Here is a 144179-nt window from a genome sequence, read left to right as displayed (position 1 = left end):
ATAACAGCTGAATTCATGACAGTCAGTGCTCGGAATCATCCTTCATAATTTTAAGAGACTGTTATTTCTGTTAATTAATTTGGCTATTGGTCCCTGGTGACAGGGTGGTGCTCCGATTTTTATGTGTATAAAGCATACACTAATTTCTGCTTTAATGATTATTTCCCATAATCATTGACTCTTTTGCCAATAACCAAATTGCTCCTACTAGTGCACAACAGCAGCCAGGGGAGGGTGGCGGCAGATTCTTAAACCACCTTAGGCACCAAGAAGGAAGAGGATAGGGCCATTGAAGCTGAAATGCTGGAGGCCCTCAAAATGGAGAGTTGCTTTTCCTGAATGGTAGTTACTTCTGAATCTATGTTTTTTTTGTCTTGGATATCTTGCTTCAGCCGCTGGATGTCGTCTCTTAGCTGTGAGTATTGCAGTTTGCATTCCGCACAAACATCCACATGTGAGAGACCATAACACTGTAGAAGATGAGGTTAGCTTAAATAGGGGAGCTGCAACCAGGTATAATCACTGAACTACTTGTAGATGTTAGCAAAATCAAGGAATCTTTGTAATTGCTTTTGTGCAGTAGGTTGAGGTCACCCAGCTACTGCCTACTCTTTGGGTCAGCCCAAACCTGCCAATTTTCAATAATGTAACCCAGTAAGCTCACGATGATGGAGTGAAATTCACATTTTTCAGCTTTAACAGCAAGCTTGTTCTTCATGAAAAGATTAGGATATAATCAAGATAGCCAAAACAACAACAACTACAAAAAGCAGTATACTAAATCATGGAGCACCTAATTAACCCAGCATTAGTTAAAACTGAAAGACATAACCAAATGCTTAAAATGGCCTAAAGGGCTGTTCTTCCATTTGCCCTCTCTCTAATGCACATCAAGTGGCAAGCATTACGTAAATCTAATTTGGAAAACATTGTGGCACTTTGTAGAGTTTCAAAAGTGAAAGATCAGAGGAAGAGGATACTTGTTCTTAACAGTTATGCTATTCAAACCCTTGAAGTCAATACATGGTCCCAAGGTCCCACAAAAAAGAACCCTACCAATAGAGGTGAGGGGGAAGGTTGAATAATACCAGCAGCTAAAGAGTATTTAATGTAAAGACTATTGGTTTCTAGTTTTAAGGGTTATTAGCTGAGGGTGTGCCTCCTTTATGTCTCTCTCTCTCTCTCTCTCTCTCTCTCTCTCTCTCTCTCTGTTGAACGGGGTGGCGGGGTGGTTCTCCCTTGCGGGCCGAAATTGAACTGAATAGAATTGATAGGATAGTGGTTTTCAACAGAAAATGAAAAGTACATGAATGATACAGCATTTCATTATAATTTCATTATTATAATTTCAGTCTTGTGAAATGTTAAAATCATATTTAAGTGGTATCAAAAGTGAAAACTGAACGGATGAATGACATGAAAAATTAATATTTTTAATATTTTCTAAGATTTTGTTTTACTTGTCTTTTTAGTAATGTCGTTCTCATGTTGTTAACTGCTTTCCTGCCTGTACAACATCCATTGCACGTCTGCCTATCCTGGGTGAGGGATCCCTCCTCTGTTGCTCACCCTGAGGTTTCTTCCATTTTTTCCTGTTAAAGGTTTTCCTGGGAGTTTTTCCTTAGTCGATGTGAGGGTCGAAGGGCAGAGGATTTTGATGATGTTATGTTAAGCCCTTTGAGACAAACTGCTTGTAAAAATGGGCTATACAAATAAAGTTGTCTTGTCTTGTCTCTCTCTCTGATCAACAGCACCTTGAATACCCAGTGTACATTGATTTGTTTTCAAGTTGTCTGGTAACATTTTATTTATTAAATTTATTTATTCATTTATTTTAATTAATATTTATTATATTTTATATATCTCAGAAAACATGGTCAAGCCCAAATACATTCTGATAGAAACTAGAATAAAAATAAATAAATAAATAAAAATTAGAAACTAATTTTTATCTTTTGTTATTTTTAATCCACCTGCTTCACATGCTGTTTGAAAGGGTCTAAACAAAGTCCCAGGTATTTAGAGGATGAAAGACATTTTCTCTCTTGCCAGCATTCAGTAAGATTATGTAGAGATGTATGGAAAACAAACATCCAATGCCTTCTTTGGCCACTTTCTCCAGCTTGTCCGCTTGGATACCAAGACGTTCCCAGGCCTGGCAAAACATGTAGTCTCTCCATCGTGTCATGGGTCTGTCCCGGGATGGACATGCCCAAAGCACTTCCCCAGTGAGATGTCTGAGAGGCATCCTGACCAGATCCCCAAGGCACCTCAGCTGGATCCTCTTGCTACAGAGAAGTGGCTCTACTGTGAGTTCCTTCCAAATGTCTCAGCTCCTCTGAGCAACTGAACTGAGGAAACTCAGTTTCCTTGAACTGAGGAAACTCTATAGTAGTATATTTGTGCATAGGGGGCAGCCGTGGCCTAGAGGTTGGAGAAGTGACTTGTGATCGGAGGGTCACTGGTTCGATTCCCCCACCGGACGGGCAGGAAAAATTTGGGTGCGGTGGAGTAATGCGGTGCGAAAAATGCCCCCCCCCCCTCCATTAGCCGGCGAATGTGCCCTTGAGCAAGGCACTTAACCCCCCAATATGCTCCCTGGGCACTTGATGCTGCCCACTGCTCCTGTGTGTGTTTCACTGCATGTAATTTGCCGGGTGTTGCATGTGTGTGTTCAACTAAGGATGGGTCAAATGCAGAAGACGAATTCAGTGTGTGTATGTAAAAATATATATACTGTTAATAAAGTTGATTCTAATCTTCCAATTCTAGTCCTAAACACAAGCCCACAGTTCACCCCCAGCCTTTTCATGTTTCCAACAGTTCTCCCGACTCACCCGACCCACTGAGAAACCAACTCAGATCTGTAGTCAGAAACGTGAAGTTAGCGACACCAACGACCATAATCAAATAAATTCCTGGGGCCAGGGCGGGCAACGTTGACTCTTATCTAAAATTGCTGGCCAAAGATGAGCGTAAAAACAGTAAAATAGTAATACATGTCGGCAGTAATGACACCCGACTGTGCCAGTCGGAGATCACTAAAATTAATGTTGAATCAGTGTGTACATTTGCAAAACCTATGTTGGACTCCGTAGTTTTCTCTGGACCCCTACCCAATCTGACCAGTGATGACATGTATAGCCGCACGTCATCATTAAATCGCTGGCTGTCGAGGTGGTGTCCAGCAAATAATGTATGCTTTGTAGATAATTGGCAGACCTTTTGGAGAAGACCTGGTCTCATTAGGACAGACGGCATCCATCCCACTTTGGATGGAGCAGCTCTCATATCTGACTCAGTTTCTTACTAAACCAAAACCCTGACAACCCAGAGTTAAAACCAGGAGGCAGAATTGCAGTCCTACACGCCTCTCTGCGCTTCCATTAGGACAATTACCCACCCAATATCCCATAGAGACTGTGTCTGTCCCCCGACCACTTAAATTAATTAAATCAAATACAAAAAAAGGAGTTATACATAAAAATCTAATAAAGATCAACACCAATACCTCCATAGCTACAACAAATAGGATAATTAAATGTGGACTGTTAAATATTAGATCTCTCTCATCTAAAGCTGTACTAGTGAATGAGTTAATATTGGACAATAATATAGATTTATTTTGTTTAACCAAAACCTGGCTTCGGCCAGAAGAATTTGTCAGCTTAAATGAATCCACTCCCCACAGTCATATTAACACCCACATTCCTCAAGACACCGGTCGAGGAGGTGGAGTTGCAGTCATTTTTGACCCAAACCTATCATTTAGTCCAAAGCCCAAAGTCAATTACTATTCATTCGAAAGCCTTATTGCTAGTCTCTCACACCCTACCTGGAAAACAGTACAACCAATTTTTATTGTTGTAGTGTGGCCCATACTCTGAATTTCTGCTGGAATTTCAGAGTTCCTGTCGAGTCTTGTCCTTAAAACTAATAAAGTAATTATTATGGCTGATTTCAACATCCACGTGGATGATAGTAATGATGGCCTTCGCGCAGCATTTATCTCTCTTAGATTCAATCGGCTTCTGTCAGTGTGTACATGAACCCACTCACTGCTTCAGTCACACTCTTGACCTTGTTCTGACATATGCCCTTTAAGTAGAATGTTTAATAGTCTTTCAACAAAATCCTCTTCTATCTGTTTAGTTACTCCTCTGCCTCCTTTAGTGAGAGTGAGATGTGTAGAAAGTGTAGTTTATTCATAGCCTTGGAGGCGAGGCTAAGTGAACTAGAGACCTGACTCTATACTGTAAATCATAGTCCAATTAGCATGTACGAACCGGCCTGCCTTAACTGCTGTTAGCCGTCCCCCGGCAGCCTCCGAGCAGCTGGGAAGTCAGAGAAGTTGGGTGGCAGTTTGAAGGAAGCGCAGCCCGAAACAAAGGCCCGTGGGTCCCCACCAGCCGCTTCATGTATCTAACCGCTTTTCCCCAATCAGTAACTCACCTGCTGAGAAACCGACCCTGGTTATTGGGGATTCTATTTTGTAGTACGTGAAGCTGACATTAGTGACTATAATTAAATGCATCCCAGGAGCCAGAGCGAGCGACACAGAGGGCAACTTAAGCTGCTGGCAAGAGATAATCATAAATATAGTGGGATTGTAATTCACATCGGCGCTAATGACACCTGGCTACACCAGTCGGAGGTCCCCAAAGTTAACATGGAGTCTGTGTGTAATTTGGCAAAAACCATGTCGGATTGCATAGCGTTCTCTGTTCCCCTCCCGAATCTGACCAGTGATGTTTGGCCGTATGTCATCGCTCCTTTGTTGGCTGTCACGGTGGTGTCCAGAAAACAACGTGGCCTTTATAGATAATTGGGACTTTTTCTGGGGAAAACCTGGTCTTATTAGGAGAGACGGCGTTCATCCCACCTGGGGGCCAAGTTTATTAGACATCCAATCCCCTGACAACCCAGGGTTGAGTCCAGGAAGCAGAGTTGCTGTCTTACACACTTCTCTGCTGCTTCTGTAGGACTGCCGTCCTCCATTAAAAATACAATAAATAAAAACATAAATGAGCACAGTAACACCAAGTTTAATAATCCCATAGAAATAGTGTCAGTCCCCTGTCCTCCCACAGTCCAACCAGCACAAAATTTAAGAACTGTTAATCAAAAATAACCTCATAAAAATACACACCAGCAAATATTCAGAACCAAAAACATAGAACAATCAGATGTGGCTTGTTAAATAAACAATCCCTCCACTCTAAATCCCTTCTGGTTAATGATTTAATTATTGATCATCAGTCTGATATATTCTGTCTCACTGAGACTTGGTTGCAGGATGAAGAGTATGTTAGTTTAAATGAATCAACTCCATCTGGTTATATTAAGTATCATGTTCCTCGAGGCACAGGCCGAGGAGCAGGAGTGGCAGCAATCTACCACTCCAGTCTTCAGATTAATCCCAAACCTAAATCCATCTATAGCTCATTTGAGAGTCTCACTCTCAGCCTGTCTCACCAAAACTGGAAGTCAGAAAAGCCAGTTTTATTAGTTGTTGTGTATCGCCCACCTGCTGCTGCTTACTCAGAGTTCCTGTCTGAGTTTTCTGACTTCTTATCTAGTTTAGTTGCTCAGTACAGATAAAGTCATTATAGTGGGTGACTTTAACATTCATATGGACATTGACTCTGAGAGTCTTAAGACAGCCATTAATTCAGTCTTAGATTTAATAGGTTTCCTTCAGATAGTAACCGAACCAACACACTCTCATAAGCACACCCTCGATCTGGTTCTCACCTGCGGCCTATAAACTGAGAACCTGTTGCTTTGTCAACAGCAACGCAGCCACTCTACACACAGTTTTAGATATGGTTGCCCCACTGAAAACGAAAGTTACAAAACATAGGAGGCTAGCTCTGTGGTATAATTCAAATATCTGAACACTGAAGCACTTCCTCTCCATCTTGATGATGGAGGAATGCTGGATGTCAGCTCCCCAGCATTAATAAATCTAACCCAACTAAAAGTCTCTTAGACCCAATCCCAACTAAGCTCCTCAAGGACATCTTTCCTTTGATTGGTGCCTCCTAATTAGGTCAGATCAACTTGTCTTTAACAACAGGTTATATACTACAGGCGTTTAAAACAACTGTTATTGAACCTTTACTTAAAAAACCTTCACTTGACCCAGACATCTTAGCAAACTATAGACCAATATCCATTCTCCCATTTGTTTCTAAGATACTTGAAAGGGTGGTTGCAAGCCAGTTAACTGATTATGTACATAGGAACAGTCTGTTTGAAGTGTTTCAGTCTGGTTTCAGAGCCTATCACAGCACAGAAACAGCACTGGTTAAAGTTACTAATTACAACTAACTAAGTACAACTGTGAGGAACCTCTGCGAACCTCTGCAATCTTTAATCAGGACATATCATTTATCCATTATATTAAACAGATCTCTAAGACTGCCTTCTTTCACCTCCATAATATTATTAAAATTAGGAGCATCTTCTCTCAGAGTGATGCTGAAAAATTCGTCCATGCTTTTGATACTTCTAGGCTGGACTACTGCAACTCATTATTATCAGGATGTCCAAATTACTCCATTAATAGCTTGTAGCTGATTCAGAATGCAGCAGCTAGAGTTTTGACAGGACTCAGCTAAAGGGATCATATCTCCCCCGTCTTAGCTCTTCATTAGCTTCCGGTAAATTTTACAATAGACTTTAAAATTCTCCTACATACATACAAGGCCCTAAATGGACTAGTCCCACTATACCTGTTCCCGATTGAACACTCAGATCACAGAGTGCAGGTTTACTTGTAGTTCAAAATTCATAAAAGTAGAATACAAGATACAAGATACAAGATAGGTTTATTTGTCACATACACAATCATATACGGTACAGTGAAATTCTTTGTGTCCCTGCTACCAAAAAATAGGTAAATAAAAAATTTTAATTTAAAGAAAAAAATAATAAAATTAAAATTAAATTTAAAAAAGTGAAAATGTGCATTATTTACATGAGTGGTATTTACATCTAGTGCATGTAGTGCAGGTGGGAGTGAGATTGTCCAGATTAACGCTCACTGTTGAGCAGACGGATGGCCTGGGGGAAGAAGCTTCTCCTCATCCTCTCAGTGTTGGTTCTCAGGCAGCGGAACCGACGGCCTGATGGCAACAGGGAGAAGAGTGAGTGTCCGGGGTGATGGGGCTGATGGTGATGGTGATGGGGAATGGGAGGACGATCCTTTAGCTATCAGGCACCCTTACTGTGGAACCATTTGCCAATCTGGGTTTGAGAGGTGGACACTACCTCCACCTTTAAGACCAGACTTAAAATCTTTCTGTTTAGTAAAGTGTTCGGATGGCCGTGTAGTGGATGAACTTTAAACAAGAGGCTTGAGGCAGAGGTTAGGTGCAGACCAACCAGGTGTTTATTTCACCCACACAAAGACTTAACAGCAGAACAATGAACAAACACTGTGGACTCTGGGCAGCATGTGGTTCTGACAGCCAGCCCCCCTAAATACTGGCAGCCTTTTATACTCTGCCACTGATTAGGACCTCAGCCACTACCAAACATAGGGAAATATATCCCTCCCCTAACATCAAATATTACAACAATTTACAAAAAGAATTAAAATACATATCCCCTGCAATTGTTTCCTCTCTCACTTCCTCTACATTCAGTCCAACACCACAAAAAGATAGGAAATGGCAGGAAAATTAGTAATGAAGAGGACCTTGATTACAAAAGGCATATAGTTAGTTTCTAACAAAGTGTGTAGGGCTGACAGGTATAGTTACAGTCAATTCTTGAAACACAGCTACAGGTAGAATAGGGCTGACTAACTCTTAGTCATAGCTACGCTGCTATAGGCCTATGCTGCTGAAGGACACAAACCTGATCCACTGAGCAGTTCCCCCACCTCCTCAACACCACCACCATCTCTACTCCCCCACCCCCTCTCCTCTTCCTCTCCCCTCCTCTCCTCTCATCAGCTCAACCTATGATCCATTATTTTACATCACTAACTCTGTTCCCAGTTTTCATTGTAGTTTTGTTTCTCTATCTCTCTCTCTCTCTGTCTCTGTATCTTCTGTCTCTCTCCGTCCAGACTTGCATGCTGACCTGCATCCGACCCGCTGACAAATCCAGTGTCTACTGTCAACATCTGCCTATCTTGTTCTTCTGTGTAGTGCTATTATAATTAACTTGAACAATATATCAGCTAAAAAACAAAAAATACAATACATAGCTCTTCAGCATTCCAATAACAACCTGTCATGTTTGTCCTTTGTAATGAATGATGTTTACTGCATGTATGTTTCTCTCTCTCTCTCTCTTTCATCCTCTCTGTCCTGTCTACCTCTTCTTCTCCTCCTTTACCTGGCCAACTATCAGCAGGATGGTTCTCCCTTGTGAGATGGGTCCTGCTCAAGATTTCTTCCTGTTAAAGGGAGTTTTTCTTGAACTTTCTTGAATTGAATTGAATTACTAAAGTGAAACCAGTTAACTGTTTTTCAGGTGGCTCAGAACCCATTTATCATCCCACTGTAAACTCAGCTCAGCAAAGTACTGACAAGCAGAAAAAAATAAGTGATAAACATGACACCAAAAACATGACAAAACAAAAATGGCATCCACCTGTTGATGCGTCACACCTGGAAGAGGATGAACAAAAGATTGTCAGTGACATGTATGAAGAATCAGAAAGGTTTGCAAAAGACAATTCTGACATTGGTTGCATCTCAGATTTGCAACTGTGAACTTGGTGTAGCAGGTAGAGGATGGCATCCTCCACACCAACACTTGCTGGGGGTGTAAATCTTTCATGCATAAGCCGATCCGATATGTATCTAAATACATGGGCATGATTCAATACAAGAAAAGATACGATAAGATTCGATTCAATGCAGTTCAGTAATTGAAAGCATTCTGAAATCATGATTCTTATCATTTGTTCAATGTGCACATTTATTTTACATTGTCATTTATCATGGTAATGGTTGTCTACAAGGCAAAGAAACATGTATGAACATACGCAAATTATATTTTGTTAACTGGATACTGGACACACGCTAAGGACTGATCACCTTAAGCGGGGCTGCCTCAGAGGAGGGTGTATAGTGACTAAAGGCCTGAAACACCCGGTGATCTTGAGATGCACTACTGATGAAGTGCCCTGAAAATTTTCAAACACCAACTAGACCCTACAACTTAGCAAAGAAACCCAACAATAGGACGATGGACTTAGGACTCAGGAAATAGAATAATAACCTGAAGTGCTAAGTGTTCTCCAAACAATAGTATGTTAGAATAAGGTTTGTAGTCAGGAAGGCTTAAATCTCTTCTCCCAAAGGTACTCTTCCTAAGTGCACAAGTATCTTGTGTTTTCTCAAAACTATCTCAATGTATTAGACAAGGCAATACAAAATGATTAAAACAGTGATTGCTGCAAACAATAACTCATTCTGTTCACACACACACAGCTGCCTTCTAGCCATGGATAACTGGTACAATCTGAATCCAATACCTTTTAAATACTGTCAACATAAACTGAGGTCTGTTTCAGATATTGAAATCAGAGTATTACTTCTGGCAAAATGGCACAAATTTCAGCCAAATACACAATAAGGAGATAACAAACGATATTTATTAGTAGACACACAGCTCTGTTTTTCAAGTGAGGTAGGGCTGGGGTCCGTTTCATGAAGCAGGTTCAACAAACTCTGAGTATGTATGTTAACTCTGAGTTGACAAACCCTGAGATGACAAACTCCAAGTTTCCTGTTTCAACACAGCTGATTCGCATTAGTTTTGTCGAACCTGAGTATGTTAGGCACCGCGACTATAAAAAGGCCATCATCAATGGAGTCCTGATTCGCTGATTCACCATGGATACCGGAGGAGAAAGAAAGCGCAGGACATATTTTACACCTGTGGAGCTGGAAATTTTGATGGAGACGTACGGCGAATATGAAGATATATTCCGAAAAAAAAGTAACACGGCAGCAGCGGCCAAAGAAAGACAAAACACGTGGTCACAAATCACTGCTCGAGTCAATGTGTAACTTTTGGGTTTAATCACTCATAAAATATTGCATGTAAAAAATGGTATTGACACTCTGTTCATGGGGGGTTCAGGGGGTGAAAAAAGGACTTGGAGGCAGTTGAAAATGAAATATAAAAATATAATTCAATCAGGTGAGGCGGAAACATAACATGCCTGGTTGTATCTCACTTTGCTAACGTTTGACATGTCAGACTATTGAAATGTATTTAAATGATTTAATACTGTACAACGCTTTCATCCCCGCATGATGTTTTCACACATTCTGTTCTCTATAAAGTTTCATTAATTGATGTGGTGAACTTAACATTTGAGTCCTGCCTAGCCAACAGAAAGAGGGCTGAGGCCCGTAAAACAGGTGGAGGACCTGCACCACCACCTCCAACAGAGGCAGAGGAGATGGCCCTTAGCCAAACTACTGGGAGGCCAGTGGCTGAGGGAATGCAGGGGGCAGCTCATCTGAGTCAGTCACCCCTCAGGACACAAGTGCCTTCATAACATGTAAGAAGTCCACACCTCTATAATATTTTTTATGAAGCTTCTTTTAGAGACAGGATGTTTGTTCTTGAATCCAACAGACTCTGAGGGACGTCTCCACCTATTGGAGCCTCATGGAGCTCAACTCCAGCCTGTTGTATGTAACTCAACACACCCAAACTCATAACCAATAGCAGTATAAAACTCAAAGAATAAAATGCTTGTCTTCAAAGGATAATGAAGATGAAGACACTGTGTCTGCTGTCACAGAAAGGCCTACAGAGGCATCATATTAGATCAGCTTTACATGTACATGTGACATTCTTGTATGGATTTATATTGACATGGAAGCTGACATTGTTATTCTTTTTTAACAGAGCACAACTGGACAGTATCAACAAGGTCCATCAAATTCTGCAGCACAAATGGACACAGTGAGAGTTTCAGTAAACAACACAGTTTAATTCTGTACAATTGTACATGTAGAACAATATGACTTAATGTCATTCTTATGGATTTCCAGTTACCAGTCAAGGAGTTGTACAGAATCCATCTCCGTAAAAAGATTAAAAAAACGGATAAGGAAATGGTGTACTTGGACTGCCAGATCCAAAAGGCAGATCTGGAAATCGAGTTACTTAAATACAACTTAGAGGTGGGTGTGCAGTCACAGGTAAATTTTATTTTTTTATTGGAACAATATGAAAAGCTGAAAACAAACAGAAAAATGTTCTCTTTGTCTCTCTGCAGGATAAAAGGAAGACTAAATAAAAAGAATGTGTGAGAATATGGTTGTGCTTTTATAGAGTTAACATGAAAAATGGTTATTGCATATGAGATCTCTGATTACTCTTCCATCCTGGTTTTCTGGGAGGTGGATGGGGTCCTCCTCGTGGTCTTCTGTTTGTAGGGCAGGGTGTTGCTCTCCTCTAATAGTTGCAATATTATGGAGAATAACACATGCCACAATTATATCACAGGTTCTCTCAGGGGTTACTCTGAGGTGACGTAAGCACTGGAAATGGGCTTTCAACAGGCCTATAGTCATCTCTACCTTTGCTCTGGTCCTGCAGTGTGCCACATTGAAGTGCTGCTGGGGACCTGGTTGAGGGTCTGGGTAAGGGGTTATGAGAGTGGGTTGGCAGGGGTAACCCCTGACACCCAGAAGGAAGCCTTCAATCTCTCCTGCAAGTAAAGTCACATTTATTTAGTACAGATATTTTTCACAGACTAACTAGACAAATATCTTTTACAGTGACAGACAGCCACCATTGCAATGTTTCAGACCACTTACCACAGTCCAGTCTGTTGCTCAGAGTAGACTCTCGATATATACGGGAGTCATGCACAGACCTAGGCCACTTGGCTTCTACATTTGTGATTATGTGAGCTGGATCACAAATGATCTTAACAGTACAGAAAATGAGACAGGTTAGTTGAAATGTTTGTGCTCTGACATTTAAAGAGAGTAGTCAATGTATGTACCTGCACATTAATACTGTGGGAGGATTTCCTATTGACATAATCTCCTTCATTTTCTGAAGGAGCAGTGATAGGGATGTGAGTGCCATCAATGCAGCCAATCACATTTGGAAATCCTAAAAGACATTCAAATTGTAGCTCCCAGAGGTCACAGCAACATGTTATTAACAGAAAAGTTATTATTCATTTGAAATTTTTGACCTGCAATCCCATGGAACTCTTCTTTGATGGCTCTCACAGGCTTGTGGCCAGGAAAAACAACAAAAACTGAAAGAAACCGTTTCAGAGCGAGGCACACCTTTCTGACAGCTCTGCAAACAGTGGCTTTGCTTATGTGCTCTGCATCTCCAATGTTGCATAGCACACTTACATTTGCAAAAAAAAACATAGAGCAAAACAAAGTATTTGTTCGGTGGTGAGTGCACGGCCACGGTGGGTGATGTGAGTGATAGGAGGACGGATGAGGTTGTGTATGTATTGCAGTGACTGTAACGAAAAATGATAACGCTCAAATAAAAAGTAGAGAGAGTACGAAAAATTATCCAGACGTGCTTGGAAAATCCTCGCCTGACGCAATAGCAATTCTCTGCGAATTAGTATTGCTTCTTCGTCCAAAGGGTCCTCCAGAAACGGACATGCCATTTTCGTGAACTTTGCAGGTTCGACGGAGACTCAGTGAACAAGGAAATGGTTTGGATTTATGTGCTCTGTAAAGGGTAGGAGTCAGAGACAAACTGGGGGTTTCTTGGATAAAACCTGCTCCTAACCAGGTTATGTTCACAGACTAAGTTGCCGCGGTAAAAGACTCTGAATATGAGTTACCTCGTTTTATGAAACGGGCTTAACTTACTCCGGAACTTACCCCGATCTCGGGATTAACTTACCTCACTTATTGAAACGCTTAACTCAGGGTTTCACTGATTTCAGGCTTAACATACTCAGAGTTTCCACATAACCTGCTTCATGAAACGGGCCCCTGGTGGTCCTGTTGAGGTAGGATGATACAAAAACAAAATGTAAGAAAGAAAGACTTTTATGATCTGAAACAAAGAGTGTCTAAGTGCAAATGGGCTGGACTGGACTAGGGTCTGTCTGATCTGGATCATGCATAGGACTGCTCTCAATTTCAATTCAATTCAATTTTATTTAAAGTGCAAATTCACAACAGAGTTATCTCAAGACACTTTACAGGTGAAACACATTCAAAAAAAGAAGAGAATCAGGCCCCAGGGCAAAACCCCACACTGAGTAAGCATTTGGCGACAGTAACGAGGAAAAACTTCCTTTTAACAGGCAGAAACCTCAAGCAGAACCAGACTCAGTGTAGACTTATGCTGTGACCAGCTGTGGTAGGGGACGAGAGACAGGAGAGGGGGGAGAGGAGGTTATCATTCTGTTGTGGCAGTTTTATGGTAAATAACTCAGACCAAGGGGATAGCCCTCCAATTACTTCAGCCTCTATTTGAAACCAACTCATCTTATCCCTTGTGTTGTCACTAGGTAACCATGCTCTTATGTGCTTCATATTAAAAGTCCATCAATACCATCTAAAGCTGGGACAAGAGAATGCCCTCTCTTTGTGTGGGCCTGTAGTTTCCTTATTCCTAAAAGGTGATGTGAATTGCCCCAGAAATAGTCTAAAATAAGACTGTCATGATCTCTAAAGCAGGACTCTGGGACATTCAGAGGAAGGTGAGATAGCATGTAATAAATCACAAGTGCAGTCATCATTTTAATAGAATGTATTTTCCCCCAGAGCGAAAGATGGATTTTAGTCCACCTACTAAAATCTGATTTAATTTTCTGATGCAATGGGTCTCGGACCATATCTTCATAATCAGGAGTTATTTGAATACCTAAATATTTGATGCCTTTCGAAGCCCAGGGAAATTTCCACTGATGGAAGAGGGTAGATGAGCAATAGACTGATATAGGTGTCACCTAACATGGTGAACTATTGCCCCTATCCAGATCTTCATGTTGAACTGTAGCCGGCTCTGTGACCAACCCAATGTCTACTGTTGACATCTGCCTGTCATTCTTCTGTGCACCGACTATCGGCGGGGTGGTTCTCCCTTGCGGGCCGAAATTGAACTGAATAGAATTGATAGGATAGTGGTTTTCAACAGCATATGAAAAATACATGAATGATACAGCAGTTCATTATAATTTCAGTCTTGTGAAATGTTAAAATCATATTGAGGTGGTATCAAAAGTGAAACTGAAAATTTAAAAATTTTTATGAGTTGAGATTTTGTTTTACTTATCTTTTTAGTAAGGTCGTTCTCATGTTGTTAACTGCTTTCCTGCCTGTACAACATCCATTGCACGTCTGCCCGTCCTGGGTGAGGGATCCCTCCTCTGTTGCTCACCTTGAGGTTTCTTCCATTTTTTCCTGTTAAAGGTTTTTCTGGGAGTTTTTCCTTAGCCGAAGTGAGGGTCGAAGGGCAGAGGATGTTCCTGATGTTATGTTAAGCCCTTTGAGACTAACTGCTTGTAAAAATGGGCTATACAAATAAAGTTGTCTTGTCTTGTCTTGAATTCTTCCATACAGTTTAGTAATGTGGGTATGAATTTGCGTTAGTAGCATTAACATATCTTCTGCGTACAGGAAAGTTTGTGATGGACCCTGCCCATTTAATTAACCCTCTACTGCATGACTTTTTAATTTTTAGGGACAAAAACATTTTTCACCCTATTTTTTGGGATCTTTGGGGTCCCTAATAACATAACAATCATAAAATTTGACCCCCAACTCCACCCCCCATAAACAGATATAGCTTTGTTGCTTCAAGGCAACATTGTGCAACGAGGGTAGTCAAACACCAAGTTATTCTAGAAGTTTTATCAATTTGAACAAACCACAAACAAACAATGTAAACATTTCATAGAACAAAAAAACACCAAAATACATCCGAAATTTGATCAGGGATCCGTCTTGTTCATTCAATGTGAAACCTCAGGAAGCAGTTGCGGTTGTGGGTGAAGCAGAGGTGCACATTGTATTTGTGGTGCATTGCTTTTGGTGTACCATTGCACCCTGGCACCCTGCATCGTCCCTTGTCCCCAGTCATGGTGGGCTGTTTGATCCAGGCGGACATCTTAGACTGGAATGGGAGCTGTGCGTCCTTTCTTCCTCTTCTCTATATGCGCCAGCAATGGACTGGCTGGGACGACCTCATTTCTTCTCAAGGCTCTTACCACACATGCAGAGGTCCACCCCACCCATGTTCTTGTTATATTCTTGCACCACAGTGATGTTTTTCTAGCAATCCCACCTGTAATGATAATAAGAGTTTATGTATTTATTGCTTTACATTTGAAAACATAGTAACAGATAATCTATTTAGCAGAAGAAGATGAGATGATAAAATAATATAAATTGATATCACCTGTCAACCTCAATCACAGGGTTGGCTCCGATGTGGTCACTCATAAGGGTCACAGAGTGGTTGTCGCACCACTTGACAACATACAAGGTGGTTTCTCTCACCATGGCCATCTTCTCTTTGAATGGCCCATGTCCTGCTCTCTTCAGGTTGACCCCAGGTAATCTGTTGCCATGAACAGTGCCAGTGCAGCGAATTCCCTGCTCAGCCAATGTGACTACAAGAGGGACACTAGTGAACCAATTGTCAAAGAAGAGATTGTAGTTCTCTTCCTTGGGGATTGGCTGGACCAGTTGGAGGACAACTTTTTCACTAGCTCCAACATTCGGCAGCTCAGGAGGTTGGTCAACTTCAAGGTTGTGTGGTATTCCATCAGATCCTGCCAAGAAGATAATTTTATAGCCCCAGTTCTTTGGTTTTGGTGGCAGGTACTGTTTCAACCTGTGTCTCCCCTTGAATGGCACCATCTGCTCGTCTATGGTGAGCTTCTCACTCATTGGGATGGAGACCAATTTGGATGTCAGGTAAGTGACCAGAGGACGTATTTTGTAGAGGGGATCATCTTGCTGTCCCTCGTTGTTGTTGATGTGGAGGGACTTCTTGATGGCTTCCTATCTGTTGAGGGTCATTGTGTCTGTGTCTCTACTTTGGACATTCGGGTGGCTTTGCTCCAAAACATTTGAGTTGCTGGCAGGCCAAAGAGGGACATGTAGACCTCTACTATAACTTGAAGAATGTCTTCAGAGAAGAACCTTCTGAAGTATTGGAAGGGGGACAGGATATTATCAGCTTTTGGCAGCTGGCCATGCCAGTCTGGGTAGGCATCGATGGAGTTTTGTACATTTCTCTATCTTGGGAGGTGAGACACTTCACCCTCCTCTTCATCTGAATTTCCCTGAGTCACTATCTTGTGGCTGGTGTTCTTCTGAAAAGAAGAAAAAGGAAAAAAATATTAGAAAGAAATAAATGCAACAAGAAGACTTGCATGCATGCACAAACACACACACACACAATTACTTGACCAACTGACCCCTGAGCTACTAAGTGTCCCTCAAACCTGATTCAGGGATCCACTCCTCCACTTCCTCACTGTCACTCCCAGATAGTTCACTGTCCTCACTTTCTGAGGGAATGTCCCTAACTGCACATTTCCTTGGTTTCCTTCCGTAAATGTTTTTACGTCCATGTCCTGTAAATAAAAAAAATGTTAAAAAACATTGACTATGATCATATAAATGCACACAAATGCATCTTTACACACATATGTGTAACCGTGTTGAAGTCAAGTCAAGTCAAGTCAACTTTATTTGTATAGCCCATTTTTACAAGCAGTTTGTCTCAAAGGGCTTAACATAACATCAGGAACATCCTCTGCCCTTCGACCCTCACATCGACTAAGGAAAAACTCCCAGAAAAACCTTTAACAGGAAAAAATGGAAGAAACCTCAGGGTGAGCAACAGAGGAGGGATCCCTCACCCAGGACGGGCAAACGTGCAATGGATGTACAGGCAGGAAAGCAATTTACAACATGAGAAATGACATAGTAATGAAAATTATAATGAACTGCTGTAACATTCATGTATTCTTTTTTTTAAATGTGATGTTGAGAATCACTATCCTATCAGTTCGATTTCGGCCCGTAGGGAGAACCACCCCGCCCATAGTCGGTACACAGAGGAATGACAGGCAGATGTCAACAATACACATTGGGTTGGTCATAGAGCCGGCTACAGTTCAACTTGAAGATCTGGATGGAGAGATACCTGCAGAAAGATACAGAGAGAGAGAGAGAGAAAGGGAGGGAGAGACACAAGACTACGAGGAGCACTGGACACACAGTTAGTGACATAAAATAATGAATTGCATGTTAATCTGACGAGGGGAGAGGATAGAAGAGGAAAAGGAGGAGGGGAAACTGCTTGGTGGATCATGTTTGTGTCCCCCGGCAGCATAGGCGTATAGCAGCTTAGCTATGATAGAGATTTAAAGATTAACAGTTAGTCAGACCTATTCTACCTGTGGCTATATAGCATGAGGTGAGTGAAACTATGCCTACCAGCCCTACACACTTTATTTGGTGCTAACTATATGCTTTACTAAACAGAAAGGTTTTAAGTTTAGTCTTAAAAGTGGAGGTGGTGTCTGCCTGTCAAACCCAGATTGGCAACTGGTTCCACAGCAGGGGTGCCTGATAGCTAAAGGCTCGTCCTCCCGTTCTACTTTTATGAATTCTGGGAACTGGAAGTAAACCTGCGCTCTGTGATCTGAGTGATCTATTGGGAATATATGGGACTATTAGATCCTGCAGGTATGATGGGGCGAGTCCATTTAGGGCCTTATATGTAAGTAGGAGAATTTTAAAGTCTATTCTGAATTTTACCGGAAGCCAGTGAAGAGAAGCTAAGATGGGGGAGATATGATCCCTTTTACTGATTCCTGTTAAAACTCTAGCTGCTGCATTCTGGATCAGCTGCAGGTTATTAATAGAGTAGTTTGGACATCCTGACAATAGTGAGTTGCAGTAGTCCAGCCTAGAAGTAACGAAAGCATGGACAAGTTTTTCAGCATCACTCTGAGAGAGGACACTCCTAATCTTAGCAATATTACGGAGGTGAAAGAAGGCGGTCTTAGAGGTCTGTTTAATGTGATGAATAAATGACACGTCCTGATCAAACATAACGCCGAGGTTCCTCGCAGTCGTACTGGAGGCCAAAGTAATGCCGTCCAGAGAGAGAATATTATCAGCTATTCTATTTCTAAGGTGTTTGGGGCCTAGAACAATGATCTCAGTTTTGTCTGAGTTTAATAATAAAAAATTGGAGGTCATCCAGTCCTTTATGTCCTTAAGACATGCCTGGAGTCTGGCTAACGGCTCTGTTTCTTCAGGCTTTAAGGATAAGTACAGCTGAGTGTCATCAGCATAACAATGAAAGTTTATGCCATGTTTCTGAATAATATTTCCTAGAGGGAGCATGTATAAGGTGAACAGGATCGGCCCAAGCACTGAACCTTGTGGAACACCGAGGCTAACCCTTATATATGAAGAGGAAACATTATTAACTTGAGCAAAGTGAAATCTATCTGTTAAATATGATTTGAACCAGCGTAGCGCAGTCCCTGTGATCCTAGTCTCATGTTCTAATCTGTGTAATAAAATGCTGTGATCTACAGTGTCGAAAGCAGCACTGAGATCTAACAAAACAAGTATGGAGACAAGCCCGCGGTCTGATGCCATGAGGAGGTCATTTGTGACTTTAACCAGTGCTGTTTCTGTGCTGTGATGGGCTCTGAAACCAGACTGAAACATCTCAAAGAGACTTCCTGTGTAGGTGATCAATCAACTGATTTGCAACCACTCTTTCGAGTATTTTAGATAAGAACGGGAGGTTGGATATCGTCCTATAGTTTGCTAAGATGTCTGGGTCAAGTGAAGGTTTTTTAAGTAAAGGTCTAATGACAGCGGTTTTAAACGCCTGTGGTACATAACCTGTTGTTAAGGATAAGTTTATCTGATCTAAGAAGGAAACGCCAATCAAGGGAAAGACGTCCTTGAGGAGCTTAGTTGGGATGGGGTCTAAGAGACATGTAGTTGGATTAGATTTGTTAATGCTGGAGGTCAGCTCGGGGAGGTCTATGGGCAGGAACCTGTCCAGAGATGGAGTAGGATTAAAAGAGATTTCTAGAGATGGCACTATATCGGCTATTCTGGGAAGATCTTTATTGATTATTTCTCTAATGTTATTGATTTTATTGGTGAAGAAACTCATGAAGTCTTCACTGCTAAGAGCTGCAGGAATACAAGGCTCAACAGAGCTGTGACTCTTGGTCAGCCTGGCTACAGTGTTAAAGAGAAAACGTGGGTTGTTCTTGTTTTTCTCTATTAATGTTGAATAATAGGCAGTTCTGGCTTCATGAAGGGCCTTTTGTATGCCAATAGACTGTCTTTCCAGGCTCTCTGGGATTCAGCTGATTTGGAGGAGTACCACTTCCTCTCCATCCATCTTGATGTTTGTTTAAGTGTTCGTAAATTTGAATTATACCAAGGAGCTAGCCTCCTATGATTTCTAACCTTCTTTCTCAGTGGGGCAACCATATCTAAAACTGCGTGCAACGTGGCTGCAGTGTTATTAACAAAAGAATCAATTGCTGCAGGAGTAACATTTAAATCAGTACGGTCTGTTCAAATCAAAAATCAAATCAAGTTTATTTATATAGCCCTTTACAATAGCCAGACGGTACCCAAAGTGCTTTACAACAAAGCTCTAGAAACAATACATAACAGGTACATAGATAAATAAATGCAGTTAAAATTAAAATACAACTAAAATACAATTAAAGTACAATTTAAATACAATAAAAAGAAAATAAATAAAAGAAAATAAAAGTGCTGTAGTGTTAAAAACCTTCCAGAAATGTATAAGATGCAGCAGGCAGAGTGAGTACACATAAAGTGTATACCTAGTCGGAATAAAAGGCCAATCTAAAAAAGTGTGTCTTAAGTTTTGATTTAAAAAGGCTGAGATCACTAGTGGTGCGGATGTCGGCGGGCAGTTTGTTCCACAGGCTGGGACCAGCGACGGCAAAGGAACGATCGCCCCACTGTTTGAGTCTCGTCCTGGGGGCCTCTAGCTGAAGCTGACCGGAAGAGCGCAGGGCTCTGCCACAGTTGCGAAAAGTTAAAATGTCTGCCAGGTAGGGGGGGCTAAGCCAGTGGAGTGACGCCAGCACAGGGATGATATGTTCACGCCTGGATGTGCCCACTAAAAATCGTGCAGCAGCATTCTGCACGAGTTGGAGACGAGCAATAGAGGTCTGACTGAGTCCAACGTAAAGGGCGTTGCAGTAATCGAGTCTGGAACTAATAAAAGCATGGATTGCCCTCTCAAGATCCTGCCGACTGAGAAAAGACTTCACTTTTGCCAGTAGACGAAGCTGAAAAAAGCCTGTGCTGACAACAGAGCTAATCTGTTTTTCAAATTTGAGCCCATTGTCAAATGTTACCCCAAGATTTTTAACATGTGATTTAAAAAAAGGGGCCAGAGTACCAGAGTTTGTGGTGAAAATATTTAACATGGATGGTGAACCAAACAGAATGCACTCGGTTTTGTTGTCATTTAGATGCAAGAAGTTCTGTGCCAGCCACTGTTTTATATCGGTGATGCAACTCGACAGCTCAGCAAGTGCAGTGTTATTGTTCGGTCTCATGGGCAAATAAATCTGCAGATCGTCAGCATAAAAGTGAAAAGAGAGGTTGTGTTTTTTTATGATTGAACCTAGAGGTAGCATGTATAATGAAAAGAGGATAGGGCCAAGAATAGATCCCTGTGACACGCCACAGGGGAGGGATGCACTTGAAGAGCAGTGGTCACCAATTGCGACCGAAAAACTCCTGTTTGCCAGGTATGACCTAAACCACTGAAGAGCGGTGCCATGGATGCCAACATGCTGCTCTAGGCGAGATAGGAGGACTTCATGGTCAACTGTATCGAAGGCTGCTGTGAGGTCTAGTAGCACCAGCACAGCAGGATTCCCAGCATCTACAGACAGGGCAATATCATTGTGCACCCTTAACAGTGCTGACTCTGTGCTATGACGGGATCTAAAACCAGACTGAAATTTCTCAAGAACAGAATTTATCTCCAAGAATGTCTGTAATTGAATAAAAACAACTTTTTCTAGAACCTTAGAGAGAAAAGGCAAGTGGGAGACAGGTCTGAAATTGGAGAGCACAGATGGGTCAAGATTTGTTTTCTTTAGGAGGGGCCTGATCGTAGCGTGTTTGAAGGCAGCTGGAACAGACCCTGAGCTAAGAGAAGTGTTAATGAGAACAAGCAGACTCAGCCCAACACAACTCAGAACCCCTTTCAAAAACTTGGCTGGAATAATATCTAAGGGACAGTTTGTGGGTTTCATGCCACTAACCACATTAGTAAAAGACGACAGGGAGATGGGCTCAAACCGCTCAAGAACAGTAGTCAGTGCCTGAGGAGCACAGACATCAACACGGGTCATATTCATATTTGCGATATTCTGCCTGACAGATGCCACTTTATTGGTAAAGAAAGACGCAAACTCTTCACAGGTTGCAGTGGAGGCATCTGACAGGACAGTTGGGCGTGGATTGATGACAGAATCGATAGTACTGAATAGTAGTCTAGGATGATGGGAGCTGTTGGCTATAATGGAGGAACAAATATTTGGACTTCGCCTCTTTTAGCGCTCTCTGGTAGGCAGCCAAACTGTCCCTTAACCAGCCCAGCGATACATGCAGTTTGTCCTTTTTCCACCGCTGTTCAGCCTGCATTGTTGTCTGAGCTGACGGGTGCGGTCATTCAACCAGGGAACTGACTTGGTTTTGGTAGATTTATGTCGAAAAGGGGCAACGGAGTCAAGAATTGCAGAACATGTTGAATGGAAAGTGGAGAGTAGGCTGTCTGGACAGATAGGAGGAATGGGCCGACAGTCAACAAGCAGCTGAGAGTTCCTGAAGACAGCAGCAAACTCCCCAGCCGTTGATGGAGTAAAGATTCGGTGTCTGCGAGCTGAGGAAACTGGCTTATTGGCAGGTCGGGGGGCAGCAAAGTCAAAAACAACAGGGAGGTGATCCGAGATCGCAGTGTCAACTATTTCTCTGAGGGAGACTGAAAGCCCATGAGAAATCACAAGGTCGAGAGTGTGTCCATGCTCATGCGTTGGTGCATTAACGGATTGAGTGAGATTAAAAGAATCTAAAAGGCTTTTGAAATCATTGGCCAGTTGATTTGCCGCACAACAAACATGAATGTTAAAATCTCCACAAATCAAAAGTGTATCAAACTTTGGAATAAAATCGGACAAGAACTCCGAGAACTCTTGAAGAAAGTCCTTATGAAATCTGGGTGGGCATCTGAAGCTCTCCTTGAATATAGCAGCCAGACCGCCCCCACGACCGGCAGCTCGCGGGGTGCTGAAAAAGGAGCAGCCGGGAGGGAGGAGCTCTGAAAAGGCACTGTTGTCACCTGGATTCAACCAGGTCTCTGTCAACAGGAGGATATCAAGATCATGTGTTGTGAAAAAGTCATTTAGAATAAATGTCTTGTTTGTAAGAGATCTGGTATTAATCAACGCTGTGTGAACTGAGCATTGGTCCGTCTGACGAGAGAAGTGACTGAGCGAGCGGAGATTCAGTGCTGGTCTAGGCGCCCTTACTATTTTTTGGCGTGCTGTACTGATTCTGACTGGAATATATCTGGTGGTTGAGGATTTAGGACTGTTAGAGCAAACAGAGGGCTGGCTGTGAGCAGGTGTGGGTGTAAGTGGCAGGGTTGACCTGAAGGGGGGGCCCTCATAAAAAATGGTGCGTTGTGGTTCAGTCTTCAAGGGAGAGGGCGGATCCGGTGTGAGGGTGGGAGATGTAGATAGTCAGTCACATGGAAAGGTGTGCACCGCGTGCTGCAGGTTAGCACACAGCATTTGGCTACCTCTCTTATTTGGGTGGAGGCCATCACGTTTAAAAAGAGAGTCACGATCCCAGAACAAGTTAAAATTGTCAATAAAACCAAAGTTGTAGATCCTGCTGGCGGACTGGAGCCAAGTGTGAAGGCTGAGGAGCCTACTGAAACGGCCAGCTCCACGACCCACAGTCGGGATGGGGCCGGATATAAAAACGGACTTTCCACAGTTCTTAAGAGCGTCAAAAGGGAGTTTAAAATCATTTTTAGTGCGCTCAGACTCCTGACGGGTGGTGTCGTTCGTTCCCACGTGAACTATGATCCTCGTAATCGAGGTCGGGAGCGAGTGCATCATTTCCAGAAGTTTATCCAGAATATGAGGGACTGTGGCTCCAGGAAAACAGTGTGTGGCAGCATTAATGAAGCGAATGTCCCGGGTTATGGAGTCACCGATGATCAACGTGGTGAGAGGAAAGAGGGGACGGGGGTACGAGATGTGCGGGCCGTCAGGACGATGCTGAAGACGCTCCGTTGGCGCTGCCTCTTTCGGCTTACAGGTTGACAGCCCGGAGCGGGGCGTCTGAGCAGGTGGACAGAGACGAGGAGACTGCTTCAGACGAGCCCCAGGGAGGCCCCCAGACCGTCTGATCACAGCCTCCTTCAGCAGCCTACGGCGGTCATTTGCTGCAGAAGAGCGACGAGTGGCCTTACCATGGCTCGTTGCGGGCGCCGCTGAGGTGACTTCAGAGCCAGGTGAGGTGGAAGCTGCAGGCGTAGCGTCAGGATGGACGGATGCATCCTCCGGCAGAATGGTGAAGCGGTTGGAGATAGCCAACGGAGGTTGTGGATACGGACCAGCCGAGACCCTCCTGCTGCCGCGTCGCACCACTTCAGTCCAGGAAGGCTGATTCGAGGTGTTGGCTTGGTTCGGCGTGGAGCTGTGAACCGGAACATTTGGTCCGTATCCGCTGCAGACCTCTGGATCGGGTGATGCTCTCTGGATGGGTGTCGGCAGCGTAGAGGCATCGAGGCCCGATGCAGCCCTGGTGGTGGCTGCGGTCTCCCGGTCCGAGGGGAGGCCGCTCTTTTCGCACAGACGGCCCTCCGGGCGGGCAGGTAAAGGTGAAGAGCCGGTGTGCATCGTTGCCTGCCAGGGGAGGGTGGCCGCGGAATCCGAGACCACCGGAGACATGGGTGAAGGAGGTGAAGCATGCTGAGCGGTGAAAGTTGAGGACTGTAAATGTGAGATATGCTTTGACTGGGCAGCGGCAACCGAGACAAAGCCCTGGTTCCTTTTTCGGAGCTCCGACTCAAGACGGTGGATCTCATTCTTCAACTGTGAGTAGGAAATGGTGCAGTCCACGCACACAGCCATGACTGTTGTACTGGTACATGGTGCTGAGGGGAGCTGTGATGGGATTGCATCCCTAAATCTGTCTACACTATCTTCAGAGAGGCATCTGGTGTAGTAGACCTTTTTGTTGTGTGCTGGAAAGTCTTCTAGAGTTAGTTCAAAAACTACAAGTGAATGGTCTGAAAGGACAGGGTTTTGAGGGGCAACTAACAGGTTCTTAGTTTCTAGACCGTAGGTGAGAACCAGATCGAGTGTGTGATTGTGGCAGTGTGTTGGTTCATTCACTATCTGAAGGAAACCTATTGAATCTAAGAGTGAACTAAAGGCTGTCTTAAGACTGTCAGAGTCAACATCCATATGAATGTTAAAGTCATCTACTATAATGACTTTATCTGTACTGAGCACTAAACTAGATAAGAAGTCAGAAAACTCAGACAGGAACTCTGAGTAAGCAGCAGCAGGTGGGTGATACACAAGAACTAATAAAACAGGCTTTTCTGACTTCCAGTTTTGGTGAGACAGGCTGAGAGTGAGACTCAGCTGAATCCCAGAGGGCCTGGAAAGACAGTCTATTGACATACAAAAAGGCCCTTCGTGAAGCCAGAACTGCCTATTATTCAACATTAATAGAGAAAAACAAGAACAACCCACGTTTTCTCTTTAACACTGTAGCCAGGCTGACCAAGAGTCACAGCTCTGTTGAACCTTGTATTCCTGCAGCTCTTAGCAGTGAAGACTTCATGAGTTTCTTCACCAATAAAATCAATAACATTAGAGAAATAATCAATAAAGATCTTCCCAGAATAGCCAATATAGTGCCATCTCTAGTAATCTCTTTTAATCCTACTCCATCTCTGGACAGGTTCCTGCCCATAGACCTCCCCGAGCTGACCTCCAGCATTAACAAATCTAACCCAACTACATGTCTCTTAGACCCCATCCCAACTAAGCTCCTCAAGGACGTCTTTCCCTTGATTGGCGTTTCCCTCTTAGATCAGATAAACTTATCCTTAACAACAGGTTATGTACCACAGGCGTTTAAAACCGCTGTTATTAGACCTTTACTTAAAAAACCTTCACTTGACCCAGACATCTTAGCAAACTATAGGCCGATATCCAACCTCCCGTTCTTATCTAAAATACTCGAAAGAGTGGTTGCAAATCAGTTGATTGATCACCTACACAGGTACAGTCTCTTTGAGATGTTTCAGTCTGGTTTTAGAGCCCATCACAGCACAGAAACAGCACTGGTTAAAGTCACAAATGACCTCCTCATGGCATCAGACCGCGGGCTTGTCTCCATACTTGTTTTGTTAGATCTCAGTGCTGCTTTCGACACTGTAGATCACAGCATTTTATTACACAGATTAGAACATGAGACTAGGATCACAGGGACTGCGCTATGCTGGTTCAAATCATATTTAACAGATAGATTTCACTTTGCTCAAGTTAATAATGTTTCCTCTTCATATATAAGGGTTAGCCTCGGTGTTCCACAAGGTTCAGTGCTTGGGCCGATCCTGTTCACCTTATACATGCTCCCTCTAGGAAATATTATTCAGAAACATGGCATAAACTTTCATTGTTATGCTGATGACACTCAGCTGTACTTATCCTTAAAGCCTGAAGAAACAGAGCCATTAGCCAGACTCCAGGCATGTCTTAAGGACATAAAGGACTGGATGACCTCCAATTTTTTATTATTAAACTCAGACAAAACTGAGATCATTGTTCTAGGCCCCAAACACCTTAGAAATAGAATAGCTGATAATATTCTCTCTCTGGACGGCATTACTTTGGCCTCCAGTACGACTGCAAGGAACCTCTGCGTTATCTTTGATCAAGATGTGTCATTTATTCATCACATTAAACAGACCTCTAAGACCGCCTTCTTTCACCTCCGTAATATCGCTAAGATTAGGAGTGTCCTCTCTCAGAGTGATGCTGAAAAACTTGTTCATGCTTTTGTTACTTCTAGGCTGGACTACTGCAACTCACTATTGTCAGGATGTCCAAATTATTCTATTAATAACCTGCAGCTGATCCAAAATGCAGCAGCTAGAGTTTTAACAGGAATCAGTAAAAGGGATCATATCTCCCCCATCTTAGCTTCTCTTCACTGGCTTCCGGTAAAATTCAGAATAGACTTTAAAATTCTCCTACTTACATATAAGGCCCTAAATGGACTCGCCCCATCATACCTGCAGGATCTAATAGTCCCATATATTCCCAATAGAACACTCAGATCACAGAGTGCAGGTTTACTTACAGTTCCCAGAATTTATAAAAGTAGAACGGGAGGACGAGCCTTTAGCTATCAGGCACCCCTGCTGTGGAACCAGTTGCCAATCTGGGTTCGACAGGCAGACACCACCTCCACTTTTAAGACTAAACTTAAAACCTTTCTGTTTAGTAAAGCACATAGTTAGCACCAAATAAAGTGTGTAGGGCTGGTAGGCATAGTTTCACCCACCTCATGATATATAGCCACAGGTAGAATAGGTCTGACTAACTGTTAATCTTTAAATCTCTATCATAGCTAAGCTGCTATACGCCTATGCTGCCGGGGGACACAAACATGATCCACCAAGCAGTTTCCCCTCCTCCTTTTCCTCTTCTATCCTCTCCCCTCGTCAGATTAACATGCAGTTCATTATTGTATGTCACTAACTGTGTGTCCAGTGCTCCTCGTAGTCTTGTGTCTCTCCCTCCCTTTCTCTCTCTCTCTCTCTCTGTATCTTTCTGCAGGTATCTCTCCATCCAGATCTTCAAGTTGAACTGTAGCCGGCTCTATGACCAACCCAATGTGTATTGTTGACATCTGCCTGTCATTCCTCTATGTACCGACTATGGGCGGGGTGGTTCTCCCTACGGGCCGAAATCGAACTGATAGGATAGTGATTCTCAACATCACATAAAAAAAAAAAAAAGAATACATGAATGTTACAGCAGTTCATTATAATTTTCAATACTATAAATTTCCTATAACTTGTGAAATGTTAAAATCATATTGAGGTGGTAGCAAAAAGTGAAACTATCTTATCTTTTTAGTAATGTTGTTCTCATGTTGTTAACTGCTTTCCTGCCTGTACAACATCCATTGCACGTCTGCCCGTCCTGGGTGAGGGATCCCTCCTCTGTTGCTCACCCTGAGGTTTCTTCCATTTTTTCCTGTTAAAGGTTTTTCTGGGAGTTTTTCCTTAGTCGATGTGAGGGTCGAAGGGCAGAGGATGTTGCTGATGTTATGTTAAGCCCTTTGAGACAAACTGCTTGTAAAAATGGGCTATACAAATAAAGTTGACTTGACTTGACTTGACTCTCAAATGAGCTATAGATGGATTTAGGTTTGGGGTTAATCTGAAGACTGGAGTGGTAGATTGCTGCCACCCCTCCTCCTCGGCCTGTGCCTCGAGGAACATGATAGTTAATATAACCAGATGGAGTTGATTCATTTAAACTAACATATTCTTCATCCCGTAACCAAGTCTCAGTGAGGCAGAATATATCAGACTGATGATCAATAATTAGATCACTGACTAGGAGGGATTTAGAGTGGAGGGATCGTATATTTAATAATCCACATCTGACTGTCCTATTTTTTGGCTCTAAATATTTGCTAGTTTGTATTTTTATGAGGTTATTATGATTAACACTTCTTAAATTTTGTGCTGGTTGGACTATGGGAGGACGAGGCACTGACAATATTTCTATGGGATTGTTAAACTTAGTATTACTGTGTGCATTTATATTTTTATTTATTCTAATTTTAATGGAGGGCGGCAGTCCTACAGAAGCAGCAGAGAAGTGTGTAAGACAGCGACTCTGCTTCCTGGCCTCGACCCTGGGTTGTCAGGGTGTTGGTTGTCTAATAAACTTGGCCATATTGGTAGAAATAAGAGCCGCACCACCCCAAGTGGGATGAATGCCGTCTCTGCTAATGAGGCCAGGTTTCCCCCAGAAAGTCTCCCAGTTAACTATAAAGGCCACGTTATTTTCTGGACACTACCGTGACAGCCAGCGACGGAGCGATGACATGCGGCTAAACATATCATCACTGGTCAGATTCGGCAGGGGACCAGAGAATGCTACGGAGTCCAACATGGTTTTTGCCAAATTACACACCGACTCAATATTGAATTTGAGTGTCATTAGCGCCGACGTGAATTATAATCTTACCATATTTACTCTTATCTCTTGCCAGCAGCTTTAAATTGCCCTCTATGTCGCCCGCTCTGGCCCCCGGGATGCATTTGACTATGGTTGCTGGTGTCGGCTTCACATATCGCAAAACAGAATCGCCAATAACCAGGGTCGGTTTCTCAGCGGGTGTGTCGCTGAGTGGGGAAAAGCGGTTAGACACATGAAGCGGTTGGTGGTGAACCACGGGCCTTTGTTTTGGACTACGCTTCTTTCGAACCGCCACCCAACCTCCCTGACTTCCCGGCTGCTCGGGGGCTGCCGGGGGGCGGCTGACATCAGCTAAAGTAGCTAAAGTAGGCCGGTCCGCACAGGCTAACTGCTGCTGGCTAGCTGTCGGGACTAATGGACTGTGATCTACAGTACGAAGCCGGGCCTCTAACTCACTTAGCCTCGCCTCCAAAGCTGTGAATAAACTACACTTTCTACACATCTCACTCTCACTAAAGGAGGCAGAGGAATAGCTAAACATTTCACACACCTTACAGAAGACGGAGAGGAGAGGAGTGAGTGGAAGAAGCCATGTTAGCACTAAGCTAAGCTCAACAACAAACAGGACGGGGATCGGAAAAGGAAAGAATCTAGATGATCGTGCTTAATCGTGGTTAATAAACATTTCCTAAAGTGCTTGTGTACTTATTTGTAAGAACCAACCACAGTAAAAGCTAACACAAAATATGTCGACTGAAGTACACCAATACCACAGAACACCAAACGCTAGCTAGTGAATGAGTAGTGCAAGAACAGGAAGTGACGCAATACGCAATACGTTACCCAACGCAGGAGAAGGTTGAGAGGCAATTGAATGTGTCAATTGAGTATAAACTTTGTAAACTGACTTTTTGTAAGGTTTAAAGTAGACATGTTTCCCAGGGTCGGTCGTGAATTTCCCTCGGGATCAATAAGGTATCTATCTATCTATCTATCTACAGGGTATGGTTATCTGCTAACAGGAGCTTGAGACCTGTATGCTATATGGAGGAGACTGCATGTTACAGAACCTTATGTGTTTTTCTGTTGATTTGTACAGGTATGTGCATTATGTTCATTACAATTTATCTGGCATAGTGTTTACATGTGATCACATTGGTTGAATTAAGCATTTTGGCATTTCATTCATTTTCGCATTGTTATTTAAAAATATTTTTGTTGTTGATACTGAAAGTTGTATCAGTCATGTATGCAGTTCGTGCCAGGCTAGCTGAGAGGAGCTTGAGACCTGTATGCTATGGGGAGGAGACTGCATGTTACAGAGCCTTATATGTTTTTCTGTTGATTTGTACAGACAAATCCATAATCCTGCCCTCATTAAACGAGCAACCTGCAGCTGGTCGTGGTCCGGGTCCTTCCTTCAACCAACACAACACAGAACACAACGCAGAATATGGTTTAACGGTTGTGCATCTCACCTGATTGGAAACTGTTAGAGAAAAGGCACACCCGTTACATATGCTAAAGCATTACATCACCTGAAAAAATTAGGCTAATTGCACAGTGTTGCCTTGAGGCAACGAATGATATGAATATAAATATAAACAAATTTTAAAAAGTAGAACAAACAATCAAATATACTTCTTCACATATTCATACACATGCAAGTATTTTTTATATACATTTATTTCAATATAAACACGTAAAATGGTGATCTTTATCTTACCTTCTAATGGAGATGTCTCTCATGTAGTGCCGCTTGCAAAAAGGGGTCCCCACCCTCCCAAATGAAAGTCACACAACCTTCAACTCATCATTTTATTGGACAGAGATGTGCCTGGTAGCATTATTTGAAAAAAAAGTTTTGGTTTTTTTTATAGGGCCAGTGTGAGGCATGAAAATGTGGTTTGTTGCCTCAGGGCAACGCTATGCAGTAGAGGGTTAAAGAGTTTGGTCTAGACCTGTTGCTAATTGGAAAGTATCATGAGTTAACTTTTGTTGTGAATTGGCGCTATGTAAATAAACTGAATTGAACTGATCTCGTGTATATCTAAATTATTCCTCAGTTTCTGCACCAAAGGCTCCAAGGCAAGCACAAACAAGCTCAGACTCAAGGGGCAGCCCTGTCTCGTGGACCTATACAGCTGGAATGGACTAGATATGAGACCATTTGTTGAAACACAGACATCAGAATCAGAATCAGAATCAGAATTCCTTTATTTATCCCTGGAGGGAAATTCTTGTTCTTACAGACATTGCACATGCAGTATTCCTGACCAAGAAAGGAGAAAAGTGCGGAGTATAAAAATAGGATAAACTATAAAGATAGGATAAATAAAAAACAAAAATCTCAAAGTACAGGTATTTACAGTGTATTCAAGTTTTTTAAGAAAATTTAAAATGCAGGTATGTACATGTAAAAAAAAACAGTATATACATTGTATATATAAAGTGAGTGAGTGTGTCGGTCACAGTGCTGAGTTTAACAGTTTGATGACGACAGGCAGGAATGATTTCCTGTGTCGCTCTGTGGTGCATCGTGGCAGTAAGAGTCTTTTGCTGAACGAGCTCCTGTAGCCGATCAGCACATTGTGGAGAGGGTGAGAGGGAAAGTCCAGTATAGTTCTTATTTTGGACAACATCCTCCTCTCAGACACCACTGTCAGAGAGTCCAGTTCCTCTCCCACAACATGGCTGGCCTTCTAAATGATTCTATTGAGTCTGTTTGTGTCCCTCACCCTCAGGCAGCTGCCCCAGCAGGCAACAGCATATGTGATGGCACTGGACACCATCGACTCATAGAACATCCTCAGTATCGTCCTGCAGATGTTGAAGGACCTCAGCCGCCTCAGAAAGTAGAGGCGGCTCTGGCCCTTTCTGTAGACCATGTCCACGTTCTTGCACCAGTCCAGTTTGTGGTCTAAGTACACCCCCAGGAATTTGTACTCCTCCACCACCTCCACAGTGGCCCCTTTGATGTTGATAGGGGTCACTGGAGCCTTAGTCCTTCTCAGGTCCACCACCAGTTCCTTGGTCTTTGTCACATTGAGCTGTAGGTGGTTTTTCCCACTCCATGCGACAAAGTTGTCCACTACCATCCTGTACTCTCTCTCATCCCCCCCAGTAATACACCCAACCACTGCAGAGTCATCAGAAAATTTCTGAAGATGGCAGGACTCTGTGCACTGTGTAACGTCTGTGGTGTAGATCGTGAAGAGGAAGGGAGAGAGGACGGTCCCCTGTGGAGCCCCGGTGTTGCTGATCACTTCATATGACAGGCAGGATTTCAGGCGTACATACTGCGGTCTGCCCGTCAGATAGTCTGCGATCCAGGACACCAGTGGGGCATCCACCTGCATCGCTGTCAGCTTCTCCGCCAGCAGAGCCGGCCTGATGGTGTCAAACGCACTCGAGAAATCAAAGAACGTGATTCTCACAGTGCTTGCCGGTTTGTCCAGGTGAGTGTAGACTCTGCTCAGCAGGTAGATGATGGCATCGTCCACTCCAAGGTGGTAGGTCCAGGTCCAGGGTGGTAGGCGAACTGAAGGGGATCCTGAAGTGGTTGGACCATGGGCCGGAGCTGTTCCAGGACGAGTCTTTCTAGGGTCTTCATGATGTGTGACGTCAGGGCCACAGGCCTGTAGTCCTTGGGGTCACTGGGACGCGGCGTCTTCGGGACAGGAACGAGGCATGACGTCTTCCACACCACGGGAACCCTCTGAAGACTCAGGTTGAAGACATGATGAAGTACTCCGCTTAGCTGGGGGGCACAGGCTTTCAGGACCCTGGGGCTCACACCATCTGGGCCTGTAGCTTTGCCTGCATGGAGTCTCTGCAGCTGTCTTGTCACCTGATCAGCTGTGAAGGTCATCGTTGGGGTGATGGGTGGGGGAGGAGTGCATGTGGTACCCAGGTGAGAGTGGTCCACCCAGGCTTCTGGGGACGAGGTGTGAGCGAGGCCATCCAGATGGAATGTGAGGGGAGGGAGAGAGGCTCATTCGCCCGTTCCACACCGCCATCAACTCCTCCGCTGTTTGGCCCGTAACCTGTGATGGTCCTCATGCCACTCCACACCTCTCTCGTGTTGTTCTGCTGGAGTTTCCACTCCAGCTTCCTCCGGTACCTCTCCTTTGCCTCCCTGATCTTTATTCTCAGAGTACGCTGAATAGTTCTCACCTCCTCCCTATTGCCTGCTCTGAAAGCCCTCTTCTTGTCGTTGAGGATGGCTTTGATGTCCTTGGTTACCCACGGCTTGTTGTTGGGGTAACACTTTACAGTTGTGGTTGGGACAATGGTGTCCACACAGAAGTTTATGTAGTCAGTGATGCACTCAGTGAGCCCATCAATGTCCTGGCCGTGGGGCTCACAGAGTGCCTGCCAGTCTGTCACCTCAAAACAGCCCTGGAGTGTCTCATTGGCCTCGTCTGTCCATCTCCTCACAGTCTTTGAAGTAGAGTGTATCACATAAAGTTTTGATCCATGTAATAAAATTTTGCCCAAAGTCAAATCTTCCAAGTGTTTCAAAAAGATAACTCCACTCAACACAATTGAAAGCCTTGAAAGACGTCTAGTGACAATTGTTGGGTTAGTGGAGTCATATACTAAATGCTGTAGATTGATTAGCCGTCTAATATTATCAGAGCTATAATGATTTGGAATGAAGCCTGATTGTGAATTATACTCCCAATGACAGACGAGTTGCTAATATCTTTGCTAAGATCTTTTGATCGCAGTTAAGTAGTGAAACGGGTCGATAGCCGCTAGGATCTAAATCGTCTTTCCCCTTTTTGTGAATAAAAGAAATAACTGCAGTGTGTATAGACTGTGGTAAGGTACCAGCTTTAAATGCATTGGAGTAAACTTTGAGCAAAATAGGGCAAAAAATCAGCAGGCAGTTCATCCGGCCCGGGAGATTTATTTGGTGACATGCTTCTGATTGAGAGAGCTCTTCTATTTTTATCGGTGCTTCTAAGAAGTCTCTGCAACTGTCAGTTAATTGTGGGAGATTAAGATCAGCAAAAAACTATCAAACTTATGTTGAGTATTATAGAATGCTTTAAATCTTTCAATTATCCACTTAGAGGAGGTAGAAATATGTGTTGCCATGTGCCAGCTATATGGTTCATACTGTCCTGTTTCCTTAAGCGGTAGGCCAATAGGCAACCAGGTCTTTCCCCCATATCCCAGTATGTCTGCTTGGTTCAAAACAAGGCGTATTCAGCGTTTTTTATGATATAATTTATTTAATTGAAATTTAGTGGTCCTATCCTCGGTCCAGGAATATGAGACTTCAAGCGTTTTAAGTTCAGTCTCTAATTTGCTGGATTCCTAGCCAACCTCTTTCACAGGAAATAATTCTCTCCCTCCAATAAGCTTTCAAAGTATCCCACCAAATAGAAATGGTGCTGTCCGGCTTATTATTTGTTTCGTTAAAAAGTGATGTTTCATTCCATATCATCTCAAGGAATGAATTATCTTTCAGTAGGGAAACATTTAGGCGCCATCTCTGGCTTTTAGGTGTCTGTGAAAATTTTGTTAGGCCGAGGAAAACCTGGGGCATGGTCTGAGATGATTATATTACCCATATCCAAACTAAGAGAATAATCAACTAACGATTGAGAAATTAGAAAATAATCAATCCTGGTGAAGACATTGGGGGGGAGGAAAAAAATGAATAATCTCATCCATCTGGATGTATTAACCTCAAAATATCTTTTAGACCCAAATCAGTGGCAAGTTGTCTGATGGCAGCTGCCAATGTGGTTTCTGTATTATGTCTAGGTAATGATCTATCGCGTCATTTGCTGGCATCCGTCGTTTCCGCCCTGTGATAGCGGAAGCTCGCTTGGGGTTTGCCGCTGGTCGCATGCTGCTTATTGCTCCATGTATTGCTCACTGTTTGCTACTGGTAGGTGCATTGTTTTCATGTGTTCTCCTATGTGGCGTTCCCCATGTGGAGTGGTGCTCCCGTCATTCTATGGTTATGCCCCCATTGTGTTGTGTTTTCACGTCGGGTTGATTTTGCTTCACTTTTATTTGTTTCAGGCGTGGAGTTCCGGGGATCCCTTTTTGTTTGGACTGTCTGTCACAGTAGGTCTCAGCCCTTATCGGTCCCTTTTAACTTCCCCCAATAAGTGATGTGTTTCTTTTATCGGTATTAGTTTAGTTGTTTAAAAATTAATTTTAAAAATTAAAAAAAAAAAAATTAATTAATTTTTATTAATCAAGATGGAAACCCCTCTGCTTTAGCCAGTCCCTGGGCTTGAGACACCTTCCCCACCTACGAACACAGAACTCAGTTTCAAGGACTCCTTCATGTTTAAATGTGTTTCTTGGACATTTCAAATATGTCAAGACTTTCTTTTTCTTGATTACATTATTGAGCCCCTTAAGGTTCCCACTGGCAATTTTCAAATCAATTGCATTAGCCATAAGGTAGCAAAGTGTACATAAATCTTGTGTGCATTATTACTACCAAAGTATTACAGTGTTGTAGCAAACAAACATTACAGACACAAAAAAACAAACGATGAACAAGCCCAGCTAGATTCAAAAGACTGGTACATAAAAGTAACACTAGGAAACTTGGAATAGTCACCCGAACTCGACTTTCCGCACCCAGCACTTACATATGATTAATCCATTATCAGCTGTATTAAGTAGGAAGTATCAAAGCTTATAAAAAGCTCTGCTGCCTAGGTCACGTGTACATATATAGAATACAAAAGATCAGCGGAGAAAGTGTTGCCAAAATTAGGGAGAAAGGGAAGAGAGAGGAAAAATAAAAAATCGACAGGATCCATTGATACATATCAGTGCATAACAATCATTAAAACATAATTAGCAGCCTATCAGTGTTTGATTATTTACCCCAACTTTATCTTTAGTTCAGCTCTCCTTCATAATCTTCCTCTTGACGAACTATAATGCCTCCTCAGTTGAAATGAAATGGTGATGAGTTTCGTCATGCTTAATCTCCAAGGTGGTGGGGAAGCGAAGCATATCCTCGACTTCCGGATTCCTCAGGTTGGACTTAACTTGTTTGAAGGATACCCTCCGCTCCATAGCCTTCGGGGAAGAACATGAGCTTAGATCCTTGCCACATGATCTGACCTTTTTCTCTGGCTGCTCTAAGTATCTCCTCCTTCACCTGGTAGCGGAGAAAGTTGACCATCACGGCCCGGCCCCCCTCTCTCTGCTCACGCCTCGATAGGCCAGTTGGGACTCTGTGTGTGCATTGTATCTCCAGTGTGGGGACCTGACACTCCAGCATGGTTGGAATTTCTTGTTGTAAAAAGTGAATCATGTCATTCCCTTCTTTTAGCTCTGGTGAGCCCAGAATTTTGACATTGCGGCGTCGTCCTACTATTATCCAAATCCTCAACGTGTTCCTTCAGTCATTGTACCATCTCCTGGAGGTCATTGACCTGCTGCTTGGATGTATCAGCAGCGCTCTCTACCTCCGCCATGTGCTCCTCCACTTCATCCATGCGGGAGCTAAGTGAGCTAATGTTCCCTTCAATAACCTCCACAGTAGCCTTAATATCCTTAATTTCCTTTGTATCTTGCTCGATGATCTGTATAGACACCCGGATTGCTCTTATTTCTGTAGCGAGGAGGGTCAGTGAGGGTTTGTCCTGAGCAGCTGCACTTGAAGTATCCAGTCTGTTGTCTGAAGACTTGCTAACAAAAGCATCCATGTTCTTGCTAGCTCTAGCCGCCTGTTGCAGGGATGTATCTTTAAGGGGCTTCAGTTTCCGAAGTTCACGACCAGACATTTGTATCTTGTTCTCGGAGAGAGGAAAATATGTCCCTGTTACTGAGCTGCCATGTTCTGTGTAAAATAATGGGATTAATTATCGATAGTTTTGTATTTTCGTGTCGGGTTTTACAGAGCATCTCAACTACGCCGCCATGTCCATCGAGAGAATACATGATCCCCCAAAATAACAGTTATAATTAGTAACCACTAACCAGGCAAAATGTGGATTAACTAGTTGGCTAGTTCAATGTAGTAGCTTATTCTTAAGAAGAAAGAAAGTGACATATTTTGTCATTGGAGGGAACTCACTCCAACGAAATTTGTGCTCTGCATTTAACCCACCCAAGTGACGTGCACACACATACAGCAAACCCGGGGCAGTGGGCGACCGCGTGCAGCGCCCGGGGAGCAGTGGGGGGTTAGGTACCTTGCTCAAGGGTACCTCAGCGATGGACACCGGTACAGGGAATCGAACCAGCGATCCACCGGTTACGGGTCCGACACCCTAACCGCTGATCCACGACTGCCCCACAACTGACTGGCCCTTGTCAATAATATGGTAATACAGTAAAGAAAAAATAATACATTACATTACAATATTTGCATTAAGATAGTTTTAAGGGAGGTTTACCTTATGTAGGGCTGTAGCTTCATCTGTAATGCAGATGAATACCCTCTCAGTCTCATGGTCACTCAGGAAAGGCAGGCTTTTGAAGCGTGGATCTAAAGCTGATGTAATGTACAACTGGTCCTTAAGTTGTTTGTACCGTTTCTCAAAATCATCCAGGAACACCTTCTTCATTTCTTTAATGAGCACTGTGTGCTCGGGAGTTGCATCAAAGTGCTTCGTAAGTTCAGCTCTGAAGGGGGCAATCGTGGAAATCGTGGGTTGCTCATCCTTGCACATGGCATGACATGAGAGTAGCAAACACGGCTGGCTGTTGCTCCAAAAAACCTTCGAGCATTCCGTGAAAACTATTCCACTGGGTGGTAATGTCACTGATGAGTCGTTGGCAATGCCATTTGTTGTTGCTTCTGTCTAAGGAGTTCAGCTCCTGTGATGTTGCGGTGGAAAAATCTGACCACTCTCATTACTTTCCAAGCACCCTCGCAGCACTGCTCACATGAAAGGCCTTTTGTGCAGCCAGGTATAATGTATGAGCGAAGCACATAATGTGTGGGCTCACCTCAACCTCTAATCCAGAGATAATCATGTTTTAGGGCGTCTTTATCAGCGATGTTCCACTCGAGGCAGGCGGGGGGCATGGACTGGTTGAACCTGTTGAAGAAGTCACTCCCATCTGGATAAGGGAAGTGGCACAGTGAGGATTCTCTTCTTGGACTTCTCCAGTGCCTTTAATACCATCCAGCCCCCTATGCTTCGGGACAAACTGAACAGGATGGGAATGGACCCTTACCTGGTGCATTGGATCTCCAAATACCTCAATTACAGGCTATAGTACGTCAGGCTGAAGGACACCACATCTGCCAGTGTGGTCAGCAACACTGGAGCCCTCCAGGGTACAGTCCGTGCACACCAGGACGATGAGGAGGTGGACACAAGAGGCTGCTGAGGCACTGCAGGACTGCTTCGAGTCAACAGACTGGGATGTACTCTGTGAGCCGCATGGGGAGGATATCGATATGATGACTGACTGCATCACTCAGTACAAATTCTGTGAGAACACCACCATGCCAGTCCGGACCGTGCACTGCTACTCCAATAACAAGCCCTGGATCACCAGTGACCTGAAGGCACTTCTGAACAAGAAGAAGAAGGCTTTCAGGTCTGGAGACAGAGAAGAGCAGAGGAGAGTGCAGCATGAACTCAGAGACATGCTGAGAACATGTAAAGACAACTACAGGAGGAAATTGGAAGCCAAACTCCAGCGGAACAGTGTGAGGGATGTGTGGACGGGAATGAAGCACATCATGGGGATGAAGGGGAAAGACAGGCAGACATCAGGGACAGAGCAAACCAGTTTAACCAGTTTTGTAACAGGTTTAGCTCACCTCCTGCCACCCCGTCGACACCCCCAGCCTCCCACACACCCACACTGTCCCAAATGGCTCGACCCAACCCCCAGCATTCTCCTGTACAGCACCCCTCTATCTGCCCCTCCTCTCTCTCCCCCACCTCCTCCTCCACGGAAAACATTATCAGCCCAACAGTGACTACAGGCCAGGTTAGGAGGCAGCTGGAAAAACTACATCAGTGGAAGACTGCAAGTCCTCATGGCATCACACCTAGGATGCTGAAGACCTGTGTCAGCCAGCTGTCTCCTGTACAGGGACATCTGTACAACCTAAGCCTGAGTCAAAAGAAAGTCCTGACATTGTGGAAGACGTCCTGTCTGGTTCCAGTCCCCAAGAGGTCGAGGCCATCTGACCCGGCAGACTACAGACCAGTCGCCCTCACATCTCACGTGATGAAGGTCCTGGAGAGACTGGTCTTAGCCCAGACAGGTGAGGACGTTTCTTGACCCCTTACAATTTGCCTACCAGCCCATTTAGGAGGCGATGATGCTGTCATCCACCTGCTGCAGCGGAGCCCCTTCTCCCACAGGCTGCTACAGCTCCGCTGTCGAAGGGACAGATACAGAAAATCTTTCCTGCCACATGACATCACACTGTACAATAACAGCTAAATTCTGGTCATAACATACAGTCACTACGCACTTTATATGTTTTACTCACTCAGTTCATTACACCTTACATTCTACTGGCACCTTACACTCTACCTCTACTTTATTTTGCACTACATTACACTGTTTACTGCTGTATATATACTTTTTTTTATATTGCCTTGTATATATATTTTATATATGCCACTTTTAATTTTGCTATTTTTAACATTTTGTTTAGCTTGTTGTGTGTATTGCTGCTGCACTGCAATTTCCCAGCCTGGGATCAATAAAGTACATCTATCTATCTATCTATCTGTCTATCTATAGTTGACTTTAGGCTTTAGACTGAATGATAGGCTTGGGTCAAAAATGGGTAACATTAGCTTAATTGGCTACTCTACATTGCCCCAAGATGTGAGTGTGTACACTTGTCTATTTTCAGTCTGTGTGTCGGCCTTGCCAGCCCAGGGTGTATCCCGCCCATCGTCAGGTAGGATAGGTTGCAGTCCTCAGAAACCCTTTACGGATAAAGCGATATAAAAAATGGATGGATGGATGATTAAGCTATAGTAAATCCATTTATGTTAACAGATTTATATTTTTTAAATGTGTTGTTTCAAACTTACCAGAACTCTTGAATTTGACAATTTAGCAAATGCGCATTTTGACAGTGTGCATGCGTCGATATGTGTGCATCCTGTTACAGACGCTCCCGACTTTCTGCACCGTTTTCTAATGTTTTTATTAACGAATTTCCCCTCGGGGATAAATAAAGGAATTCTGATTCTGATATTGTAATTTAAGTCACTCAATCACGTGAGCATTTGATTGTATTCATAGCACAAATTTCAAGGGCTGCTTTCTTTCACCTACACAACATTGGAAAAATTAGGCACATCTTGTCTCAGAAAGACATAGAAAAATTACTCTATGTTTCTTCCTGGTTGGATTATTGCAACTCAGTATTATCAGACTGCCCCAATGAGATAGATTCTCCAGTTAATCCAGAATGCTGCTGAATAAGTACTTACAAGAACTTTTGTAAGAGATCATATTTCTCTTGCATTGGCTTCTCTACACTGACTGCCTTTAAAATCCACAACAGAATTTAAAATTCTTCTCATCTCATACAAAGCCTTTAATGGTCAGGCACCACCATATCTTAAAGAGCTCATAGCAAGCTACCCTATTAACCGACTAGAACTCTTTACTCCCAGGATGCAGGGTTACTTGTGGTTCTTAGAGTCTTCCAAAGTAGATTGGGAACCAGAGCCTTTAGTAATCAAACTCCTCTACTGTGCAACCATCTTCCGGTTTTTGTCCAGGAGGCAGACACCCTCTCTACGTTTAAAACTTTCCTTTTTGACAAAGTTTATAGTTAGTGCTGGCCTATACTCTTCCCTAGTTATGTTGCTATAGGCTTAGACTGCTGGGAGGTTCTCCCATGATACAATGAACTTCCTCCTCCTCCTCTCCCTCTCCTTCCGTACACATTCATGTTGCATTAAAGCATATTACTAACTTGGCTTCTTCCCTGGAATCTTTGCTTTTTCTCATCTTGCAGGTTCTCATGGATTGTTGTGATTTTTCACAATATAAATAAATTGAATTTAATTACTTATGAATCAGCTCATATTCAGTGTACACTTCCAAAATATATTTTCTTAGTATTAAGCAGTCGCAGGGATGTTTGTGTGTGCAACAGCCATCTGCTGATCACCAGTCCTAACTCATTTATTTAATACTTCAAAGCAGTGTTAGCTGGTTAGCGAGGTATATTGAACCTTAATATACCTAGTCGTGGCCTAGAGGTTGGAGAAGCGGCTTGTGATTGGAAGGTCGCTGGTTTGATTCCCCCACTGGATGGGCAGGAAAAATTTGAGTGTGGTGGAGTGATCATGTCCCCACCCCCCATCAACGCCAATATGCTCCTTGATGCAGCCCACTGCTCCTGTGTGTTTCACTGTATGTTTCATGTGTGTGTGTTTCAATCAATGATGAGTTAAATGCAGAGAAGCAATTTTCCAGCTTGGGATTAATAAAGTAACTTAAAATTAAAAAAAAAATTAAAGCCAGTTCAGAGTTTCAGATTAAAAAGATCAAAAAAGCAAAACCTTTTCACTCTTTCTTTTCTTGATGTTCTTTATGAGTGATACAGGTTCTCAGCTTAAGGAAAATGTTGTATTTGCAAACATTCTGCATTCTGTTATTTGTGTGTATAAGTGTTAGTGTAATATCATCACACATAGTCATTAATTACAGTAGAGCAGTGCAGACTGTATGAATTGTAGCTGCCTGCATTTAGCTGGGGATGCAGAAAATCGTTCTACCCCTTGTGCTTCATATAATTAATACTTTAAATTTTACACAGCATATCATCTATACACTAAAAAAATAATGAAAGGGCAGCAACCACAGACCATTTTTGATTAGGCCTAGGTTTTTAATTCAACATCAAAACATTATTTCTTATTATTCCTAAAATGTTAAAAAATACACCCACATTGTGGCAAAATAAATGTATTAACTTTATTTCCACAATTTTCTGCCAGCATTGGTCCATTTTAGTTAGAGTTAGTTAGTGTCAAATGACGCACCCTTTTGCATGCAAACACGCACAGAGCATGAAGCATAGTCTGAGTCATGCTAACCACCCTTTTGATAGTCGTTATCTCTGACTGGATTTTGTGTTTTGCCCATCTAGCTCACACAAAGATGGCTATATCTAACTTGCTTTGTAGTATAGCCCTCAGAAGTTTTCATTTAGGCTGAAAATTGGCTGCAGGGTGTCAACTAATACCTGATGATGGGCAGGAGTTCCAGTCAAACTGTTCATTCACCATTCTAAATTAATGCACTGACTGGCCTTGACTTTAGAAATAAACTGAAAAAAAGAGTATCAACACTTATATACTTATATATATAGTCCTGCAGTGCCTGAGCCTCATCACAGGATGCCAACTGCAAGACACAACACATTGCCTCTCTGAACTTGATCTGTAAACTAACACATCTCAGTCACTATTCAACTTGCTACTTTATACTGTGGCCAACTAGTAGGCCAGACAATTCACCGCCACTACCGAAGCAGACACTCCCGTACCAGAAAGGGAGTGGGACTTTGCAGAAGAAGACAGGAAGACAAGACCCTCTACAGCACGGCCAGAGCTGACCTGAAGAGAATTTTGAGGCTCAGACTGGACTGTTTGTCTAGTCCCGATTCTTAGTGGAGCGGTACCATTTGCATTTTGCACTGTACAGTTTTCTACTTTCTACTTCTACCTAAACATTGCCCCTCTGGGCTTTGCATCCCCACCTGACTTGGGAAGGTACACAGGGTACACTTCTGGGGGTATTTTGCGGTCACCAGCATTGGAATGCTGGATCCTTTAGATCCTGTGCATTACTCCAGCTGGGAGGCCCCACCCTCAATGCACAGGACCTGGTGGGAGGGTGGGTTTGGCTTATTCCGGTGTATCCCACAGATTCTTTATCAGGTTGGGATATGGGAGTCTGCAGACTGTTATAGTGGTACTTGATGCATTCTAGAGATGTTTTCTAAATGTGATGGGCTACATTTTCTAACTGGGAGGAGGGCTACTGCTGAAGGGAGGAGCTGTTGCCATGAGGAGGTGTATCTGGCCTGCAATGTTTGAGTGAGTGCTGTGTGTCAAAGAACATCCACACGATTGCTAGGACTCAAAGTTTCCGCACAGAACAATGCATTGTAAAGATATGATTAATTTTATTCACTTCACCTCTGAGTGGTTTTAATACTGTGGCTGATTGGTGTATATTTTTGTGAATCGTGTGCACAGTACACATAACATTAGCTTTCTGGTTCACAGCTGAGCCAGAGTGATTTGGACTGGATATCTCTTAATGCCAAATTGCATCTAAGGTTTGACCTATTTACCAGAGAAGTGAACAATTCTCTTCGAGGTGTTCATAGTCAGGAATGAATGGAGTCCACAGAAGCAACTGTCCATTGCTGTTCTGGCCTCCAAGTTGTCTACTAATTCCTCGCCAGGCATTATCCCGCATTTATCAGAACTGGCAGAGATTATTGCCAAAAATCACAAAAATATAACATAATTATTGATACCTTTAAGAACAAAACTGCAGCATTACCCATTGTAGTCCAAATTCACTGAGATTCCTCGTACAAGGAAAAACATGCCCCAAAGACTAAAACGGTTTAGCACATTTATTATTCATACTGTTAAGGAGTCATACAAATCAAATTAAAACTGTTTTGTCCAAAGACTGGAGTTGCATTTTTAACATACTGTCGATATTTTTCTTCCATAATGTTCTCAGCAGAATACAATGCAGTACTTTGCAATATTTACAGACATGGATTGGATTCATATTGGTAATCTGATAGAGCTTTCATTTTACAACATGTATATTACAACCACGGCTGCCATCATCACCAGGAGTCATGTAAGCCTCATGTAATGTTACCGTGAAGCCAATCAGGCCAGGAGCCAATCAGCAACACCAGTGGCCCTCCACACACATTACATCAGAAGGTGCCACCAGCAAACAAAAAAATAATTTACAGCCCTTAAAAACCACAGATTAACTTACTTGTGCAGTGTGTCTTTTTTCAGTTTGCCTGGTCTGAAAACATTAGCATCGACATTGTTATATTTGAAATACAGTGACATTTAGTGTTAGTGCAGTACATAACAGAAGAAATCAATGAATGATGCAAAATAGGGACTCATATCTTAAATTGTTCCGCTACACCACTTCCATCCTCCACTCTCTTCTCGTCTCAGTGTAAATAGGGTGTTTTACAGGTATTTTACAAAACAGGCTAGTTCAGTTCAGATGTTTCCCAAACTGACCATCCCTCTACATTGATCTACTCTGCTGACCTCGGTCAAGTTATCAGTCACTTCTTGTTCTTCTCTCATCATTCTCATTCCAAGCAGGTACTTGCAGGTGGGAGTGGGCAGAGTAAAATATAGTAGTAACACTTCAGTTGTGCATAGTCAACTCACTTAGCAGCTTGCCAGATAATGATGCCAAGTATGACAAGCACAATGGAACAAACCATAGCAAGAATACACATCTTCTTGCGGGATTTTTGCTGCAATAAAGAAAACAGAGACAGAAAGATTATTGGAAGGGACTTCACTGAAAGACTGCACTGACAGAACACAACTGCTGTGGACTCACTTGGTAGTAGGCAGCCCTCTGGAGCTGATCTGTTCCTCGTTCTACATGAACTTCAGCATTCTCCACATTTGCCTCAATGCTATCTGCAGGGCATAACATAACGGAAGGTAAGCTGGGAATATGGATGGGTATCATTAAGATTTTAATTGTACCACTACTCTAACTGCTACTGTATTGTTACAGTACTTTAACAGTACTCTTTTTGGTTCTTTTTGATGCTTCTTCAAAGAAAAAAACAAACAAATTAAGAACATAACTACTTTATCTTTTCATATGAACTGGATGTAAATGAACTCCTAACACAGCTGTGACATCAGCTGGATAAAAGTTACTTTTAATCATTAATCCATGTTTGTATTATTAAGTTTAGTTAGTGTAAACTGCCCTGTATCAAATGAACTAATGAACACAGTACACTTAATTTTTGTTGCACCTCCTACTTGCAGTTTCTTCAAACTCTTCAAACACATTCCCCATGTTTATCACTTGTTATGGTTAATTCATTACAATGCTATTTCAACAAGATATATTATCTCACACTACATATGATCATATCAGTATATGTCCTATAATGGTTACATTGGATTGTCTCTACGGCTGCTGTCGTATAGACTGAATAGCCGTTTTAGCACGCATTGGTGCTTTTTTTGGACTACAGTTCCACAGAGTCCTGAAATGACAAACCCAGTACTACTCACCAATCATCTCTCCCTGATCATGGATCATCACTGCCAGGTCCTTGAAGATCTGGTTTACATCCATGATGTCAGACTGAAACAGGCAAAAAAGCCAGAATCAACAGTGACAGTAGATTTTAGCAAAGCACAGTGGTCTTGGTCTTCCACTGTGTCCCAGTACATATTAATATAAGAGATAGTAAGATAAAGCTAACCTCCAGCTGTCTGATGTTAGTTTCTCTTTCCTTGATGAGCTCCAGGTCCTCCTCTGTGATGGCCACTTCATCTGACTGGGCGGTTATTTGACCCCATTCCTCTTGACTTTACACGAATAAGACAACATGTAAAGCATTGGAATAATGTTGGTTAACTGTTACAACACAATGCAGAACACATCTCCAAAATATAGTGTGTATGATTACCTTCTTGCCTGTATTTATTCATATGATTATTTATTGCATAATGTCACTTACTTATCAAATGAAACAAGCTTTTCATCCCAAGAACTGTCTTCAGTCTAAAGGAAGAAGGAAAGTCAAGTCAGCAAAGTCCAGATTATCAAGACATGACTCCAGCTGATCTTGAGTTTCTCTCATTAATGTAAATACTTGGTCAGCCACCCAGTGGTGTGAAAGCACCACTGACTCCTACTTACTGATAGTCGGGATCCAGCTCTCACTCTGGCTACTGACTCCTTTTCTTTCTCCGCTGCAAGCCGTTGGACTGCTTGGAAGTTGTTGAGAGCTGCTGAGAAATCATTCATCAGCCGGTCCCTCTGGATTTTTTGCTGCCTCTGGAAGCACCGGACAGGGTGAAACAAATGGTATTAAATCACTTAAAAGCCCCAGGATGTATCCATAGAAATAAAAATGGTGAGATTGCTTTTCTTTTTGTTTCACAGTGCACAAAGCAAGGTCCATAAAGACATGGATGGATGAATCTGGTGTGGAAGGACATGACTAGCCTACACAGAGCCTTGACCTCAATCCTATAAAACAGCTGTGGGATGAACTGGAACAGAGATTGCGAGCCAGGCCTTTTCTCCAACATCAGTGCCTGATCTCACAAAAGCTCCACTGCATGAACGGGCAAAAATTCCCACAGAAATCTCGTGGAAAGCCTTCCCAGAAGAGTGGACAAAGGGGGGACCAACTCCATTTTAATTTCTATGTATTTAGAGTGTGGTGTAATGGTCAGGTGTCCCACAGACTTGTCTGTATAGTGTAGTCTAGCCAAGGCTGCCAAATTTTCATAAAGGTATGATATCGTTTCCTCAGGTCGTATGTGATCTTTTCCAGAGGAACACAACTGTTTATAACCAAAAACTATTTAGTAATGTGGAGAGGGGAAGCAGCCTTCTGTGTTACAGCAATGCATTTTCTGGCTACACAAAAGACAATCTGAAAAATTTCTATTTGAAATTTAGTCAACAGTTTGACGTGTCTTGCCCTTTCCATAATTATTGCATTGTTCATTTTTAGCCCTGTGGCTTCACTGGAAGGGTACGAGGAATTAGTCACCAAATTATTACGAAGTGCACATTCCCATACAGAAATCAGCACTGCACAACGGCTTGTGTTAAATACAAAGTTAAATAACATACCCAAGCTATATTCACAGGGTGGAGAATAGATTAAAGAAACTTTATTTTAATTCAATTTAATTGTGTATTATTTGTTCATTTGATATTCCATTCAGCATTGAAAATCCAAAAAATGGAAAAAAGTCTTGTTTTCTCATTTTTTGTTTTTGAATGTGATATAGAAAAATAAATAAACAAAACAGTGCTTTGATTTTCACATTTTTGATGTTATGCTCTGATCAAAAATCGAACATTTGAAAAACAGGCCCAGGGATGACAAACAACCAGAGTGCTGATGCTTATGGATGACACAGACTTCATCTTATTTTAAGGCAACAAACGTGTCACTCTGAAAGTGATGAAACAAGCGCGGTCTTCCAGGTAGTGTATGTTTTGTACAGAAGCGTGAAAAGTTTCACTTCATTTAGCAGAAGCTTTTACCCAAGCGACTTACAGAATCACAAGTTTCAGTACAACAGAATTAGTTAGTTAGTTATAACATGAAAATCCTGCTTGTTGTTCTTCCAAAGTAATGGCTTCTTTGCCACAATTCATGAAGGCATGGTTCACGCAGTCTCCTCTGAACAGTGGATGTTGAAATATGTCTGCCACTTGAACTCCGGGAAGCACTTAGGTGGACTCGAATCTGAGCTGCTAACAAACTTATCGTCTGCAGCAAAGGTAGCTCTTGGTCTTCCCCTCCTGGGATAGTCTTCATGAGCGCAAGTTTCACCACAGGGTTTGATGGTTTTGGTGACTGTAGTTGCGGGTACATTTAAAGTTCTTGAGATTTTTTGGATTAACTGACCATTTCTTAAAGTAATGATGGACTGTCTTTTCTCTTTACTTAACTACATATTTCTTGCCATAATATGGATTTGTACTGAGTAGTTGTACTGAGTGTGCAAAGCTGTCATCAATGCTAAATGTGGCTACTTTGGAAAATATAAAACATAGAATAGAAACCTTTATTGTCATTATACTTACTGTACAACGAAATTTGGTTGGCTCTACCTAGTGTACTCATGACAGTTACATGGGCACCATTTGTCATAACGTTCATATTCACACAAGAAGCATGGAATAATTACGTTAAACAGTAAAGACATATTGCACTGTTAGGATAAATATACTAGCCTGTCGCATGGATATTGTCAGAACAGATAGTAGTTATAGAATAGTTTGACCTGAGCAACGTGTGTGTGTTTCTGGGGGGGGGGGGTGTCTGTATAACAATGAGAGGTTAGAGTTCAGAGTGAGATCTGTCCTATGCTGAGGCAGCGGGAGGTGTAGATGTCCTTTAGGGAGGGTAGAGGGCAGCCACAGATCTTCTGTGCAGTGTGGATGACCTTCTGGATACTCTTCCTGTCTGCTTCAGTGCAGCTGGTGTGCCACACTGTGATGCAGTATGTTAGCAGGCTCTCAATGGAAGATCTATAGAAAGTCACCAGCAGCTTCCTGATGTATAGGGGGGCGTAGGCTGCTCTATTTTTCCTGAAATTGACAATGACTTTCTTAGTCCTTGTTGAGTTCAGTGTCAGCTTGTTTTCTGAACACCATGAAAGTGAAAGTGACATATTTTGTCATTGGAGGGAACTCACTCCAACGAAATTTGTGCTCTGCATTTAACCCACCCAAGTGACGTGCACACACACACACAGCAAACCCGGGGCAGTGGGCGACCGCGTGCAGCGCCCGAGGAGCAGTGGGGGTTAGGTACCTTGCTCAAGGGTACCTCAGCCATGGACACCGGGACGGGGAATCGAACCAGCAATCCACCGGTTACGGGTCCGACACCCTAACCGCTGATCCACGACTGCCCACCATGTTAGTCCTAGAAGCCCATCTCTGTAGCCAGACTCGTCTCCCCCTGAATTGAGTCCCACCACAGTTGTGTCATCAGCAAATTTGATGATGGTGCAGTCATATGTGTAGAGAGAGTGCAGGAGTGGGCTCAGCACAAAGCCTTGGGGAGAGCCGGTGCTGAGTGTGCAGGTGGAAGAGAGATGGGGCCAAGCCTCACAGTCTGGGGGCGGCGGGTCAGGAAGTCTTTCACCCAGGCATGAGTGAGTGAGGGTAGGCCTAAGGCAGACAGTTTATTAACCTGGATTTCTTGGATGATGATGCTGAAAGCAGAGCTATAATCAATGAACAGCATTCTCACATAGCTCTCCTGATGTTTCATGTGGCTCAAGGCACTATGGAGAGCTGTGGCTCTGTGGATGTCCTTGCTACATAGGCAAACTTATGCGGGTTGAAGATTAAAGGGAAGCAGGCTTTGCTGTAAGACCAGCCTCTCAAAGCACTTCATGATAGCAGGGGCGATGCAGCAGTAGCAGACTGAGACTGAGCTCTTTGGTAGGTGATTGTAGTAGACTGCTGGAAGCTGGAGGGGGTTGCCAGGATGTGGTTGAGTTCTGCTGTGATGTCTCAAACCACGCAAAGAAGCAGTTCAGCTCTTTGGATTCCCCGCTTGCACACCACAGTCTTGGAAGTTTGTGATGTTCTGTATGCACTGCCACAGCTTCTGGGCCTGATACGGTTCAGTAGTTGAAGGGGGGACCTGGGAGGGTGCCCAAGTCCAGAGTTTCTGCATGCAGGGGACAGAACGGGGAGAGGGGGCAGAGCAGGGAGGGAGATGAGTTTCCTGATGGCCTGGTGGATGAAGCTGTCCTCGAGTCTGCTGGTCCTGGCTTGGAGATTCTGCAGTCTCCTCCCTGATGGCAGCAGACTGAAGAAGCTTTATGACAGGTGGGTGGGATCACCTGAAATACAGAGGGCTTTGCCGGTAAGGCGGGTGGTGCAGATGTCCTAAAGGGAGGGGAGAGAGGCATGTTGAGCCCCAGCTGGTTCAGTTTGTGAATGAGCTGCTGGGGGATGAAAGTGCTGAATGCTGAACTGAAGTCTATGAACAGCATTCTAATATATGAGTCCTTTGCGCCCAGATGTGTGGGGGCTGAGTGGAGGGCAGTGGAGTGGGCATGGAATGGGTCTAGGGAGGGTGGCGATATGCTGATATTCTGTATGACTAGCCGCTAGGAGCAAATGCAGTAAGTGCAACCAGACAGTAGTCACTAAAGCAAGAGTGAGATGACTTCTTTGTGACCAAATGATGGTGGTGGCTTTGAAGCATGTGGGGACAATAGTCTGACTCAGTGAAATGTTGAAGAGGTCAGTGAAGACATCTGTGAGTTCCTCTGCACAGTCTCTCAGTACACGACCAGATATGCTGTCAGGACCCAGAGCATTGCGTGCATTAATCCTGCCAAGGGATCTCCTCACGCTGTCCGGGAAGAGTGTCATTGCCAGGTCGCCAGGAAGGGGTGGGGTCTTCTGGGCACGGGTGATGTTGTGTGCCTCAAAGCGAGTGAAGAAGTTGTTCGGTTCGTTCAGCAGAGAGATGGAGCTGTCGCATGACTGTGGGTGTCTAAAGTGCGTATGGTAGGTGCAATAAACTGGGTTATTTTACTACGCGGTAACGAGGTAGGCGAACCATTGTTTGGCAGGCTTGACGCGGATCCTTCAACTGGTAAAATATTGGTTTATTCCAGTGCTTATAGTGGGGCGATGCCAAAGGGGGCGTGTGTGACCCTGGGGAACATGCTTTTTTTGCCGTACTAGAATAAAGTGTAATTGCACATCCACTACAGTAGTTGGCAGTGGCGCTCTCATTGTCAGAGTGTGCGCAGGGAGTATTAGCTCTGTGGTGTAGGGGTTTTTTTGCACTGAGCAGGCGATATGAAGTGCAGTAAACGAACCCTTAAGAGACAACATGAAGAAATTTTTAACAGGGATGAAAAGAAAGGCGGAGAGAGACGAAGATAATGAGACAAAAGTAACTCACCCGAAAGCTAAGACGAGGAAATATGAAGAAGCATATGTAGCGCTTGACTTCACTGTGACTACAGTGGGAGACGAGGAAAGACCGGTGTGTTTACTGTGTCTAAAAATGCTGCCAGCGGACAGCATGAAGCCAAATAAATTAAGGCGCCACTTGAAGACATTACATCCCAATCATGCTGATAAGCCGCTGGAGTTTTTTCAGCGAAAACGTGCCGAATATTGCCAACAATCATCCCGCTTTGTGAATGCTACTTCAGTAAACCAGCGAGCACTGTTAGCATCATATTATTACATATTATTATTACTATTATTTATAGTCGCGGCGGAGAGTGGGTGGTGGGGTGGTGGGGCGTGAATTGGTTTCTTCTTGCTAGGGGGGGGGGGGGGCGTAACACAAAATAATTGAGAAGCACTGGTTTATTCTGACAAGAAAAACATTCACAATGTGGAAAGAGCACAGGTGCAGAGTGTAACCAAAACAACAAGCAACTCGAGCATTATGAACATTTAGTAAACAAATCACATGAGGAGCAGAAATACTCTATTGTTTAGGGACAGGCCAAAATAAAATGAAGAATAGCTATTGCTAAGGTAGTTGTACCAGTGTCTCCAGCAACTAGCAAACGGTGATGAAGGTGTTAGCGTTGGTCTTAGGACAGTTAAGTTTGGGATATATATATATATAGGTATATATATATATATATATATATATATATATACCTATATATAAGGCACAGGGGCTGGTGTAATAGTACAAAGTGTTTCCGTAATGAGACATCAAAACAAATTTTATGAAAGAACCTTGGGCGTGTTTACGTAGCCAGTGTATTATTAGTATTAGTGATGTATAAACAAGTGTAGGTCACCTACTTGCTCTGATGGCGATGAAGGCAAAGGGATTGATCCCAACTCTTTCAGATGCTTGTTGGTTTCTTTTGCCATCTGGTTGGTATGGTGTTGAATCTGCTGCCTGTGGAATAACAAGACTGCTCGTCAGTATGATGAGTGAGTTTCTCTACAACCAAAGCTCCAAACTAACTTTCATCCTGCATAATGAAGAACACTTTTCAGCACATACAGTGTTCTAGTACATATGTAATTTAAATAAAATCCTGATGACAACAATGTCTGCTTTATCATCCCCAATTTTAGTGGCTCAGCAATGATAGAGGCACATTTCACATAGTTTAGCTAGACTTTGCTATAACAGATTTGGTGCTAGAAGCGAAGGCAACCAGATAAAAGATGTCCAGTTGCCTTTGTTTCTACTATGACCCGGATGACTGAGAACCTACATTGACAACTGTCCATAACAGTGACAATTTTATCAGAGAGAAGAAACAGTTACTGGAGATAATGTTGATACATACAGACGATCCTGGAATTCACTGGTGTCCTGTCTGGTCCCCAGTTGGTTCACCATGTTCTTGATCTGAGCAGCTGTCAAAAGAAGACCGAGTGATAAGTGTCAATCCTGTAATGGAATGTTTGCATAAAACGCCTGGATGATATGGCTGCTTTTTGTTTTGTAAAAGCCAAATATCTGGCTCTATGCCATAATTTTAAAGGACAGACTGACATTTTCCTCAAGTCCATCTTAAAACAATACCAACATGCCCAAATGAACACTGAAACAGTTTCCATCCACCGTCCAATCCACAAGATCTCTCCTATCCAAGATGGCGCCGTGCAAGTGGCTGCCTGATAACTCCCACTCTTCTTTTCTTATCTACCTCCTTTAAGTACTTCTTGAGTACTTTTAAAGTCCACGTAAAGCACATTCCAAGATTTATTTCAAAACACATTAAATGTGTCAGAATATAGTTGGAAAACTTGAAAGAATGTTGACTGTGTCATAAATTAGTTATGGAATTACACTGTTCCAACAGTTTTTCACAATTTTAGATTCAGGATTTTCTGGGCGGGTCTGATGGAGAGCTGAAGAGAACAACAAACACCCACCTCTGCAGTGATCATTTTACAGCGGGTAGCTTTACAAACTTTGACTGGAGACAACTGGGATTCACAGATAATCCACTGATACTGGTGGACTTGGCCGAACTGACTACCTCTATAAGCGGCCTCCATCCTTATGTCTCCGCAACATCATCCCGCCAGTGAATGTAAGTTGCCTTGTGTGCTTATGCTGTAATTGTTATCTGGTGTAACGTCATAATGTGAGTTTTCATTTTATTAATTTTAATACCATGTTAGCTCATGTGAATGCATATATTTTTACACCGGAAACAATTCGAATGAAACCACACTTAAATTGTGGGTAATGTAATATTTTATGTCCATCAGTTTTAGCTTTCACCAGAAATTATACGTATATAGGGCGGTATTTTGTGTTTGCGGGTTATACCAAACATGGAGGGAAGGTTGCCTCGCCTTCGGTTGTAAGATTGACCACAATGAACCAAGCACCACACACGGGTCATTTTTTGCTTCGGCGTGTAATGAACTGTCCAGCTACACTGAAGGCTAATATTTAACAGTGTTCAGCATAAAAATGAATGACATTTTAAGTACGTGTTCAGAGTTTTCCATACCACGGGAAAATATGTTATTAACCACTCAGCCAAATCTGAATGATTAAAAATATTGCTCAGTATATAAAATAAAGTTTTAAAACCGTGAAAAAATGAGCAGTGCTGTCCTGTCTTGCACTTGGTTATGTTGGGTGTTATGTTGTTGTCCTCCACCATGGGAGACTGGTTAAGAGTAATTGGGGGGCTTGTAGTCTGTACTCTGGTTCCCAGTTTTCAGGAGGCACAAACTTCTGTTTACATGCATTAGTATGTTTGAGTCATCAGACAACAGCACTCCCTTCCAACCACAAGAGAATCAGTGTGATATTATGCAGAAAGTCACCAAAGATGTTGGCTATCATACAAACCGCTTTGTGGGGAAAAAAACTGTGGCCACAAAGTTGTCCAAACGAACAATGAGCAACAGAAAGCATACAGATATGTTGAGAATGTATGAATACAAATATGTTGTTGTGTCTGTGATGTTAATACACAGATTATAGGTATGCACTATAAGACTGTTGACAGGAAATATCTACTAAAGACATGTTACATGTTGCCTGTGGCTGGTAAACATTTCAGGTCTAAATAATATTTTTCAATGCCAATTCTTTTTTGAAGAAAAGTCAGGGATTAAGGTTACATGATATATTCTACTGTCAGGTACCACAGACACAGAGTGTACAATTCAAAATTCTTCAACACGTTTTTTTTTTTTTTTTTTTACATGAACAAACAAATTCATTGGTTGGTAGAAACGTACAGTGACCGCGCAAGAGAGCTTGTCATGCCAAAAGTTTCATATTTTGCATTGCACTTATTTGCATAAGTGCATTCTATTTTCAAAACTCCACCAGTCTTAAACAGGCGGCATCAGCTCCTGGCTACTCAAGTTCTGCGAAGACCAGCTATGCAGGGTAAGGGAAAGCTTCACCGTGAGCCTGAGACTAGAAGAGTGCCACAGTTGTATAAAACATCCTGTGTGGTACTGGTGCCGAAGATACCGCACCCCAAGGACCCGGTCCAGTTCACCTACCAGCCTTGCATTGGGGTGGCTGACACAGTCACCTTCCCACTGCCCTCTTTCACCTGAACAAGCCTGGGAGCACTGTGAGAATCATGTTGCTGTTTTTTTTATTTCTCCAGTGCTTTCAAAACCATATAGCCTACACTGCTGATGGACAAGTTGGAGCACTCAGGGTTGGTCCAGCACTTTTCAACATGGCTACTAGACTACCTCACCAATCGCCCACAGTATGTGAGGGCATGGAACTGTGTCTGACATGGTAGTCTGCTGCACAGGGGCACCACAGGGAGCGGTCCTGCTTCCACTCCCTTTTCATCCTCTACACTGCAAACTTCAGACACAAGTCAATCAGATTGGGAGACTGGGGACTCCTGTAAGTACCTAGGTGTTCACCTCAACAGCAAATTGAACCAGAGGGACAACTCCATTGTACTGTACAGGAAAGGCTAGAGCAGACTGGAGTGGAGGGGGCACTACTGAGGACATTTTGACTGTGTGGTAGCATCGGCCCTGTCCTATGTAGTGGTCTGCTAGGGCAGCAGCATCTCTACTGCAGACAGGAAGAGACTGGACAAAAGTCCCAGTGCAGGTGGCGGGAGAGAGAAGGGTAATAGCCAAGCCATCCTCTTTGATGAACAACAACTAACACTCCGTGCATGGAACTCTACCAGCACTGGGCAGCTCCTTCAGTGGAAGGTTGCTTCACTAAAAGGCCTCTACATCCAGCACACATCAGAAAACCTCACCAGTAAGCTGACTAGCGCAGTGAACCAAAACTCACTGAGTTTAAAAGGAAGAAGACTAAAAGAAAATCATTTTGCATTTTTTTTATTAACAAAATGGTTTGCAGTCATTTCATGTCTGATACGTAAAGAAAAGCCAGTGGCGTGCGTCAATTATACACCGGCCAATCAACAGCAAATGGCTTATAGAAAAGCCATTACAGTAATTAAATAAAGACCACAGATTCTTCAAACTTACAAAAGTTGTGCTAAGATATGAGTCTAAGCTTTAAAATTGACCTGTTAATAATAATGATAATTCATGATTCGTGATAAACAGTGAAATGCTGAACTTCATTAAACAGTTCTGTGTAAGTCACACTAGCACAACAGATTCAGTCAGTGTGTCTGTGGTCATACCATGATGTGTTCAGTGTCTTCATGTCAAGTCTGTGAGTCCAATGGGTTTAAAATGTGGTACCATATGGGACCTCAATCATTTCCACCGATATGAATGCAAGCTCTTGACTGCATAGCTGATCTCATTTTTTCTTGTTGTTTCCATAATTAATTCTGCACAGTATTGAGATTGACATTTTCTCCAGAACACATGCAGGTTCCATGTAGCTTTGCATAACAGATAGACTGATAATACGTAATCACACTGTCTTTCTTTAATTTGGAAGAAAGTCACCCTTTGCCTGTACAAGTACAAAATATAAACTAATCCACACTTTCATGAGTGAATGCAACATATGAATTATTTTAAGATGATGGGACAAACAACAGTCTCATAATTTTACTCTCACAATTATCGGCTTTATGTGACATATTAGAAAGTAAAAAAGTGATTCAGAGTAAGTAATTAAAGACAAGCAAATGATAAAGTAGAATAGAGGCACTGATTCCTGTTTCACTGGAATGCCCACCCCAATGCACATGAATTGTCATGTGATGTGTGTTCAGGCATGGAGACACATGCAGAATGGAGCCATGGTGTCACACTGTAGCAAAGAGCTACTGATACAGCAGCAAAGCATCAACTTACTGTTCTGTGTGATTTTCTGGATGTTGGAGCTGCATGTCTGTATTAGGGTGTTGAAATCCCGTGGGACTGGGCGGTAGGTCTCTGCTTTCCCGTAAGACATGTCTGCTGAAGGGTACTTGTGCCTTTGGCGCTGAACTTAGGCTGCAGATGAGCAGGAAAGGGGTTTTAAAAAAAACAACAACAACAAAAAAACACCCGAAGGTGTTTAACATCGGTCATGTTTACCATTGGATCTGAGAAGGTAAGGCAATGATGGTGTAGGCCGAAAATTACCCATTAGCGAGCAAAGAGCTATGATAAAGCAGTTACAAACTAACAGCTAATTTCGCGAGGTTTTTATTTTCCTTTTTTTAACATTTTGGCAGACTAGTTTACTCACACTTGCTCAGAGTTTCACTGTCGACTTTCAGTCCCGGAGGATTTAATTAATTACTAACAGGAGATCAGTTAGATACAACCTCATCATACTTGGTCTGTAACAACTGTTAGCTTACTAACAAATTAGTCGGCTAATTTCCAATCATTTCAAGCTCATCGACATTAAAATTTGCAATACAAATGATATTCATTAAATTACAATAGGAAATAATGTTAACGTGGTTTCTATACACATTTGCATATTAAACTAGTTAGTTAGGCGGGTTATCTAGCTTCATAGCTTCTGTTTATCTACCAAAAGTTACAGGAGGCTGTACAGAATTGTTCAGCTGTTAGCATTCTACCTTACTGCCGCTAACTTGACAGCTTTCAGTTACCGTAAACTGCGTATCTTGACACGGTTAACGCTCAGGGTGTTCTTCACCAATTCAAAGAGACAACAACACACTCCCAACAAGAGAAAACCACTTAAAATGAAAACATACTTGCGTTTTGCCTGTTTAAAAAAGAACACATAGGCGTAATGGTGTCTCTGTCATCAAGATACGGCCCTTCCTGATCACATACGTATATGATCTATGACCTAATGGCGTAAAGTGACGTAAAGTATCTCTCTCTTTCTCTCTGGCGCTCTCTCTCTCGCTCTCTCTCACATTTCACTCTTCTTCTTCTTCTTCTTCTTCTTCTTCTTCTTCGTCTTCTTCTAGTTTACTGGTGGATTGCAGTTAGTAACTTTAAAGGTGCATACTGCCGCCTAGTGTACCGGAAATTTTTTTTTGTTTGTTTTTTTTTATATACCCTGCTACAACTAATAATAATTATTATTAATAATTAAATAATTAAGTAAGCAAGTGAATAAAATAATAAATAAGACCTCTTAACTCACTAAATTTTCCTAGATTTATATCATATTCATTCACAGTTTAACTGAGCTTAGGTTCTGACACAAGTTCTGATTTGTGTATTTTACCTTAGTGTTTTTGGAAGCTACTTCAGTTTTTTTGTTGCCCTATTTTAATTTTTTAGGAATAAAACTCGCTTTTTGTTGTTTACTTGCTTGTTTGATGTTTTTGCATTTGCATTTTTTTTAATTAAAACTAAAAACTTTTTTTTAACTAAAACACAACAGCACTCACAACACCACCACACACTTTGGCACTTTTTTTTTCTTGACTGACACACCACACAAGTTTATATATATTTATGCGAGTATTTCATTCAAATAAAGTGATTATAAGATGCAAACAGGGGAAGTTTATATTCAAAGAATGGATTTTTAATATCACAGTGGCTTTTTGCTGATTGATTGTAGGGGGTATAGTAAGAAGCAGCTTTGATGCAGCCAGGCTTTCTTTACATGAACTGTCTCAACATTGAACTGTATAAACTGTATTACGCCAGTGGTAATGAGCTTTATTTGTCAGGCTTTATTCTTTAGGGTCTGTGTGTGTTACGACAAAAACAGCTGTTTTTTGCACAGTTTGAATGTTATTCTGCTCAAAACGGCCTGATCGCTGAGACCCACTTAAGTCAAGAACAGGTTGTTATAACAGAGAGCTATGAATAATATAAAAAATATATTACAGTAAAAAGCAAGTGTGATGGATGGGCTGACAGAAAAGTTAAGTTAGTTGGTGTTCTCCCTGTTTTGACCCTCCATTTTGTTTATGTTTGTGGCTGTGGTGTTGTCTATATGTCTCAGTCTGTGGATATGTCTTTAAGCAGAGCTGGGTGAGGCTGACTTACTTACTTACTTACCGCCAGTTTCTCTCCACCCTTAAACAGCAGTGCACGTACTCTGGTTAATTCCTGCCATCTCTGCTGGATTCTTTGGTGGTATATGCTGACTCACCACAAATACTTGCTTTGTCTTCTGTGTCAGCTCTCGCTAATCATGATCTTGCCTCAGGTTCATTGCCTCCTGTCCGCTTCCCTGCTCGTCTTTGGTAAATCTGCCTGCTGGCTTGACTATGTTGCGCTCCTCCAGCTACTTGTCTTTGGACCTCCTAATATTTGGATTTCTCAGTTGCATTTTCAAACTGAAGCACTCTGCAAAGAAGTGATGTTAATTTAGTCATTTCTGTAATAAAGACTTTAATATTTAATAAAGCTTTATAATAAAAACTTTAATAAAGACTTAAGACCTGACTCTGGTGTGGCAAGTGATCTGCCTTTTGGGGTTCTTAGTCCAGATAAATCTTAAGAAAGCTATTATATTTATTTTATCATTCCATGTATTTCTCTACAGCTCTTTAACTTTAAACTTGATACAGCATATTTTAACATCATGCTCATTAAATGCATTGATTTAGTATAATGTGTAATAACTACCAATAGATTACTAAACTTTTAATCAACCTTTTAGCTGTAATACCAGTAGTGCAAAACACACTGAGAGCAATTTAGGACCTAATCCAAAGTGGTGGTAGTTGCTATATCTTCATCATTCTTTTAGTGTATGGATGATACACTGTGTCTTCGTCATTCTTTTAGTGTATGTAAAATTTTATGCAGTATTGCAACCACAGTGCAGTGCATACAGTTTCCACTACCCTTGCTGTGATTAGATGACTTTGTTTGGTGAAATTATTAATGGAATACATAAAGTTTCCATATATTATGTCTCCTCGGCAGACAATATACATAGAGCATATCATCGGGAAAAGAATTAATAAAAGAGCTGGCTTTTTCTTTTTCTTTCTTTCTTTCTTTCTTTCTTTTTTTTTTTTAGCTCAGAAGCTGTCTGATATAACACAGAGACTATAGCATTAGAGACATAATCAAAAATAGCCTTGGATGTGCCATGAGGTCACATTAACATTTTTTCTTTTTGTTCTACACAACTTTAATGCCACAAATATTATCTTAGTCAAATAAATTAAGACATCCAATTCTGTAAAAAAGGAAAGGAAAGGAAAAAAGGAAATTAGTCAATTAGTAATTAGTAATTTAGTCAATCGTTACACTAAGTGCAGGTGGTGCAGTGGTTAGCACTGTTGCCTCATAGCGAGAGGGTTCCAGGTTCAAATTCCGGTCTGGGCCCTTTTATGTGGAGTTTGCATGTTCTCCCTGTGCCTGCGTGGGTTTTCTCCGGGTACTCCGGCTTCCTCCCACAATACCAAAAACATGCACATTAGGTGAATTAATTTTAATATTTTGTAATTGGCTACTTTTTAAAATTGGCTATTGAATTTCCCTCTGGATCGATAAAGTATCTATAAGATAATCCTTTATTAGTCCCATAAATGGGAAATTACAGTCAATTACAATCTATCTATCTCTGTCTATTTATCTATCTATCTATCTACTCTACATTGCCCCTAGGTGTGAGTGTGAGGGTGTGTGGTTGTTTGTCTTTGTGTGTTGGCCCTGCGATTGACTGGCGACCAGTCCAGGGTGAACCCCGCCTCTCGCCCGTAGTCAGCTGGGATAGGCTCCAGCTCCCCCGCGACCCTGACGGATAAGCGGTATAGAAAATGGATGGATGGATGGATGTCACACTAAGTAAAACACTGACTCTTGGGCTTTCTGGTGAACCATAAACCTCTGCAGCCATTTTGTTTCTCTCCACAGAAACACACCAGCAATCTTAATGCTGTGGTGGAAGTGGAGGAAGGTAATTTAGAGCACATGCTCACTGGAGGCCACAAAACACAGATGTCAAAAGAAAAGAGAGGTAGAGCAGAAGCTTCTTGAACACTGCTTTGTTCACACTGAGGGTATGAAATCCCACCTGCAGTAAAGCAGAGACAGAGAGAGAGAGATAGTGTGCATGTGTGTGCATGTGTGTGTGTGTGTGTGGGGGGGGGTTATGAGCTGTGAGGGCAAAGGGTAGCCTTTTGTGTCATGATGGGGGATGGGGTGTCTATAAATGTGAGGAGATCAGCTGCTGGGAAGCATTGTGCTGAACACAGTGTGTTCCCCAGACAAAAGCCCAGAAAGTGGCTTAGCCATGCCAATTAGACCCATGCTGCTGTATCGGTACAGCCACAAATCATATCTCTGTGTACTGAGTTGCTGGTTGGCTACTAGTTTCTTTTGTGCTGACTGAGTGTGTATGTTGCTGCAGATTTAAATGTTTTTGGATTAGGTGAAAAATCTTTTTATTCAAGTACTGTAGGCAACTACATTATGGATTTACTGAGTCTATGAAAACCACTTTACACTTTTCATATGATATAGATCATTGCCACTGTGCTATTATTTCATACTATGACCTCAAAAGACTGAAAATAGAAAATATTAATTGCTGTTTTACTCACATAATTATTTTCGTCTCGCTCTTCTTTCTTAAAACAAGATGTTTTCAGAACTACTGAATAACAGATTGCTGTTTTAAACAAAAGGCCATTGCTATTGACGTAGTCCTGATCACTGACAATGTCTAATCATATCAATCCGCAGGTAAAAATCTGGTGAGTTTAACAATTTAAGCTCATCAGGAGCAGATCTGGTGAGTGCCTCTGTTACTGTAGTTTGGACACCACCACACACTAAATTAAGTGATAAACGAAAACTGAAATGAAAACTTTACTGTCTTTGTGTGTTTTACTGCATTGTGATTGCTTGCCCTGTTCTGATTAGTCCCACCCGTGTCTTGTTCACTAGTGCTTACATACCTATGCTACCCAGGGGTTCTTTGCCAGTTTGTCATGTACCATAGCATCATAAGTTTCTTCCAGCATTCTTTCTAGTGTTTCTCAAGTGTGACTTTGAGTCCTTTTCACTGAACTCTGCACGGCATTACAGAAAATAATAATGCTGTTCCCCATTGTAACATTAGTAACACTTGTGTTTCCAGGTGTGTCAGGTCCCATTCACCATATCTCATTTCAGCATTAGTGTGAATTATGATGTGATGCTAATCATATGGCAGCTGCAGAGTTTACATATGGATGCAGGACTTCAGGCTGATTCAAGACCCGTGCACCACCCCGTAAGTTCTGGGGTTTTTACTTTTTGCACAATAATGATACACTTGCTTTGCATTATCTCATACATCCTATACTGCCACCAAGTCAAAGTAATTGAATTTCAGATTAGATATGAATTCACAGCAGACATGCTGGCACTGTGGTGGGTAGGGGAGAGTAAACCAGACAACTCTGTCATATGTAGTAGCTTGGTTTAGATTTAACTACAGTCAGAGGAATCAAGTCCCACCTCACACCCTGCCAAGACAGGGTTTTGATAAATCTCTGTCAAAATATCATGTGTGGATTTGGGTTTGATTTCTCTAATTGTAGTAATAACTGGGTCATGCACAAGGTCCACTGGATGATTGTGCAAAATGACAAGATAGGTGGTGTCTGGTAACTGTGATGTCTGGGTTAGGTTTAAACAAAATATCTCTCTATAACTGAAACCAGTTCCCAATCCATACGGGCAGTGTAACACCAAAACAAAATCACTGTTATGACTTTAAGAATCTGTACATAGTCTCCAAGAAATGGTTGGCCCCTTAAAATCACAAACTGTTGTTTGTTGTTTGTCAGCTGCAAGTCAGCTGTGACTTGTTTTGTTTTTTGTTTGTGTACACATTAAATAAACTGGATACAACGTGTTAATTAGGAGCTTTAGAGATGTTGGAAAGTGTTTCATTTCTGACAAGAATTCAAAGATGCATGTGAAATTCACTATCATGGAAACATCGTGAAGAGACTAAATGAATTTTACTGAATATTATTTCTGGCCTAAAAGACTCACGTCGTCTTTTAATAAATTAACTGTTTTGCACATTATAACAAATTATTTTTTTTATTATAATGGATTATAGGCACTTTTCATCAGTGAAATCTGGTGAAGTCTGCATCCTAAGTATACTCTCTGGAGATCTGCAGGAAGTCCCCTTGAGACAACTTGTGGGTTGGATGAAATGTAGATTTGTCCATATATCAGCCTATGAGTTGGAAAGAGAAATGACATCTGGACATTTGGATTCTGTCTCTGTCAGGCCACTCTAATGAAGAGTAAAGCCCTCACGAAACAGATAGAGAATGGTTTGTGTCCTTTCTCTACCCTTCCCTATTTTTTATTATTGGGGCCCAAGCATTAAGTGGCAGAGGTGTGTGATACTTTTGGTATCGATCCGACACCACGTAAATACTGGGCTAGTAGCTAGTAACTTGTAACTCCTGATTTGCTCATCTGGTCCAGTTCAGTTTGCTTAATTTGTTAATTCCTTGATTTGTGTTTGTATATTCATTTTGGGATAATGTTTATCAATTGGGTGGTTGGTCTTTGGTCGTTGGTCGGTTTTGTTGGATTTTGTGGACCTTTTGTTCTCTTGTTTTCCAGGCCGCTTCTTTGTTTCATTGGTTTTCTTTCAGAGTAGACTGGGCGCCATCAGGTGGGAGGCCAGGCACTGTGGAGAGGAGCTCACATTTGCATGCAATTAGGCACTGGGGCACTTTTAGTGTACGTTTTGTTGTCTTTTGTTGTAGTGTTGCACCCAGGCTAGTGACGAGGCACTTCCATATTAGTCTGCTTCCCCCTGAGGACCCAGCCCACTGATTTTATTTTATTTATTTTGTGTTGGTTATTAGAATTTTAGTGCTGTAGCCAGGCCATTTTAGATTGTTTATGTAAATAAAACCATCTCTTTTATACTTACCATATGTTTGCATTTTTCTTCTTTCCAGCAGTTCCCATCCCTCGTTGTTTTAGGTTTAGTTTTGATTAATTTGAGGTATTATTTAAATAAAATCATTTCCTTTACTGAATCTATCTGGGCCCTTCTATGTGGAGTTTGCATGTTCTCCCTGTGCCTGCGTGGGTTTTCTCCGGGTACTCCGACTTCCTCCCACAATACCAAAAACATGCACATTAGGTTAATTGTCTACTCTACATTGTCCCTAGGTGTGAGTGTGAGAGTGTGTGGTTGTCTGTCTTTGTGTGTTGGCCCTGTGATTGTGTGTCTGTGTCTGATGTGGTGTACCCCGCCTCTCGCCCGTAGTCAGCTGGGATAGGCTCCAGCTCCCCCGCGACCCTGACGGATAAGCGGTATAGAAAATGGATGGATGGATGGAATCTATTGTCTCTGCCTCCTCAGTCTCGAGTCTGTGTCACCTGTAGATTCCTTTTTATTATACTTGTCTTGGTTTTCAGATTCTGGGGTGCAAGTCCCCAGGTGGCATTGTCAGCTCTTAAATTCATCTGAAAAATCAAAATGAAACACCACTCCTTGCCACACCCTCATGCTCTCACTCACTGCAGCACACTCACTGCAGCCCACACGTCTGCCTATCAGCACTGCTGAGTGATGTGACGGCACAACAAAACATGATGTTTGCACAGATGTGTCTACTCTTTGATGAAATGGGAGTAAAGTACTGAATATAGAGGAGAGAAACTGAAACTTAAGTATCAATCCTTTCACATTATATCAACGTTGGTATTGATACTATCAATATTTGGATCAATATGCCCACCCTGACTGAAAGGTACTAAAAACCTTTTAAAAACCAAACTATTATTTATTATTAATTGGGCACAAACACAGAGGGTGTCAGGGCATGGATGATTGAGATGTTTGGGCTTCCCTTTTTGGGAGCTGTCATGACCCACATGACACCCGTCTTTATATGCCTCACTCAGTCAGCCTGGCTTGATAGCTCCCGCTACAAAATGTAGTTGTTGAGGCAGTACCTTTCACTTGGATGTACAATGACTGGTAGGCATGTGTATCAAATGTACCTAATCTACAAAAAATGTCTTTAGCACCATAACTTTAAACAACAGGAAGTTGTTGCTTTTTTGGTTTTTTTTGTGCCATATCCATGGTTGTACTTTGACAAGCTCATCCAAAGATAATTAAGCAGATCAACTTCAGATTGAATGATTACAGTCTCAATACCTCTGCAATCCTATTTAGCAAATTTTGCCATTAAGTCTCACGTTGACCATGTACACTCAAGCTGTAACATAAGTATACCTGGTCAAATCTGTACCAAACTTCACAGGGTTAAAAAGAGACCAGGTCTGTAGTGACCCCTCCAAAATTTTAAAAAGGTGGCCCTCTCTGTATGTCTTATCCTGATGTACAAAATTTGGTAGGCAAACATAACATCCCAAGACCTGAAAAAAGTCTGATGGTGCCGTGACCACCAGGAATTTATTTCAGTGTTTTTGTACATTGTTTGCAGTGTACAGGGATCATACTGTACAGACTCATTCAAAAGGGTTTATCCAATCCACCTCAAACTTGTGTTAAAAATACCTAAATATAATTAAGTTGTTTTTTTTCTTTGCCTTAGTTTTTTTGAACAGCAGGGCTGTGGCAACGTGGCTTATTTTGATGTTTTGACATGAAACATGAAGTTGTTGTAACTTCATTGTACATAGTCCATTCTACCCCATGTTTTGTGTGTTTGATATGAAGCATTGTATGTCTCTGTATGTTCTGTTATGTATTGTACTATGCTTTAATGGAAAACCAATTGCCCTCCAAGGAAGGTGAAGGTTCAAGTTGACTTGTTGTCTATATGCTGTCTAGAATGGTTGTAGAATACTGGGTTGAAAGCTGAGCCTTCCCATGGTGAAATTGTCTGCTTTGCAGTGGTTGTGTGATTATGTGAGGATTCCATGAAAGTTGGGACACTATGTAAAAAGTAAGTAAAAATAGAATGCAAAAATTTGTAAACAAACTATATTTACAGAAAGCAGAGCAAAGTCTTCCTGAGTCAATGTAATAATATTCTGTATACAACGACAAGCGGAATTTCACACCAGCTTTGTTTGTGAACAACTGGATGGCCCTTCTACAGCCAATCATGATAATGTCATGTGTTACCGCTGAACCTGTTTACCTGTGGTATGTTCCAAACCAGTGTTTTTTGAGCGTTCCACAAATTTTATCTGTTGTTGCTCTTGTTGTTTTGCAGGCATCACATAAAGAAGGCATATACAAAAATCAGTGAAAGCTGATGATGTACAACATAAAATATATTGTTGTTGTATTGTTTTCAAGTGAGCATATGTCAGAAAGGATTTTAGCAAATTATTACATTTTTTGGGATTAGTGTATATTACAGTGCAGCTGATCACTGAACCATGTTTCAAATGCACTGAGTATATAGGCTTACTACAGTCTATTATGTAACAAACAGTGTCCAGACACGTGTGGGATTGTATCTACAATCCTCTCAGTGTTTTTCACGGGCTGTCATGAACCAAAATGTCGAGTGAATCCATATTTTCATTAATTAATTCAAGCGACCTCACATGCTTTTGTATTTCAGCAATACATTGTTTTCAATGGAAAGTGAAAATGGATACACTGATTTTATGGCATAGGGAATCTTGGTTACTGATGGTGGAGGTCTGCTACGAACAGCAGCTCTGACAGCTGTGATTGGACCAGGCTTCTCCCAGCACTGTTTCTATTGGCTGCTCCCACAAATAAACCTGCTTCATTATACACAAAGCTCCACCCTACTGACTGAAGGAGGGGGCGCTAAAGGGTGTGTATTATGGATAGACAGCCCTATGTCATGTCTTGCAGGCTAGATTTTAACATAGCTGGCCAGCCATTTTGTTGCCTTTACAACTGTTTTATATTTGAAACAACAACATGTAAATATATCCGCGTGGACAGTCTGTCAGGTGGCACCGAACACAGATAAAACAACACAAGCCTTGTGGGAACTGAAGTGGGAGACTGTCTGCTGTTCTGTGGTGTGAATTCATTTAGGGTTAAAGGTCTTCAAACTAGAGTGTCATTTTCAAATTAAATTGATCATGTTACATGTAAAGATTAATAATAGGCAGACACAAAAATAATAGTAATGTAAGTACAAGGTTTATTCTTGTTGTTAAAATTAACTTTAAGATTTCAGTATAAAGTTATAATCAAAGGGAAGAAAACTCAACTTAAGGTTCACTTTTTGGTACTTTGAACCAACCAAGGTCTCCTCCATCTCCTGATTAAATGCTGGGTAGCTCCAGCACCTGCTTACAGCTGAAGAGAGATGATGCGTATTGCGCCTCTCCTGGCTGTCTGTCAGACAAGACCAGGGGCACAGAGGAACCACATGAATCCTTTTCCACTGGTACATAAACACACTGTTAAAAGCCGCTTGATAGCGCTCATGACTTACCACTTTGTTTATCTCGTGCCTGTGAGGAATAGTGAGCTGTGATCATCATCTGCTTTCACACCGTATCATTTCTGAGGGAATATCTGAACAGAGCAGGGTGAGTGATTGTTTTTACATCACACTTTGAGTTGCTGAAAGAGAATTTGTTGGCATTTTTTTCACATTCATCGCCATTTGCAGACAGGTATACCTTACCGCCCCTTTATTGTTCCCACTTTCAAACGCGCTGGTATTATTATGAAACAACGCCCCCGACATTGTTCCAAAATAGCCTTATAATTAATCTGAGAATTCTAGTAATTAAGCGATGCTGTGATGATATGAACTAGAGCAGATGTGATCAGCGATACTCGTATTTTTGTTGTAGAATGAACGTATTGAATGTATTTATTAGAAATTATAGTTATATTTGTAAATGATTTGTATATTAGTTATCATAATCACCCCCGTGCTTTCATAATGCCCATATGGTGGAGCATCATCAACATTCAGTTATCCAACGGGGATACAGTAGGAGCATTGCTCAGTCGGTGTCATCTGTTTTCCCAGCCGACTATAGAACCATCATGGAGACTGTTGATTGTGTACATTCGCAGGGACGATCCGGGACTTAGCCTTGAAATCTTCAAATGAGTAATGTGTGATAAGTGCTGTGTGAGTTATTATTATCATCAGTACCGTCATTATTACTTCATGCAGACATTAACTTCCAAAAGACAGCTAATCCTTTTTTCAACAAATGGGTCAACTATGGTCCATTTTTGGTCTGGAAACCCAAACACAATTAGAGAAATCTATAAATATATATAATATTGATATATTTTTATATATATTTCTTTTCCCCATCCTGTGTAGAAGCATATTTCCACCACACCACAACGAGGTGTTTTTAAACAAAATTATGAATCTACCTTTGTATTAAAAATATTTAATTAAATTCCTCTGTTAACAGGTGCAAATGTAAACACGGGCTCATAGCGGTAAATTGGTGTGAGGGTGAGGCAGGGCTAGATTTATTTTCTGAAGGAAGTTTTTGTATTATCTCAAAAATTGGACACTTTTGAGACATCCTTTGATTGATAAATATTGCAATTCAGAAAAGTGCTGAAAGTGCCCTTATTCTTCTTCTTATTATTATTATTATTGTTATTACTTCATGCACACAGTAATCTACATCTACAGCCACGTGTACCAAGCAGGCACTTAAGCCTTGGATCCAATTCTTGGTACATGTAGAAGACCTCCACCTGCTGGCCTGAGGGACCTGATTGGATAATAAACAGTGGGCTAGTTAGAGGTGTACCGATCTCCTGTCTCTTTTAGGATCAACTCTAAGTATCTCAATCTTGTTTGTATTCAGCTGACTAAAACTGACAAAAACTACATTTTAGTTTGTTAGTGGGACTAAGATCACCACGTGTACAACTGTGTGTCATCAGCATATGAATGGGAGAATGTATTATGGTTCCTTATGTGGGAGCATGTAAAGATTGAAGAGCAGCTGGAGCTGAGCCAGAAGAACACAGACCCCACAGAGGGCAGAGAATCAGGCAGTCCAAGTCAGTGGCACAAGTGTGGTCACAAGTGGTCCTGATGGGAAGCAGTCCTGCTGCCAGAGCTGAGGTGCCTCTCTGCAGTGCTGGAAGAAGAGGGTTGCAGGTTCAAAGCTGGGTCTGCAGCAGTGGACGAGCCACCAACTGTCTCGAGAGCAGAGTAGAGTGTTGCACAGACTCGTTTTCCAGTGCTTTGAATAAACTGCTTAGCTGAAGAGTTTCAGATGACAGTGGTCAGAGGGAGCATTTGTCAACAACCTTTGGCACTTTTGAACCCTTATGAATTACAGGGAGTTGAGCAGGTGTGGAAATTCAGTTTTAGAGGATGAGCCACATGTCAATACTCACAGCCAGCACATTGAATGAAATGACTGATAGAACTAGACCAGGGGAAGGTAGAAGTGATGTACAGACTGGCTCTTCTTAAAACAGACATAGAATTACCTTAGCTAACATGGCAAAGATGCAGTCTCTTGCGTTAAAAACACTCCAGAACACTCGACAGTTACAATACATAATTCAAAAGCCAGGCAAGACATAAAAGTATCGGTTTTGAGCAGCATTCTGGAAGTGACATGGTAAAATACCCGCTGTATCTGCATTGTGTCTTGGATAAGTCTGCAGGCCACCAGGAGGGAGACTGTCCTGTTAGTCTCCCGCTCAGTGACATAAATCATCTTCATAGTAGATTTAGAGGCTTTATTTGTCACATGCATGGTTGTAGAGTACAGCAGCAGTAGCTCATAGCTTCATGCTACCCCTCGCATGGTAAACATTATCCAGTGGTTTCATACTTACAAGCCGTAGTAGACCAAAATATCCAGCAAAAGCCATCTTCTTTACTTGTACTTAGCTTGTCTTTGCTTGTACTACGGATCATCATATAACAACAGCAGACAGCGAGCCCTCAGCTAGAGGTGATGCTATGTAACATAGTGACGTGGATGAGAAAATAAAGTTCCGGACTACTTATGAGGCATTTCAGGGAGTTCAGGAGATGTCTTTTTTTTTTTTTTTGTTAAAAGAGAACTATTCCATTCAAGTGCATATATGTAGGTCCTTTGGATGCACTGTTGAAAAGCAAAAAAAAAAAAAAGAAAAAAAAGAGAACAATTCCATTTGTGTGGACACTGGAATGTAACAGATTATACAGAAAAAGGTATATAACACACAAAGGGAAGGGGGAAAAATGAAAAAGGATAGTACGCCCACTTTAAATAGCAGAATTATGGTATTCTCCTTTTGGCATGGCTGCAATGAGTTAGCAAGTTAGCAAGAAAGGTTTTCTGTCATAAGATTAAAGATAACATATTAAAAATTCAAAAACTACGCATTAAAAATTCTAAATATTTATTGTTATGAAAAGAACACATTTCAAGGATTGTGTAGCCTTGAGAAGTGCTTGTTGTTTACTGTGGCATAAGTGGCTATTTTTGTATTATTTTCTCACACCATTTCAGAAAGTAAACCTTCCACTTAAACTATCCAGTCATTGTATTTTTTCTCACACCCCACACTGCCTCAGAGCTGTGTAGTGTTTTGTTATTGATTGCTTCCATCACTGTCATTGATGCCTCCGGTCTCCAGCATCTTTATCCCTGAGGCCTACTGTGACCCTCTGCCGCCGCCACACCACCCCTCCCCTCCCCTCACAGAGCATCTGTGTGGGAAGGGGAGGGGTGGTGTGGTGGTAGACATCCAACTTCAACAGCAGCCTTTAATCCCACACAGGCCCGATTAATTTTAAAGCCGCTTTCAGTCTTTAAGCTCACTTTCAGCGTTCTGAAACAAGCTAACACGCAGTCAGAAATACAGATACACTTGAGTATGTTTTTGTTTTTACTGTTCACAAAAGCATTTCACTTTTAACCTTTGAACCAAACCATACACTATGTCTAAATCTAAGCATAATCTATTTGAAACCTTACAACTGGTTAGCCTATATCAAATAATATAATCATCTCATTACTTTATTTTAACTGGAAAAATGTAGTTGAGGGTTTGGATGTTTTTTTACTCAATGCTGAATGACACGTTCCATTGCTTGAGCTTTGGAAAACTGTCTGTCTGAATGTTAACCAAAGCAATGGAAAAAAAATGTATGTTCACTTTGTCTCCAATGGTATGTTTGATGCCATGTATCACCTCCGACCTCATAGAATCACTTTGTTTTTACCTTTGTCCTGTGGGGGCAGCCGTGGCCTAGAGGTTGGAGAAGCGGCCTGTGATCGGAAGGTCGCTGGTTCAATTCCCCACTGGACAGGCGGGAAAAATTTGAGTGTGGTGGAGTGATAATGTCCTCACTCCCCATTAACCGGCTGATGTGTCCTTGAGCAAGGCACTTAACCCCCAATATATGCTCCCCGGGCGCTTGATGCAGCCCACTGCTCCTGTGTGTTTCACTGCATGTTGCACGTGTGTGTGTTTCAATCAGTGATGGGTTAAATACAGAGAAGTAATTTCCCAGTTTGGGATTAATAAAGTAACTAAATAAAATTAAAAAATAGAGTGGAGCAACAGGCTGCTAACTGCTCGTGGTTATACAAATACGAATGAGGATCTGAGTCCACAAAAAACTGAGCCCCATAATTGTAATCACAATCAGCTTTATTGTCCAAGTATGTTTACATATACGAGAAATTTGTATGTTATTCATGATGGCAGTCTAAAAACAGTAGCGGTCAGTTTGTGTGTCTGTCTTATTGTCTGTCAATCTGTCTATCTGTCCAGATATCTGGACAACATCTTTAGACTATATTGGAATTTGACTATGGAGTGATGGTCCCTGCAGGATCATTACTTTTGATTTTGTTATAATAATAGCATAATTGTAAGTCTGCTGTGTGTTTTTACATATTTGATCTTTGACAATACTTCCTTTACAGGCCACTTGCAGGGCTTTATACATGTAGGCGTATTGTTTCATATTGGTAAACTACAAATGGCAGAAACATAACATTGCAGTGGTATGTGTTTGATATTTGCACTAGTGTACACCATCATTCTGGGTGCAGTATTGTGGGCATGTTAGCTAGAGCCTCTGGGTGAGACACACAGACTGTCACTATTTTTTGATATCATATGAGACAAATCTCTTAAAGACACTCATAAGTAAAAACAACAGAATGTTTCTCACTATATGACACATCACAAGTCAGATAAATGACAAGATATATTTACAATACTGATGTGACATATAAAATTGTTTAAAATATTAATCTACAGTATTATGACATTAGAAATTATAATAATTCATTTATATAGTGCTTTTCAAAACACAGTTACAAAGTGCTTCAAAATACAAAGTAAAATGGTGGACAAATGACGAGTTTCAGAGAGTTTCATGTATGAGATGTATGTTGAGTTTATTAAACTCACTGTCACTATTCCCATCATATGATAATTATTGTGTTAACATTATGATTTACTCTGCTGAGGAAGAAGCTCATACTGTCAGTTGATTCATCAGACTGTTATTTTCAGATTATATACTCCTCAGTACACCTGCAGCGGTAGAGCCCACACTCTGACTTTTTTCTGTCCTGTCATCACTTGGGCAGCTGTGCCAGCATCCATTTCGCATTACAGGCTACCAGCAGCTTCAGGAACTTAATTTGATGGCAAGCTCTGTCCACTCTCAATCTGCCCGCAGATCTTAAATGTTGTATCAGAAACATGACACATCTGTCTCTGAAAAAAGAAACTTAGTGTAGATTGTGTTGAAAGGTATGACCTAAGACCCTGGAGACATAACATATTTCAAATACAGCAAGGGTACGCACTGTAACCTGTCTGTCTTGTTCACAAACTGGTAAGGATGGTTATGTCATTGCTGCCCTGCTTTCTCCAACGACTGTGTGTTTTTAAACTATGTTAGCTGTTTGATATTGATATCATTGTTAAGATGGGCAGCACGTTGGTAGACACACCCAGTGAATCCACAGGCACTTTAAGGACAGCGGGGACACTCGGCACTTGTGGCAGGGCATCCAAGCTATCACCGACTACAGGAAGACATCACAGACACAAAGCACACACGCTTGTGGCAGGGCATCCAAGCCATAACCAGCTACAGGATGACCACACCTGCTTGTGATAGAGATGCTTCCCTCCCAGGTGCGCTGAACAACTTCTACACGATTCAAGGCACAGAACAACATGGCAGCGAGGAAGATCACCCTTTCTCTCTGCAGCCAGGAGGACCTTAAGCAGAGAAGAAGGCTGCTGTGCCAGACAACATACCTGGCAGAGTGTTGAGGGGATGTGCAGACCAGTTAAGTGGATGTTCTCACAGACATGTTCAATATTTCCCTGAGCAGTGCCATCATCCCAAAGTGCTTCATAGAAACCACTATCATTCTAGTGCACAGGAAGTCACCAGTGTCCTGCCTCAACAACTAACAACCCGTCACGCTCGTGCCTACCATCATGAAGTGCTTCAAGAGGCTGGTCATGAGGCACATGAAGGACCTGCTGCCCCTAGCCCTTTACCCCCTGCAGTTTGCATATTGTCCTCAAATCTATCTCAATATCTGTTCAAAGGATGACACCATGCTCCACCTGGCTCTCATGCACCTGGACAAAAAGGACATCTATGTTTGAATGCTGTACATAGACTTCAGTTCAGCATTAAACATCATCATCCCTCAGCATCTGGTTGGAAAGCTGAGCCTGCTGGGCCTGAACACCTCCCTCTACAACTAGATTCCGAACTTTCTAACTGAGAGACCTCGGACAGTCCGGATTGGCAGTAACATCTCCAGCACCACCACACTGAGCACAGGAGCCCCACAAAGCTGTGTGCTCATTCCTCTGCTTTTCTTACTGCTGACTCATGACTATGAGGCAATGCACAGCATGAATCACATCATTAAGTTTGCTGATGACATGATTGTGGTGGGTCTCATCAGCAAGAACTATGAGTCAGCTTGCAACAGGTGGTGCAACACTCATGCAGAGTCAACAACCTGTCTCTGAACACCAACAAGACCAAAGAGATGATTGTGGACTTCAGAGGAGTACAGTGAACACTCTCCACTGAACATCAACGGCTCCTCTGTGGAGATCATAAAGAGCACCAAATTCCTCAGTGTCCACTTGATAGAGAGCCTCACCCAGTCCCTCAACACCACCTCCACTGTCAAGAAGGCCCAGCAGCAGCTCCACTTCCTGAGGAAGCTGAGGAAAGCTCATCTTACTCCTATCCTCACCACATTTTACAGAGGGACCACTGAGAGCATCTTGTGCAGCTGCATCACTGCCTGGTAAGGTAATTGCAATGCAGCGAATTGCACGCACCTGCAGCGGGTATTGAGAACAACTGAGAAGATCATCTGGGTCTCTCTCCCCTCCCATCAAGGACATTTACAGCACTTGCTGCATCTGCAAAGTTATCAGCATTGTGGATGACACTGCTCAGCCATCACACAAACTGAACATGTATATACATCATCTTGTGTTGAGCTTTTGTGTAGTGTAGTGTAGCACCTGGTCCCTGGAGGAGCTTTGTCTCATTTCTCTGCTCACTGTGCTCCTGTAAACAGCTGAAAGGGCAATAAAAAAACATTTGATTTGAGATGTTGTTCCATGAAAACTGGATAACCATTCAAAGTGCAGCAAAAATGAGTCAGTGCACATGGCTGGAGAAAGGTGTACTATGATCTAACCCATGTCCCTCTAGGGAGACAAATAGTGTAAGGCTAGTAGGCTTAAGGTTTTAAAATATACTTGAAGTTTAAGTCATTTTAGTGTGACTAGGGAATGGTAACATTTGCTGATATTTGCATTAACATTAACTACACCTAAAGAAAGAAATTCTTTCAGCGTTATAAAACTGGATATTTTAATAGTAAAGAAACATGACATTTTCTGTAAATTAGTAGTCTTTCGGCAGTATTAAAGCAGAACATTTTCTGTGATGTAAAATTCTTTCCACTGTATCATTGAGGACATTTTCTGTTATTTGCTAGTCTTTCCATAGTGTAAAACCAGGACATGTTCGGTTATTTAACGTTATACTTGCAATAGCTTGCTTTTGGCTGTTTACCCACAGTCAAAAACAAGAAAAAGACATTAGTCAATATGCCCCCAGTAATAACAATTAATTCTAACTTAATGAAAAATGAATTTTTCTTTTACTGAATGATGGACCTACAGTGACAATAAAACATTCAAAGAAATGTTATGTGATGAAAACTGATTTTTTAATAACTCAGTCTTTCACAAGTCTGGAAAAATGCAGAACTAAAATTCAAAGTTCAGTTACTACAGGAAACAGTTTGCTAATTTATTAAACTCTCTCGTACCATTAAAAACAATCAAAGATTTGATAACACATCCACTGATCAGTTTATTGAAAAATTTGCAAATAGAAAAGTTTTACAGAGGGACCAAGGTCGAGAGATTTGCTTCTTGTATGCAGATAAGATGAAGGCTGTAAAACAAATAGAAAAATGTAATAGTGATTATCAGTGACAAACAATTACAAGAGACAGTCAAATTGGGTCAATAAACAAAGGAAGATTCCCTGGACAAAACAACTTACCACTTGTGAAAGAAAGTTCCTCTGAGGACATATTTTGAGCCACCACTGTTTTCAATGGCTGCTAAAAAAAATATTATAATTAGATGAAAATTAACAACAGATACTAACATGGAGTGAGAGAAAAGGAAAGAGAGAAAGGAACAACGGATACTGTCAGAATAGGAAAGAGAGAAAATGAAAAGACAATGAGAGACGGAGGAACAGAAAGAATGGACACAACAGTAAAAGGAAACACTCAGAGGAGAGGAAATACTCCCATCAGCCACAACTTTAAAACCACCTGCTCAGTATTTTGCAGGTCCCCTTTTTGCTGCCAAAACAGCTCCTTTGAGTTTGGTGTATTGAGGGTGGAGCCGCCAGGTGGAAGACTTCACTTAGTGGGAGAGTGGATTGGGATTTTTCCAGTGCATACCACAGATTCTCGGTCAGTTTGGGATCTGAGAGAGAGTTTGGTCTAGACCTGCTCAAATTGGAAAGTGTCATGAGATAACTTTTGTTGTGAATTGGTGCTATATAAATAAACTGAATTGTAGGATGCTGCTGACGAGAAGAGCCATTGCCATGAGGAGGGTTAGAGTTAGTTAGCACAGTTAGACCAGGTCTAGACCAAACTCATAGCAATAGCAGTAATAGCAGAAGCAGTGGAACTATAGATAATGATAATGATGAAGTATACAGAAGGTACTATGGTGATTATGATAACAATAGTAGCAACATTAATAATGGTAGTTGCTGCACAGAGTAGTAATAAAATTAAAATTATGACTAAACAGTAGTAATTGCAATGGGTTTCAAGCAGGACCGCAGCAGGAGGTCCAACCATGATCTATGAGAACCTGCAAGATGAGAAAGCACAAGGACTCCAGGGAAGAAGTTGAGTTAGTAACATGCATTAATGGGACATAAATGTGCGCAGAAGGAGACGGAGAGGAAGAGAGAGCTCAGTGCATCGTGGGAGATCCCCTGTCAGTCTGAACCTGTAGCAGCATATCTAGGGGCCAGTATAGGTCAGCCCTAACTATAAGCTTTATCAAAAGCAAAGCCTTAAAACGCAGAAAGGGTGTCCGCGTCCCGGACTGAAATGATGGTACCCAATCTACTTTTGAAGACTCTAGGAACCGCAAGTAACCCTGCATCTTGGGAATGTAAAGCTCTGGTGGGATAATAGGGAGCTATCAACTCTTAAAGATATGATGGTGCCTGACCGTTCAGGGCTTTATATGTGAGGAGGAGAATTTTAAACTCTGTAATTTTAAACTCCAATGTGGAGAAGCCAGTACAGGACAAATATGATCTCTCATACTGGTTCTTGTCAGTAATCGTGCAGCAGCGTTCTGGATTAGCGGGAGAGTCTTTAGAGACTTATTGAGGCAGGCTGATAAAAAGGAGTTACAATAATCCATCCTGAAAGTAATGCATGGACTAATTTTTCTGCATCTTTCTGACTCATAATGTGCCTAATGTTTGCAATATTGCGGAGGTGAAAGAAATGTGTGTTATGTGTGAGTTAAAGGACATGACTGATAAAAAATAACTTGAGGCCAAAGTTAAGCCAGGGCCCAGAACAATAACTTCAGTGTTGTCCGAATTTATAAGTAGAAAATTGTAAGTCATTCAGGTTTTTATGTATTTAGGACATGGTTGATTAGTTAGTTAGTGGGTCCTCCTATCACTTGATAGTGGAAGGCAGAGCTATAGTTATGTTGTCCTTCTTAAGGTGCAAGAGGTCATGTTCCCACATGTTAAATGGAGACTGAATAATTGATTTGTTTATCACTGGAGTGACTAGGAGGTTCAAACCTGAGGATCTCAGGCTACGGGCTGGCTCATATGGGGTCAACAACTGTTAGGTATGTTGGGGCCAGACCCAGACATGCCTTAAAAGTGATCAGTAAAATCTTAAAATCAATGCCCAATTAGAGTGGCAGCCAATGGAGGGAGGCTAAGATGGGGGTAATGTGATGTCTTCTGTTGAAGACAGTGAGAAGTCTAGCTGCAGGATTCTGAGCTAGTTGGAGGCGTGGGAATGACTTATGGCAAATGTCGGACAGAAGAGAGTGGCAGTAATCGAACCTGGAGAAGATAAAAACATGGATGACTTTTTCCAGGTCAAACCATGATACTGGATATTGTTCACAGTTTGATAAAAAACATGACTGGAAATGTGGGTCAAAGCTGAGATTTGAGTCGAACAGTACTCCTAGAGTAGAAGTGAGTAGCAGTGAGTTTTTGAAAGGTGGACAGAGGACCAAAACTGATAGGGTTCTGGTGGGGGGTTAAACAATATGATTTGTGGTTTAGATTTGTCGAGTTGTAGAGAAATTTAAAATAAAATCTTAAATGTTAAAATAGTTTTTGTTCTATTTTTGGTAAAAGCCAGTAATTTATGTATAAATGCTGTAGGGGAGGGCAATCTGGCCAAAAAATGTCATCATCCATTTAGTGGCAAAGGAAGGTATATCCGTGTGATGTTTGTGTGGAAAATGGAAAGGGACGTATGTCTGTGTAGATCCTCAGTCATCCAGGTCATCTTGCATAGAACCTGCCGACTGGGACTCCTCACCAGTCACTCAGAACTGAAGAAGCCTTTTGGATGAGAGGTGAAACGTCTTTTCTTGAAACTGAAGCAAAGTTGCCAAACTTAAGCTCTACGCAATGGATAGGAACATTGTGTCTTCGAATAATTTGGCCTAGTGGGAGCATAAAAATGGAGAATAAAACTGGACCTAAAATTGAGCCCTGTGGCACCCCAAAGATAATGTTGGTTGAGCAAGACAGTTTACCTATGGTGACTGCAAAAGCTCTTTCTAAAAGATAAGAACAAAACCCTTGGAGTGCAGTGTCCCTGATGCGCACCTAGGTCTGCAGACAGTCAATTAAAATTTTATGATCTGCAGTATCAAAGGCTGCACTAAGATCCAAAAGAATTGAAACAGAGCTCTCATCACTGTCCGCTGATAAAAGTTGGTGACTTTAAGGAGGGCAGTTTCCGTACTGCGTAAAACCAGACTGAAATTTCTCAAAGAGGTCATTATGACACATGAAATCTAAAGGTTGGGTTGAAAGCATTTTCTCTAATACTTTAGATTAAAGGACAGTTTTGAGATTGGTCTAAAATTACTAAAAACAGATGCATCAAGATTAGGTTTCTTTAATGGAGGATGTGCCATTGCATGTTAAAAAGCTGAGGGGAAGGTACCAATTATTTATAATAGACAAATTAATGGGACCATTTGAGTTAAAAACCTCTTTGAGAAATTTAGTGGGAATAAAATCAAACCCGCATGTAGTTGGCTTAATATGTGCCATAATTTCTGCTAAAAAAAGGTTGTGAAGTCTCAAATTACCAAAATAACAGTGGATGTCTTTGTGGGTATATACAATCTGGTGGAACAATTTGTTGTCTGATGTCTTCAAGTTTCTGCCTAAAATGATACTGAATTTTGTCTATATAGATTCTCAGTCATCCAGGTCACCTTGCGATACTGAAATTTATTGAACAGCTCCTCAGATGGGTCAACAAAAACAGAGGAAGGTAGTGGTGACCAAATAAATGACCTGTTTTACTGTTGATACTGATATGGAAAACATTTCCCAAGACATCAGCCCTAGCAGCTATATGAAAAACTGATGACCTGTCTTCCGACTGTTCCGACTGTAATGTATCTTGTGCAGCCGCCCACCTTCACTGCTATAATGAAGTGGTTGTGTGTAGGTGTCAGCATGAAAGCGTGTGAGCAAACAGCTCTCATATAGACACTAACTAAGTGCTATTGATGGTGTGAGGGGGTAATGGACAACTGAGCAAGAGATCATGACAAGTAGATTAGATGATACATGGTTCATCAGACTGGTAAGCATCCTAAGTCACCAAGTGAAAGTGAGACAGTAGTCAACGCTGTGGAAATACGGACACTAATAACAAACCCAGTGTTAAAGAATTGACTCTACAGCTATGAGAGCCAATGAATTCTGGACATGTTGAATGATCAGTGTGTGATATTATTGTGGTGATTGTAGAAATTCCTCTGCAAATATGTTTCTATTTGTTTTTTAAATTACAGAAGTTATTTATTTATTTAGGGCGGCACGGTGGTGCAGTGGTTAGCACTGTTGCCTCATAGCAAGAGGGTTCCAGGTTCGAATCCCGGTCTGGGCCCTTCTATGTGGAGTTTGCATGTTCTCCCTGTGCCTGTGTGGGTTTTCTCCGGGTACTTCGGCTTCCTCCCACAATACCAAAAACATGCACATTAGGTTAATTGGCTACTCTACATTGCCCCTAGGTGTGAGTATGAGAGTGTGTGGTTGTCTGTCTTTGTGTGTTGGCCCTGCGACTGGTGACCAGTCCAGGATGTACCCCGCCTCTCGCCCGTAGTCAGCTGGGATAGGCTCCAGCTCCCCCGCGACCCTGACAGATAAGTGGTATAGAAAATGGATGGATGGATTTATTTATTTATGGCCTGGAGGTTGGAGAAGTGGTTTGTGACCGGAGAGTCGGCGGTTCGATTCCCTCCAGACTGGCAGAAAAAACATTGGGTGTGGTGGAGTGATTCATTTTTTTCATGTAGCATGCATCTGATAGTCAATGAAGTTATGAAAAGTTTGGAAACAGATCTAAGTGGACATTAATTGCTGCAATCTCTACTCAGAAAAGACCAAGGTTCTAGGTGGGAGCCCATCTGCCTTGGCTGGTTAGAGGGGGTTATATGTTTGTATATACACACACTCACAAACATATGAATTGAATTGAGAGAGAAAGAGTAATAGAATGAGACAGAGGAGTTGGAAATATGCTCTAATGAACAGTTTTCTGTGTTTCAATCATGTTGCACTCTTCATCATCAGCATCATCTACGGTGTGTTTTGTTCAAATCTTCCCGGGCTGAAAATATACAGGACTGTAATAAATAAAATAATATAGCAGTAAAAGACCTCATTTTCACCTGTTATTAATGCGATTAGTTTCTTTGGTGATATGGATTAGCAGGCCAGTTAACTTGATTCTGTCTTCTATCTCTATCTACAGCTGTTGCCATGACAACAGACGAGGCAGAGAGTCACCAGATGAATCCAAGGCAGCAGGAGGAAACCAGCCGGGATGACAGACCGCCCTCACCAGAGGAGGAGCAGCTCCAGCCTCGTAGCCGCAACACTCCCAGCCATGGCCTCTCCCGCCTCTTTTCTTCCCTCCTGAAGAGGCGCTCACAGTGTGAGAGTGATGCAGTCGAGAAAAAGGAAGAAGAAGAAGCCAAAGCCCCCATCGCTGACCCTGAGCCTGAACTGAAGACAGAGGGAGAGATGGCCCTGGATCAGCACTCAGTGAGCAGCACAGAGGCACAGGTCAGCCTGCAGGCCATATGTCTTTGTCTTCAGATTTTTGTACAGTTCATCTAACCTACTTTTCAGTTATTGAAGTAACAACTCCTTGTCAATCTGACTTAATGTTTCTTATGGTCTTGAGAGAGAGAGAGATGGTGATCTAAAAGTGTCTTCTGTTCTGCCCTCGAAACATTTGTGACCACCATGATCAAAAGCACTGAATGACAGAACATCAGGTCAGGTCTCTTCATTAGAGGCTATGAGACTATTAACAATAGTTAATACACTAATAAGCATTAACTAACTAAGGTAATTAATACAATAATAAACATTAACATTTAACAAATGTGTCTTGGTAACATTTATAAAGGTTTACGGGTTAGTATCTGGTACAGATACTTTTAAGGAGTATGAATAACATCCGAGAAAAATGTGTCGCTATCTAAGCCCTTTGAGACAAACTGCTTGTAAAAATGGGCTATACAAATAAAGTTGACTTGACTTGACTTGACTATGCTTGTGATGAAAAGGAAGGAAAATCCTTATTCAGTCGACTTACTTACCTATTTTCCCTCACATTCAAACTGGAAGTTTAAACTTTGATTAGACTTGGTAAGTTTAACTCAAAAAGGACCCAAAAGCATTACACTGAGATAAGGAGTTCAAACCAGAATTTATTCACAAAATTACTCAATTACTCAAAAGAAAACAACAGGTAGTCTAAATATCCTGCACTATAAACAAGGAAATAAATCTACCAAAGAATTGGTTTTGTATACAGGGGTGCACATAACTAATACACAGGTACACATGTGCAACAAAAATCAGGAATGCATACTGTCACTTGTGTTACTACGCGCCTTTGTGTACTTGACAGAAATCATACTGTAAGTGTGTATTGCATCTTGCTGAAAATTATTTGACAGTATCGAACTACAAGGAAACTGTTGCTTTGTTAAGGTATTTGTTTATACATACCTTGTTTCTATTGTACACAAAACAATTTTACCTCCACATTAATGTTTTCTTCATTTTAATTTCAAATATTACTGAAAATAAACAAAAAAATCCATACATCAATCAATTAAAGACAACACAACTTATTTGTATAGCCCATTTTTACAAGCAGTTTGGCTCAAAGGGCTTTACATAAGCAACATCCTCTGCCCTTAGACCCTCACATCGACTAAGGTAAAACTCCCAGAAAAAACCTTTAATAGGGGAAAAAATGGGAGAAACCTCAGGTTGAACAACAGAGGAGGGATCCCTCATCCTTGGCGGGCAGATGTGCAGACATACAATGCTGGTTGTACAGGCAGGAAAGCCGTTAACAACAAGAAATATGGGATAGATGGGGAGGAGAGGAGATGGCTCCTTGTATCCTGATGTGTGCCCCAGCAGTCTAAGCCTATGGCAGCATAGCTATAAAATGGTTCAGAGTTACCTGAGCCAGCCCTAACTATAAGCTCTATCATAGAGAATGTTTTTAGCCTGGACTTAAATGTGGAGAGCTTGTCTGCCTCTCTGACCCATGGAGAAAGTTGGTTCCACATTTTTTGGAGCAAGGTGTTCTACTGGGGCAATAAGGAACAATGATGTCCTGAAGATAGGACCGAGCTTTGTTATTGGGACCCTTATAAGACAACAGAAGGATTTTGAAGTCTATCTTATATCCTACAGGAAGCCAATGGAGTGAGGCTAAAACAGGTGAGATATGTGTTCTCTTCTCTCAGAAGTTCTGTCAATACCCTTGCTGCAGCATTCTGGACCAAATGGAGACTCTTCTGAGAGTTTTTAGAACATCCTGACAAGAGAGAATTACAGTAGTCCATCCTAAATGTGATGAATGCATGGACCAATTTCTCAGCATCATTCTGAGAAAGGCTGTTCCTAATTTTAACTGTGGTGGTGAAAGAAGGCAGTCCTAGTGATGTATTTTATATGGGAATCGAAGGACAGGTCTTGGTCGAAAATGACTCCAAGGTTCCTCACCGCTGTAATAGAGTTAAAGGTGATGCCATCCAGGGTGGCGGTCCGACTAGAAAAAGAGTCTCTGAGATGTTTACATCCAAATACAATAACTTCTGTTTTTTCTGAATTAAGTAAGAAGTTAGAGGACATCCAGGAATTTTTGTCTTTCAGGCAATTTTCCAAATTGGTAAGGTCGCTTCTGTCATCCTGTTTTATAGATAAGTATAGCTGTGAAAATTAGCATAGCAATGAAAATTGATGTGCTTCCAGATAATATTCCTGAATGGAAGCATGTAGAGAGTGAAAAGTAAGAGCCCTGATACTGAACCCTGAGGTACACCATAAGTAACTTTATTGTTTTCAGAACAGTTATGATTAACGTCAACAAACTAGATATGACTCGAACCATTGAAGGGCGAATCCTTTAATACCAATTTCATGGTCCAGTCGCTGAAGTAGAATGTTGTGATCAATGGTATTAAATGCAGCACTGAGATCTAGAAGGACAAGTGTGGAGACAAGACCTCTATTCCATGCTGGGAGAAGGTCGTTAGAAACTTTTATCAGTGCTGTTTCGGTACTATGGTGTTCTCTAAATCCAGATAGTAAAGCTTCAAAAAGGTCGTTAGAGTGGAGATGTCGATGTAGCTGCTCTAGGACAACCTTCTCAAGGATCTTGGAGTTGTTTGGAAGGTTGGATATAGGTCTGTAAATAACTAATACATCCGGGTCAAGGGAGTGTTTCTTTAATAGTGGTTTGATGACAGCCACCTTAAAGGCCTGTGGTACATAACCTGTGATAAAAGAGAGATTGATCTGGTTAAATAAATGCATAAAATGCAAAATAAAGAAAAGCATACATAAATGTCAAAACTTAAATGACATGTTTTGCATTTAGATGCCCACAACTCTTGTTTAAGTTTTTACATCCCTTCTTTCTATTGCTTGTAAAAGCCTTTTTTTCTTTTTAAGAGCATAATAAAGACTTTTCTGTCCTTTGAGTGCAGCGTAAATAACTATCCATAAATAACTTTGAAATTGCTCCTCAGGTCTGATGCTTACAGTGTTGTTCAATTCAATTCAGTTCAATTCAATTCAGTTCAATTCAATTCAATTCAGTTGAAGGCACTCTTGAAGGTACTCTTGTCCTCCTTCTCCTCTAGTATCAGTGCTGTCAAAGCGGCTTTCTACAAGGACAAACTCAGCAATTCCAGCCACTAACTTATCAGCTGATATCCTTGCCTCCTTCTTCACTAACAAAGTGGCGGCCATCAGTGACCAGTTTTCTGATCCAATCAGAAACAACATGTCTCCCCAGGTCAATGGCGCTACCCTAGCATCCTTCACTCCTCTCGCAGAGAGTGAGGTTTCCAAACTCCTAACATATAGCTGGGTTACTTGAAGCTATCGCTCCCTCAGTCATACCAGCGATCACTCATGTGATCAATGCCTCACTGGCTACCGGGACATTTCCAGCTGTGCTCAAAGAAGCCGGGGAGCAAATTGGGCGCAAGGGCACATCAGTTGGCTAATCTCTCATTAATCACTCCACCACACCCAAATTATTCCTGCCCACCTGGAGGGGGAATCGAACCGGTGAAACTCTGATCATAAGCTGATTTCACAAGATTTCACCCCAGATGGGACTCAAACCCACATATAAAACACGGCCTATTAGTTAAAGATTACTTTTATTTTGTGGCAGCTTTCAGTATTGTTCAGTTATTGCTTTCTTTGTTCATACTTACCATTGTTTTTTTTGTGCAGACCCACCATGCAGGAGAAACATTTGAAAAGCAAGGCCAGCATGCATTTCCTGGTTTTTATAGTGTTGGTGATGTCATGCTGACAACACTGGGTTAAACCAAGTGAAGGGGGTTTCTTCTTCTTCTTCTTCTTCTTCTTCGTCTTCTTCTTCTTTTTCCTTCTTCTTCTTCTTCTTCTCTGGGTGATTTTGCCGTGTTGCAACCAGCTTAAAAGGTGCATATCGCGACCTGCTGTACTGGAGTGTGTAACTCATGATGACTTGTTTTTCGGGTTACAATCTAAATTAATACAATTGACAATAATAATAATAATAATAATAATAATAATAATAATAATAATAATAATAAATAAGTAAATAAATACATTAATAAATCATATCATATAACATATATAACAATCATATCCTCATATCCTTTTCCACAGTCCAGTTACTTTTAAAAAGTTTAGAGAGCCTTACAACATTCTCTCATTTCATCGCTTTCAAACTCCATGGTCATTGTAATTCATATATTCTGTTTTTAAGATCCTTTCTTTCCCTTTCATACTTTCTGCATTTCATGATGGCATGTTCAACATCTTCACTGACCTTGCACTCTTCACATTTGTCAGTCTTGCATTTAGCCATTAAGCTGAGAGTTGCTTTCAATCCTGTATGTCCTAATCGTAGCCTTGATATCATGACCTGCTCTCTTCTGCATTTCCCTTTGAAATCTGTAGTTTCGATGGGTTTTGAATGTTATGGTAATGCCTGCCTTTAGGGTCTGTATCCCATTTCTTCTGCCATAATTTTTTTACCGATTTCCTTATAATTGATTTTGCTTCTCCTTTTCCAAACGGGATTTGCAGGATATAGGTATTATTTAGTCTCAGAGCTCTTTTACCTAACTCATCTGCTTTCTCATTGCCCCCGACACCTGTGCGGGCTGGGATCCAACAGAATTGCACATCTATTCCAAGTCTCTGTATCCTCATCAGAATCATTAATATTTCGATTTTCAAATCCTCTCTGTTCATTTCTTTCGAAGACAGACTTAAGATAGCTGCTGCTGAGTCTGAGCAAATAACTTCTTCTCGCTCTGGTCTCACCTCTTCTATCCACTGTAAACCAAGAATTATGGCAGTGAGCTCTGCTGTAAACACAGATAGTTTATTATTTAGTCTTTTGCATATTGACATATCAAATTCTGGTATGAACACTGCCGCTCCTACATGCTCACTTTCTGGCTCTTTAGATCTGTCTGTATAAATTGGAATATAGTTATAAAAATTATTCCTTAAATATTCTTCTACCAGCTGTCCAATGTTCTCCATCCCTTTTTCCAGCCATTCACATTTCCTATCGATGAGTTTCATATTTACTGTTGGTTCAGGAAGGATCCATGGAGGAACATTACCCCAGACAACATCTGGGCCATATTTCAAGCTGTCTAAACCATGTTCTTTTGCCTCAGCATTAATATACCATCCAAATCCTTTCCCTTTGTGTTGTTTAGAATATTCCCAACATTCACATAGCACAGATGTTGCCGGTTGTCCCTCCCTGGAACCTTTCAACTTCACCCAGTATGTCAGGGATAGTTGTGATTGTCTGAGACTCAGTGGTAGTTTGTTACCTTCTATCAGTAAAGCATTTGTAGGAGTTGTTTTAACTGCACCTATACTCATTCTCACCGCTCTGAGCTGGACTCTGTCACCATAAACAATACATCCATAGTCTAAGCATGACCTGATTAAAGCTCTATATATATCTAAGAGTGATTGTTTGTCTGCTCCCCACTCATATCCAGAGACCGATCTCATGAGGTTTAGTACTTTTTTGCATTTTGTCTCAGTCCGTTTAATATGGTTTCTCCATGTGTATTTTTCATCGAACCACAGTCCCAAATATTTAAACTCCCTTACCCTTTCTAGATTTTATCGATATAATGTCAGATGAACATTATCCATCTTTTTCCTCTTGGTGAAGATCATATAGCAGGATTTTGATACAGACATTTTAAAGCCCAGTCAAACGTCCATTTTTCAACTTTTTGTATTGGAACTTGCAAACATTTAGTCACATGTGTGATATTTTTCCCTTTTTCCATATAGTCCGATCATCTGCATCTTTATCAATTTCTATGAAGATGTCATTTATCATTATGTTGAATAAAATAGGGCTAATAACGCTACCTTGGGGGTATGCCAGTCACAATATCATAGGTTTCGGAAATAGCATCTCCTACTTTCACACAGAAGGTCCAGTCAGAAAGGAAATCTTGCACCCAGTTATACATTCTACCTCCAGTACCCATTTTATCCATTTTAATCAGTAGTCCTTCTCTCCACATTGAGTCTTATGCTTTCTCAATATCACAGTACACAATGATCATGGTCTCTTTCATAGGAAGAGCCTTTTCTATTTCTTTGCTTACTTTAATAAGGGCATCACTTGTGGATCTGCCTCTTCAGAAACCGCTCTGACTTGGGCTTAGCATACCTCTTTCCTCTAGGTAGTAAGTTAATCTTTGAACGATGATTTTCTCCATCCATTTGCTAAGATGTGAAGTTAACGCTATTGGTCTATAATTTCCTGCATTTGCTTGATCTTTACCTGGTTTAACGAAAGGGAGCACCAAGGCTTTCCTCCAGCTACTATGCATTTTACCATCTCTTCTTATCTTATTGAACAGGCTTAGTATTATTATCAATACTTCGTCAGTTAATTGTTTAAATATAGTATAGCATAATCTATCCTGGCCTGGCGCTGTGTGTCCACTTCCCTCCAAAGCCTTTTTTAACTCCTTAAGAGTTATCTCCATTCCTAGGGGTGAGTCATCACTATCTTGCCTTGTATCACTAACATTTTCCTTTCATATTTCTTCTTTGCGTTTCTTTCATCTAGATGATTTCCATTATGTATGCTTGCAAATGTTTTGCCCAGAAGATCAGCTTTTTGTTTGTATTCTCCATCGACCAGAACTGGAATTTTATCAGATTTCCTTTTCCCAGTCATTTTCTTAACCATTGACCATACTTCGTTAAGTTTTATTTCTCTACCCATGGAGGAGCAGAACTGTCTCCATGATGTTTGTTTGGATAACTTTATTGTTTTGCGAGCAATAGCTCTCTTTCTTTGATAATCCAATAAATTGTCTTCGCTATAGTGTTTTCTCACTCCCAGTCAGCTTTAGGGAAACACCATCTTTCAACAGCATATCCTTATCCTTGAGCATGCAACTTAAAGTTAATTGATGTTAATATTGGAAAGTGGTCACTTCCCATGTCTGTATCTGTCATAACATCCCATTTACACTGGACACTCAGATTTCCAGACACGAGAGTAAGGTCTATGCATGAAACTTTGTTTCTTCTGATGTCCACTCTTGTGCCCCTTTTGTCATTCATACAAACAAGACCTCTTTCTTCCAGGAGTTCTTCCACTACTTCACCATTACTATCTGTGTGGTCACTTCCCCAAAGAGTACTGTGCGCATTAAAATCCCCACACCATATCTCTCTTCTGTTTATGCTCCCTGCAATGTTCTGAAACTTTAGCAGGGTTAAAGCATTACAAGGGTTATAGTAATTCACTATTGTGATATTTCCTCTTGGACTACATATTTCTGTCACCACACATTCATGATCGCTTGGTACGTTTATGCTTTTAAACTATATTGTGTTTTTAATAAATGTTATACAACCACCACCTTGTTTTCCTATTCTATCATTTCTGATTGAGCAGTAGCCTGAGATGACGAAATCTAGGTGTGATTTCAGCCATGTCTCTTGTATGCACAGAATATCTGGGGAGTTGCTCATCTCAGACAGTACCTTTTTAAATTCCTGGCCGTTAGCAATCAAACTTTTGGCATTCCATTGCAAGATATGGATCACCATCAGGATACTAAGTACTATGCGACAGTCCATCATATCTGCTAGGATTTAACATTTCATGTATAAGCTCAGCTGTTACTTCTTTAATTCCCAATCTGCTGCCGTGCAACATTCACTGTCTTGCATGTGAAGGCAATAAAGCTGACTTTGTCCACAATCAATGTGTCATTGTTAATTTTTTCCAGGTTTGGATTTGGTGTTGGGACTGGGAGCCTCCGTGCGATGTTGGTATTCTCTCTGTTATCATTTGCCCCTTGCGCAGCACTGGGTCTAAATGTGCTGTTCCCCTGTACTTTCTTGAGTGCGTCCGCATAAGACACTTGATTTGTTACTTTGTATATCTGTACCTCTCTGGCTTGTCTTTGGACATCCACCGTAAGCAGCACTATGCTCTCCACTAGTTACAGCATTTGATTTTTGCATTATCACCGCAACTTCCATACTCATGTTCTCCTCTACACTTTGTGCATCTTAATTTTCCCCTGCATTGTCCTGCTGTGTGCCCCATTCTCTGACATTTGAAACACCGCAGTGGCTGTTGGATAAACGTTCTGACATCATAGCATAGGTATCCCATTCTTACTTTCTCTGATATGGCATTCTCAAATTCTAGTACCACTGACAGGCTGTCCCTTTTTATTCCTGACCTTCTAGTCTGAAGCCTTGTAGCTTTCACTACTTTCCCTCCTTTTATCTCTTGGATTATCTCCTCCATTGTCATAGATAGTGTCTTCACTATCGTGCACTAAGTAATATTGTGAGCACTGAAATGAGTCTTATAATCCTATGAAGTTCCCTGATTATGAGGATACTGTGCAGGTTTACCTGCAGTAAATATGGTACTGGCTGAGGTGGTGTAGGTTATTGAGCGCACTATGAATAAATTTCCACCTTTGGGAAGTCAAGATGTCTGCTGAGTCTGTCTACCTACCACCTTCCTTGACACTGGTGCCAGGCTATCCCACAAAACACATCCTCTGGAGGCAGAAAATAATTTTAAGCCATGTTTGTGACAACATGTGACATTTGATTTACCTGAGTGAAGTTCCACACTTGACATTAGGCAACATCGTGTATCATTAGTGTGTATTCTCCAGCACCGCACTAATAGCTTTATTAGCCTGTAACTTTAATTTAATGTCTGTTTTCTCATATGCAAATATCTGACCACATTCAGTCCACACTTTTGCGATGTTCAAAGTGATATGGAAATGTTTTAAGTCTGACCTAGTAAGTTTGTCATTGGGATTTTTTCTTATTTATACTGACGTGCCATCTGATAAATTCAAGGCGGAGGGCATGTCTAAAAAGAACTTTAATGAGCTTTACTGTATCAACCAGAAATAACCACTAGAAAGAATGTGGCCAATCACATAATTCTAGATGATTTCTACTGTTCATAATTATATAACAACATTGCTAAAATGACACACACATATGTTCAGTATGTGCTCACCCATGCCAATGTGACCGTTTAACTTGACTAAACAGATTGATGTCTTCCATGATTAAACCTCCTGTAGTTAAACTGAAATCTGTCACAAATACTGATTAAGATAGTTTAGACTGCATTTTCATTGTCTTTTTCAGATTGTCCAGATAGAGAAGAAAGCAGCTGAGGAGGAGGAGGGTGAAAAGGACAAAGAAAACAGCAAGGAAAAGGTAGAGGAGGGTAACCTGGAGGAAGAGAAGAAGGAGAAGGAGCAGGAAAAAGAGTCTGGTCCTGAAGGTGCCAGTAAGGAAGATAAGAAGGATAAAATGATAGAAGAGGAAGCCAGAGCTCCCAAAGCTCCACGCCGACCCAAGACCATGCTGATCAAAGTCACCCTGCTGGACAACACTCTGTATGAGTGTGAGCTGGATGTAAGCACATTTAAATTTTTTTGTCTTATCTATATTTCTTTACCGAATATTTTTTAAAAACTTCAATCCCTTCAACCCTCACAACCCTTTGAATTTTGAAGTGCAGGCTTCATTCTGTCTCTCCTCTCCTGTCTCTGTGCAGCTCTCTCAAATAGACGTGCAGCACTTTTATGACAGAGTGAGAGAGTGGCAAAGAGATACCATGGGGAAATGGAGACAGTTGTAACTCATTTTTATAGAATCCAGACCTCATTATTATTATTATTGTTATGGCCTAAGGAAAGAAGGTGCCAGTTCCTAGGACTGGAAATGCAAGGAACCTATTGTTTTCAATCATTTATGGTTGCAACACTGAAGACACCAAAGGATTTGTGATAACCACGAGCTGCTGTCGTGTCCCAAGGGAACATGATAGCGTTGCAGGAAATGCAGAATACAACTTATACTTACACAACTACATCTTATTTGTATGAAATTGAACTGCATCTGGGACTTCTTTTGGATTAGTCCAGTGTTGTGTATCAGCAGGGACAATTTGGTTATTGGCAAGCAATGTCAATGATTATGAGGAATAATCATTGAAATAAATAAGATTTGTTAAACACGCAAAATCAGGGCACCACCCTGTCACCAGGGACCATTATTCAAATTAATATGTGGGAAATAACAGTCTCTTAGGAATTAATGATGGGTGAATTCAACCAGTGACTCTTATGAAAAGATGGTGGCGGAGTATGTGTATAACTCTACCCTGAATTTTACAAGTAGCCAATGTAGAGAAGTCAGTACAGGAGAAATGTGATCATAAAATATGATATCACACTGGTTCTTGTGAGTAATCATGCAACAGCATTCTGGATTGGCAGGAGAGTCTTTATAGATTTATTGGGTCAATTGTTATGTGTGAGTTAAAGGACATGTCCTGGTCAAAGATTCCTTACAGTGGAGGTTGAGGCCATGGCTAAGCCATCTAGCATTGCTATATCACTGGATAATTTGTTTCTACAGTGTTCAGGGCCCAGAACAATAACTTCAGTTTTGTCTGAATTTAGAAAAGTGCAAGTCATCCGGGTTTTTAAGTCTTTAAGACATGCCTGAAGTTTGACTAGCTGATTAGTTTCTTCTGAGTTCATTGACAAATACAAGTGCGTGTCATCTGCATAACAGTGAAAATGTATGGAGTTTTTTTCTAATAATATCACTGATGGGGAGCATGTAAAGGGCCAATAGTATTGGCCCAAGGGCAGAACTTTAGGGAACTCTGTGACTAACTTTTGTGAGTATGGACGATGTACCATTACCATGAACAAATTGAGATCGATCTGATAAATAAGACTGAAATGTAATGTGGTTCCTTTAATGCCAATTAGATGTTCCAATCTGTGCAATAAGATGGAATGGTCAGTGGTGTCAAATGCAGCATTAAGGTCTGACTGTACAAGGACAGAGATAAGTCCATTGTCTGATGCCAATAGGAGGTCATTTGTGACTTTGACCAATGCAGTCTCTGTGCTATGAAGCCAGATTGACAATCCTCAAATAAGTTATTATTATAAAAGAAGTCACATAGCTGATTGGTGACTGTTCTCTCAAGGATCTTGAAAAGATCCTTGAAGAAGAAGAAGAAGAAATGGAAGGTTAGACATCAGTCTAGGGGCAGTCGTGGATCAGCGGTTAGGGTGTCGGACCCGTAACCGGTGGATCGCTGGTTCGATTCCCCGTCCCGGTGTCCATGGCTGAGGTACCCTTGAGCAAGGTACCTAACCCCCACTGCTCCCCGGGCGCTGCACGCGGTCGCCCACTGCCCCGGGTTTGCTGTGTGTGTGTGCACGTCACTTGGGTGGGTTAAATGCAGAGAACAAATTTCGTTGGAGTGAGTTCCCTCCAATGACAAGATATGTCACTTTCCTTTCCTTTCCTTTCCAGTCTATAGTTGCTTAAAAGCTCTGGGTCAAGTGTGTGTGTTTTTAAGGAGAGGTTTGACTGCAGCTGCTTTAAAGGACTGGGGTACATAACCTGTTATTAGGGACAGACTGATCATGTCTAATGGACAGGTGCTAAGTAAGGATAAAACTTCTTTGAGTAGCTTAGTACGGATGGGGTCTAAGAGTCATGTTGTTGGCTTGGATGAATATATAAGTGAATGTAACTGATGAGGGTCAATGGGAGCAAAGCAGTCAAGCTGATTATCTGGTTTTACTACTGTTTCTAAGATTCCAGTGTTTGAATGTTGATCAGTACCAGCTGAGGTCTGTAGGTGTTGAATTCTGTCCCTAATGTTTAAAATCTTGTCATTAAAAAAGGTTATAAAGTCACTGCTGCTGAGGGTTACAGGGATACAAGGCTCGATAGCACTATGGCTCTCTGTCAGCCTGGCTACAGTGCTGAAGAGAAACCTTATGCTTGTTATCCTCAATTAATTTCAAGTTGCTGTCCCAGGTGAAGGAGTTTAAGTATCTTGGGGTATCTTGTTTGCGAGTGATGGGAAAATGTGTGAGTGTGAGATTGACGGATGGTTTGGTACTGCATCAGCAGTAGTGAGGGCACTGTACTGGTCTGCTGTAGTAAGAGGGAGTTAAGCCAGGAGGTAACGCTCTGAATTTACTAGCTGACCTACATTCCTATGGTCGTGGGTCAGTGACAGTGAAAGAATGAGATTGCGGATACATCCATCCATCCATTTTCTATACCGCTTATCCGTCAGGGTCGCGGGGGAGCTGGAGCCTATCCCAGCTGACTACTGGCGAGAGGCGGGGTACACCCTGGACTGGTCGCCAGTCAATCGCAGGGCCAACACACAAAGACAGACTACTACACACTCTCACACTCACACCTAGCGGCAATGTAGAGTAGCCAATTAACCTAATGTGCATGTTTTTGGGATTGTGGGAGGAAGCCGGAGTACCCGGAGAAAACCCACGCAGGCACATAGAAGGCCAGAATCCCAGACCGGGATTCGAACCTGGAACCCTCTAGCTGTGAGGCGACAGTGCTAACCACTGCACCACCGTGCCGCCCATTGCGGATACAAGTCTCAGTCTTAAAGATAGGGTGAGGAGCTTGGACACCTGGCATTAAACCAGAGTAGAGGCATTGCTCCTTTGTGTCAAAAAGAACCATCTATGTGGTTTGTGTTAACATGTACTTCCCTTTTATTCTGTTCATTACGTCTCAAGGAAATTCAATCGAATGCAACTGGACTTAGTTATTTGTCTTTGAAGACGTTTCACCTCTCATCCAAGAGGCTTCATCAGAACTGATAGTTCTGATGAAGCCTCTGATGAAGAACTATCAGTTCTGATGAAGCCTCTTGGATGAGAGGTGAAACGTCTTCAAAGACAAATAACTAAGTCCAGTTGCATTCGATTGAATTTCCTTGAGATAACCATGACCTGGATGAATGAGAATATTCACAGGCTCTGTTCATTACGGTAAAAGAAGTTCTGCCTTTGACCTGTGTTTCGCAGGGGGCGTAGGAGGGGCTGGAGGTGGAAAGAAGGTGGCATGGAGGAATAGTGAGACACACAATAAAATAAATACACACAAAGAAACAGCATGGCTCAGAAATATTCAATAATAACTAAAATTGCAAGGAGAATATTGCTATTCGAACATACATACAACATAAATCAAGTTCGATGTATGTAAAATCATGCAGTGTAAAAGCTTGCAGATATATGTCTATGTTACAAAGCTAACTTGGCTAAGCTACTAAACTAGCTACTACTAAACACCATTCTTCCATTTTTTTCATTCTCTCGCATTGAAAACACAATGCAAAGCACCAGTACTAATGAGTAAAAATCACAAACAAAATGTAGCAGAAGACCAGTGCTGTTCAGATCAGGAAATGCAACATCCTAAAAAAGTTTTGTCCATAACTACATTTGTGAATTCCACTAAATTCAAGTGTGGCTTAGTTGTATCTTATGGCATGTGTTTTACAATTTTTATCTTTTAACCTGTGACCCTTATGGTGACAATCAGACTTGGGAGCAAATAAAAAAATACTCAACATGTTCTATGAATGATAATTCCATTTTCCAGAGTACTGATTGGCCAGTGAGCAATGCACTGTGGCAAACTAATCCTGCTTTGCGGTACATGCATCTGGCCACTTTGCACCATATACCCCATGCCAAAAGAGCTCGTTTACAGAATTACTCAACACATGCTGGAACACTACAATGAAAATATGAAACGACTGGAAGACTTTCTTTCTAAATTGGAAACCTGCCATACATAAATCCAGCCCTACTTGTTGACAAAACAGTCATAAATCTCTTTTCAACTAAATTTAGTGCAACTTCGGCTTTTCCTGCCTTCCTTCTTCTGCCCCTTTGTCAGTCATAGCACAGCTTTCTTTTCTTCTACCATTGATGTCTAAAGTAAAGTTCTGCACCTTTTTTGAATGCCTGAAATCAGAGATTTTCTAAATCTGATCTCTTTTCCCTCAATATTCTTGTAAACTTGACTCTTTAGATTACCTTGGGTAGGAATGTCTTATCTTGTTCCAGATGGAGGACCACACAATCTAAAATCTGAAACTTCAACAGGAGATAGTAATCTATTAGATTTTCAACAGAACATCTCCACTATCATAAAGCCAACTGTAAAGAAAGGCTCATTGTGTCTTCAATCCCATTTGAGACTGTCCTCTCCTCTGCTGAGGTCCTGCTTCAGCTGTTAAGCAGTCCCATGGGAGAAGTGACTGCTCCCTCTGAGCCTCTGCTCAGTCATGTTCAGCACATTAACATCCTGCATGTCAGGTCTGTTACATTAGCGGGTTAGTGTTTAATTGTTCTGTGTCTTGTTCCCTTTGTGTGTGTCAGAAACATGCCAAAGGTCAGGAGCTGTTCATGAAGGTGTGTGACCACCTCAACCTGTTAGAGAAAGACTACTATGGTTTGGCCATCTGGGAGACACCAATCATCAAGGTGAGTGACTGTCACTCGAGTCGGACAATCCAAACCGCACTATTCCATTAAGACAAAACATTTTTTACATTGTATGTAGCCTTAATTGTCACTGATAATTAGACAAACAAGCAGCACACAGTGCTTAAGTACTCGTGACATTGAGCAGTGTCTGATGGTATTAGACCTCATGTTACATTTGTCATTTTCTTGATCAGACTTGGATGGACCTAACCAAGGAGATCCGTAGGCAGGTACAAGGTAAGCAGAAAATCTAATATTTTCTTTGGCCGCATTCTGTTTCTAATACTAGTAGAGCAGACAAGCTCATTTATAGAAGTTAGTGTCATATGTGAAGATATTTCAGACTTGAACTGTAAGACCAGAGGGCAAACAAATTGCAAACTGCCAAACTTTTCACTTTTTTCACTTTTTCCCCAGACATAAATGTAATATATATCAACTGTGGTATTTTTACACACTTAATACATATATAATGTAAAACATAAACAAATAGGAATCCACACCCAACACACCCACATACAAAATTCTCAAAAGCCAACATCACATACGGTAAATGTAATGTGTTAAATTTGACTGAACAATTTTGTCATGTCTGCATCTGGCACACATGCTGACACTTCTCTCAAACAATGCATATGTCCACTAGACTCCACCACATACATGGGTTTCCCACAATGTCACCCTCCTTAAAGGGGAAGGAATAGTCAGGCAGGGTGTGCCAACCAAACTTGTAATGATCAGCTGTTGGTTCTCGTCATAGACAAAGAGGAGCAGTGGTGAAGGAAATACTTAGATCAACCACAGGAGCAGTTATGATTCAGTGATTCTTTAGAATAAAAATGCAATTTTTGCATTTTTCCTGGGTGTATATACATGTATATGTATATAATATAGGTAAATATCAATAATGTATACATGTATGTTTATACTTGTATGTATGTAGATTAGGACTGTCAAGGGATTTAAAGAATATCTTATTTATTACATACTCTGTGATTACTTAATCAAAAATAATCACATACATCAATTTTTGCAATTTTATCCAGTGTGGTTTGACAAGGCTGGCTGCTAGCGCTAGCATCAGGCCATTTTTCAGAGAATATGAATTATAAGAGAAAAACTTTGTTTTCACTCATGATTAGTGGTTGGGTGAAGCTATTTATTGTCAAACAACTATGTTTACAGGTTTGAATGGCTACTAAAGGTAACCATCCTCACCTGTGACCTGTTTGCTTATCAGTGTAATCAGTGTGTGTATAAAAGGTCATTGAGTTTCTGGGATCCTGACGGACCCTTGCATCTTTCATCCAGTACTGCACTGAAATTTCTGGATTCCCAGTCATGGGGAAAGCAAAAGAATTGTCAAAGGATCTGTGGGAAGAGGTAATTGAACTGTATAAAACAGGAAAGGGATATGAAAAGATATCCAAGGAACTGAGAATGCCTATCAGCAGTGTTATAAAGAAGTGGAAAATGAGGGATTCTGTTGAAACCAAACCACAGTCAGGTAGACCAACAAAACTTTCAGCCATAACTGCCAGGAAAATTGTTTGAGTTGCAAAGAAAAACCCACAAATAACTTCAGTTGAAATACAGGACTCTGAAAAAAAGTGGTGTGGCTGTTTCAAGATGCACAATAAGGAGGCACTTGAAGAAAAATGGACTACGTGGTCAAGCCTCAGAATCTCTGGAACAAAGTCACTGTTGCCAAGTGCTTGCTCAAGGGGAATGTTGGGCCCTCTGTATTACAATTTAATTAAAGAGTTTCATCTAGACCTGCTCTAATTGAAAAGTGTCATTAGATAACTTTTGTTGTGAACTGGCGCTATATGAATAAACTGAATTGAATTGAACAACCATAAACATTACATTTGGAGAGGAGTCAACAAGGCCTATGATCAAAGGTACACCATTCCTACTGTGAAACACGGAGGTGGATCACTGATGTTTTGGGGATGTGTGAGCTGCAAAGACACAGGAAACTTGGTCAAAATTAATGGCAAGATGAATTCAGCCTGTTATCAGAAAATACTGGAGGAAAATCTGCACTCATCAGCCCGGAGGCTGCACATGGGACGTACTTGGACGTTCCAACATGACAACAATCCAAAACACAAGGCCAAGTCGACCTATCATTGGCTACAGTAGAATAAAGTGAAGGTTCTGGAGTGGCCATCTCAGTCTCCTGACCTCAATATCATTGAGCCACTCTGGGGAGATCTCAAACATGCTGTTCATGCAAGACAGCCCAAGAATTTACAGGAACTGCAGGCTTTTTGCCAAGAAGAATGGGCAGCTTTACAGTCTGAGAAAATAAAGAGCCTCATCCACAACTACCACAAAAGACTTCTAGCTGTCATTGATGTTAAAGAGGGCAATACACAGCATTAAGAACTGGTGTATGTAAACTTTGAGTAGTTTCTGTTGTCATTATGATTTAAAAAGAGTAAACACAGTTGTTTAATAATAAATGGTGTCATCCAACCACTAACCATGAGTGAAAGAAAAGTTTTTGTGTTATCATTCATATTCTCTGAAAAATGGCCAAGAAATCATAAATTCTGCCAGGGTATGTAAACTTATGAGTACAACGGTAAATGTTCCATTCATGGGACTAAGCAGCATGTTTGCCTGCCTCCATTATGTTTACGAAGCCATTGTGGCCAAAACGGGTCAAACAAAAAAGCAATTAATCAGCATGAATCTTTTTAACACATTATGTTTTTCACAACCTAACTGTTTTCTTTTTCAAGGTGCCAACTATCATTTCACCTTCAATGTGAAATTCTATCCACCTGACCCAGCCCAGTTGTCTGAAGACATAACAAGGTACTGCATAGGTTCCAGTCATTTTCACAACTGCTAACTACAAGCTTAATTTTTTATGATTAGAATTTTATTGGCTTTTTAAGGAAAACAAAACAAGACATATACAAAAAGAGATACACAGCCCAAGAAGGGTAGACACGTGGCAAGAGCAACAAATAATAGAGAAAGAAAACAATGACAAAAACAAAAAACAAAAACAAAAACAAAAAAAAATAACAGTTAACCATCTGCATGAGGGTCACCCATTGAGTGGATTGAGTATGACAGAGAGGGACTGGTCTTACAACCGAACATGGGAAAAAAAAGAAAGTGTTGGGGGGGGCTTTCAAAAGCTAAACTGACCCACCCATACAAGATAAATATCCCATTTTAGATAGAAACTATCCATTTTATCCAATCATTTATATGAAAGGCGTTCCAGGGCAGACAATCTACCCAACTGATTATGCCACAAGGAGACCAGGGGCGCCAAAGGGGATTTTCACTGGGAAGTGATCAGTTTTCATCCCAACATTAAAGCGGTCTGGACCTATTCGGCATTGTGTGAGGAAAGGCTATGAAAAGATGATGGGTCACCTAGAATAAAGAGCGTCTAGCTGAAGGGTACGTTGTGCTTTACAATCTGTGTGACATACTGATGTATTTCACGCCCAAAACCCTGAATTTTGGGGTACCACCGAAGCATGTGGGTGAGTATACCCTCCCCCCTGCCACATCTCCAGCAATCTGCAGACTGTGCAAGTTTTGCACTATATAGTTTATAAGGTGTCCAATAAAGTCTGTTTAGAATTTTGAATTGAATAAGTCTTGTCTTAAGCTCCCTAGCTATTTTTTTGGCATTTTGCATAATTATCACCCACCGAGAGTCTGTAAAATGTACATTAAGATCTGTCTCCCAAGCTGTTTTTAGGATTGGAGACCCCTTATCAGAGTTCTTTAGGAGCATTGTATAGAAAGTCGAAGCCCTGCAGCCTTTACAAAAGACCTCCAATGCACGAATAAACTAGTCTATATCATGGGGAGTCGAGGCAGGAGATCCAAAGGCATTGCTCAGCAGATGCCTGAGCTGCAGATATCTCCAAACTTGATTCTGAGGTAGCTGAAACTGGGCTCTGAGGTCATCGAAAGAAGAGCGCCCCCTTCATATAGGTCTTCCAACTTCATAATGCCCTTTTTCACCCAAAGACCCCCCAAAAAAGGGATTTATCAATACACAAACATGGGTTAAGCCAAATAGAGGAAATGGTGTAGAGATGTGAACTGAAACCCAGTATTGACGCAGTTCTCTTCATATTTTGAAAATGAAATGATAGGGTGGGTTTGAGTTTCAGAAGAAAGCTTTATGGTAATAAGGTATAAAGTGAGAAGTGGGCTGCATAGCTGGCTCCCGAGATCATACCAAGGAGGAGCCCTTTCAGGTGGCAGGGCCCAATGGATCATATGTCTGAGACTAAAAGCGTAATGATAAAGGATTCAGAACCCCTAACCCCCCTGAATCTACTGGTCTCTGTAATCTTTTCAGCTTAAGTAAAGACAAAAAATATAGTCATAAACATCAAGGAGTGTAAGAGCCTGACTTAATACCACTATGGAAACAACATAATCTGGCGATGATGGACTGGGAGAGTTGGTCTTAAATAGTGGAGTGGTGAAGAGGAGATTGGCCTCAGATGAGAAACAGGTGTGCAGGTAGGTGGATGATTGGAGAAATGCCACTACGCCCTACTCCACTCTGGTTGGTCAGGTAATCTCAAACAGCAGGGAAAGGGACAAATAGCTGGGCAATAAGGAAGAAGGGGAGAGCAACAAAACAAACAGCAGAAACCAAACAAGATAGCAATTTTAACAGTAGAGACTTATCTCAACAGACTCAAAGCTGTAAGTAAAGCAAAAGGTGGTTCCAAAGTACTGAAATGGGTGGGTGGGTGGGTGGGTGGGGGATGCTTTATCCATTTCTGTTAGTTCTGTCATTTTAAATTTTGTGTAGGTTTTCAGTTCATTTGGCATTACAGACACAACTTTGTTTAAGTGTCAAGAGTAACAACCATGTATGCATTTCAGGTACTACCTATGTCTCCAGCTGCGGAAGGACATCTTGCAGGGCCGACTTCCTTGCTCCTTCGTCACTCTGGCCCTGCTGGGTTCCTATGCCCTACAGTCAGAGTTGGGTGAGTACGACCCCGAGGTACATGGCTATGAATACGCCAAGGACATGAAAATGGCCCAAGGTCAGACCAAGGAGCTGGAGGACAAAATGATGGAGCTGCACCACACCTACAGGTCAGAATACTACCTCAGTGTGAAGCCCTGTACTCAAAATGCATTAGTAAAAATACTGTACCTGTAAAAAGTATTCATCCCTTGGTTATTCTCCCCTTTTATTGCTTTTATAAATGATGTAATGGTCAAATAATTAGGCTTTTTTGACAAAAATTTACAAAAACAATTTTACATATACAGTATATTGTAAATATTGTTAGTTTATCAGTATTTTAGCAACATTTTAATCATGAACAATATATCCTAATTTTAAGCACCACATATTTTGTCGATAAGATAAGGTAGATGGACCTAAGATAAGATATGAAATCTTAATCTGAAAGTAACTACCACTATGAAATACATTTTATAAATTAAAATACAGGTATGAAAACTGTGTAGTAAATTACTGTACCAACATCAGGGCAGTTCAGTATACTTTGGACAACTCTAAAGTTGCAAACATGTAACTCCTTCACATAATTTAACTGTATAATGCTGTGGTGCTGTGGCAGATCGATGAGTCCGGCACAAGCAGATATGATGTTCCTGGAGAATGCCAAGAAGCTCTCTATGTACGGAGTGGACCTCCATCAGGTCAAGGTGAGCACAGGAGAATTAGTAAGACATCCTTGTTTTCAGTGGTGGCAAATGCAAACCTTTTCTCAGCACTTCCGGAGCATGTTGCTGGATCCAGAATCTCCTACCCCGTCCTCCTGAGGCCTGGTACTGCTGCTGGATCCAGAACCCTCTCCATGGCCCTGCCTTGATCCTGCTGCTCCTGCTATGCACTGCTCTCTCTAACCCCCCCCCCTCGCTTCATCATCGGTCGCAGCAGAAGGCCGTCTACACTAAGTCTGGTTCTGCTCGAGGTTTTTGCCTGTTAAAAGCAAGTTTTTCCTCGCCACTGTCACCAAATGCTTACTCAGTGTGGGGTTTTGCCCTGGGACCTGTTTCTCTCTGTTTCTCTTCTCTTTTTTTGAATGAGTTGTTTACACACTTGTAAAGTGTCTTGAGATGTTGAACTCGTTATGAATTGGCACATTAAATAAAATTGAATTGAACTGAATTGAATTGAAATGAAACCTGCAACACACTAACTCTGGGGCAGACATTAATCTAATATTGTGGTTGGGACCTTTACAGGACTATACTGCCTCCCTATGGATGATGGTGAGCAGTACAAATGCAGTACAATTTTTACAGTACGGTCATTTTTTTCTTCTTACATGCATAACCATTAGTATTATGACATACAATAGTAAACATCTGAGACACGTGCTGATGGCCCCTATTCATAAAACTTTGAGACAGTCTTAGAATAAACTGTTCAAATGTAAAAAAGAAATGTCCAACTAAATATTAAAATATCAATTGTAATATTTAAAATTATCACAACCAATGATCATAATTATTATGTTAGAAATAAATTTGCAATTTGGGACACTCCTCAAGGAGGTGTTTTTTGAAGCACGATAGCATCTAAATGCAGTATTGAATCAGTTTACAAAATCTTAATCCCTTTGAAGCCCAAAATCAAACCTTTGCAAGTAACAAACGAACAAGTTATGAATGGAAAAAAATCAAAGATTCAATTCAGATTTATAATCATCTTTGTTTGGCTGATAAGGCACAAATGGTTTTCAGTGGCGGCCTAAATAATCCGCACCTGAAAATGAGATGAAAAGCAGAATATATAAAATGTTGATAAAGCATCTATATGTGATGCATTGCGAATATAAAATCTGCATTTTTATGAGGCATGGAAGGTGACATTATATGTATATGTATAATCTGGCTGAGGCCTCCCTTTACTAGTAAAACAGCATAAAATAAACAGTAGTGGGAGCAGTAGGAAAAAGTTGATCCAGGAATGCACTGTAACTGGGGTACTTTTTGTCATATGCATGACTTCATATGGATGGGCTCACAGTTTCTCCATAGCAATACCTCATTTCAAATCTGGCTTGAATGTGAGCTGTCTGAAAAGTGCTATGTGGGCAGAAGACTGCAATTAGAGCACAAAACTACATTCAGCATATGCAGCTTATTCCTATGGATCCACCACTAGCTGAGGAGGAAAAGGAATAACTCAGGTCCACAATAAGCAGTTTGTGAAGCAAACACAATAATGTGCAAAAAGTCTAAAAGCACCCTTAGGTACAACACACATGGCCCGCATTGCAAAGTGCTGCTTTATTTGACGTTTGTCAGTCTCTCTGATGTCTTTGTTATGTACATTTGCTAATCCACCCTCCAACAGGTTTCTGGGACTGGAAACTGACGAAAGCTGTTTTGGCTTGAGACACCTTAAGCCTGTGAATATTCTCATTCATCCAGGTCATGGTTATCTCAAGGAAATTCAATCGAATGCAACTGGACTTAGTTATTTGTCTTTGAAGACGTTTCACCTCTCATCCAAGAGGCTTCATCAGTTCATGCTCGCTTGACTAGGCTGGGACTAGTCCAACTAGCTGGTGTGGAGACCCAGGTATTTAACCTCTGTGGAGGCATTCACATGACCAGTGGTGTCATAAGCTCGTTTAGTGTTCCATTGTGACAAACGACAGTCGTTGAGACAGTCGTTGGGGATGGTAAAGTTGGTTTCGACTTCGTTACTGCTCTGTTGTGTTGTAACGACAGTCGTTAGAGTCACATGGGGTCCTTTGTGAATGGCAGTTTTCCTTAGAGGCTAAGTTGTGGAATCTCCTGGGAAGAGATGAAAGGGCAGCATTGTAAATTGGAGATAGGTGGTGTCGCAGACCTCCTCCTCTGTTGAGAGATGGTTTTTCTAATTTCACATAGATGGCTTCTTTTACTCCTCTTTCAAACCATCTATCCTCTCTGTCCAAGATGTGGACATTGTTGTCCTCAAAGGAGTGAGCTTTCTCCTTCAGGTGTAGGTAGACGGCAGAATCTAGGCCTGAGGAGTTGGGCCTCCTGTGCTGATACATGCGCTTGTGTAGTGGTTGTTTAGTTTCACCAATGTAGAGGTCTTTGCATTCCTCATTGCATTGGACAGCATACACCAGATTGCTTTTTTGAGTGTGTGGTGTTCTGTCTTTGGGATGTACCAGTTTCTGTCTGAGTGTGTTGCTGGGTTTGAAATACACAGGGATCCGGTGCTTGCTGAAGATCCTCCTGAGTTTTTCTGATACCCCAGATACATATGGGATGACTATGTTGTTTCTTTTGTTCTGTTTTTCCTCCTCAACCACCTTGGTGGTGTTCTTCCTGGAACCAGCTGCAGTTTTCACAAAGGTCCAACTGGGATAACCACACGTTTTGAGGGCATCCCTCAGGTGTTCATGTTCTTCCCCTTGGGCCTGTGAGCTGGTGGGTACCTTATCAGCTCTGTGTTGCAGAGTTCTGATAACACCAAGTTTGTGTTCCAAAGGGTGGTGTGAGTCGAAAAGGAGGTATTGGTCTGTGTGTGTGGGTTTCCTGTATACCCCAATGTGGAGGCTCCTGTCCTTTTCTATATGGACGTCACAGTCTAAGAAGGGCAAACTATTATCTTTAACATCTTCTCTGGTGAACTTGATGTTCCTGTCCACTGAGTTGATATGTTCAGTAAAGGCTTGCACTTCTTTCGTTTTGATTTTGACCCACGTGTCATCCACATATCTGAACCAGTGGCTCGGTGTTGCTCCCTCAAAGGAGTTCAGGGCCCTGCGTTCCACTTCCTCCATGTATAAGTTGGCCACAATGGGAGATACTGGTGAACCCATGGCACAGCCATGTTTTTGTCTATAAAATTTGCCATTGAACTGGAAATATGTGGTGTTTAGGCACAAATCCAGGAGTTGGCATATGTGTTCTGGTCTGAGTTTTGTTCTGTCCTGGAGAGAGTCGTCCTGTGTAAGACGCTCTCTTACTGTTTCCAAAGCTTCCATGGTTGGTATACAAGTGAACAGAGAAGTCACGTCGTAGGATACCATGGTTTCATCTGGATCCATTTTTAAGTTCCGGACTTTGTTCACAAATTCAATGGAATTTTGTATATGGTGGGGGGTGTTGCCCACCAAGGGAGCCAGGATGTTCGCCACGTGTTTGGCAATGTGGTAGGTGACCGAGTTAATGCTGCTGACAATGGGTCTGAGTGGAGCCCTTTCTTTGTGGATTTTTGGAAGTCCATATAAGCAAGGGATAGAATCTTGCGGATAAAGACGGTGATATTGTGCTTTGTCAATAATCCCTTCTTTCTGTAGTTTTTGTAGACATTCTATTGCTTTCTTTTTGTAGCCACTAGTCGGGTCTCTTTTCAGGGTTTCATACGTTTCTGAGTCGCTGAGTAGTGTAGAGACTTTGGCATGGTAGTCAGTTGTATTGAGCACAACTGTGCATCGTCCTTTATCTGCTGGAAGAATTGTGATTCTGGGGTCTTTGCTGAGTGTTGTGACCGCTTTCCTTTCCTCAAAGGTGAGGTTGGAAGGGGGAGCCTTGGCGTTGGACAGAGTTGCTGACACTTTTAACCTAAGCTGTTCGGCTTCGGTTTCTGTTAAGTTGTTTTTCTTTATAGCTGATTCTGTAGCTGTAATCAAATCAACTATAGGTAACTGTTTTGGTGTCATGGCAAAGTTCAAGCCCTTGGCTAAGACCTCTTTCTCTGGTTGGGTAAGTTCTCTGTCTGACAGGTTCTTTACCCATCTGTCTTGTATTGTATTCTGTTCTGGAATGTCAGTCTTTTGTTTCCAAGTAAGAGTTTCTGTGTTGTTATTGCTTTTGTTCCGAGACTGCAGGTTATGGAACTTTCTGGTCTGTCTTTCTTTGCTTTTGTTGTGTTGGGATAATTGGGCTTTCTTGGTGAAATCCACAACTTTCTCCAACATAGAACCAGGTAGGAGTGATGTTAATTTCTGTAGTAATTTCTCTGTTTTCTCTTTCAGCCCCTCCACAGTGAAATTAATCTGCCTTATCCGCTCATTGAGGAGTTGGTTTTGTGCTTTTCCTATGATTCTTTCCACTCTATGGCCTTCCATAGTGGAACATAGGCGTAGGCTAGTTGGTATAAGCCTTTGTTGTCTGCATCTCAGATTAAACCGTAGGTGGTTTCTGTAATCTGCAATTTTCCGAGCCAACTTCTCATATTCCCGCACCATTCTCAGGGTTGCCAACCCAAATTGTTCTGCAATAAGCCTGTGAATATTCTCATTCATCCAGGTCATGGTTATCTCAAGGAAATTCAATCGAATGCAACTGGACTTAGTTATTTGTCTTTGAAGACGTTTCACCTCTCATCCAAGAGGCTTCATCAGTTCATGCTCGCTTGACTAGGCTGGGACTAGTCCAACTAGCTGGTGTGGAGACCCAGGTATTTAACCTCTGTGGAGGCATTCACATGACCAGTGGTGTCATAAGCTCGTTTAGTGTTCCATTGTGACAAACGACAGTCGTTGAGACAGTCGTTGGGGATGGTAAAGTTGGTTTCGACTTCGTTACTGCTCTGTTGTGTTGTAACGACAGTCGTTAGAGTCACATGGGGTCCTTTGTGAATGGCAGTTTTCCTTAGAGGCTAAGTTGTGGAATCTCCTGGGAAGAGATGAAAGGGCAGCATTGTAAATTGGAGATAGGTGGTGTCGCAGACCTCCTCCTCTGTTGAGAGATGGTTTTTCTAATTTCACATAGATGGCTTCTTTTACTCCTCTTTCAAACCATCTATCCTCTCTGTCCAAGATGTGGACATTGTTGTCCTCAAAGGAGTGAGCTTTCTCCTTCAGGTGTAGGTAGACGGCAGAATCTAGGCCTGAGGAGTTGGGCCTCCTGTGCTGATACATGCGCTTGTGTAGTGGTTGTTTAGTTTCACCAATGTAGAGGTCTTTGCATTCCTCATTGCATTGGACAGCATACACCAGATTGCTTTTTTGAGTGTGTGGTGTTCTGTCTTTGGGATGTACCAGTTTCTGTCTGAGTGTGTTGCTGGGTTTGAAATACACAGGGATCCGGTGCTTGCTGAAGATCCTCCTGAGTTTTTCTGATACCCCAGATACATATGGGATGACTATGTTGTTTCTTTTGTTCTGTTTTTCCTCCTCAACCACCTTGGTGGTGTTCTTCCTGGAACCAGCTGCAGTTTTCACAAAGGTCCAACTGGGATAACCACACGTTTTGAGGGCATCCCTCAGGTGTTCATGTTCTTCCCCTTGGGCCTGTGAGCTGGTGGGTACCTTATCAGCTCTGTGTTGCAGAGTTCTGATAACACCAAGTTTGTGTTCCAAAGGGTGGTGTGAGTCGAAAAGGAGGTATTGGTCTGTGTGTGTGGGTTTCCTGTATACCCCAATGTGGAGGCTCCTGTCCTTTTCTATATGGACGTCACAGTCTAAGAAGGGCAAACTATTATCTTTAACATCTTCTCTGGTGAACTTGATGTTCCTGTCCACTGAGTTGATATGTTCAGTAAAGGCTTGCACTTCTTTCGTTTTGATTTTGACCCACGTGTCATCCACATATCTGAACCAGTGGCTCGGTGTTGCTCCCTCAAAGGAGTTCAGGGCCCTGCGTTCCACTTCCTCCATGTATAAGTTGGCCACAATGGGAGATACTGGTGAACCCATGGCACAGCCATGTTTTTGTCTATAAAATTTGCCATTGAACTGGAAATATGTGGTGTTTAGGCACAAATCCAGGAGTTGGCATATGTGTTCTGGTCTGAGTTTTGTTCTGTCCTGGAGAGAGTCGTCCTGTGTAAGACGCTCTCTTACTGTTTCCAAAGCTTCCATGGTTGGTATACAAGTGAACAGAGAAGTCACGTCGTAGGATACCATGGTTTCATCTGGATCCATTTTTAAGTTCCGGACTTTGTTCACAAATTCAATGGAATTTTGTATATGGTGGGGGGTGTTGCCCACCAAGGGAGCCAGGATGTTCGCCACGTGTTTGGCAATGTGGTAGGTGACCGAGTTAATGCTGCTGACAATGGGTCTGAGTGGAGCCCTTTCTTTGTGGATTTTTGGAAGTCCATATAAGCAAGGGATAGAATCTTGCGGATAAAGACGGTGATATTGTGCTTTGTCAATAATCCCTTCTTTCTGTAGTTTTTGTAGACATTCTATTGCTTTCTTTTTGTAGCCACTAGTCGGGTCTCTTTTCAGGGTTTCATACGTTTCTGAGTCGCTGAGTAGTGTAGAGACTTTGGCATGGTAGTCAGTTGTATTGAGCACAACTGTGCATCGTCCTTTATCTGCTGGAAGAATTGTGATTCTGGGGTCTTTGCTGAGTGTTGTGACCGCTTTCCTTTCCTCAAAGGTGAGGTTGGAAGGGGGAGCCTTGGCGTTGGACAGAGTTGCTGACACTTTTAACCTAAGCTGTTCGGCTTCGGTTTCTGTTAAGTTGTTTTTCTTTATAGCTGATTCTGTAGCTGTAATCAAATCAACTATAGGTAACTGTTTTGGTGTCATGGCAAAGTTCAAGCCCTTGGCTAAGACCTCTTTCTCTGGTTGGGTAAGTTCTCTGTCTGACAGAGAACAAGAGACTGATGAAGCCTCTTGGATGAGAGGTGAAACGTCTTCAAAGACAAATAACTAAGTCCAGTTGCATTCGCTTGAGACACCTTAATAACACTTCCAAAGGGCCTAGCTCTCTGAAATTTGCATATCCAGTTGACCGTTAATTGTTGTCTTTCTTTCTGTCTCTCTGGTGTCTCTGACAGGATCTGGATGGTGTCGACATTATGTTGGGTGTTTGTTCCAGTGGTCTTATGGTTTACAAAGACAAACTGAGGATCAACCGTTTCCCCTGGCCCAAAGTCCTCAAAGTGTCATACAAACGCAGCAGCTTCTTTATCAAAATAAGACCGTCTGAGGTGCACTGTCTTCATATTAACAAATATTTATACATGTGGAAAATCTTTAGCATTCTTGAATACTGAACTTGCCCTAATTATGAATGAAACCATAAAGCTAATTTTGTTGGCCGTGTTTTAAGCAGATTTATTTTTTCTCTTTCATCAGGTGGAGCAATATGAGAGTGCAATTGGCTTCAAATTACCTAATTACAAGGCAGCCAAAAAACTGTGGAAAGTGTGTGTAGAACATCACACCTTCTTCAGGTAGTGTATTCTATTCTTCAAGTCACTTTGTCAACATGACTATACAGTGGACATTTTATTAAATATGCTTGCTAGCTGCCTGACTCAGAGCCATATGAGAAGATCTGTATCAATGTGTTTTATGGTCAGGCTGACCTCCACTGAGATGGCCACTACTCCTAGGAAGTTCTTGGCTTTGGGCTCTAAGTTTCGCTACAGTGGTCGGACTCAGGCTCAGACGAGACAGGCAAGCTCTCTGATCGACAGACCAGCTCCTCTGTTCCAGCGCTCCTCCAGCAAGAGGAACTCACGCAGCCTGGATGGAGGTACGCTGCTGTCTGTGCTGTAGGCGCACGCATGTGTGTGTGTATTTGTCATATCACAGCTTGTCAGAAGCCTCTTTTATATACCTGTTCAAGGCCCGAATTTTTGCCGTTTGGTAAAAAGTGCTAATACATAATGGAGGGGTTGTTCTGCCATTAAAATGGCAGTGGAAGTATTAACAGAGCTGAATAAGTGTCTGTATAAAATGTCACACTAGACACAGCTGTTGCTTTACACATCACGCGTCTTTTGCTTCCAGAACACCATCATGCTGTAAATAATTAAGAAGTAGGGGACCTTTTGCTTGCTTTGTTTGGCTTAGTATATAAGGGTAAAGCAAATATAATGATGGGTCTTCTTTACAGCATTATAGTAGGACCTCTGCAAAGCAAAGTGTGTCACCCCTTATAGTGCTGGTTACTGAAGTTTTGGTCTACATATGAACACAGACATACTTTTAACAGTGTGAACAGGTGTCTCTTATGTTCCATTAATGATGGTCATGTTTGTCATCATAAATTGATGCTACATCTCTGCAAATAAAGAACAGGTTTCACAGGTTTTAACAGAACAGCTTTATCATGGGTGTTCTGCGAACAAACCCACAGGTACATACAACTACAAGGATGTATCCATGTTGTCACAAATGGGCGTCTTGGCTGACACAGAAAAAGGCTGATCCCCCGTTGCAAAACAGGACATGACAAAAACCTTGAACATAACACATGGAAACACAAGACACACATGGAACATGACACAAGGACTCAAGAACCAAAAGACAGAGAACCAGGACGTGACAGAAACCTTGAACATAAAACATGAAAACACATGAGAAACAAACATGAAACATGGCATGTGAACTCCAAAATCAAAAAACAAAGCATAACCAAAACACCAGGCATGACACATGTAAACTAAAGTCTGTCTGTGAAAACCCACCCATTCAATGTTGGGTTGAACAGGTCTTTTTTTGTGTGAACTCAGACTTTTTGAGTTTGCACATTATCATTCATTCATTCATTCATTCGTGTTCTATACCACTTATCCGTCAGGGTCGCGGGGGAGCTGGAGCCTATCCCAGCTGACTAGAAGCGAAAGGCAGGGTACACCCTGGACTGGTCGCCAGTTAATCGCAGGGTTGACACACAAAGACAGACAACCACACTCTCACACTCACACCTAGGGACAATGTAGAGTAGCCAATTAACCTAATGTGCATATCTTTGGGATTGTGGCAGGAAGCCGGAGTACCCGGAGAAAACCCACGCAGGCACAGGGAGAACATGCAAACTCCACATAGAAGGGCCCAGACCGGGATTGAAACTTCTAACCTCTTGCTATTAGGTGACAGTGCTAACCACTGCCACACTAGTTTGCACACTAATAAACTTAAATTATTACATCAGAAATAGTAAAGCTGTACTTCTGAAGTCAAATATCTTCTTAGTGGCTCCACCAGGGTTGTGCCTTGCCACTGATTCTCTTTGTGATTTTTATGGTGACAGTCCCAACAGGAGGCAAGGTCTCAAGATCGCATCTCTGCGATGCGGAACAGGCTGCAGCCCTGTTAGCGTTGTCGAACTGTGACCTTTCATCACCTCTGAGGCAATGGTATTCTCAGGGTCTTCACTGAAGAAAGTATACACGATATTGCCAAAAGTATTCGCTCATCTGCCTTTACACACACATGAACTTAAGTGACATCCCATTCTTAATCTATAGGGTTTAATATGACGTCGGCCCACCCTTTGCAGCTATAACAGCTTCAACTCTTCTGGGAAGGCTTCCCACAAGGTTTAGGACTGTGTTTATGGGAATTTTTGACCATTCTTCCAGAAGCACATTTGTGAGGTCAGACACTGATGTTGTACGAGAAGGCCTGGCTCACAGTCTTCGCTCTAATTTATTCCTGTAGCAATTGACTCTGCAGAAAGTTGGTGACCTCTGCGCATTATGCACCTCAGCATCTGCTGACCCCACTCTGTCATTTTACGTGGAGTTGCTGTCTTTCCCAAGCGCTTCCACGTTGTTATATACCATTGACTGTGGAATATTTAGTAGCGAGGAAATTTCACGACTGGACAGGTGACATCCTATCACAGTACCACGCTGGAATTCACTGAGCTCCTGAGAGCGGCACATTCTTTCACAAATGTCTGTAGAAGCAGTCTGCTTGCCTAGGTGCTTGATTTTATACATGTGTGGCCATGGAAATGATTGGTACACCATTTTTGGCAATATAGCGTAGCACTTAAGATTTACATACAGGGTGTAGCATTGGCAGTGATGACGGTGTTGTACTGAACTTACTGAATAATGAAGAGGGAGCTGAGTCTTGAAGCAAAGCTCTTTCCTAATCACTCTACATTCCAACCCTCACCTATGAGCTTTCAGTTTGTACTAAAGATCGTGAATGTGAACACAAGTTATTTATAATGAACTTATTTTGGTCAATTACAACTTGAAAAAAATCACTTACATATATAAATTAAACATGCTGTTTAATGCTCTGGACTGAGAGTAGAACATCTTCTCTATCACATTGAAATGACTCAGTTGAAGTGGTTAACACATCAGATCAAGAAGCCTCCCTGTTGAGACACATCCTGAAAGATCCACAACAGTCTGGGTGGGACTATACAGCCCACTGGGCCTGGGGACATCTTTGGGCATGCCAGGGGGATGATGAAGATTTTAGTCATCAAAACAATGCATGATCATGCAAAGGCCCAAAGGACTCTGAAATCCATCTGCAATTTGCATTTGAAAATGTGGCACTATCACCAAAATGACCTACTTACAGTGGTCCAGAGGCACAGTTAAGTGGCAGAAAAATAACGGATGAATGGAATGAATGAATGGACATTACTGCAATATTATGATCAGTTGTTAATTTTTGTATGTTGACATCTTAACATTTAAAATTCAGCATCTGGTAAATATTGTCCATCAGCCTTAATTGGAATGTTGTGTTCTGTCAGATGTCAGCTCTCTGTAGAGGCATCGACACAACAGTCTCTGATATTTCATCGCTGAGAGAGCCTTAATCTTTCTTCATCCATTTTATCTTCCTACATCTGGGCATGAGCCATGAGCCAGAGCAGTCTGGGTTGAGGAATGCTTGCTGCTGCTCTCACACAAGCTCTCTTCCATGTGTTTCTTAGTTAATCACACTGCTTGCAATAACAAATGTAAAAAAAAAAACAATTTTTCAAAATGTATTTAAGTAATCTGCACATGCTGTTGTCACCATGGTAACAGAGTTAACTTAAAAAGTTTTTTTTTTTTTAAAGTTTTTAATATATCCAGTGGCTACAGTTACTGCATTAGTCATTACATGTCTTTTGTTTTTAAAGTGAGGCCATTGTCTGTCCTCTCTGTCCACTCTAGTCATGGCATCCACCCCTGACAATAAATCTACTCGTCCAGTCAGCGCCCCCGTTATGTCCCCTCTGTCGCCTGGGGAGGCAACTCCATCACCGCTGTTACCCACCCTGCCTTGCTCTGACCACCGTGACGGCTCCACACGCAAAGACCACCACTCTGCTCACAGGAAGGCAGACACAAAGCCAGAGAGTCACACAGCTGATTACACTAAGAGCCACAGCACCAGACCAGAGTTCACTCCAGAAATCAAGGTAGGGGCCTTTACATCATCAGATTTATTTAGGTACTATCAAGCATTCACTCTGTTCATTATTTGACAATAAATGGGAGGTTATAGGGTACCTCTAATCACAGGTCAGGGAAGAGACCAGACAGAAAAGTTTATTAAAAAAGACATATAGTGAATTTTTGGTGTGCAGTCTCAGTGGTCACGTTGCATTAAATTCTGTGATGGAAGTGTTACCCCAGTTACCCCATGCACACTGTATGACTAACATACCTTTACATTATAACTGAAGGAGTGTAATCGGCCCCAGAGGAGTGATAGAGATTATAAGACCTTGAGTTCAGATATGTCAAGATAGTAATAGATCAATACTGTTGCTAGAGCTACTGACTGAGAAGTATGAATATATATTGTGGGATGAAATAGCCTTGACACAATGAATTAAATCAGGAGTATAGTATTATATAAGAAGCAGCAGTAAGAAAAAATGTTTCATAGCTGCAGGTTTTAAACATTTGTCATTCTTCCAAACTGTATATTCTTGTCAGCAAGCAGAGCCAATCTTTAAGGAACAGTTCAACATTTTGATAAATGTTGTACCAAAATAATGTTCAACTATTGCTTTTAGTGTTCACATATGCCTATTATTGCACACCAGAGGCACATAAATTGTTTTGTTGTTGTTTGTTTAGCTACTATTGAGGAAAAGTACAATTGACCAAAAATTATTTTTTTCTTTTAGCTCTTAATGGAAACAGAATTGTTTTGTGGGAGGTTTTCAGGCCTGGCTTTACTTGGAATTGATCCTGATGTGAGTTTTGTCTGTGCTATCAGAGAGTGGCCAGGAGAGAGCGGAGGCACTCGCCTTCTATGACCATCGCTAATGGGGAAAGAGAGAAAAAAAGCCAGGTTTGTTTGCTTAATGCATGACCTGACAGAGCCGGTGTTGGAATCAGCTGAAACAGTATATAAACAAGGAAATGTAGAATAAGATAAAATGTATATATGAACACTGTGTGCAAAATAAAAGAAAGAAAAGCAATGAAGAGAAAAATATAGGTGCAATATAATGAGCAAGGGCATTTGGCAAAATGGGGATACAAAATTATGAAATAGTGGCCCTGATTTATTCAAATGTGGAGAGAATCAGACCTTCATTTGAAAATGTCATGTATTCACAAATTTCACTTTTTACAAAACATAAAATATGCAGCTCATTGAAAGATTTTTATCATACAGTAAATCTCCCTCTTTTGTGATCTGCCACTGTTTTGGCGTTAATGTGAACTCGAACCTTCTTCCATGTTTATCCACTGTTGATAAATTCAGTACAATGTGCATTTTCACAGCAGTAATTCCCTAAGTACCTCAGCTGAGCCAGTCATATTTATCACTCTCTCACTTTTTGTGACAGTTGTGACGTTACCAAACATAAAAGCTGCCCAATTGCTGAAAGGGTATAATTTGTCCCTTGTCTAGCAGGAGTCAACAATATGGTTAAGATCCCCAACAGTAAATGTAATTATATATCACATTAAAATATATATAGTGTGATATAATATACCAGACAAAATTTAAGCTCTTGACTAATTCAAATAAAATATGTTAAGAATGAAAGTGCTAAATCACACTGATGTGAAAATAATAAGATAAAATAAATACAGATTTGGGCAAAAATATTTCCTGTCCTGATTATTGATTATCGGAGTATCGGAATTATGGCCAGAGATATTAAAGTTATGGCTACCATGACAGACAAATTTATACCGTCTCGTGATAGCATCAGATCACCCACTTCTATTCCCACAAACATTTAATGTGAAAAATCAGCTGAAAAGATCAGTTCCATTGACAGTAACTTAACACCAATGAAAAGGAATTGCAAAGAACTGAGTCGGATCTGTTAGTGAATTAAACCAGTATTTAGAGCTAGAGTGACATGAGAATGGCCAAGATGCTGAATTTACCATGAGCTGTTATAGTTATATAATACAGTGCATTATGTCTTCTTTTTTGTTCACAGTAGCCACTTGGCTATTGTTTCAACACATTTTTATTTGAAAAATTTACATTATACACCTTGATTAGCTTTTACGTGATTCCCAGTTTGTGACAAAAATCGCAAAACAAAACAAAAAAAAATCTTTCTGTCAATATTATTTACATGGTGGAGTTGTATATTGAGTCAGTTGTTCATAGCAGGACCTTACCATACAGTAAGTGTCTCTTTCCTCTGTTGTTGGGGGCAGCACTCTACTCAGGACAAAACAAAGACTGAAATGATGCGAGTGAAAAAGGTTAGCTGCTATTCCTGTTGACTTACCATCTTCATCCCGGCATCAGTTCCACATAAAGATACTATTAACTTGTTTTTCTGTTGTCTGACGGTGCTGTTCTCCATTGCACAGACACAGAGTCCTTTAATCTTTGGATGATTTCATGATTTCTGGCTGTTTGTCTTTCTGAAAAGGCTTGTACATGTTCTGTCACTTGTACAAGAACTTGGTTTTGCACCAAGAAGAAATCAATCCATTGTGCAAGTTACTGTTTAATCATCGTCATTCCCTGCAGCTGTTTTTCTTTTTCAAAACATCTCCTCCAGAAATAAGCATGCAGCTATTGTGGTTTACAAAATAACAAGAGGATGTGTTTGGATGTTACACATACTCGTGTTTATTTGGGCATAGGAAAAGATTGATTGATTCAGTTGATCAAATTATTCCCTATATTCTCCTTATATAAAAATAACGGTATTATTAATAACAACACAAACATAATGATAATAATAATAAATGCCAAATGAAGGACCTTATAAGTCATGGTGAGATCAGACACAATAGCAAATATATATGATGTGATTACATGTGAGAGAAACATAATTAAATATGCTAATATACTATTGGGGCCACTGTGATCTAAAATACTTTTTAAAAAGTTGTAATATTATGAGAATAAAATTGTAATATTGGGAAAACATAAGACAAAATGTCATGATGCAGAGCGAAAGACAAATGCATCGAGGTTGAAAAACAGAAACGCCAAAGGCTCATTCTTCAGATCCTAACACAGAACCTTCATTCCACAAAGCAAATGAGACTCCATCGCTTGAGACGAGGCAGGCAGGTGAAGAGATTGAAAAAATGTTAGAGCCCAAAAGCAACCATGAGCAAAATGCAGAGAGCCCGACTAAGTACCACTATGGGGACGGTATAGTCTGGCGACGATGGAAAGGAGATGCTGGTTTTAAATAGTCACAGGGCACATGGGAAGATTGTCCATAGATGAGTCAGGTGTGCAGGTAAGTGATTGAAGAAACCGACTCCACCCCGCTCCGCTACAGGTTAGGCAGACGTAGAGGACAAAAAACAAAAAATAAAACAAAGCAACAACCACAAGATAACAATCATAACAACTTTCCCTCAAAGTAGGCAAGAGTGTGGTGCATATTAAACAAACAACTGAATCAAAGACCTCAGGCACAAACTCCTGTTTATAACTTTGTGACATTTTCCTCAAAATATTACAACTTTATTCTTCAACTCCCTATTTTTTTAAATAACAGTTACCCTGGTACTCCATAGGTTTATGTAATGGAGACCATGCACTGTTACAGGCTTATGATGGGCTTAACACAATGTAGAGTATTTAACAGATTAAAGCTGTTTTCTTTAGCAAACCGGGAGTGAATATCAAACTTAGTTTCACCAGGTGACCAGAGAAACCCCAGACAAACAACTGTTTGTAACTGCTGGACTTTAGTTTGCCAAGTTTACCATATGAACTTAATAGGTGATTTGCCAGTGTTGCGTTCACAACTTGAATCTGGTGCCAGTGGTTAAAAACACCTTTATTTCAGTTTTAAATTGGAACATTATGACAATTTTAGTCTAATAATAAACGTATTGAAAAGTGCAAAGCCCACAATCTCATTGTCTAGACTAGTTGTAGAAGAAGGTGTATTTAAGTGTGATGAATGATGATATGCTGAAGGTCGGTGTAGTCCAGGTCCAGGTGGTTTTGTGTATCTGCCCACACCAGCTAGACAGAGAGGGACAGGGATTCAGTGAAGGTGTACAGTAAGTGACAAACAGACACACAGTGATGCTTCCTCCTTTACACCACACTGTACTACTACACTGTACTACTACACTGTACTACAGCAGCCTTTGCATGCACAGCAAGTGATTTGGACTCACAGCAGTTAATGTGCCTGGCTTCTCATACATACGACTGGTGTGTGTGTGTGTGTGTGTGTGTGTGTGTCTGAATTCCTCACCTATCCTCTGCTGAGTCACACTGCTGAGTGAGTCAATCCTTGTTCCTACATCCCCATTGCTCCTTTATTTTGTGTGATTCATGTCATTGGCATGGTCAAATATTAATATGTTTGAATGAATTCTGAATGAATCCTTTTCCCCATTTTCCACAGAAAAGAGCAAAGAAACTTGAGGGTGAAACTATTTATATCAGACATAGCAATTTAATGTTGGAGGTTTGTATCTTCAGTCTTCACATATCTGTTCTGGCTGTCTGCTGTCATGTTTTTCTGTCTGCATGGATGCTGTGTTGACTGTCTTTTTCCTCTTTTTCTCTCAATTGCTTGTCTTGTTTTCAGCTTAACCCTAAAGGCTTGGCATGTACTATTTTCCTCTCTGATTGTCATGCAAGTAGCTTCACTTCTTTTTGAAGTTATATTTGTCATTTCATATTTTATTATTTTCCTTTTTAAAAAAATATGTTGTATATGATTGGGAAAGGTTCTTTTTTTTACCATACCAAGCTGGTACTACAGCTTGGCCTTTGCTGCTAACACACAACATACAAGTGAAAAAAACTGTCTGAGATACAAGCTCTGATAACGTTGTCTGGACTCACAAAACACAAACATACATGTGCCTGTTTTTTTACGTAAAGACTGTTCTTTCCCAGTCATATATGTCTCAGTGATGTCACTAACAGATTCTGGACACTGTTGTTGTTTCTCATTGGTTCTTATGTTTAGTCTTTTTTCATTTGGTTACAGTAATGCATTACATTCAGTAGACCTAACTCCCTGGCACTGTTCATGATGCATTTACTGTCTGTTTGTGACTGAACTTTTGTTGGCCTGATTACTGTGGTCAGAGAGGGATGGCATGTTACAAACGCTGATGTTGGTGAATTTGTCCTTTTCAACCTTCGTGAATGAGTGTTTTGTCACTGAATGTGACATGTCACACCACTCTTTGTATGTCTACTCAACCTGGCTTCATAGTAAATGTATTGATTACTTGGTGGCCATATCACGTGGCTGTACGTGATTAAAACAACAGCTGGACATTTTGAGAAATAGCTTGTTAACTATCAGATTAGTATCCAGAGGCTCCAGGATGTGCCATGCTTAGCTTCCAGCTCTGCCCTGGTGCTGCTTCAGCTTAAAGACTGCAAGCAGAGCATTTAATTATTTTTAAGCCACTAGATGTTGAAGGTAAGCCTGAGAATACAGTGTTTGTTATGTTTCCATGAAGTAAAAAAAGGGTCTTAGGTGTAAATACATGTACATAGAACACAATTAACACAATGTATTCATGATGCTGGAAACAGGGCTTATACAAAATTTGTGCAGTTGTGTAATTATACATAAAAGCCTAACCCACTTCATTTCTTTCACATTCTTTCTTAATTTACTGTCATTTCTGCAATATTCAGTGTATGGACCGCTTCTTCTTTTGCTTTGCATACTGCTTTTGTCCTGCACCTGTTCTCAATTTGATGTGCACATCATTTTGTTACACCTGCTCACTATAAGCAATTTTTCCAGAGAAACATGACATGTTACTTCTCGTTAATCACTCAGGAAAGCCTGTATCTATCAGCCAGAGTACTGGTGTTTTTTAAATTCTTCTCATGACCCACGAGGGAAATTTTGAAATGTCTGTTAGCTTAAAATTTCAGTGACTGCTCTTTTTCAAAACCGTATTAAAGAATAATTTAGAGTTTCTTTTTCTCATCATGGTGATTCATTATCTTTGTCCGTTGTATCCTTTTCATTTCATGTGTAAACATTTTCCATATGGTCATCTGTTCTTTTCACTTCCTTGTTGTTCTCTTTCTTATCTTCTAGTATCATGGTTTCTATTTCCTATTACTATTATTCTTTCATCTGTCTCTTCTCACTTGCATGTTCTCGTTGAAGGACCTGGATAAGACCCAGACTGAGATCATGCGCCACCACACTAGCATCAGTGAGCTAAAGAGGACTTTCATGGAATCTGTACCAGAACCTCAGCCCAGTGAGTGGGACAAGCGTCTTTCCACCAACTCGCCTTTCCGCACTGTGAGCATTAATGGCCAACTGCAACCAACGGTGAGTCCGGCAAATACACTGCAGCTGTACTTGATCATTCTTGATCACAGAGTCAGATCATCCATACATTTTGTCAGTGTACAACTTTAAGTTTGCTTGCATGATGTGATGTCCTTATGCTAACTTCCTTTCCAATCTTTTGCTAAGCTAAGCTAAAGAAACATTGTTCAGTTTCTGTGCTAAAATATCAGGCTGGTTCCTTAAGCATACCTTTACTGTGTAACTGTCTGAGTTCAAGGTCAAGAGGTCATGAGGTTTTTAATTGTCACTTCAGCTGTTTAGAGAGAACAGTGAACAGTGAAACGAGAACGTGTCAGGTGCTACACTAGAATTTAAATATACCTATAATAACTGTACAGAGTGCAAACCGATGCAAGACTATACATAATGCACAGAACTATACATACTGCACAAAGACAAGGAGCAGCACTGACCAGAACATGGTTCTGTTCTGAAATGTTTGAGCTGGTGTTGAGAGGCCAGCTGAGGTCATCCACCAAGTGAACACCGAGGAACTTGGTGCTCTTGACGATTTCCACGGTGCAGCCATCAATGTTCAGCGGAGAGTGGTCACTCTGTGGTCTTCTGAAGTCCACAAGCATCTTTTTGTTCTTGTTGACGTTCAGGGACACGTTGTTGATTTTGCACCAGTCCGTTAGACGTTGCACCTCCTCTCTATAAGCTGACTCGTTGTTCTCGCTGAGACCCACCACAGTGGTGTTATCAGCGAACTTAATGATGTGATTCGTGCTGTGCATCGCCTCACAATCATGAGTCAGCAGTATGAACAGCAGAGGGCTGAGTACACAACTTGTGGGGCTCCTGTGCTCAGCATGGGAGGTGTTCAGGCCGAGCAGGCTCAGCTTTTCAACCAGGTGCTGAGCGATGATAGTGCTGAATGCTGATTATGATTATTATTATTATTTATTTTATTTATTTATTTACATTTTTTAGCTTAGCATACCTTGACTGAACAGTCGAGATGGCTCAATAAGTGTTTCTTGGCAAGCCCCTCTAGAGTTGTTGTCATTATTGACATACTGTTTGTACATTTAGAAGCAGGACAGATGACATGTAGTTTTGCCAGCCCATAACATTTCATATTTTACCTTAGAGCAGAGATGTATGAATCCTCTGAACACTGTGGATTCCATCTTTCTTTCCTTTCTTACTTTCTTCTCATTGTGCTCCTTATTAAACATCCTAACTATGAGTCACGATTGGGTTTGAATGATGAAGTTAATATAAAGGTTTATATAATAATATAAAAGAACAGAAAATAAAATATATATGACTAGTTACTTTCTTTTCAAAGCAATAAGTTCATTTACCAAATTACTCCTGTCTATGTGGAGCAATTTGTTCACACTTCTCTTTTGCTGTAGCAATAGCCTACATATCATATTATGCAGTGTTGGACTGAATACTTTTACATTTGCTCTTTTATGTTCCAAAGTCCTAATCTTAGTTTTTATTAGTGTTAGTAATGTGTGTGTTCAGAACATGTTGGTAATTAGTTTATAGTTTTAACCATTACTGAGGAGGCTGTTACATTCCTTGTCATCAGTTATATTTTATGTGTTTGACTTCCTGTCTTTTGTTGCAAATCATTAAAAAAATTGCTGGAAGATGCTCAACACTTAATTAGTGTGGTAACAGGTGGTTACATGTTGTTGTAAATATAATATTACAGTGGTATGAAAAAGTATCTGAACCTTTTGGAAATCCTAACATTCCTACATAAAATCACCATCAAATGTGATCTGATCTTTGTCAAAATCACACAGATGAAAAAACAGTGTCTGCTTTAACTAAAACCACCCAATCATTTATAGGTTTTCATATTTTAAGGAGAATAGCATGCAAACAATAACAGAAGGGGGAGGAATAAGTAACTGAACCCTCTGCCTAAGGAGACTTAAAGGGCAATTGAAACCAATTTTTACCAAACTATTGAAGTCAGGTGTGTGCCCAATCACTGATGAGTTGCTTAAAGCTGCCCTGCCCACTATAAAAAACACACCTGGTAAGAATTGTCTTGATGAGAAGCATTGTCTGATGTGCACCATGGTTCGCTCAAAAGAGCTGTCTGAAGACCTGCGATCAAGAATTGTTGATCTGTATAAAGCAGGGAAAGGATACAAAACCAGCTCTAAAAGTCTGGATGTTCATCCATCGACAGTCAGAGAAGTTGTCTACAAATGGAGAGAGTTTGGAACTGTTGCTTCTCTCCCAAGGAGTGGCCGTCCACCAAAGATGACGCCAAGAGTTCAGCGCAGACTATTCAGAGAGGTAAAAAAGAACCCGAGAGTGTCTGCTAAAGACTTGAAGGAATCACTGGCACAGTCCAATATCTCTGTGCACACATCAACTATATGTAAAACACTGGCCAAGAATGGTATTCATGGGAGGACTCCACGGAGGAAGCCACTGCTTTCTAAGAAAAACATTGATGCTCGTTTAATGTTCGCAAAAAGGCACTTGGACACTCCACTGAAGTTTTGGCAAAATATTTTGTGGACTGATGAAACCAAAGTTGAATTGTTTGGGAGGAATACACAACGTCATGTGTGGAGGACAAATGGAACGGCTCACCAACATCAACACCTCATCCCCACCGTGAAGCATGGTGGAGGGTGCATCATGGTTTGGGGCTGTTTTGCTGCCTCAGGGCCTGGACAACTTGCAATCATCAATGGAAAAATGAATTCAAAAGTTTATCAGGATGTTTTGCAGGAAAACCTGAGGCCGTCTGTCAGACAGTTGAAGTTAAAAAGAGGATGGATGCTGCAACAAGACAATGATCCAAAACACAAAAGTAAATCAACTTAAGAATGGTTTCAGAAGAACAAAATACACATTCTAGAGTGGCCAAGTCAAAGTCCAGACTTGAACCCCATTGAGATGCTGTGGCATGACCTCAAGACAGCGATTCATGCCAGACATCCAAGGAATCTGACTGAACCACAACAGTTTTGTAAAGAAGAATGGGCCAAGATTAGCCCTGATCGATGTGCCAGACTGATCTGCAGCTACAGGAAGCGTCTGGTTGAAGTTATTGCTGCCAAAGGGGGGGCCACAAAATATTAAATGTGATGGTTCAGTTACTTATTCCTCCCCCTACTGTTATTGTTTGCATGCTATTCTCATTAAAATATGAAAACCTATAAACGTTTGGGTGGTTTTATTTAAAGCAGACACTGTTTTTTCATTTGTGTGATTTTGACAAAGATCAGATCACATTTGATGGTGATTTTATGCAGAAATGTGAGAAATTCCAAAAGGTTCAGATACTTTTTCATACCACTGTATATTATTATTATATATATTCTCATCCAAAACTATACACCAGGTTCACAACAGTAACTATTTACAGAAGAGAAAGAATAAATACTGACATAAAAATTGGAATAAATATATATGTGTATAAAACAACAATTGTGTTGTCCATGTACTTCACAGTGTGGTTGATGGGGGATATGGCACAGCAGTCATAGATTTTCACAGCTGAAAAATATATGGTTTTATCAGTTCTAGCTAGCTACCTATTTAACTTCACAGCTGGCGTTCAAAAATGAATATGAGAACTTGACAAAAGCGATATAATGTGACCTCAGTACAATGTGATGATTTGCTGGAGATGATTGGAGGTCGAAAGTACATATTCCAGGCGAAAAATCAGCATCCTCAAAAGTTGCTTATCCATTAAACAAAAAAAACAGCATTCTGCAAAATAAAGCTACTGAATCTTAGATTAGTCCTTCACAACCACCACTCAAACCCTGGGACCCAAGACCCCACACATACCCTGTAAGGGTTTGGATCCACATTTTATAAGGTCAGTTGCTGTCCCAGCATTGTGGGTCCTGGGTCTGTTTTTTTCGTGATTACTTTATGTGTGATACCCAAGTGGATCTGAGAAAACCAGGCCACGTTCACTCAACAGAGATCAATATAGGAACACTGTGTGTTGTAACTATAAGAAAATTGCAAATTTCAGCTACAAGGTCATACCAAATGACCTGTGTGATTAAGTTTCCCTACTCAGGAGGTGAAGGGTCACAGAACAAAGGTCAGACTCATCTCAGAGGTCACAGATGACAGCAAATAAACAATGTTAATGTTAGCAGCCTCTGCAATGACCAAGCAGTCTTTAAATGGCAAACAGTTCTCTTTATTATGCTAGATTAGCCATTCTATATGCTTCATGGCCAGGTACAGGAGAAGAGACAACTAACATTATGTTAGGTAAGACACCAAGTTTTGTTTTGACAACTTGTAAACTAACATTAATTTTAATATAATTCAGCTGTGAAATTCATGCATGTCAGGTGTGTTTCTCCTGGTCAGGTTCAGGTTCATGCATGGTTCTTTCAAATAATAGATGGGTGCAGTTCAGTTGTAGGTAGTACATTTATTGGTCTTTTTAGGTTGGGGCACAAATTATTGGACCTGTGAAAACCTCTAGCTCTGGTATTGCACAATAAAAAAGTGGATATGTGGATATGTTGGTCCTGCATGGGGCTTTTTCTAATGTCACTAATGGCTAATGTCATAGCACCATAATAGTATAGTTTGGTTAACTGTTACATTATTACATTAATTATATAGCACCTTTAACAGTCAAAATTGTCTCTAGATGCTTTACAGAGACCCAGAGCCTGAACCCCTGAGCAAGCAAAAAGTGGAAAGGAAAAACTCCCTTTTAACAGGAAGAAATCTTGAGCAGGATCCAGCTCACAAGGGAGAACCATCCTGCTGATAGTCGACCGGGTAAAGGAGAAGAAGAGGTAGACAGGACAGAGAGGATGAAAGAGAGAGAGAGAGAGAAACATACATGCAATAAACATCATCCATTACAAAGGACAAACATAACAGGTTGTTTTAATTGGAAAGCTGTAAAAACAATTGTATTGTATTTATTTGTTTTTTAGCTGATATGCTTTTCAAGTTAATTATACTTTATTACACAGCACTACACAGAAGAATGACATAGGCGTATGCTGACAGTAGACACTGGGTTTGTTAGAGGTCAGCATAAAAGATCAGTAAGAGAGAGGGAGGGAGAGACACAAAACTACGAGGAAAAACAGGACACACAGTTAGTGATGTAAAATAATGGATCATAGGTCTACCTGATGAGAGGAGAGGAGGGGAGAGGAAGAGGAGAGGAGGTGGGGGAGTAGAGATGGTGGTGGTGTTGAGGAGGTGAAGGAACTGCTAATAGTAGCTCAAATGGGGTGGCAGACAACATTGCAACCCCTCTGCACTAAATACTGACCAGTTTCCTTTTCTCGTATCTCCCGTCCATTTCCTCATAAATCTATCCCCTTTCATCCCTCTATCGTCAGTTGACTGTGTTCCGCTTGTGTGTTCATTGTTATACGTCTCTGTTGTTCTGCTGCTGCTGCTACAGCCTGTAGAAATTACTCAAAAAATGCACATGCATGTATACTGAGAGAACTTTCTTGCACTATTTAATAAAGATGTGAAACTCCACATGTGGCATTCTGGTCTGCATTAATAGGGGTTTTTGTGATGTATGGTTGCCAACCAGAGATGGATAAATTACAGCACATCCCAGATACTAGGCGAGAAAGAAATTATTTTGAAACAGCTTTACAGCATGAGAATGATCAGAACAGCAGCCATAAGATGTTTTAGTTAGAAGTGAATTTGGGCTACACGAGCTGACAGAATCATGTCTCACATCTTTTCTCATTTCTGTTCCTGTGGCTTTTCTGTTATATGGCAGCAAGCCAGTACCCGGTTCATGACCAGCCCAGTCCATATGGTACACCAGCAGTGATTTACCTGTTCGTAATCCAGAATCATGCAGGAGCTTGTACAGTGTAGTGGATCAAGCAGCAGTGTGAGTCCCTGTACAACTCTCTGTAATCCAATGTGGCCTTTAACAGCTGAAGACCAAATCGCAAATTCTAGACACCTCTGCATGAACTCTCTGCACTGAACATTCCCCATCCATCCCATATCTCATGTTGTTAACTGCTTTCCTGCCTGTACAACATCCATTGCACGTCTGCCCGTCCTGGGTGAGGGATCCCTCCTCTGTTGCTCACCCTGAGGTTTCTTCCATTTTTTCCTGTTAAAGGTTTTTCTGGGAGTTTTTCCTTAGTCGATGTGAGGGTCGAAGGGCAGAGGATGTTGCTGATGTTATGTTAAGCCCTTTGAGACAAACTGCTTGTAAAAATGGGCTATACAAATAAAGTTGTCTTGTCTGTCAATTGCAAGCTGGAGGCTCCATGGATTAGACCTGCTTTTCCAGCTCATCCCAAAAGTGCTCAATTGGATTGAAATCTGGAGAATTCGGGGACCAACTTCAACACCTCAAACTCATTATTGTGTTCCTCAAACCATTCTTGAACCATTTTTGAATTTTTGCCCACCCTCTTCCATTGCTCCTTGGTCTAGTTCACATGCCCATTGTAGGCACTTTTAGTGGTGGACACAGGTCAACATGGGCACCCTGACAGGTCTGTGGCTATGCAGCCCCGTATGCAATAAACTGCGATGTACTATATGTTCAGATACCTTTCTGTTTGAACCAGCATTAACTTTTTCATCATTTTGAGCTGCAATAGTTTTTCTTTTGGATAGAACAACACTGGCCAGCCTTCGGTCCCCACGTGCATCTGTGAGCCTGTGACGTCCACGAACCTGTTGTTGGTTCACCAATTTTCCTTCTTTGGCCCACTTTTGATAGGTCCTGACCATTGCAGACAGGGAACATCCCACAAAGGCTGCACTTTTGGAGATGTTCTGAGATAAAAAGATAGAAAATAATTTCTCTCTAGTCACATATTAATGTCTTATATCTGCAGTTAAATTCTCCCAAGAGCAGGGGTCTCCAATGCGTCGCTCACGAGCTACCAGAATCAGAATCAGAATCAGAATCAGCTTTATTTGCCAAGTATGTGTGACCATACAATGCATCATACATAAATTTAAACTACCCAAATGACCCTGATCAAAAGTTTACATACCCCAGTTCTTAATGCTATGTATTGCCCTCTTTAACATCAACGACAGCTTGAAGTCTTTTGTGGGAGTTGCTGCTGTAACACTGTAATTGTAATTGTAATTGCTGTAACACTTATGGGACTAATAAAGGATTATCTTATCTTAGCTGTGGATGAGGCTCTTTATTTTCTCAGATTGTAAAGCTGCCCATTCTTCTTGGCAAAAAGCCTGCAGTTCCTGTAAATTCTTGGGCTGTCTTGCATGAACAGCATGTTTGAGATCTCCCCAGAGTGGCTCAATGATATTGAGGTCAGGAGACTGAGATGGCCACTCCAGAACCTTCACTTTATTCTACTGTAGCCAATGATAGGTCGACTTGGCCTTGTGTTTTGGATTGTTGTCATGTTGGAACGTCCAAGTACGTCCCATGCGCAGCCTCCGGGCTGATGAGTGCAGATTTTCCTCCAGTATTTTCTGATAACAGGCTGCATTCATCTTGCCATCAATTTTGACCAAGTTTCCTGTGCCTTTGCAGCTCACACATCCCCAAAACATCAGTGATCCACCTCCGTGTTTCACAGTAGGAATGGTGTACCTTTGATCATAGGCCTTGTTGACTCCTCTCCAAATGCAATGTTTATGGTTGTGGCCAAAAAGTTCAATTTTGGTCTCATCACTTTGTTCCAGAAGTTTTGAGGCTTGTCTCTGTGCTGTTTGGCGTACTGTAAGCGGGATGCTTTGTGGCATTTGTGGCCCATTTTCTTCAAGTGCCTTATTGTGCATCTTAAAACAGCCACACCGTTTTTTTTCAGAGTCCTGTATTTCAGCTGAATTTATTTGTGGGTTGTTATTTGCATCCCGAACAATTTTTCTGGCAGTTGGGGCTGAAAGTTTTGTTGGTCTGCCTGACTGTGGTTTGGTTTCAACAGAATCCCTCATTTTCCACTTCTTAATTAGAGTTTGAACACTGCTGATTGGCATTCTCAACTCACTGACCTTTTATACACACACACTGATTACAAACAAACACATCACAGGTGAGGATAGTTACCTTTAGTAGCCATTCAAACCCGTTTGTGGCAGCTTGTGTGCATGTTATCAGGCCAAAATTTCCAGGGTATGTAAACTTTTGATCAGGGTCATTTGGGGAGTTTCTGTTATCATTATGATTTAAAAAGAGTAAACACAATTGTTAGACAATAAATGGCTTCATCCAACCACTAACGATAAGTGAAAACAAAGTTTTTCTTTTATAATTTATATTCTCTGAAAAATGACCAAAAAAATCACAGATTCTGCCAGGGTATAATACAATTAAATATAATAAATACAAATACATTTCCAAGTAGTCCAATTAAATTTTAATGATCAAATTTAATTTAAAGTGACAGTAAGTTATAGGTATGAATAACAGTAAGTTATAGGTTTGAATGAATGCATCAAATCTGATGTGTGTATATTTGAATATATGTAATACATATGTTCTTCTCTGAATGAATACTGACTGTAGACTCATGACTGTGTATGACATCACCTTCGGTGAAAGTCACAGCTGTCACTCCCCATGTGGCCTAAATCTGTTCCAACCTCTTCCATATGCTAAAGTTTGTTCTGCCCAACTACTCAAATCTTATCACAAATAAACCAAATACTATACAACAGACGATAGCTTAAAGGTACAGGAAATTCAGAATGGCAGATCTGTAGTTTATTGTTTTATTGTTTTAATGTTATAATGTTTATTATCTATGTTGTTTGCCACCAACTCTTCGAAATGTCATCAGTTGCTGTGAACTGCTTCTATGTTGTTTCTTTAACTAATATTTTTAATATTTAGTTCCTGGCTCTGTTGCATAACAAAACCTGCTCCAAATAGGAAACACAGTTCCATGTATTCTTCTGTGTATAATTGGCAGGCCTGAGTTGAATGAGAGCTGACAGCCTCACATATGACATCTCCATTTCAATTAAGTGTTGACCATTAGTACATGACCATTATAGGTCAAACTTGTACAGTTGCTAGATTTTTTTTTTATTGTAAAACTTCCACAGAACTTAGTGCAAAAGGTGTTTGTGACTGGGGCATAGTTCAACCACACGTATAGCAGGGGCTAAACAATTATAACATGAGATAATTCAGTAGCTTTATACATCTAGGGGGAATATAGAATTGTTTAATACTTAACAGTTAAGGTTTTTTTTTTTTTAATCAAAATAACTTTAAATCTGGTACTAGTCCTGTACCTATGCACCATCATATCCTATCAACTTTCTATCTATGAACATGAAAGTGTGTTCATTTCAAAAGTTTAACTGATGGACACTAGATGTCTCCAGCTTCATTGAAAATTCTATTTTCAGTGTATGTGTACTGGAGGCTTCAAGAGTCAACATGGCACTTCTGCATGTTACATTACAGGTCTAGACCATACACTTTAACTACATTTTCAGAATCAAAATCAGAAAAACTTTTATTCCCAGGTAGGTTCCACCTACGAGGAATTTGTTTTGGCATCTGGTGCAGCAGACATACACAAGAAAAGAGAATTAAAAATGATAAGTGAGATGCAAAAAGGCCGTATACATAGTATACATATACATACATCTGTATATACAACGGTGGAGATAAACATTTGCAGATGGCCATGCATTTTTATAAAGTGCAGAGTGATGACGTGCAAGGGAACAGGATGTGCAAAGGGAAAGTGCGTGTGTCTGTGTGTGTGCATGTGTGTGTGTGAGTGTGAGAGAGAGGGAAAGAGAGAGAGAGAGAAAGAAAGTGTGTGTGTGTGTGTGTGTATGTGTGTGGGGGGCTGTGGGATGACAGTGGTTGACTTCTCATTTGTTCATGAGCCTGACAGCAGAGGGAAAGAAGCTATTTGTGGCGAGAGGTTTTGGTCTGAGAGGACCGCAGCCTCCTGCCAGAAGGGAGTACCTCAAAGAGTTTATGTCCGGGGTGAGAAGGGTCGGCTGCGATCTTTTCTGCTCTCCTCAGGATCTTAGAGGTGTACAGATCCTGAAGAGAAGGTAGGTTGCAACCAATTACCTTCTCAGCAGAGTGGATGATACACCACTGTCTGCTAAGGTCCTTAGCAGTGGCAGCAGCATACCAGATGGTGATGGAGGAGGTGAGGATGGACTCTATGATGGAGGTGTAGAAGTTCACCATCATTGCCTGTGGCAGTTTGAACTGCTTCAGCTGCCTCAAGAAGAACATCCTCTGCTGTGCTTTTTGTTCACACATTTGAGGTCCTGTGTGATGGTGGTGCCCAAGAAGCAGAAATGCTCCACAGTAACCACAGGGGAGCCACACAGGGTGATGGGGGCAGGTGGGGGTGGGTTCGTCCTAAAATCCACTGTCATCTCCACTGTTTTGAGGGCGTTGAGCTCCAGGTTGTTGAGCCTGCACTAACTCACCAGATGGTCGATCTCCCATCTGTAGGCTGACTCATCCCCATCAGAGATGAGTGTAATGAGGGTGGTATTATCCATAAACTTCAGGAGCTTGACATTCTGATGGCTGGAAGTGCAGGTGTGTGTATACAGGGAGAAAAGCAGAGGAGAAAGAACACAGCCCTGTGGTGATCCAGTACTGATGGTCCGGGAGTCACAGACATGCTTCCCCATCCTTACGTGCGGCTTCCTGTCAGACAGGAAGTCAGTGATCCACCTGCAGGTGGAGTCAGGTACGCTCAGCTGGGAGTTTGTCCAGTAGGATAACTGGATAACCGGGATAACAGGATAACCCAGCCAGCTCCATCGTGGGGTCGGGTGTCGATCCACACAGCCATGTCTCTGTGAAGCACAAGATTGAGAAAGAGGAAACATCTCTGTTTTTCTGCACCTGTAGCTGAAGTTCGGCTATTTTGATGGGCAGTGAGCGCACCTTGGAGAGAATTATGCAGGGGAGCGGAGTACGGTGTCCACGGCGGCGGAGCCGTACAAGCGCCCCGGCCCGTTGACCTCGCTTCACTGCCTTAGATTAGGGCTCCTTTGATTAAAAACTTCAAAATATCCACTGATGTGGCGAGAAACTCAGGAAATAAATCTGGTGGGGTTGTTGTGCGGATGTTTATGAGTTTGTCCCAGGTGTAATAAATCTGTGAACCGAGGCATTTACTGGGATAAAAACACAAAAACAGTAAAAAGAGAGCTGCACCAAACACTGTGTCGACCGTCTGCGTGCCATGATCCAAGATGATTTTGTAATACAGAGAACCCAACATTCCCCCATGAGCAAGCACTTGGCAACAGTGGCGAGGGAAAACTGCCTTTTAAAAGGCACAAACCTCGGCGCAGACCCCGGCTCAAGATGGACGGCCATCTGCCTTGAAAGGTTGGGTTGAGAGAGAGAGAGAGAGAGTAACTATAATAATGGTAGTAGATGTAGTCATAGTAGTAATAGAATTAAAATAGATTATGACTAAATAGTAGTGATCGCATTAGGTTTCAAGCAGAACCACAGTAGGAGGTCCAACCATGATCCATGGGAATCTACGAGACAAGAAAGCACAAGATAGATATGTAGGTAGATAGATACTTTATTGATCCAGAGGGTAATTCAAGACAAGGACTTGGGGAAGAAGTTCAGTTAGTAACACGCATTAATGGTAGGTAAATGTGTGCAGAAGGAGGGAGAGGAAGAGAGAGCTCAGTGCATCATGGGAGATTCAGGGCTTTATATGTGAGGAGAAGAATTTTAAACTCCTGGATCCTGGATTTTACAGGCAGTAAATGTAGAGAAGCCAGTATGGGAGAAATATGATCTCTAAAGCTGGTTCTTGTGCGTAATCATGCAGTAAGGTTCTGGATTAACTGGAGAATCTTTAGAGATTGTCCGGACAACATGCGCATCATGAGAGATCCCTGACAATCTAAGTCTATAGCAGCATAACTAGGGGCCGGCCTAGGCCAGCCCTAGCTAAAAGCTTTATCAAAAAGGAAAGTTTTAAGTCTGCTCTTAAATGTAGAGAGAGTGTCTGCACCTCGGACCAAAACAGGAAGGTGGTTCCACAGTAAAGGAGCTTGATAACTAAAGGCTCTTGTTCCCAATCTACTTTTAAAGACTCTAGGAACCACAAGTAACCCTGCGTCTTGGAAGCGTAAAGCTCTGGTGGGATAATAGCGTACTATCAACTCTTTAAGATATGATGGTTCCTGGCCGTTCAGGGCTTTATATGTGAGAAGAATTTTAAACTCAATCCTGGATTTAACAGGCATCCAATGTAGAGAAGCCAGAACGGGAGAAATATGATCTCTAAAGCTGGTTCTTGTGAGTAATCCTGCAGCAGCGTTAGCGGGAGAGTCTTTAGAGCCTTAGTGGGGCAACCTAGTAAAAGGAAGTTACAATAATCCATCCTGGAAATAATAAATCCATGGACTAATTTTTCTGCATCTTTCTGACTCAGACTGTGCCTAATTTTTGCAATATTGCGGAGGTGAAAGAATTCAGTCTTTGATATGTGTGATATGATTTGTATATCAGCTATATCATTGGATAATTTATTTCTAAGGTGTTTAGAAGAAGAATATCTTCAGTTTTGCCTAAATTTAGAAATAAAAAATTCCCATTAGAATCCAAGTAGAAAATGGAAAAAAACAACTTGAAAACTAGAGAATGCAATTTCAGGTGAGAATGCTGCTGCTGTTGGAATGCTGATGCTAAACTACAAAGCTAGCTTACTAGTACAAATAATGTATCAATAATTTTTTAATTGAAATAATTGAATATTTCAATGTTTGTTAAAAAACTTGCACAAGATGAAACTGTTGGATTGAAAGGCAGAATAACAGCCAGATGTTGAATGATGCAGAACCTTCTTATGTTTGTTGTCAAGCTTAGGCTAACCTGTATGTGTGTGTGGGTGGGTGTGTGTGCACATGCATGCACATATTTATAAGTTCCCTAAAAAGGTGATCTCAGTCAGCCATATGTTTTCATCAGTAGTTTAAGGTTGACATAGTGATGATATTTGCATGAGTGGGAAAGAGGTTGTCTGGCTTAATAGTTCAGTTAATCACATTTTGAATGGAATTTGCATCTGAAAAGATAAATCATGAGATAAGAACAGAAAATTTCTTGAAAAACTGTGTGTGTGTGTGTGTGTGTGTGTGTGTGAGTGTCTTTGTGTTGTTGAGTGATTCTCACACAAGACTAACTACCTCAGTCAGCTGGCAGTCACTTGTTTATGTTCAGTTGGCCTACTGTGTGAGAAAAATGTAGTTGAAAAAGACAGGCTGTGTGAAAAACTAGTCACTGAGAATCCTCAGACATTGCTGAAAACACATATAACTTATGTAGGATACACCTAAATATGACACCTGATGTGATTTAGGTATTCACTTCTTAAAAATGCTGTAATAAAAGAACAACAAACAAATGACAGGTGCGGCGTCTCATTTTCAACAAAGGAAAGGAAGAAACCTCCCAGTTTTAAACAACCCTTGTGGACAAGTATTATTTTCTTTACATATGAAGTGATGTGGACTTAAGGATTTCCCTGTTCTTTTTGTGTGCCAAACTGATGCAATCAGCAGCCAGAAATGCGCACCCTTCAGTGACACCAAAATTCTTGTTACATGACTATTTTCTACAGTGTGACTGATAATCTTGTGAAATTTGTTCACCAGTTGAAAAATCTACCTGCATTTGGTGCTTGGCAGGTCTGAATTTTGGACCCTGATAAAAACCCTTAAGTATTTCTTCCTCTTGAGGTCCTGCACTAACTTTGCCATATAATCTAAACTAAGTTTGTTACTGCTGTTTATCTGATCCTTCCAGTCTCCACTACTAAAGACCCAGACAATCACCATCTCAGATGTCACAAACTCCCTGAGAGGAAGGGTGACCTACAGGGACATCCCCTTAGTGCACACTGAAACCAAGACCATCACATATGAGTCAGCACAGGTGAGGCAAATTATGGGAACTGCACACTCAAAAAAATTACATTTCACACAGTATCTGCAGGCCTTGATTCAATTATAGGTCTAACTTGCCTCACCTTGTATGGTTTAAGTGCTAGAAGCGAAGGCAACCAGACATCTTTAGGTTGTTGAGGATGTTTCACCTCTCATCCAAAAGGCTTCTTCAGTTCTGAGACTGAAGGGGAAATCCAACTATTTAACCTCTAGTGTGGTTGTCACCTTGGGGGTGGCCTTGAGGGTCGTTGACACTTTGTGCCGTCATGTGAGTCATTATGGTCACATAAGGGATGGTGCAAATGAGGGTTGAACCATCTGGGGAGGGATCTCAAAGCTGCACTACAGGTGGCTGAAGGTTGGTGTCGCAAGCCACCACCTGTGTTCAATGATATATGTTCTGTCTGGACATAGATGGCCTCTTTCACACCACCCTCAAGCCATCGATCAAAGTTTGATATTGTTTTCTGTGTTTCCTAGTTGATTTGACAAAGACCCAGTTTGGATAGCGACACATTTTAACGCTTCCATGATGTCTGTGTGTTCCATCTCTCATCCCTTTTCCCTGGAAGGAACACTCTCTGCCTGGGGGTGCAGGGTCCTGATGACTCCAAGTTTGTGTTTAAATGGGTGGTGGGAGTCAAAAAGTAGGTACTGGTTTGTGTGTGTGGGTTTCCGGTAGACCTCAATGGTTAAGTTTCCATCGTTCTCAATGGGCATCATACAGTCCAGAAATGGTAATGTAATTCCCGTAGGATCCTCCCTGGTGAATTTATTGTAATGGTACACTGAGTTGATGTGTTTGTCCACATGCCTAAACCAGTGGCTAAGTTTTGTTCCTCTGAAAGAGCTCAGTGCTTTGCTTTCATATTCTTCCAGGCAGAGGTTGGCCACAATGGGTGACATCGTGAACCCATAGCACATCCGTGCTTTTGTCTATCACCAGACCAGTCTGAATTCCTGGACTTTGTTAGTGAAGTCTCTAGAACTATGAATGTGATGTATTTCTCACCAGTCAACCTAAAATGGTGGCAAGGCATTTAGCGATGTTGTATGTGACTGAGTTTATACTGCTAACAGTAGGTCTGAGTGGGGCTCCTTCCTCCCATCTTGTGAAGTCACAAGGTGTGGTTTGCCGGGGTAAAGGTGATAATAGCTGGGCTGGGCGGTTGGTGGTTTTGTCCTTTTGCAGTTGTTGTAAACAATCTTTTAATAACTTTTCTTGTAGTCGCTTGTTGGGTCCTGTTTCAAGATTTCATAGGTATTGCTGTCACCAAGGAATGAGATTATTTTTGCGTGGTGGTCAGTTGTGTTGAGACTATGGTGCATTTCCCCTTGTCAGCTGGCAGTATTGTTATGTTCTGGTCTTAGCTCAGGGATGTTATGACCTTGAGATTGGAAGGAGATGTTATTGCACTGGGGAAGGCTGCTGATATTTTCATTCTGATCTGCTCTGCTTCAGGTTGTGCTATATGGTTAGTTCTTGTGGCTGATTCTGTGGCCATGATGAGTTATACTATGGGCAGTTGTTGTGGGGATATGGCAAAGTGCACATGATGGCACGAAAAGTCAATGACCTTTGAGACCACCACAAAGGTGACAACCCCACTAGAGGTTAAATAGCTGGATTTCCCCTTCAGTCTCAGAATTGAAGAAGCCTTTCGGATGAGAGGTAAAACACCTTCAACAATCAAGATATCCGGTTGCCTTCGATTCTAGCACTTCAACTACCATGGCCTGGATGACTGAGAACCTACACTGACATCTCACCTTATATGTAATTCAGTAATTTTTAAAGTTGGGTTAGTACACGTTGATATATGTTCACTTGAGAGCACTGACCCAGGCTGAAATTTTGGGCCTTGTCTAACCTCTGCCAATTTGTTGAAATCATGCTAAACTCTGAAGTCTAGGACATTGCACCTTTTTTCATCTATGGCATCACTATATATCATATAGAATGTCTAAAGATTAACCAGTACCCAGTCCATAAGGCCTGTTGACACACATTTGTACACTATGAGTGAGGAAGCTCAAAGGAGTCCTTATAATCACTGAGTTAAAATTGCCATCACCTGCACTGTAATTCACTGCCATTGGTGTGTTGTGAGTGTAAATAGATGAATGAGGGGGAAATTAGAAAGCACTTTGGATAAAAGTGCTACATAAATGCAGCCATTTTCCATTTTATTATTTACTTTCAACCTAGAGCTTTGTATGTTATGAAGGTCTGGACACTACCTGAGTTTCAATACTAATACGAAAACCCTTTTTTTTTTACACTTTGAGAAAAATAAAGCTGTTTTTGTACTTAACCGTTTTTGCATTGGTGTTTAAGAACGTTTTTTGAATTAAACAGCCTAGAAATGGAAACTCTGGATTTAAATGAGAAAATGTTGGATTATGGATTAAGGAAAACTAATTAAGGTAGACCAATTTGACCAGATGTGCAGTGGCATCTTAAAGGTGTAAAATATAGCCATAATTTTGGTTTAAAACATTACACAATCATCTTGCATCACCAACAGTATGTGACGATATGGCCGTTTTAATATTATGTCAAAAACATCTATATGCAAAATGTCAAGAAACTAAATATTTTTACAGATATTAAACAGAAGAATACAATGGTACACCTTCTGAAGATGCCCTGTTAACTCATTTTAAAACACACTTCATTCACACAATATATAAATGAAATATAACTCGCTAAAACTGTTGTAGTTTGTCTTTCCACAATCACATGTAGTTTGGTAGAAATAAATCTTCAGTTTAGTAAGATGTAAAAATATTCTGCCTCTACATACAATATTCACCCACTGCTGAATCCAGACTTCTCTGCCTCTTCACCTCCTTTCTGTCCTCATCTACTATGTCCTATGATCCCAGGGGTCATAGTGCTCATCAGAGCTACTGTAAAGCAATACTGTATCCCCTGTCATGAAAAAGTGACTTTTGCCAGCCTTAGAGGCTGTTTCTCGTCCTAGTCTGTTGATCAATCATGTTCACTGGGAGGCTGCAAAGCCAGGTTGAGTAAGCCACATTGTCCGCAGTGATTCCTCCCATGATCCGAGGTCACAGTCTAGGTGCAGTCCAGTCAACAATAAAGCTACTAGCTCCGTGGCTAACTGAGCTCATGGTAACTATAACTAAAGCCAGAGATAAGTACAGCAAACAAGACAGTATGCAACAGTTTGCAGTTATTATTACTTGTGATATGCTGGACCTTATATTTTTGGAGCTACCTTCAAATTCAACACAAGTTCAAGATGCTCCTTTAAAGTTCCACTGTAGCATCACTGTTCCACTGTCTTAGTAGCATCTAGCAGTGTGATTGGAGATTGAAGCCAACTGAACACCTCTCATCTCACCCTCCTTTACGACAGCAACTAAAAAGACTAAAAGCCATTTCTAGAGCCACAGTTTTTTGGGGTTTTTTTGTCTATTCTAGGTTACTGTAGGAAGTGTAACACCATTTAGATATAAAAGTACAATTATGAATATTATACTTCATTTCTGAAAATAGAGCCCCATAAATTCTACACTCTGGACCTTTATAACACATGGAGCGGGGAACAAAAAGCTCTGAGGTTCAGTGCCCAGCTTTAGTTCCAAATAGGATTATGAATTTTTAAAGTTAACAAATAACAAACAAGAAATACTTGAGTATGTTCAAATGGATTGATCTGAGGGTGTTGTCTCTCTCACAGCCTGTTGACAGCCTGGCAGAGAGGGAGTCAGGAGTGCTGCTGAGCGCCCAGACCATTACTTCTGAGACCATCAGTACCACCACCACCACCCAGATCACCAAGGTCAGCTCATTTCACTAACAGCCCAGTATCAATATAGATCAATACAAGGATTTATTACAACGGTGTGACAGATCCTTATATTAAGTCACTTAAGATACTTGAACCTGCTGCAGAGTGAAGTAAATGAGGCAGTAGCCTGCCATTTGTTCTCGTCAGGATTTTTTTTTTTTATCATGATATTGGGTTTTTCATTTGGATGTACCTCCACAAGTCTGTTAAATTATTTGTATTACAAGAAATAAACCTTTATCTCTCCCTGACACCAATAGAATGCCAAAGTTGTGCCCTGTTGTACTGGCTAGCCATACTTTTAGATCATTATACCTTTTGCAGATATGAACATGTCCTGTACTGTATTTGTTTTAGGTGAAGTTTACAGTATGTAGGGCAAAACATCTCTCAGCTTGCCATATACATCAGCAATAAACACTTTGCAAAGTCCATTATGCGACAGCTTAGCCTGAAAATGTGGGGTTATGCTATTCAAATGCTGAAACCAATGAGAACAGGAAGTTATGTTATGTAGACACAATACAGTGGCAGCTTTCTCATTGTATTGGTAATCTTCTTCTTCTTATTATTATTCTTATTATTGCTTCCACCATGAAATCTGCCTTCCCATCCATGAAAATAAATCAAAATTTGCACAAAAGTCCAGTGACATGCCAGACTTCCTCAACTGGCATTCATAACAAGTCAGCTGTTTGTGTCATGACTTTGCAAAGTTCAACAAAATGTAGGCCTAATTGAGCAGAACTGTTCATATGCTTTGAGCTGGCAGGCAAGTCCATCATTGTTTTTCTAAACAACAATAATTATAGTAATAATAACAAGGGTTGAGATGCGGCAAAGAATTAAGCATCATTCGAACTATAGTTCCACCATTATCCATGCCCACAGCAACATGCCCCCAACTTGGAAAACAACTGGTCTCAAGGGTTTGATTACCAGCTTTACAGCTGAACCACCAACTGGCCACAGTATTCAGCGATCTGTATATTGACCTGAATCCTGGTGGGGCATGTCCCACCTTCCCCAGTGTCCCTAGTACCCCTCACCACAAAATCAGAAGCTTTCTAGATTGTATTGACAAAGGGTGGGTGATCTGACTGCTAACAACAAGAGTCTACAAATGTCTTGAACATTGCTTTTCCATTTCTGTTCTGAGAACTTTATGAGTAATGACATCTTTTGGATTCAACTTACGGCATTTGACCTCTGAAAAAATTTCTGTACTCACATAAATTTTCAATTAAAATGTTTTTTTTGTTTTTTTTTTTATAAGTCAACATTTCCCACATTAACTGTTTACATGGATAATTAATGAATTAACAACTCTTATTTTAGTAAACATCAGTGTCATCAAATAAAGTCACAACACTGAGAATTTCATTTCATTTTGGTGAACAGACAGATACAAACTGATGAGGGCTGCCATTCATCATCCTTTAGAATGTCAACCCTTGCTATTAGGAGACTGCTATTCTTGTCTCTTCTTCCTCAACCCTCTGTGGGTGTTAATTTGCCTATATAATGAACAAATTAATGTTCATCTAAAACAAATATTAAGAAGCTCTCACTGCTTTGGATACATGCAGATTCTTCATTTTACTGTTACCATACAGCATTTATGATATTGGTACTGATAATACTCAGAATCACGCAGGAAATTGTGTGTCTCGCAATGTACTTACACAGTTCCAACAGCATACAACTAAAAACAAGGACAACAAAGCTGAACATAGATAGGTTAAAAAACGTAAAAACAATGGAGGACATATAAGACATAATTATAACCAGTGTCCTGATGCTGTCAGTGGAATCTCATAGGGCAGGGATATGCTGTGTATCTCACCAGTATATTTATAGATAGATTGATAGATAGATACTTTATTGATCCCGAGGGAAATTCATATATATATATATATATATATATATAACATGCTGCCAGTCTGTTTCATTTTTGTTTAAATGCATGTACAGCCTCAGACTCTTAAATAGGGCCTTGCTTTATCAGTAAAATTTATGCATGTCTTGCATACATCTGTGCTCCATTACATCATCCTCCAGTGGAGGGACACCAAATTTGCCTTAACAGGGGATAAATGCACAAGTTTTTTGTGACTTTCCTGCCACTGTGCGTTATGTTCTCATCCACACTAATTTCATATAAAGATGGAATTATTCATGCATTTTTTTTTCTTAGCTTGTATTTTAGCTTTTGTTATGTCTCTATTGTAGACAGTGAAAGGAGGGATCTCTGAGACTCGAATTGAGAAGAGAATTGTCATCACTGGGGATACTGAAATTGATCATGATAAGGTAAGAAATGTAAATGTTAGAAGAGTTTCTGAGAGACAGAATTCTTTGCATGCTTCAGTGATCACATTAAATTATGTAACAATGTTTTCTTCCTCAAAGCTCTGCAGTAAGCAGGTTATTTAAATGTGTGTCACCGCAGATTTCTGCTTAAATGCATATAGGCTCAAGCTGTTATTATTTGCATGCTTCATTTGTCACATAGCGGAATTGTGTTTATATATTGAGTATATTCCGCATGCAGCTTATTGTTGTCCTTCCTCCACTCACAGGCTTTAGCTCAAGCCATTAAAGAGGCCAAAGAGCAGCACCCAGATATGTCTGTTACCAAAGTGGTAGTGCACCAGGAAACAGAAATCACACCAGAGTAAGACAGACTGATCCTTTCAGAGGTGAGTGTCCACTCCGAACCCACCCTTACCCAGTCCTAATGATCCATTCTCTGGTCTGACTGGAACTTTAGACATAAGGATAAATCCCTTTCCGTTATCGTAGATGATATGAAGATCACTTTCTATTACCATTAAAGGATCATGTGTCAAGTCTAGAATGAGGAGAAAATATTATTATTCAGAAAATTGGAAGTACAAAGAGCAAAATTTAAAGTAGTACAGTTTCACAAAAGGAACCTGCCCCCCTAACTTCCCTAGACTATGCAACCACCAGAAGGACATACAATCAATGAAGGAATACAAAACTAGTGATGTTGGGGGCAGTCGTGGCCTAGTGGTTGGAGAAGAAACTTGTGATCGGAAGGTCGCTGGTTCGATTCCCCCACCAGACGAGCAGGAAAGATTTGAGTGTGGTGGAGTGATAATGTCCCCACCCCCCATTAGGAGGCTGATGTGCCCTTGAGCAAAGCACTTAACCCCCAATATATGCTCCCTGGGCGCTTGATGCAGCCCACTGCTCCTGTGTGTTTCACTACGTGTTGCATGTTGTGCGTGTGTGTTTCAATCAGTGATGGGTTAAATGCAGTAATTTCCCAGTTTGGTATTAATAAAGTAACTTAAATTAAATTAAATTAAATTAAATTAAATTAAATTAAATTAAATTAAATTAAATTAAATTAAATTAAATTAAATTAAAATGTTAATCTGTAAAGGTCATCACACTGTTGGACAGCAGAACATATGAGTGTGATAAAATGGTAACATCTGCTCACATCTGTTCCAAACATTACATTTGTTAGGACATATTCTTGCTAGTCTCGTATTAGAGTAGACCCTGAAAATAATCTTGAGTTGTGCAAGTCTGACACATGAGGAAGAGAAATTAACTGGATGTAGAATAGTAATATTATTTTATTCTCTGTCTCCCATTTGTCATTAAAACTAAGCTGCATTTCATAGAATCAGCAGGGATGGTGGATGAGTTTAACAAGAGCTACAAGAGGTAACTTAATTACTGAACAGAGTGGCACTTATGGTATTGGATGAAATGTCCTTTCCCATTTCATATCTTTAAATGAAATGGGAAAAGTGCAACTTTAAGAGAAAATTAAATCATTCTAACAGACCAGGAAAATCAAAAAAGACCCCATTGTTGAAAAACTTCTTGATAGCTGGAATGCCCTGGGTGGGTTTTAACCCACACGAGCCACCATTTTTTGAAGACATTTGAGTGTGCATTTGGCTTTAAAGCACTGTTGCTGTACTTTTCTACCAGCACTTATGTTGTCTAAGCCAGAGCTACTGAAAAGGAAGCACATGCGATACAACTTTGTACCAAAATAGAGTTTGCACACACAGGTTGTAATTGGCTACCATGCCCAAAGCATAACTGTACACTACTGATCAATCTTATGTAAAAAAGCTTAAGTTGGACTTCAGTTTAAAAGCAAAGATGTTTCACCTCTCATCCAAAAGGTTTTCTCAGTTCTGATTAACTGGTCGGAAGTCCCAGGTATTAAACCTAGATGGTAAACCTGCCCAGCCAACACATGACTGCAAGGGGGTTGAATGGGTTGTTGTTGCATACAGCCATCATGTGACTTGTTAGAGTATCACGTGTCCAGTTGCGAAATTGCAGAATTTGCTAAATTAATGCAACTGCAGTACTTTAGGTAATATTGCCACATTTTGAAGAAAAAAAGGTCACTTTATCCTCTGAATTTGGAACTTTATGTCTTGTTACATACAATATCCTGCATTTCCATTTTTTTTATTTTCCTACAATATTAAGTATACACGTAAATGCAAGTCCTCTATATTTCACTCCACCAGACATGTTTACTACACTGTCCTACATGCAGAAATATGTCCTTTGGAATTTAAGGCTCGGGCTGAAATATGAATCCTTGGATTTGGCCAGGTCAGCAAGCTTTTGATTATTTAAATGTCCAACCTACTTCATTAAAGGCTGGACAAAACATTTTACTGCTATACCTCCTGTAAAAGCACATTTTACATTTTTTGGGAACATTTCTAATTTGCAGCTTCTAAATTATTGAGTCTACACACTTGATCTCATTTAGAATTCTGCTACCAATTTCACCCTAAAATTTTTCAAATGATCATTTTCTGAGCAAAGCTCAGATACAAGGAGCTCCGCAGAACAGTCATATTTTAGAGATGGGACTGAGTTTTATCATATTTGCACAAGAAGCATTCATCTTTTCTGATCTGCTGCTAAACGTGCTCTTAATGCAAATTTGTTTTGATAAAGTCAGTATACTGAATATTTTCACAGCTTTAATTCCATCAACATAACACCAGCTTCATGTCATACTCCCCACTCTGCTGAAAACACTATGTTCTGACAGAAATACAGAAATAGTTTCAACACTAAAGTTAAAAGTCAGAAACAGCAGTCAAAAAGTGGAGCTCAACTTTAGTTAATAGAAACTGTATTCAGAGTGAAAGAACTTAGAACTTACCCTAACCTTCATTATCATCACTTATGGTATTATTTCAATATCACAGGCAATATTATTTGCCTGATCAGCACAAACAAGGTAAAAACTTATTATACTTATTTATTTATGTTTGAGATATTGCTGTCCTTATCTGATTTTGGAGGTGAATTCATATGCTGAGATCTGAAGCACTGATGTTTGGCTTTTAAAATCTACTAAAGATATCTTTCTTTTTTCCTCTTTCCTTCTCTCTTTCTCTTAATCTGCCACCTCATAGACCTGTCAGTCGCCCACACTCTTCCTCCTTACTTGTGTTACGATCACACCATTTTACTGCAGCACCCTCAGCTGTGGCACCCAACTGCACAGCCTTTGACATGAACTACCAGACCACATCAGAGGGAACAAGTTTCAGTGTTGAATCATGAACTTTAACCTCCATGTCTGTGGAATTTGCCCTGAAGACCTGAGGAAGATGGTATCGCCACAAAATTCCCTTCCAGTATTCCCCACAATCCCCTCTTATTCCATTTGCCAAAACATCAACCACTCTGTTTTCGAGAAAATTTAGAAAATACAGTATTTATGGATTTAACCTCTCCAATTTGTTTGGAGATTGAAAAAAAATTCAAGGGCATTTGGTCTTTTAATCTTAAGATTGCTGGTTGTTTATTTTTCTACAGCTTTTCTTAGCATTTGAAATGGTGAATTGAATTGGGGGGTGGGGATGCATTGGGAACCAAGAAACCCTCTAAAATCCTAGCATGAATTTAGTAATCATTCCTTGTACAGTAAATATTTATTTTGCCTCTCGTGAAAAAAAATATTTTTTCAATTCATGTACATAAAATATCGATTTTATCAAACCAGAGGGGCAATTACTCCTTTTACGTTATTTAAAGTTCAGACTTAATCACATGCTTTTTGATTGTTTTAACTGTGGTAGGGCTAAGTGTCAATAGAGTGGGACTTTTATAAGGACCAAGGACACAGAAGTGACTGAAACGTCCTTTTCTTTATTTATTCTCATGGAAGTCTTCTTTTTGTGTGTTTTGCATTTTAGATCTACCCAGCTCAGTTCCATGATTTAGTATTGAGGGTATTCCAGTCACAAGATATAGTTTTACTTATTTCTACTAAGCATGACATCATAATTTGCAGTGTGTTCCGTATATGTCCTAGATTTAACACTTAACACATCTAGCAAATGGGCAGTGTGTACTCATCCAGACAGCTAATTCAGAGTCAAAGTGAACCATCTGTTTGATCATTATTGAAGCAGTTGAAAAACAAAGACAGCATCACAGATGATAGTTTCCTCATTAAACCACAAAGTTTTGATGTGTATCATCTTGCTCAATCAGAGACTTTACTTTCATGTTTGTAATTTGATTAGAATCCAAATAAATAATAATAATCCTCCGATTATTGCAACTCCTGTGTGAAAACATTCATAAAGATATCTGATTATTGTTGTATTTACATTCATTAATTTAACCAATTCCTAATATTCAGAGTTAGTAAAATGAGGTATCTGCACAAAGCAGTTAGGATAGTGTCAGTTTAACTTTGGTCTTTGTTGTTGTTGTTGTTTTTGTTATTTTGTATATTTCTAGCCCTCATGATAAGGTTTACTTGTAAAGTAACTGTAATTCTGGGGAAAGAAAATGTGGGTAAAACATGATCAGGTAGACAGATTGTAAAAAAGTCAAAAGTTTTTACTAATATATATATAGAATTAACAATTGAAGTTAAGAATTTAACAAGGTACACAAATTGAATATATTATTACCAAACTGTTAAATGAAGGGAATATTATAAATACAAATATTATAGGTTAGGTGTATATTCATTGAACTTGTCTGTATGTTACCTTTAAAAACAGTTGTGTTTGGAAGATATGTTCAAACTTGTGATGTTACAGTGGCTTTTTGTTTACATAGTCGATTGCTTTTGATTAGATAGAACTGATTGTTCCTAGCAACTAATTTCCAAATTCTACTGAGTATATATCAGCTAAGATGTCCCTGTAGCTACCAGACTGCAAATCTGGGGCAACCAAATTTAGTAAATTACTTGAAATTGTCTAGTAGTTACAGAAAAATTGAAAATGCATTTCTGAACAAGACTGTGTAACCCAATCATGCTGAGTGCTTTGTTGTGATAAACTTAAATTATTCTTTAAGGAACAGTCCTGATATACATGCCTTATGTTCAGAAAAGTGTTTTTGCCCCTTTAACTCTGAAAACAAGTGGTGGCCAGTTTTGATGAAACATACCCAGGAACTAAACCAAGTTTTATATTTTTACTCTCTGACACTTACTGTCAGTGTTGAGGTCATTAGTTGAAACTACTAATTGCTATATATTTATTCACCTGCAATTCTGTGTGAACCAAAGTACCAAAGTATAATCCATGCATGCAGCAGCAGCATCATAATGTCCACACAAACAGCAGTTTAGCTAATAATGATGGATTTTCAATGTTAATACTAATAAAAGTTTTGCCCCACTAAAAAAAGTATGTAGCTAATTTAGCAGATTAAATTACTTAGTTAAGTGATAGCTTGATGAACAGTCTTCACTCAAGAGATATTGATCGACACAGTCACGACATAAACTTACACCATAGACGACAAGAAGTTCTACAAAACAATAAGAGTAAGACATTTAAATTTTAAACATAGTATTTAAAACTGATTAATTTAGATTATTCTTGGCAAAAGAAAATGTACCTGACAATGTGGGACTGCAGAGATTCTATTTTATTTAAACAGTGAATGGAAAAGACCTAGGATATATCCTAGTTAGTCACCTATTGTACCTTCAGATAACTTGATTTGAGTTCTTCCTGAGGTTGTTAAAAAAATAACTTGGCTGGACTATCCGTCTAAACCTAGAAAGGATGTTTTTACTGTTAAATCTAATTATTAATTTATCAAGCGCAGCACGGTTTTGAATATCTAGAGCATGGCATCGCTCGTATACAATCTTAATTCCAAAAAAGTTTGTATGCTGTGCAAATCATAAATAATAATGATAACAATAATAATAATAATAATAACAATAATAATAATGTGATATATAATAAATATAACATAGTGATTAGTGATAATTTGCTCATTCCTTTTGACAAATACTCTAATGAAAACCATAGAAAGTCAGTATATTTAGTGTGTTTTTATCTTATCAACTTGATTTTTTACCATTGATGCTGGCAACATGTTTCAGACAAGTTAGCACAGGCCCAACAAAAGACTGAGAAAGTTGTGAAATGCTCAAAAAAAAAAAAAATTAGCCATTGGAACATTCCACAGTTAAGCAGGTTCACTGGCAACAGGCCAAAGTTTCCGTCCTCCTCAGTACACACTGCCCATTTAAATCAAACACATATTGAGTATGGTTTTGTCAGTTTTCAAATGTGATGCTTTGTTAGAACACAGTATTCTGTACAGTCCTCCCAACATGTTGTAGTTCTTTCAGTGTTTTGTCATCTTCATTGTGGTGTTCCGTTTTCTCATGGGAAACAAGCTAATCAACATTTGTAATATCTTTCTAAATTGTTAATCCTCACTTTGCCATATTTAATAAAATAGCACCGTGTATACATACAGTGTATGTAGTGTGTATTTTATCTTTACACAGAAATTTTATTTTATTTTGCCTAGTTATTGTTGTGATTTTTATCTCACTGTTTCTGCTTGCCACATTCAGGGTAAAATCTACCTAGATGAACTTCAAAGCCCTGGCAGGTGGCACACAAGCCACAATATTCACTACACATGTATTACACATACACTATACTACAGCATATGAAAGTGTTAAATGGAGCAAATATAGAGATGCTTTTGCTACTCTTAAACATATCAGCAGTGGTGCAGTGGTGCTAAAATGTTTGACTTAAAAGTTTGACTTCAGGATATCACTGCAGAACTATGTCTATCTGCAAAATATAAATGAGCTCAGCAAATTTTATGGCAGTCACCTTATGCTATCATGAAGCATGTTGTGTGGACTCAACGCAGGGTTTCTAGAATTAATTCGGTTAATGTTCTTGATAGAATGACTCTGTTCAACAGAATTCACTAAATGGTGAATGGACCCAAAAGGCAAGATACACACACAGACTACTAAGAGGTTGAAGACAAGGTTAAAAAGTTTATTGCACAAAAAATAAAAACAAAAATGAATTCGGAGTTTTTAACTGATTGTAGAAAAAGAGACAAGATTAGCCAAGGAATCCAGGGTTGTGTTGGTGTGGCAGGTGAGTGTAACAAA

General features: G+C 41.0%; 3 protein-coding genes, 1 long non-coding RNA gene and 2 pseudogenes across 6 annotated transcripts; 3 read left to right on the top strand and 3 right to left on the bottom strand.

Annotated features, from left to right (window-relative positions):
- The first annotated feature begins 2186 nt into the window (after positions 1-2186).
- On the top strand, positions 2187-10534 carry LOC124074943 (annotated as a pseudogene).
- A 375-nt stretch (positions 10535-10909) lies between these two features.
- On the top strand, positions 10910-11300 carry LOC124074230. The gene is made up of 3 exons (XR_006845824.1): positions 10910-10947; positions 11037-11168; positions 11264-11300. It is a non-coding gene; the product is annotated as an uncharacterized LOC124074230 (long non-coding RNA).
- Positions 11301-15115: 3815 nt separating this feature from the next.
- Positions 15116-15881, bottom strand: LOC124074941 (piggyBac transposable element-derived protein 2-like). Its single transcript, XM_046418292.1, has 2 exons — positions 15388-15881; positions 15116-15273 (listed from the first exon to the last, which is right to left on the bottom strand). The coding sequence occupies exons 1-2, from the start codon at positions 15879-15881 to the stop codon at positions 15261-15263; spliced, it is 507 nt and encodes a 168-aa protein (XP_046274248.1). The 3' UTR covers positions 15116-15260.
- Positions 15882-28015: 12134 nt separating this feature from the next.
- Positions 28016-28841, bottom strand: LOC124074801 (annotated as a pseudogene).
- A 14038-nt stretch (positions 28842-42879) lies between these two features.
- Positions 42880-56326, bottom strand: LOC124074793 (syntaxin-12-like). Of its 3 annotated transcripts, none has more exons than XM_046418060.1 (10): positions 56170-56326; positions 55307-55447; positions 51349-51418; positions 50849-50948; positions 45209-45346; positions 45027-45070; positions 44769-44874; positions 44575-44647; positions 43877-43959; positions 42880-43787 (listed from the first exon to the last, which is right to left on the bottom strand). In XM_046418060.1, exons 2-10 carry the CDS (start codon positions 55404-55406, stop codon positions 43695-43697), a joined length of 807 nt encoding a protein of 268 aa, XP_046274016.1. In that variant the 5' UTR covers positions 55407-55447; positions 56170-56326; the 3' UTR covers positions 42880-43694. The 3 variants fall into 3 exon arrangements, with proteins under 3 accessions (XP_046274016.1, XP_046274017.1, XP_046274018.1); XM_046418061.1 differs by having other exon boundaries at positions 56062-56199; XM_046418062.1 differs by lacking the exon at positions 56170-56326 and adding an exon at positions 55686-56026.
- A 9410-nt stretch (positions 56327-65736) lies between these two features.
- On the top strand, positions 65737-142396 carry epb41a (erythrocyte membrane protein band 4.1a). Its single transcript, XM_046417574.1, has 20 exons — positions 65737-65878; positions 78905-79218; positions 88402-88674; positions 93507-93611; positions 93809-93851; positions 96368-96443; positions 98505-98723; positions 99218-99305; positions 106351-106503; positions 106652-106749; positions 106879-107054; positions 110443-110690; positions 111500-111574; positions 115095-115157; positions 116841-117011; positions 130774-130902; positions 134624-134725; positions 136967-137047; positions 137317-137436; positions 140179-142396. The coding sequence occupies exons 2-19, from the start codon at positions 78913-78915 to the stop codon at positions 137413-137415; spliced, it is 2505 nt and encodes an 834-aa protein (XP_046273530.1). The 5' UTR covers positions 65737-65878; positions 78905-78912; the 3' UTR covers positions 137416-137436; positions 140179-142396.
- The last annotated feature ends 1783 nt before the right edge of the window (positions 142397-144179 follow it).

Source organism: Scatophagus argus, chromosome 17 (genome assembly GCF_020382885.2).
Source record: "Scatophagus argus isolate fScaArg1 chromosome 17, fScaArg1.pri, whole genome shotgun sequence".
Taxonomy (NCBI): domain Eukaryota; kingdom Metazoa; phylum Chordata; class Actinopteri; family Scatophagidae; genus Scatophagus; species Scatophagus argus.
The sequence above is the reverse complement of the archived record's forward strand: the minus strand, read 5'-3'. Positions and strand labels throughout refer to the sequence as shown.

Excerpts from the sequence above, each read along its gene's own strand:
- LOC124074941 (XM_046418292.1), bottom strand. The coding sequence starts at position 15,881 with ATGAGTGAGAAGCTCACCATAGACGAGCAGATGGTGCCATTCAAGGGG.
- epb41a (XM_046417574.1), top strand. The coding sequence starts at position 78,913 with ATGACAACAGACGAGGCAGAGAGTCACCAGATGAATCCAAGGCAGCAG. Across the intron at positions 117,012-130,773 it reads ATGGCCAACTGCAACCAACG|TCTCCACTACTAAAGACCCA; the intron begins GTGAGTCCGGCA and ends TGATCCTTCCAG. Across the intron at positions 134,726-136,966 it reads CCACCACCCAGATCACCAAG|ACAGTGAAAGGAGGGATCTC; the intron begins GTCAGCTCATTT and ends TCTCTATTGTAG.
- LOC124074793 (XM_046418060.1), bottom strand. The coding sequence starts at position 55,406 with ATGTCTTACGGGAAAGCAGAGACCTACCGCCCAGTCCCACGGGATTTC. Across the intron at positions 44,875-45,026 it reads AAGCTTGTTTCATTTGATAA|TCAAGAGGAATGGGGTCAAA; the intron begins GTAAGTGACATT and ends ATTCGTGTAAAG. Across the intron at positions 44,648-44,768 it reads CTAACATCAGACAGCTGGAG|TCTGACATCATGGATGTAAA; the intron begins GTTAGCTTTATC and ends TGCCTGTTTCAG.